This window comes from Monodelphis domestica, chromosome 1 (assembly GCF_027887165.1).
Source record: "Monodelphis domestica isolate mMonDom1 chromosome 1, mMonDom1.pri, whole genome shotgun sequence".
Classification (NCBI taxonomy): domain Eukaryota; kingdom Metazoa; phylum Chordata; class Mammalia; order Didelphimorphia; family Didelphidae; genus Monodelphis; species Monodelphis domestica.
The window spans coordinates 702,275,549-702,419,727 of record NC_077227.1 but is presented as its reverse complement, the minus strand read 5'-3'; the positions used below and the strand labels follow the sequence as shown (position 1 = coordinate 702,419,727).

Below are 144,179 nucleotides of genomic sequence, written 5' to 3'. Positions count from 1 at the left end.
GGAGGCTGCGCTCCAAAGTCCTCCAACACAGAGGTGTAAGCACTGCTACGAAGCTCAAAGTGTATAACGCAGTGGTCCTCAGCTCGCTCCTGTATGGTTGTGAGACATGGACACTGTACCGGAAGCACATGAAACAGCTGGAGCAATTCCACCAAAGCTCTCTCTGGTCAATCATGAGGATCCAATGGCAGGACCGAATCACCAATCAGGAAGTCCTTGACAGAGCCAACTCCACCAGCATAGAAGTAATGGTCCTCAAAACCCAGCTACGATGGTCTGGACATGTCATCCGCATGGACCCACAGTGAATACCAAGACAGGTATTTTATGGTGAACTGTCAGCTGGACTCAGGCAACAAGGACAACCAAAGAAAAGATTCAAGGATCAGCTGAAGTCAAACTTGAAGTGGGCTGGCATTACACCAAAGCAATTAGAACTTGCTGCCTCTGACAGAAGCAGCTGGCGAACCCACATTAACCATGTCGCCACCACCTTTGAAGACAAATGACATCTACGTCTTGCCACTGCACATGAACGCCAACACCAGGCCACAGCTGCACCTTCCGTAACAACTGGCGTCCCATGCCCCATGTGCCACAAACTCTGAGCCTCAGTCTTTGAACTTCAAAGTCATATGAGTGTACACTGTAGATGATAATGCACAAAGACAATTGTCATTCTCGTTCACCAAGAGACTACCACTATTTTTAGGAATGATCCTTCTATTCCTATGCTTTCTAGTGTTTTTAATAGGAATAGGTGTTGTATTTTATCAAAGGCTTTTTCTGTGTCTATTGAGATAATCATGTGGTTCTTGTTGGTTTGCTTGTTGATGTGGTCAATTATGTGGATGGTTTTCCTAATATTGAACCAGCCCTGCATCCCTGGTATTAATCCTACTTGATCATGGTGGATGACCCTTCTGATCACTTGCTGGAGTCTTTTTGCTAGTTTCCTATTTAAGATTTTTGCATCTATATTCATTAGGGAGATTGGTCTATAATTTTCTTTCTCTGTTTTTGACCTGCCTGGTTTTGGAATCAGTACCATGTTTGTGTCATAAAAGGAGTTTGATAGAACTCCCTCTTTGCTTATTACCTGAGAGTAAGGTTTAAGTAAAAACTCTCTTCCTCTCCTTCTCATAGGAGTTTTCTTCCCCTCCCCTTCCCCTGTGTATCTTTGTGTGAGAAAGATTATTCTATTTGGTCTTTCTTTTCCCCCTATTTACACATTACATTTTCTCCACATGTTAGTATACATAGATTGATATAAATGTAGTCCTTATAGAAGAGAGTTTGAGTAAAAGAAAAAGATAACATTTTTCTCCTTTTCCCTTTCCTTCATATTTACCTTTTCAGGTATTCCATGCTCTTTATTTTTTGATATCGAACTTTCCACAGAGCTCTGGTCTTTTCTTTACAAACACTTGGAAATCTATTTTTTTGAATGCCCATACTTTCCCTTGGAAGTATATAGTCAGTTTTGCTGGATAGCTGATTCTTGGTTGAAGACCCAGCTCTCTTGCCTTTCTGAAAATCATGTTCCATGCCTTACAGTCATTCAAAGAGGAACTTGCAAGGTCTTGTGTGACCCTGATTGGTATTCCTTTATATCTAAATTGTCTTTTTCTGGCTTCTTGTAAGATTTTTTCTTTTGCTTGAGAGCTTTGGAATTTGGCAATTACATTCCTGGGAGTTGTCTTTTGGGGATTTAGTGTAGAGGGTGTTCTGTGAGCTCTGTCAGTGGCTGTATTGCCCCCTTGTTCTAGAATCTCTGGGCAATTTTCTTTGATTATCTCTTGAATTACGATGTCGAGTTTGCTGTTTATTTCTGGCTTTTCTGGTAGTTCAATTATTCTTAAATTGTCTCTTCTCCCTCTATTTTCCAAGTCTTGTCGGTGAGATATTTTATGTTCTCTTCTAATTTCTTGGTCTTTTGCTTTTGCTTTGTTAATTCTTGCTTGTTTTCTTCCAGTTGGCTGATTCTGACTTTTAAAGGCTGGTTTTCCTTTTCAGTTTGGTCAAACTGGTTTTGTAGATGAGTGAATATTTTTTGCATTATTTCCCACTTTTCCTCCCAGAAGGCTTCCATCTTTTTGATCATTTCCAATTCAAATTCTTCATGGGTTTGTGGAGAGTTTCCATTTCCTTTGGAAGGTTTTGGAGCATTTGCTTGTGTTTTCTCTTCTATCTCCTCTGTATTTTGTATTTTTGCTCCATAAAATGTGTCCAAATTCGCCCCCTTCTTCTTGTTTTTTTTTTGGAGTTTTGGGGCTTTTCTGTGCTGTTTGCCATCTCTATCTGAGTGGGGAGGTCTAGCTTTTCTTATCTCTGTCTGGTGTTCAGAGGCTTTAGCCCCAGGCAGATTGTCCATTCGTGGGTGTTACTGCTCTCAGTTCCCTCCTGATGCTTGCCTTACTCCCACGCTCTAAGCCTGGCTTTGCACTGTCCCTGAGGTATCTCAGAGCCTTTGTGGGCCAGAGAAGCCTGCACTCTGAGGGGGGGGAGGGGCCGAGGATCCCCAGAACTCTGAGGGCTCCTGATAGGATTAACTTCAGCTGGGTTGGACTGAGTCTGTCTTAAAGCAGGGACCTTCCCTGAGACTCGGACAGAAGGATCCAGCCAGGGGGCTACAGGCTCCCCTCTGTCTCTCTCTGTTTCCCTGCTGTCTGTGTGCCCCTGAGACTGGCTCAGGTTGTTTTCAGGGTGTGGCCTTCAGAATAGCCGGCTCTGGGGTCCTTTTGCTAGCTCTTAGGTTCCCGCTGCTGCCTTGTTCTCAGCGCTCTGGGTTGGGGGGGGGGAATGGGTCCTGGGACCTTCCTTCTGCCTATCCCTTAGATCCGAGTGATCTCGGGTTCTAGCTTTTGGGGGGCTGTACCTTTTGATCCAGGTCCATGAGGAGGATTCCCGGGGTCTATGCTGTTGTTTGTTTTGAATTTCTATATCCTAAGAGCATACAGTTTGAGATCGGTAAGGAAGGGGTTTTCCAGAGATCTGAACTTTAGCTCTCTCTAAGCCGCCATCTTGACCGGAACCCCAGTTTATTATTTCTTAGAGCACAATAATATTCCATCATCAAGATACCACATTTAGTTTAGCTATTCCCAAAAGAAGAGAATCCCCTCATTTTCCAATTTTTTTTGCCACCACAAAGAGCATGCATGCCAAGTTCTATGGTTCTTAGGAGGCTCTACTTTATCCCTTAGAGCTCTGACCCTTTTGTGGATGGCAGCATTCATTTCCTTAGTCAATGGATGTAGCCTATCTAGATTTGTCCAATTAAATTCTTGGCCTTCCCCCCATCCCCTTCTATTGCCTTTCATTCAATCACACTAGCATAGCATAATGGAGTTGATCACAAAACCGGGGATTTGTTGTGTGTATAATTCTTTACACATATTCCTTGAAGCAAAAGAAATAAAACTAACCGTATTAAAACATCTACCACTTGGACTATAAACCTTGAGCTGGACTCAGTTAAAATTAACAATTAAAGCCTAAGGATTTCAAGGACATAGTTTAGGTGCTTAGACCTACCTTGCAACCACTCCTATTAGGTACTAAGAAATTTCTTCCATTCATAGCTTTCTCCAAAGATCAAAGTCCAGTCACTCAATGTAATTGAAGACCCAGGTCATGATTCTTCTTCTGGATTTTTTTTCCCATCACCACTCTGTTGTTCACTGGGATTTTGAACCAGTCTTCTGTAACTATTCAATAGGCTGTACTCTATGGGGGTCTGATTATTCTTCTTTGTTTGCTTATCTCTAGTTGACTGAAATAGTGGTCAAGTTTTGGCTTAGAGGAAAAAGGTCACTTCCACTATTCCTCTCATTTTTTAGTATGCATAAAGCCATAGATTTATAGATTTATAACTAGAAGGGACATAATAGTACACTGAGGCTCCTCTCTTTTTTTTTTTAACAGATAAAGAAATAAGCAAACCATTAAGTGACTTGCCCAAGGGTCACATAATTAGTAAGCATCCTAACTTCAAATTCATTGGACCCAAACCTCACTTTTGTGAATGAGGAATCTGCGGCTCCAAGTGACTAACTTCCTCAATGTCCCACTTTTTTTGGATCTCTTTTCTGCCCCTCCTGTTGTTCTACCCTCTAAGCCTGACCACCAGGGGTATTGCTGAGGGAGAACTAACCCACCTGGCTCTATAATTCCTGAGATCATGCAGCCTCATCTTTACTATGGCATTTTCTACAATTCTTGTGTGTTTCCTTTCTCCTTCCACTCCCTTTTCTGACCTCTTGTTTCAAGAACTTAAATAAATCAAACATATACTTGACTCTAGCAAGGGAGTGTTAATGGACTATCCTACCATCCATTCACTATCTATACTAGCTCCCAGACCATCATTCCCTTTTTTTGGCTGACATTTCCCTTTATGTGTTGGCTTCTCCATTAGAATACAAACTCTCTGAGGAGAATGATTATTTTGATTATGTCCTTATATTCCCAGAGCTTGGCACAGTAGTTGAGTCATATAGTAAGTGATAGAAAGGCTTTTTATTTATTCATTAGCTTGGACCAGTGATGGCAATCCTTTTAGAGACTTAGTGCCCAAACTGCAATCCTCATACCACATATGAGCTGCTCCTTTACCCCAGAGAGGGAAGGGAGGAAAGGCTCCCATTGGGCTCCTGGACAGAGAGGCAGGTGATGTGAAAAATGTCTTCAGGCATAGTAGAGAGGGGGAGGATACCAACCCCCTCTGGCATGTGTGCCAGAGGTTAGCCAACACAAGCTTAGACAGTAAATACTACAGCTAGAATTTAAACCTTCTTCCCCTAACTTTATAATCCTTCTACTATATCATGCTTCCTAGTCTTTGAGAATGACTTTGATCAAAAGCATTTCATTATCCCATGATTAACTTGATAATTAACTTCTCTGAATTGGAGGTAAGGGTTGGATGTATCATATTCGGACAATGAAAGTAGCTGTTGAGAAACTCAGGGACTTTTCAACTGAAAGTTTGCCATTCCTTGTCTTTAAGAGCTTTGTATCTTATCTGTGCATAAGAAAAGGTTAATGTTATTAGCCTTTCTTTAAAAAAAAATGTAAGCCAGGGAGATTGGGGAAGAAATGATTTCTTAATGCTCCTTCATTCCTATCTTGGGCACTCAAAGGAGTATTTATCATCTTATACTCCCTTCATGACCCATAACCTTCTCCAACTCCTTTTTACTCAGGCATCCAGAACAGTCCTTGAGATAACTGAATTACTAAGTTCTCTAATTCCATAGAACTGGGAGCTGAAGAGACCTTAGGGAGATCAACTAATCCAACCACTTCATTTTAGAGATGAAGAATCTGAGTTCCAAAGCTTTTGTGACCTCAGAGCAATAACTAGGAATTTTTTCTTGGGGTAACTGTCATTAAATGAATTTTTAGTTATGGGGAAGGTGAAACACACCCTGGTGTGAGACAGACCCTAGGGCAAGGACTCTTAACCTTGTTTACATGATAGACTCTCTTTGGCAGGCTGGTGATGCCTATGGACCCATTTTTTGAGGAATATTTTTAAATAAAATAATTTTAAATAAAATAAAATACACAGGATTAAAAGGGAAATCAATTATATTGAGATATACTTATCAAGATATATATATGTATATATATATTTTTTAAGTCCAAAGATGAGGAGAAAAACCCCTCCTCTAGAGTATGGTGGTATGGCCACTTCTGGGGAGGCCCTTTATGGGGAAGAAGTGGAATACATGGGGTGAGTGAGAAGCTCATTCAAACCCGCCATCTGGTAGCTTTCTATTTTAACTAATTATTCTTGTCAACAAAGTGCTAAGCTCTGTTTGTAGCTGCTGAAGGACTGCACATGTTGTAAGCTCTTTAACTTTCGCCCTGGGGAAAAGCCCTCGTCACCCCACTTTAGTTACAGCTCTCAATGACTTACCCAGTGTCATAGAGTGACAATAAAGGCTTGTTGACTAACTGTATGCCTAATGTCCAATGACCGGCAAACTAAGCTCAGAGATGCTCATTACCAAAATGGCAGCAGGGTGGTGAATTTGCTGGGCAGAACAAGACTCAAGTACTCACTAAGTTGTCAAAGAGGGTGAAATCTATTTAGGAATCTGTATTTTCCCCCCTTTCCAGCTAGAGTTTTCTGGAACTGGAATCAGGAAGACTTGAGTTCAACTTCAGCCTTAAACACATACTACCTGTGTGACCCTATGTGAATCACTTAACCTTTGACTGCCTCAGTTTCCTCAACTGTGAAATAGGGATCAAATAGCACCCACCTTCCAGAATTGTTGTGAGGTTCAAAGGAGATTATATTTGTAAAGTGCTTTGTAAGTTTTAAATGATATGTAAATCCTAGCTTCTATTATTACAATTATTAAGAAAAAAAAGAACTTATTGTAAGAGATGACTTTTCTTTCATCTGATCTTTGCAACAGCCTATTAAGTAGATAATTCAATACCTGTAGGGTTATCTCCTCATTTTATAGTTGAGGGAACCTGAACCTCAGAAAAGCTATTTATCCAAAGTCATACAACTGGGAATTGGCAGAGTCAATGATGGGTCATAGTGGATTAACACTTAAGGATCTGAAGTCAATCAGTTTCTAATAGAATGTAAGCTCCTTCAGGCCAAGGATTGCCTCACTTTTCATTTGTTTGTTTGTTTGTTTGTTTTTGGGGCGGTTAATAGGATCAGTGGATAGAGAATGGAATCTGACATTTGGAAGACCTGAGTTCAAATCCAGCCTCCAATACTGTATGAGCCTGGATAAGTCATTTAATCTTTGTTTACCTCAGTTTCCTTAATTTAAAAATAGATAATAATACCACTTATCCTATAGGCTTGTTGTGAGGATCAAATGAGATAATATTTGTAAAATGTCTGGCACATAGGAAGCATTTAATATATTTAATAACTTAATATCTTGGTTTTTTCTGCCTGTGTGCCCTTTGAGAAGTCATTTAACATTTTTGTGCCTCAGTTCCCTCCTCCAGAAAAGGAAGAGGCTGGGCTAGATATTTTTAAAGTCTTTTCTCAGCTCTAAATGATGAATATTTTAGAAAGCAAGATTTAGTGGGAAGAGTGCCAGCCTGGGATTTAGGAGTCCAGCTCTGCAGCTCAGCAAATTACTCAGCTTGAGTATGTCAATCAAATAACAAGCATTTATTAGCATTTACTTTGTGTCAAGCAACATGTTTGGCCCTGGAGTAACAAACACAAAAAATCTCAAATAATTCCCAACCTCAATAAGCTTAAATTCTATTGGGGAAATCACAAGAAGAGAATGTATAAAATTCATACAATCGTTGGAGGGGGATCAGGAAAGGGCTCATTTGCAGGAGGTCCCTACCCACAGCTTGCCTTCCCTATCTGTAATATGCAGGTGATTTAAAAAAAATATTTAATAGATTAATTCAGAAAATTTTTCCATGGTGCAATTCCATTGGGTTTAACGTGTGTCACTGATCAGGACCTATTTCCATATCATTGAGATTTGCACTAGGGTGATCCTTTAGAGTCTACATCCTGTGGGGGTGATTTTGACCAAGGCAGTGGTGCCCATTAGTAAGCGTTGCCCAACTTCACCTACCTAGGAAGCCAACCCTGGCGGAGGTCCTCGGAGGCTCGCCGGCCTTCAGCGTTTCTCCTTGGGACCAAGCTTAATTTCATCCCCCCCCCCCAAAAAAAAAAAAAAAAAAAGCAGAGCCCTCATCTCCTGCTGGATGGGCCAGGAAGGGAAAGCTGATTCAGAGGCGTTGGCTGGGGAGGGCTTTCCTCAAATGGCCTCGGGATTTAAATGGACTGAAGGCCCCTTCTTCACTCCCAGCTCTTTAGCACCTGGGTGAGAACTAATTGTGAGGGCAGTGCCCATTTGGAAAAATGAAAGCCTTCAGTAATTGAGGTCAGTTACTGTGACTGTTAACTGTTAGCATAGGAGCATTTTACAAGCTGTCAGGCCACCTACTTGGGATGGGGGCTGGAGGAGAGAATTCTCCCATCTAGCTTAATCAAGCAATCTGTTTTCTTTCCAGACGCCGTCTCAGACTATCTTCAGAAGATGCTTTATTCACAGTAAAAAAGTTATATTTATATATAAAATATACTATGAAAACATGTACAGATCTACTATTTATCTGTCGTCTATATGTTGATATATACTATATTTATAAGCACATATATGTTAAAAGAATCAATTAAATGAAACGAGTATTCATTAAGTGCTTCCTCTATGCAAAGTATTGTGAAACATGAATAAGATTGAGTTTGTTCCCTCAGGGAGCTTACTGTCTGCTGGTGAGTGTGAGCTTTAGGATCTAAATTTTATAACTACAACAGATCTCTGAAGTCATCTAACCCAACCTTTTACATCTGTAGACGTGTATGTACATATGCGTGTATCTATTTATAATCCTCCCTTTTGGTCTCAGAACCAATATTAAGTCTGGGTTCTAAGGCAGAAGAGCAGGAAGGGCTAGGAAAAGGGGCTTAAGTGACTTGCCCAGGGTCACACAACTAGAAAATATCTGAGACCATATTTGAACCCAGGACCTTCGTCTCTAAGCCTGGCTTTCTGTCTACTGAGCCACCTACCTGCACCCTCCTGCCAACCTCTTATATTTTAGAAAAAAATAATCTGAGGCCCAGAGAAAGAAAGGACACTGAGCTTGTTCAAGCCCAGTGCAGTGGTGGTGGTGGTAGAAAGTCTGAATTGGAAGGACCTTTAACACCCATTCAGTTCATCTCCACTATTTTCTAGATGAGAAAACTAGAGATTAGGCAAGTAGAAAGATTTGACTAGAATCACAGAGTAGAAAGTATTTGAGGGAGGATTGGAGCCAATCTACTATCTCTTACTTATTACAATCTCTCTATTTTCTACTAATTCTACTTATTACTATCTCTCTATCCACCATGCCATAATGGGGGAACACACTGGGCATAATGGAATCTTCAGATTTAGGGATGGGAGAAAGCAATAATACTTTTCATTCAATGAAGAAGAACTGGCAGATTAGTCATGTTTAATGACTTCTCCCAAATCACAGAACTCTTTTTAAGGGAAAAGTAGCCAGCAATGGGTCTCTGGCTTTCATTGGGCTTTTCCCACTCATTATCTAACTTAGAAATTTTAACTGCAGCCATTCAGATTGCTTCTCTCAAAGTGATTACCATTTTTTAGCACTGTAATTTGGGTGACGTGACTTCATCCCTCTGAGTCTCTGGAAAATGAATGGATTGGACCAATGGATTTTCTCAGAAACCCTCTAGAATTTATACTCTATAATCTTCACTATTTCTCCTCTTTCTCCATCTGCCATCAGAAAAATTCTCTTAAGATCTCAGATTGCAAAGCAAAAGATATTTACGAAACACATCCAGGAAGGACTTGAAGCATTTGAATTTAAAAAAGGTTCTAGTAATATCACTGATACTTGAATTTTATTGTCTGTTGGTTGGAAGATTTAGATTTTTCTTTTTAGCAGATCTGGCTTCATCTGAGAGTGGAAAGAAAGATAATATACTTTGCAATTTGACCAGATAAAACTTTTGAATCACCCCCTAAGTCATCTTGATGGTCTTTATCCAACTTTTTATAAATGTCTATATTCAGCACCAAATGAGAGCTTATTTTCACAGGCAATTTCAGCGGATGTAGAGCCCAGATTTAAAAATGAAAGTTCAAAATAGTATAGAGAAAATTATCTTATGAAAAACAAAACAAAACCCAACACAAGGCTGTGCTAATTCTGCTATTATCATTTTTTAAAAGAAAAAAAAAAGCAAGAGGCAGCTAGGTAGTTCAGTGGATTGAGAACCAGGCCCAGAGATGGGAGGTCCTAGGTTCAAATGTAGCTTCAGATACAACCTAGCTGTGTGACCCTGGGCAAGTCACTCAGCCCCCATTGCCTAGCCCTTACCACTCTTCTGCCTTGGAACCAATACACAATATTGATTCTATAGCTTTAAGGCTTTAATAATAATAAAAAATAATAAAATAAACAAAATAAAATTAAAAAATAAAAAATAATAAGGGTTTAAAGGGTTTTAAAATAAATAAAAAATAAAAAAGATAAAAAAGATAAAATAAAAAATAAAAAAAAGAAAAAAGCAGAAAACTAAAGCAATGACCCCGATGCTGTGCCTGCATTGCATGGGTTGAAGGGCATTTACTTAATGAGTTTAGACAGTATAGACAGTCAACTTGGAAAGTAACTGAAGAATGCAAGGGTACAAAGAGATATTTTTGAAAATATATACTTGTTTTTCTTGAGTATGTTTATTTGTGCCAAGGTTTTTCTTTAAATTTTCTTTCACTTGGTTTTTAATTGGGAGGAGAGTGTTGAAAGGAAGGATAAGTAATAGTGATGCTCCCCAAAAGAGTCAGTGAGATATTTTTTAAATGTACAGAAGGGAACAGGAGAAAGTACAGTAAAGCAGATCAGTTTTGAAAGTAACATATTGAATTATTACATGCTTTAAAAAAAAGCAAGTGGCATGGGACATCTAGGTAGCTCAATGTATAGAGAGACAGAGATTGAAGGCCCTGGATTCAAATCTGTTCTAAGACACTTCCTAGGTTGACCCCAATTGCCTGGTCCTTATTGTTGGTCTGTCTTTGAACCAATATATGGGATCAATTCTAAGACGTAAATTAATTTTTTTATAGCAAGTAGCATGATATTAGAGCTTCACAGTTTCATCTATATAATCCTTGTTTGCATTTTACATGTGGAAATTTTTTTTTAATGTTTAAGTTCAGAATAAAAAACATAAGACATAGTTTTCCCTAAATTCCTTTAGAAAGCCCCATTCTGAGGCCTTCATTCTGGTCCAGAGATGACTCTGTGTTAAGGATTTGACAATAGAGCAGCATTGGTGAAGATGTGGCACGCGTGCATAGCTGGCACTCAGGGGGCTGCTCCGTTCCCCCCTTCACAGCACCTGAGGACATTTTTTGCATGCCCCATCTCTCTGTCCAGCCACCCAAAACAAGCACTCCCTCCCTCAGCTCTCTCTGGTAATGGGTAGGCTCACATACAGACTGAATTTGCCTTCTGGGCACACAAACTAGGAAAAGGTTCCTCAAAGATACATAGAGTATAAATTCTGGGAAAATCTCTGACACCAGAAAGGTTTTCAAAAATAATCTAGCAACAGATCATATCTGCTTTCCAAGGACCAGTCAAGATAGACAGAAAGACAGTCACTCGATAACTGATTCTTTTGTCAAAATACATTAAAGTAAGGAAAATTACAAAAAGGTCCCCAATCCTCCATGAACATGTGCAGCAACAATGAGAGAAAGGCAGAAGCAAGGCAAGAGGTGCTAAGAATCATGCACTCTTAAGATTCCCTATAAACATTAACCAAGCTAATGGTGCCCTGAATATATAATCCTTGGCCAATAACCAATATTGCTGGAAGGTCTGAACCTAATCAATCTTGGTGTTCTAGGAAAGCTATGAATAAAACCAGATCAGAAAAAGGAGATGGGGCTAAGTGGAAAGATGGCTTACATGTTCCTTTTATGAAAGGTGAATAAAGGAATTGCGGAGTTGGTTCCATTGTCTGTCTAAAGGCAACAAGAAACACCATTACAGGGACATTTGGTCATCTCATATTACAATGCTCATGGTGAGCATTTGCAAAAAAGACCACCAGGAAGATAATTGTAGCTTAAGCACCACCATCTGTTCTGGAGGATGAAGATGTAAAGAAATTCTACAAACAACCTGATAAGACCTTACAGAGTAAATTGGCATATCCTTTAATATTCTGTGACTTCTGTGTGTAGGTGGGCATGGAGGTAGATGACAAAGAACAGGTTAAAAATGTGGTTCAGGAGTAAGAAAACAAGAGAGCAAAGACTTGTGGACTACAAAGGAGGTTCATGCTTATAGATCATGAATACTTTCATCAAAGCACTGGATATGGCAAACACCAAATAATATAATAAAAAATGAAATTTAGTTCATTTGAACAGATGGAAACTAATTGATTTCCAGCATGGAGTCATTTATAAGTCAGCTCTTTTTGCACAGTAAGATAACTGCTTTGTTAGAAGAAAGATGACAAATGACAATGACAAATGAGATTATAAAAATGAGAAGATATAGCAATTGATTGAGATTTCAGTATGACTCATTTGCAAATGCTGTTGATGAAAATATGAGAAATGTATAAAAGAACAGACAATGATGCAAATAATTACCATTTCCTAACCAAGTTTAACTAATATAAATCACTCACCAAAACAAGGAGAACAAAAGAGCCTAGAAATTTCTTCAGACAATAGTACTTGATTTCTTTGTCAAAAAGAGGTGTAAGAAAACAAAAAACAATATTAGTTCAGATTATAAACTTATTTGTAAGATTTTATTGAGGTGGATGTTGCAAGATTATTAGCAACGGCATCTCATAAAACAGCAAAAGATAATGGAGGGAAGAGTATGTTTGTAGGAAGCTTGGTACAACACTCAATTAAGCAAACTCATAGTGATGAAAATTGAGGATTAAACTAGAAAGAAGAGGATAAGCAGACAAAGAGAAAAATATCTATATGGACTTCCACAATGAGTTGTTTACCATTAATAACAGTGGAAGTTCTATATTGGGAAGCTAATAGAATAGTAAAAAATAACTGTGCTACATTTATTTCTAGAGAACTATTGTGTTGGAGGTGACACAATTTTGAGTGCATCAAAGGATTGATTCTAAAGATGGCTGGAAAAAGAGATGATATTATCACTTGGGAAAAAACCAGTGATTTTATAATACTATCTATATTTTGCAAGAGCTATTCTATAATAGAAAATATTTTCCTTTTATTTAAATTTTTAATTCCCATATCTTTATTTGCAAATGCAGTAGAACCTCATTTTACATGAAATCAACACATGCAAATAGAAATGAAAAAAATAAATGTAGAGAAATACATAAAAATTAAATTATAATCTAAAATCCTGCCATTTCCTCAAGTGGAGTAAACACTCATTTTTGCTTTGAGAAGCATTAGTGTGTGTCATTACATCTTTTGGACCAAAGTTTAGCTCCCTCATCTGTCTTTGTCCAGAGTTCTAGCTTGTAAGAGGTTATGTTTGAGTCAGGGCAGTGCTTTTCTTTGTTTCATTAGCACTATTTAGTTATTAATGATGGCCCCCAAGCATGAGAGTAATAATGCTTGTAACTCTGATAAGCCTAAGTAAAGTTGTAACATGTCCAGGTATGTTCGTATAAGAAATACTTATTAAGTAATGGTACTTATGTGTGATTTTTAATTTCCATGAAGGGTCTTGGAAAGTATTGGGAGAGTAAAATGAGGTTCTACTTATATTCATTCCTTTTCTTCTACCCTGAGATCCCCTCCCTGTGGCAAAAAAGAAATAAATATAGCAAAATTGACCAATGTACCAATCAAGTCTTATTGTAGTTACAATATACTCTACCCGAAGTCCCTAATATCAGCAAAGAAGACAGGAAGAAAGATTTTTCCTATTCTTTCTGTGCTCATTATAACTTTATAGTATTCAGTTTTTTGGACAGTTGTTATTCTCTATTTATATTGTTGTAGTTGCTGTTTTTGTGCATCTATTTACACTGCATCGGTTTGTAAAAGTGTCTGTTTTCTTCTTTTTTTCCCCTTTTGTACCATTTATTTAAATTTTCATTAAAAAACTATGCAAAGAATATTATCTTTGAAAAGATGAAGTGTGTCTTATTTAAGAAAACACAGGTCAATGGTATGATGTAAAGTGCATTAGATTTAGAATCAAAGGTCTGTTTTCTTCTGAATTCTTATTATCCATAATTTTTTAGGCCTTCATGAACCTTGATTTGCTTAGCTCTTTCCCAATTGATGGATATATATGCAGACCACATCTTTGCTGTCACACTATTGACTGAAAGGTGTAGAGAATACAAGATCCCAAAATATTTACTGTTTGCAATGTTTGATCTGAGAGAATAACGGATAAAAGACTATTTTCACAAGATATTTCCCATGCAGGAGTCACATTTATTTAAGATCCTTTGAGGGGCATCTAAGTAGCACAGTGGATAGCCCGTAGTTTGGAGGTCCTGGTTTTAAACCTAACCTCAGACACCTCCTTGCTATGTGATCCTGGGAAAGTCAATTAACCTGATTACCTAGCCTTTGCTACTATTCTGTCTTGGAAGTGATACTAAGACAGAAATCAAAGATTAAAAAAAGGATTCCTTGAAAGATGTAACCTCTGAGAGAACTTGCTTCATTGAATGCATTTATTTATCATTTATTAACTTATTATTTTTATTTATTATTATTATTATGAAGATATAAGAAAAGGAGAAATATTCTCAAATATCAGCAAGAATGTTTGCTGCTATTAATGTAGGATGTCTAGCTTGGAGTTTAAATAGAAGAAACATTTCCTATGGATGATGACATTATCTAAATGCTTCTATTTGTGGATGATATTGTACTTATTTCATCAAACTCTGGACCACCATAAACTCTTAAATGAAAGCCAAAACCATTCCAGTGAGCTGAGTCTAACTATCCACACAGGAAAGAAAATTGGATGAAGAATGCTTATGACAGACTGTTGGACAGATAAACAGTAGAACTGGTTTATCAGTCCATAGATCTTAGACAGAAGTGAAGTATTGTAAGGGTTAAATATTAATGTTTTGACTAAATATATGAACATTAGAAATAATAATGGTGGTTGCTGATTCAAAGTATTATTGTTCAAAGTAGAAATAACTTTTAATAGTTTTTTATTTACAAAAGAGGTAGAAAGAATGAAAGTAGAGAAATGCAAAGATAAGACATTTAGGCTCTCTAACCAAATATTGCTCCATTGCTTGACTCAGCCAGGACTTGTTGACCTTCAACCAGAATTAAACTCTCTCCAGAAGACAGGAAGGGAAAGCCAGCTATCCCCTCACCCAAGTTCTCTCCAAGAGGCAGGTCAAGACATGATTCAAGCTGAAGGTGACTCCTGAGGCTGACTTTCTTCCTTGAGCCGACCTTCTTCTTGAAGTAGACTTCCTTTTTGGAATCAAGGAGAGTGGCCTGGGCCTGCAATGGAACAAGAAGAAAGGGTTGGACTGCATTTAGGAAATTGAACTGTGCTTTAATGACCCCAAGCTGGTTCCCGAAGCAAAGGCCCATCTTTTCAATAATATTTTTCTAGTGATGCTCTATAGCTGTGAGTCATACAATACCACAGTCTTTGAAATTAAAGTTATGGGTCACTCAAAGGCCAATGGAAAGGAAAATGGTCAGTGCGAGTAGGATAAAATACTTTCACAAGCAAGAATCAAATGGAAGAAGAGAGATATATAATGCTTAATATTTATATAACCCTTTAAGGTTTGCAAAGCACTTTACAATTATTATCTCATTTAATCCTCACAACAGTCTTGGAGAGTAGGTGTTATTATGATCCCTGCCTTACAGCTGAGAAAACTGAATCTGAGAAAAGTTAAATGACTCAACAAGGAACACATAGCTAATATCTGACATAATAATGTCTGAATCTGGATTTGAACTCAGACTTTCTTGATTCCAGAAGACTTTGCTTAAATATCACTTTCCATGTGGAACCTTTTTTCATTCTCCCAAAGGCTGATGTTCTCTCTCCTCAATTATTTTGTTTGTAATGACTTTGTGTTTATTTTTATTGCTTCTGGATAGAGTTACACATTTACTTGTTGTCTCTTTTGTGGGAATGTAAGAGCTTCAGAAGGAGAGATTGTCTATTTTATTAGTATTTGCAGCCTCCTCCCTTAGCACAGCAACTAGAACATTGCTGTTGCTATTCAGTACTGTCTAACTCCTCTAAGTTTACAAATTTTTAAAAGCTATTTTATTCTATCCCAGATTAGCTGTGCCTTGTGGTGTGGTTGCCATCACACTAATCCTCACATACCTATTCTTAGGGGTGCCATTTTCTACAAACTACATTTTAAGGGCTTACGTGATTTATACGTAGTTGGATATTGATGGTGACTGAGCAGAGACATTTATATAATTTCCTTTTCACTGTTGCAATTATATTCATTGTATTGGTAATGTTGCTTTCTGTTAGCGATAGTGACAGATGAGGTCGTTGACATATATTACATTATAGAATATGAGTTTATTTAAATGTGCATAGTGAGTCCTTCAAAATGAATTAGACAGACAGGTTGTATAATTCTGCCAAAGACTATTGTGCAAACGCTTGGAGCGGTGGGGGCTAGTTTGAGCCCTCCTCCTCTGTGACCTCTCCCTCTTTGGTTCTCTGTTTTCTCTGCTATAAAAATAACAGGGTTGGGCTAGATGAGCCCCAAAGTCGCTTCCAGCGCTGACATTCTGTGGTTCAATGATGCTATGACTGTGTCATCCATTTCAGGCTTGGAGGCCAGTGGGTTAAGCACTTTTTATGAGCACTAAATCACTTAAGATGGAAAATAAACAAGTTATGGGGTCTAGATTACATCAAGAATGAGTAAAATTGTATAGATAAAAATGAAAACCAAGTCTTCACCCAAACTGAACCCTGAGAGGGTTATAGAAGTTCAATTATCCTCTGTAGCCAAGGTCAGTCATCAAAGCATGAAGAAAGAGTGGAGCAGGAAATGCTGGCTTTGTGGTACTTTGGACAGAATCCAAGTAATCCTGGAAATTTCATGGGGACCCTTAATCTCATGCAAAGTCCAACCTGGCTGGACTATCCCCAAGCATAGGACTTTGCACAGAACAGACACTTAAGAAGTATTTGTTAAATTTGAAACATCAGACCCATGAAGTTCAAATAAATTTGGAAGAGGGACTTGTGTCCACATATTTAGAAAATAATATTTATATATTGCTTCAAGATTTGCAAAGTACTTTACAAATATTACTGTATTTTATTTTATTCTCACAACAATCCTAGGAGGTAGGTGCTATTTTTACCCGTTTTACAGATAAGGAATGGGGTTTTGGGAAAGGTTAAGTGACTTGCCTAAGGTCACACAGGTCTAATTTGAAGTTAGGATATGAACTTGAGTCTTCCTGAGTTTAGGGCTTGTACTCTATTCATTGAACAACCTAATTGCCTCTTAAAATCCATGTAAAATCCATGTATAAAGTTATTTTATATTTTCCACCCAATATGCTCTGTACATACTATCCCTTCTTTGCTGTCTCTTTGTAGCATTCAAGCCCTCGTAGGTTCTACCATATTGGAAAGATGGAGATCATAGTATACAACAATGGACTATTTATCAATTGTTCAGCCAAGCCTGCTCAATGTGGGCAATGCATCTTTGGACATAGCAGCCAAAGTGGTTTTACTAAAGCATAGGTCTGATCATTTTGACTCACATGCCAAATAAACTCCTTCAGAATCAAATTTGAAGTCTTCCATCTGTCACTTAAAGCTTTTAAGACCCAACCTGCCCCCTTTCTGCTTTTTCATTTTTCTCATACTTACTCTATTTCACCCAGTCTAGGATCCATTGAAACCAGCTTTCATGCTGGTTCTCACACATGCCATTTAATTTTTGTTTTGCCTGTTCCCAGTTTTGGAATGCTCTCCCTCCTACCCTCCACTTCTTGACCCATCTGGCTCCCTTCAAGACACCTCAAATGCCCCTTTCTTCTTGGGGTCTTCCCCGTTCTCTAACCAATTCCTTCCATTTTTCCCCTGTGAGGTTGCCTAATATCTACTCTAGATGTCTCTTGTATATATCTACTTCCAAGTTGTCTCCATCCTTAGAATGTAAGCTCTCGGAGGACAGGACCTTTTCTTGTGATTTTGCTTTTCTTTTCATCTCGAGTGCTTATCTTAGTGCCTGGGACATAGAAAGTGCTTAACAAATGCTTGGTAACTCATTGACTAAACAATGATCCAAGAAACAGATAAAAATGCCAAATGAACAAAATGGCCATTGTTTCTGTGTGGTCTCATTTTGTTTCTTTAGTAGGAATAGGGTCGCAGAAGAGAGAAGCGAAAGAACTATATGATGTGTAAAGGTTATTCTACTGAGGTATTGAAGGGCAAGTGACTTGTACCATGGTACCCATGGGACAAAGTAATTTATTTCTTTTTTTTAAGGTCTCTCAACTACAATATTATTGTGTTTACTTACATAGACTATAGAGATTTAAGAAGATGGGGACAGGGGACAGCTGGGTAGCTCAGTGGATTGAGTGCCAGACTTAGAGATGGGAGGTCCTGGGTTCAAATCTGGACTCAGACACTTCCTAGCTGTGTGACCCTGGGCAAGTCACTTGACCCCCATTGCCTAGCACTTACCACTCTTATGCCTTCAAACCAATACACAGTATTGATTCTAAGATGGAAGGTAAGGATTATTAAAATTAAAAAAAAGAAGCTGGGGATGCTGATATTCCTGAAGGTTTCAAGACAAATGAGGATTCCTATGATTTTAAATAAATAAATACATTACAAGTGATTTCTCTATTTTCCTCAGTGTCTTGCACAGAATTATGCACACAATAGGCATACAAGTTATGTTTGTTGAATTGACTGATACTCATACTAATTGCTTTTTTATGGAGAAGAAAAGACTTCGGATAGGTAGAAAGTCAATTAGAAAATAGCAAATAATAGGGAAGCTGATTGATATAGAGGAGCGATAGCACTCGGTTAAGGCTCAGGAGACCTGGCCTCCAGTCCATCATTAGGAAGGGACCTAGCACATAATAAATAATACATGCTTGTTGGTTGACTGATTGACTAACACTAAGGTGCTTTCTGACTAAGGACAAGACAAATATGGTAGTCGCTTAGTAAATGTTTATGGAGGGCAGTTTGATCATGTTAGAGCATCAGATTTGGAGTCGGGAAGACAAATTTATACTCTACTCTAGATTCTGGTTGTGGGCTTAACCTCTATTTGCCTCAGCTTTCTCATCTGTGAAATGGGGATAATACTGGCACTTTCCTTCCAGGAATGTTGTAAGGATCAAATGAGTTAACATATGTAAAGTACTTTGCAAAGAATACTATTCTATACAAGTACTTATTATTATTATTATTATTATTAGGAAGTTGGAGCTCCAGCCCTAATAGTCTAGGATTCTCAATATTAGCAATAACATGCTAACTTTGATTAGTTTTAATAAAATACAAACAATTTTGTTCCTGAAGACATTACTCAGGGGAGTGCATTAGATTCTGTTATGTTCTATTATGGTGTGTTTTTGTACTATATTGCATAATATTTCACACAGCACACATAGCCTTGTTTATACTTTCATATTCATTCTGTGCTCTTGCAATTTAAAAAAATACAACTCTAATCCCAGTTTTTTTCTTTCTGAAAAGTTTTCTGGTAATTTCTGGTTGGGTTCTTGCAATTTGGCTGTCAAAATTTCTTCAAGAGCCCATTGTTCTTTGTTGCTGCCTAATTTTTATTTCTTCAGTCAGGATAAACAGCCCTCTTGAGACATCTGTTTAGTTTCTAAGGGGGTCCTGGTCTGAGGAGAGCCGGCCATTGATTGCAACCTCAGAAAACCTCCCCCAACTCATACCTACCCCCAGCCCAGCTGCTCCAGAGCAAAATAAAACTGGTAACATGTGCCTCTAAATTAAACTTTAAAACAATATCCTTGCCCATAAAAGCCCCCAAATAGTACTTCTTTATGCACTCAGGGCCAAGAGGGCTTTGGCAGTGCAGACTGCCAATCATTCTCCTCTCAGCCCGGGAGCCCTAATTACAAGTGTGCTTTGGTGAGAGGCTGCTTTTCACGGAAGCCATGGAGAGATGAGAGCACAAAATGGTGCTGCCTCATCTAGCAAACTTTTCAGGAGGTTGCGATTCATATGGAACCTTTGGGTGTCTGTCAAAAGCAGCCTTCCTGTTGGCCTTTTGGGAATCAGTTGCTCATTGTCAGCATAGCATCCATTTGGACTGAGGAAATTCCAGTGGAAAATTCATGTATTTTCTTGACAACGGAAGAATGGGATCTAGAATGGGAAAGACCTATGGACATCATTGAGACTCGCCCCTTCCTTTAAAAGAAGAGATAACTGAGCCTCAGAGAGTGGAAATGACTTGCCCAAAGTCACAAATCAGTGATTAACAGAATCAAAATGAAACATCACCAGTCAGAGTCTTTACTAAGCACTCACAATGAATCAGGCACACTGCTCACCTCCACCTCACCACCAGGAATATAAAGCAAGCAAAAACAGTTTCTTCCCTCAAGGAGCTTTGATTCTCACGATCTAAAGAACATGTAAACCAGTTGGAAGCCCCAGGATCTATGCAGAGTAGGTTGGAAGTCATCTAAGAGCAGGCAGACATCACTAGCAGTTGGGAAGAATGGGAAAGGCCACCCACAAGTGGTAGGCTTTGAGCTAAGACTGGAAGGAAGTCTGGGTGGCTAAGAGGCAGAAGGGATGAGGGAGAGCATTCCAGGCATGGAGAGAGCCATGCCAGAGACACAGAGAAATAGGAGGGAGTGTTGTGTTCAAGGAACAGTGAGCATGCCAGCGTGGCTGAATCAGAGATTTCATGGAGGGAAGTAAAATACGAAATGAGTGGAAAGGTAGGGGAAGGCTGGGTTATGAAGAGCTTAAAATGCCAGACAGGGGAGTTTCCATTTGATCCTAGAGGTATTAGGGCACCATGGAGTTTATTGAATGAGGCTGGGGAAATGGCATGGTAAGATCTGAGCTTTAGGAAAACCACCTTGGCGGCTAAGGAGAGGCTGGGGCAGAGTGAGAAGACTTGAGCCAGAGAGAGCCATTAGAAGGCTATTAAAGCAGTTTTAGGGAGAAGAAATAAGATCCTGAACTAGGTAATAAGCTATTTGAGTGGAGAGGAGAGAGTATATAGGAGAGATGCAATGTAGGTGGAAATTGTGACATCCATTGCTCTTACATAGCAGTTAAACTCATACTTACTCTCCTTTTCAGTGAAAGGTAACTGTTGTCTTCCCTAGTGGATCTACATATCCAACTTTCCATTTGTCATGTTGGCCAAGGATGGAGAATTGTAGGGTAGGCAAAGAAGGCTGGCCTCCTGGATCCTTTAGAATTATGAAAGCAGGCAAAAGGTGTATGGGAAAGAGCACTGGCTTGAGGGTAAAGAGACCTGGGATCTGTCACTGGCTCATTTATCCCCATGGTGATTGCTTTTAGGTTTGGCAGAGTTCTAGACTGTAAGGTCTAGAACATTAACAGTAGCAGCTTAGATGAACATAATACACTAAACTTAAAAAAATCATAATGTCTCTGGGTCTCAGTTTCCCCATTTGCAAAATGAGAAGGTTGGATTTTCTTCAAATATTTGAAGGCTTTTCATATGGAGGAAGGGTCAGCCTGAAAGGGCAATAGCAAAAAAAGCAAAAGGAGGGAGAAATTACAAAAAGACAATATAAAGAATAACTTTCTTAACAGTTAAAGCTCTCCTAAAATGGAATGGGTTTCCTTGGGAGGAATTTACATTTCCATCCTTGGAGGTCTTTGAACTGGATGTTTTTAAGGATGTTAGAGAAGGGAATTCTGTTCATGTATGGACTCACCTAGGTAGCTTTTGAGGTACTTTCTAACTGAGGATCCTTGAACTTTGTGACATTCTGAGAATTTTTTGGTGATATGTTTTTCTTTAATTTTAAAATTAATTAAAAATACTTTGAAATTGAACATCAATGCAACCAAGTTGTTTGCATTTAAATTAATTCATTAAAATGTATGAAGTATTAATATATTTTTTTAGTCACTTGTTCTCGATTCCCATCAGGATTCTTGGTCCTTTCATTCTCATTCACTTTTCCTTGTATATAGATATATACAGGAAATAGAACTCTATACATAGTTCATACTCTAATCTCTGGTTCTCCTTCCAGATTCCTTTGTATTCCTTATCATTGTTATTAATCATATTACCATTTTTCATTACATTGTTGTACCATGATTATTCATTTCTTGATTGTTGGACACATGGATTGTTTCCAAATTCTCATAATTCCACCTAACCTAGTTATGAAAATCTTGGACAGATCTCCCTTGGTGGGTTCTGACAACACTTTTAGGGCATTTTCCCAACCACAGCGCCATCAAATGAAAAGATCTGATTATTTTTGTAATTTTTGCTATGCATCTCTATATTGCTCTTCAAAAAAAAAAAAGAGTACACACATTTAGGTTAAGTGATTTGTACACATTCACACAGCTAGGAGATATCTGAGGCCAGATTTTAATCCAAGTCCTCCCAACTCCAGGCCTGTTATGTCAACTGTACTACCTGGTTGCCTCATGTATTTCTTTCTTAATAATTGTTCCTGTCCATTGATCATTTATTTGTTATGAACTAGGAATTAATGATGTCATGTTTTAACTACTCCTCTTGTATGTTTCAATGTCAAGTTTTGTTGGTCATATTTGCTATAAATATTTTACATAAAATTTTTTCTTTTAGTTATTTTTTATCACAGTCAAACCTATTTCTCATATATCTGATATGTTTTGTTGACCTGTCTAAAATTTATCTGTCCTGTATAGTTGAGAAATGCTTCATCCCTTTTCCCTATTTTCTTGTTCTTTTGAGTTTGCTAGAAATGTCTAACATTCTTAAATAAAAAATAAAAAATAAAAAATGAAATAAAAAAGTGAGAATGAGGATCCTTGTTTTGTACCTGTTTTTAGTAGGAATGCTTCTAGTGTTCATCCATTGCAAAGATATTTTTTGAATGTAGGTATGCTGTTTCTAACTGGATAGCTAGGTGGCACAGTGAATGGAATGCTGGGCCTGGAGTCAGGAAGACCCATCTTCCTGGGTTCACATCTGGCCTCAGACATTTACATATTGTGTGACCCTGGGCAAATTGATTCACTCTGATTGCTTCTATTTACGCATTTGTCAAATGAGCTGGAGAAGGAAATTGTAGACTACTCTAGTGTCTTTGCCAGGAAAATCTCAAATGGGGTCACAAATTTGGACACAACTGAAATGATGGCACACTAGGCTCTTTCTTTAGAAGAAAGTATCCTCTAGATCCTTCTTTGACTTCTGTGTAGTCACTGAGAAGATTTTCAGGACGACTCTAAGAACTGACATGATGTTGGTAATGGTCTGTGCTTGGTCCTGTTCCCACATGGTTTGACTCTCTGTAATGTGAAATATTTGATTCCATGAAGTTTGAAGATCATGATTACTTGATAGGGCAATGTATATCAAGAATGTTTTTCTTAAATTTTTATGGACCAGCATTATATTCTATCTGGGCTGTTTGGGGCAGCATTTCTGGTTAGGATACTCCAGTTCCAGGATAGTTTATTTGTTGACTTCTCAAGGCCATTTTTGGTTTTGTTTACTGGACATCCAGCAAAGATAGCAAGATGCTGGTCTACATTTCTCCTCCTCTCTCTTCTCTTCTTCCTCTTCCTCCTTCTCTTGCCTCCTTCTTTAAGGAATTATATGAAAATGTCAGTTGAGAACAATTTGTTCCACTGGTCACAGAGGCAGCTGAATACGTTTCAACCAAAGTGATCTATTGCATTCTGGGCCATCCTGACTTTTGCTTGCCACTGCGCTTTGGTGATTCCAGAAGTCAGAGTGAGGCTGATGGCTTTGTTTAACTCTGCCTCTATTACATCCAACTCACTGCATTGGTCCCCTTCTAAAACAAACCCAAACAACAGCAATATGAAAATGTCATGAGAGTGTGTCCCAAGAGAGGCACACTGAGATATAGAAACCAAGAGGAAGGACAGACTGCTTTTACTTTTGGTGCATTGTGGGAGGCGAGGTTCATGGAGGACGTGGCTTGGTCATTTGAATTTAGCTTAGAGGAACCTTATCACAAACTGAAGCTGAGCAAACTTAAATGACTTGTCAAGATCCTACTCTTAGGAAAAGAAATAGTCAACACTTAAAAAATGATTATAAAACCATGGGATTTAGACTGGGAAGGAACCTTAGAAAACCTCTAGGCTAATCCTCCCAAAGAAACCAGCTCTGAGGTGGGGAGTGATTTGATATTGGTCACGTAGGGAGCCAGGGACAAAATCATGACACAAACCCGGGGCCACTTCTGTATCCAGTCCACGTTCCTTCCCTCACCCCTTGCCTTTCCCCTCATGCTGAAATTACCCCGTAAGTGTGGCATTCTGTTTGGGAAACAGTTGTGGCACAGCCTCTTTGGGTCACTGCAGGGCATCTCATCTGTTCATGGTTCAACGCTGGTCCCAAGCGCATTGTTTAAATTCTATTCCCAACTGGCTGGACTCCTTGCATCCAGTAGTATACACTGTTTTCACACATCTAGTGTATTTAACCATAAAAAGGAACGGTTGTAGTTTATGACTGGGCCTCATGCTGCGTTCAATTAAACCTACTGTTTCCAATCAGGTTTAATGTGAGGATAAAGTGAATGCTCCCTGAGATTTGAGAGGAGGATAATTTGTCAGTAATAATAAGTGTAGACAAACAGGATGTTCTACAGTGCACAGGGCTTGATTGGAACCAAATGTGCTCTTAGGGGCTGTCTCTAAAGTACCCATAACAACTACATGAGGCTTAGTCCTGTGATTACTGCCTCCGGTCATGTATGGCACTTCTCCTACACCAGTGGATGGCATTCACAGTCTTTCCCAACTCAGGTTGGAGAAGCAAAGCCATCCTGGAGAATCTCCCCAAGATACCCCTTCCTTTTTTCTTGCTATCTTTGCTGGATGTCCAATAAACAAACTCCAAATTCCTTGGGACACACTCGGCATTCCTTTTTTTCCTATGGACTTTCTGTAATGGTTCAGAAAGCTGTCAATGGCAGGACACTTTTAACAGGGAAAGTTAGTCTTGGATTTGAACCCTGTCCCATCCTACTTCCTGGCAAACATTAGATTGCCTCACTTTTCGTAAAAGAGATTTTACCTAATCACAATGAGCTTCCTCCAAAGATAAATGTTCTTTATTTGTTTTTTTTTAACTCTTATCTTTTATCTTACAATCCATAATGTGTATTGGTTCCAAGGCAGAAGAGGGGTAAGGGGTAGGCAATGAGGGTTATGTGACTTGCTTAGGGTCACAAAGCTAGGAAGTGTCTGAGACCAGATTTGAACGCAGACTCTCAATCCATTGAGCTATCTATCTAGCTGCTCCTGATACATTTTCTTTTAAGGAAAAAGGGCCAAAGAAGAATTTCTGTTGTGAAGATCATAACCATCCTACTTTGCTAATGCAAGTATAAGGTCCATTGTCATACCCACTAATTGAGGGTGGCTTTTGTTCATGAGTGTGGCAGTGTGGTTACTGGGTAGGATGCTGGACTTGAAACATCAAGATTTGCTTCAGATACTCACTAGTCTTGTGTTCGTTGGCAAGTCACTTAGCTTTTTCTGTACCTCAGTTTCCTCTGTGAAATGAAGAGAATGGATTGGCTGACCTTCAGTTTGATATTTATACTCTCACAATTCTCTCTGTGCCTCTTCCAACAAGACAAAAGCTAAAATTCTCTTTTCTTAGTCCCCATCTCTAATAACTCCAGACTTGTTATCATAGTTTCATGTCAGATTCTTATGGCTAGTGAACTGTGAGGCCATGAATAATTTACTTCCATGAGCAATTATGTAGATTTAATTTGGCTGTAATCAAGTACTAACTTCTGGGGACAGAAAGACAAGATGCAAATGTTTCCTCTCTTTTAGAATATTATAGATTGTAAGCTCTTTGAGGGCAAGAACTAGCTTATTTTTTGTCTTTGTAACTTTAGAGCCTACACAGCACATAGCACATTTTTTTTGTTGTTGTTGTTGAGTTCTTTTAGTTGTATCTAACTCTTTGTGACCTCATCTGGGATTTTCTTGCCAGAAATACTAGGGTGGTTTGCCCTTTCTTTCTCCAGATCATTTTGCAAATGACAAACTGAGGCAAACAGAGTGAAGTAACTTGCCCAGGGTCACAAGCTAGTAAGTGTCTGATGCTGGATTTGAACTCAAGTCTTCTTGACTCCAGATCTGGAACTTTATCTATTGCGCCTCATAGCTGCCCAACATAGTACATAGAAGATCATCCTGATTCTTCATGATCCCATTTGGGGTTTTCTTGGGAAAGATACTAGAGTGGTTTGCCATTTCCTTCTCTAGTTCATTTTACAGATGAGGAAACGGAGGCAAACAGGATTAAGTGACTTGCCCAGGGTCACACAGCCAGTTTGCCATTTCCTTCTCCAGTTCATTTTACAGATGAGGAAACTGAGGCAGATAAGGTAAAGTAAGTTGCCCAAGGTGACACAGATATTTTACCATTTCCTTCCCCTGCTAATTGAAAAACGAGGAAATGGAGGCAAATGAGATTAGGTGATTTGATTTGCCCAAGGTCACACAGTTAGAATCTGAGGTTGGATTAGAACTCAGGACTTCTTGATATTAGGACTTGCACTTTATCCATTGTGCCATTTAGCTGCCCAATGAGACTATTTCCTCCTCAGAAACTGACAAATATTATAAATCAGAGATTGATTTATTGTTTTATTGATTGCCTAGACTTATGAAAGTGACACAGAAAATGCTAACAATACAGATTCAATTTAAAAGCATGTTACACATACTTTTTTTCCCTGAGAGAGCTAATTCTAAAAATTACTAGCATAAAGCCATTTATTTATATTTTATTTTATTTTCAAAATTAATTTACTTAGTCAATTTGGAACATTATTCCTTGGGTACAAGAAACACATTATTTCCCTCCCTCCCTTCCCCCATCATTCCTGCAGCTGGTGTGCAATTTCATTGGGTATTACTTGTGTCCTTGATCAAAACCCATTTCCATGTTGTTGGTGTTTGCATTAGGATGTTCATTTAGAGTCCACATCCCCAGTCATGTCCCCTCGACCCATGTATTCAAGCAGTTGTTTTTCTTCAGTGTTTTTATTCCTATAGTTTTTCCTTTGAATGTGGATAGTGTTCTTTCTCACAGATCCCTCCAAGTTGTTCAGGGACATTGCATTGACACTAATGGAGAAGTCCATTACATTCAATTGTACCACATTGTATCAGTCTCTGTGTACAATGTTCTCATGGTTCTGCTCCTTTCGCTCTGCATCACTTCCTGGAGGTTGTTCCAGTCTCCATGGAACTCCTCCACTTTATTATTCCTTTGAGCACAATAGTATTCCAACCCCAACATATACCACAATTTGTTCAGCCATTCCCCAATTGAAGGGCATCCCCTCATTTTCCAATTTTTGGCCACCACAAAGAGCACAGCTATGAATATTCTTGTACAAGTCTTTTTCTCCATTATCTCTTTGGGATACAGATCCAGCAGTGCTCTAGCTGGATCAAAGGGCAGACTTTCTTTTAGCACCCTTTGGGCATAGTTCCAGATTGCCCTCCAGAATGGTTGGATCAATTCATGACTCCACCAGCAATGAATTAATGTCCCCACTTTGCCATATCCCCTCCAGCATTCATTACTTTCCTTTGCTGTCATGTTAGCCAATATGCTAGGTGTGAGGTGATACCTCAGAGTTGTTTTGAATACCTCAGAGTTGTTTTGATTTGCATCTCTCTGATTATAAGAGATTTAGAGCACTTTTTCATGTAGCATAGAGTCATTTAGCAGTCTGGCAAAGCCTATAGATTTCTCAGAATCATGTTTTTAAATGAATAGAGTAAAACACATAAGGATTGCAAAGGAAACCAATAATGTTGAAATACGTTTTACAAAATATAGAAGTTTCAGAGTTACAGGTCTTCCCACACCTAGACTGTTGGGCATCTGCAATACAGGTAAAGAATTCTAGATTCAGATGATCTCTCAGGTCCCTTCCAGGTCTAAGTTGTAGAATCTTGTGACAAGTTTCATACTCATATCTTTTGTACATTCTTATGTGATTAGTAGATCCTTGATACTGGCAAATGCCTATTGATGAGAACTCTGTGTGGGACCAGATTTAACTAATGATCAGAAGGGAGAATGAAATTTCTCATGATTAGTCAAAGCAGAATTTATAGGAAAGTAATGAAGTGTCTTTAGAAATGATCGAATTGGTGGGGAAAGAAGGAGGTAGAGATTCCTGTTGGTGGGGTGTGTATATATGTAGGAAGGGAAGGGTGTCGATCCTAAGAACGTTTTCTCTTTTTATGAGGGTGATCTGTATAAATTTAACCACCACCAAAACACTGCCTTCATTTGTTCCCACCTGGGAAGCCAAGGCCAGAGAGGAAATCTGGCTTTGGGTCCGAAGAATTAGGAGGTGGAGGCTGCAGTGGAGCAGAATAGCTAAGGTATTTCAGAGTCATGGGCCTTCCCTTGACCATCCCCCCACCTGGGTCTCCCAAATGTCACATCTGGGAATGATTATCAGACCGCCAGGCTCTGGTTGACCCTGCCTGCCAGAGCACAGGCGGTGTGGGCCTGGATCTGGGATATGGAAGGTTGAGGGGGAAAGGCCATGTCACACGTGAACAATGTGGAAAGTTTTGAAGGGGGAATGCTTTAGAAAGCAAGGGCCAACCTCAGAGAAGAGGCCCACTGCTACTGGTGCCTCAGATCGGCTTCTAAGAGAGAGAAACAGCAGCTAATGCTTCTCCTTTACTGCTAGGAATATCTCATGGGAAATTCCCTGCAGGAGCTCAGTTTGGTACCTGCTTTTACCTTGGGATTCTCAAGGAGTGCTTCACCTGAGACCAAAGGAACCTTGGGAATTATAGATTTAGAGCTAGAAAGGATATCAGAAATAACAAGAGCATAGATTTAGAACCAAAAGGCCTCTTAGAGGACATCATGACCAACCTTCTCTTTTTTACAAATGAGCAAACTGAGTCCCAAAGGTATTAAATGGTCACCCAGATGACAAGTATCTGGGGGCAGGATTCAAATCCTGGTCAGCTTAATTCATCTGACATTTTATCCAGCTCACCCTAATGCTTTTTATCATCAAATCAAACCCTTTCATCACAGTCTTGGTTACTACAGAACAGAAAGGATTTGCCAAAGGTAACTGTAAGTTACTGATCCACAGACCAAAGACCTAAAATGCAGCTCTTCAATCGAGGGTGTTCTTTGCCCAACTGTGCTCTCAATGATCAATGGAAAACATAGAGGAAAAAAGTTAATTCTTGAAGACATCTAGGAATCAGAAACGTGAGTATTTCTCTTCTAAGTGAGTTAAGTGTCGAAGAATAATTAGATGGGGTTGTATTTCTGGAGAAGAATTTAGAGAATGTTTAAAGAAAACACACATGAAGTGTAACATCATGGAAAGGACTAAATCAACACTTCCCTTTGAAAACCTTCTCGGGACAGATTTAATCTCTCAAGTGGTTTCTTTCCTTGGACCTGTTTCCTCCTAGGTATAAATCCATTCCATTCCAAGTATTTAAGCACCAACTATGTGTCTGGCACTATAGCAGGTATTAGAAGAGATACAAAGGGGATAGCAAGACAATTTTTAACTACAGTCTATTTGGAAGGAAGGAAACAATCATTTATTGAGTATCTATTATGGGTCAGGCACTGTGATACCTATATCAGAGATACTAAGACAATAACAACATGATTCCTTTCCTCAAGGAGTTTACATTCTACTAGGAGGAAGGAAACAATATTGCATTTATTAAGCATCTATTATGGGTCAGGCACTGTGCTAGGTATTAGGGATACAAAGACAATAACAACATGATTCATTTCCTCAAGGAGGTTACATTTTACTAGGAAGAAAGAAGGAAGTAAAGAAAGAAGAAAGGAAGGGAAATGAGGAATGAAGAAACAACCATTTATTAGTCACCTAATATGTCCCAGGCACTGTGAGAAGCACTTTTATGAATATTCTCTAATTTGATCCTCAGAACAGCCCTGGAAGGGAAGTGTTTATTATTATCTCTATTTTATAACTCAGGAAACTGAGGCACAGAGAGGTTAAGGAATTTGTCCAGGATCATCACATAACCAGTAAGAGTCTAAGGTTGGATTGGAATATGAGTCTTTCTGACTCCAAGCTTAGTGCTTTATCTACTGCGGTACCTTCTTGCCTCTAGGTACAGTGATAGAGGAATAAGTACACATTCTATATGATACATACAACACACATATAAATTAGGTATACCATGACCTCAAAGAGCATTGAATTTGTGCCCAGAATGCCTTGATGGGTCACTTCTTGACTAGATGAAGGAAAATGCTGTATTTAACATTTTCAATTTCATTTTCTCCATCTGTAAAAATGGAAACAAGAGCAGCAGTAGCTGATATGTATGTAGTCAAGTCAGCAAGCATTTATTAAGTACCTACTGTGTGCCTGACAGTGCTAAATTAGTAGAGTTTTAATGTTGGAAAAATGCTTAACATACTTGATAGCATTTGATACTTTCGTAACTTGTAAATTCTGTAGATGTGAGAAGATAAAGACTTTGAGAGGTTCATAGATCTATCTCTGTCATACAACTAGTAAGTGTGTGAAGCTGGATTTGAACTCAGGTCTCTATTCCAAGGCCAGCATTCTTTCCACTATGCTATTACAGTTACTACTACCATGAATAATACTGATAATATTAGTACTTATACTTCATACCTCAGGGTGGTTGTGAAAAATATTTTGTTAATCTTAGTGCATTATAGCTATATTTATTTTCTTATATAATGAGAGGTAGCATTCAAGTAATAAAGATCTGAAGCAAATTAGCTATGCGATCATGGGCAAGCTGCTAAAACCTAAGAGCCCTACTCAACTCTTTAAGTCTACAAATTACTAAGGAGGTTCACATATACACTGGAATAAAGTGTTTCCCAATTAGGGTACCACCCAAGCCATGAAATCACAAGTCTAGACCTCACATCAACCTAATATAAAGATCCCCTGACTCTAAAGCCATCCCTGTTTCCCTTATGCCATGTTGTCTGTCACACAGAAAGTACATAACTATTTTTGTATTAATGTATTGTATATGTGTATATGGTCTTCCATAAGCAGATATAAATTCCTTAGGACACAACTTTGTCTTTTCTTCTTCTTTTTTTGTTCATATCCATCACCCAGCTCAGTATCCAAGCACAAAGAAGGTGCATAATAGTAACTCCTCATAGATCTGGGATATGCTGGCATTCATTTTTTCTTTAAATATTCATACAAACTCACTGGCATCCTAATTCATGGATATTCATGCTTGGTGGCTCCATACTAGCCAACATAGGTTAAAATATGATTAAGGAAGAAGTCTGCTTGAAAAGGGTAAGACATAAATATACAATAAAATACTTACATATGATAAATAAAACATATAATACTAAATGCTTACTGTTGGCTAATTCATTCATCCATGGGATATAATTTTATTTTATTTTATTTTTATTTGTTTATTTTATTTTAAAAAATAACCTTTTTAGGATGGCACATAGAGTACTCTCTGTGGGCAAGCAGCTGCCTTCCCTCCCCTTCCTCCTCTTCACCAGAGTTTGTGACTAGAAAGACAGAGGGATGTGGATGGAGCTGCTATCTTCCCCCTCTCCCCCACCCCTCTGCCCAGCAGTACAATGGGAGCCCATAAGGAGAAGGTTGGTGGTGCACAGGCAGCAGAGCTGGAGGGGAGCAGAGTGCTCAGCCACTCCCTACCCCTCTCTACATTTGTTCAAGACATTCCTCACTTCACTTGCCCCTCCACCCAGAAGCCCAATGGGAGTGCTTTCTCCCTCCCCTGCGTGGGGTAAAGGAGGAGTCAGAGGGCACTGAGCACTTGGTGGAGGGGAGGGGCATGGCAAGCAGCCTAGGGAGGGTGTGTGGCACTTCCTCTAGGGGGTGGGGCCTGTCACTCTGTCTCTAAAAGGTGAGACCTTCTTATTCTTATTTTGAGCCCAGAGAATCTTTTACTCTATCACACCTTTCTCTAAACTGTGGATCATAGAGAAGGAGGCTGAGCTTTTGCTCAAAGTAAAACATAAAAAAAAAAGATTTATAATTTTGTTTAGGATCAACCTTGGGGAAAAATGAGGGTGAGTTTCCCCTTTTAGATATGATATAGCATTATGACGGATATTTAATAGTGAGAAGGGCAACATAAAAATAAAAATTCCTACAATACTTATTAGTTAATGAATCAACAAGGGTTTATTAAGCACCTACTATGTGCCAGGCACAGTGCTAGGTGTTGGGGATATGAAACAAAGAATGAAACAATGCTTCTTCTTGAGAAACTTCCATTCAAGTGCCCAATTAATTAGAATACTGCTGTGCTGAGCCTGAGACTGATATTAGATATTAGAAGATCTTAACTTCATGTTAGTTTCTAGATAACCCTAACAGGCTCAAAAGGAAGACTCAAGAAGGGGATGGGCTGGCTTCTCCCTTCCTTCCTTCCTTCCTTCCTTCCTTCCTTCCTTCCTTCCTTCCTTCCTTCCTTCCTTCCTTCCTTCCTTCCTTCCTTCCTTCCTTCCTTCCTTCCTTCCTTCCTTCCTTCCTTCCTTCCTTCCTTCCTTTTCTTCCTTCCTTCCCTTTCTTCCTTCCTCAGCTCTAGGGGAGGGACAGAGAGAACATGCCAAGAAATTTGATTATCAAATGTGCTGCCCCATATGAATATCTGTGGCCTGGCTCTCTACAGGATGCCCACATTACAGCCACAATCAAATTGAAAAGTTGGGCCCTAGGGTAAAATTAGGATCATGTGCTTAAGGAGTAAGCAAATGTCCTTTATTTCCCAGAACAGAACAACCTATTAAAAGTCAAACAGGTACCATGGACAGAGTATTAGGCAAGCCAATGTGGCTGGGAGATTAATGATTGTCTACCCATCTGAACAAATGCTTGGGAACCCATGTGGCAGATTATCTTCCCTCTGCTCCTCTGGGAAGTGTTTAGAATGGCAGGAATGTTAATGGCTTTTTAAGACTGAAGATTCCTTTCCTTTGAATGTGGCTAAGACTTTCAGATAAACATCATTGAAAAAAAAGAAAAAAAAGGTTTTGGATTTGGAATGCCATCTTTCCTGTCTGGTATAACCACAGCTTAAATGCATACAACCCTAAAGAAGAGTCAGTAATCACTGAATTAAACATGCTTATGTGACCCTTCAAACTGTAAACACATCCCATTTGAAAGACTAGGTTCCTATTTCACCCAAATTTAGAAGGCTACTCTAGAGAGGGTTATCACTATCAATTATGCCCTGTGTTTGAATCTACAGTTGCCCATTCCCCTTCAGTGATATTGGGAAGAAACTGATGGCTTCCTCTCTCTGATCAGAAAATTTGACCTCCCTCAGCCAATCTTTGAATACATATAACTTTTCAGGCATTGAGGGTTTGAACTCAGTTTTTAATATTCGGAGTCTGAGCCAAGGTTTTCCCTCCCTTTAATATTGTAATGAAGTAACTTCTTGAGTTAAAAACAAGGCTTTGCAAAGCTCTCATATTTGCACTTGTGTCTGATAGTGGAACATTTTGATGGTTTAAGTGTAAATGAATTGGATATTGAGATTAAATTTCCCTTGAAATGCAAAGGCATTAACATTGAAAGGAGGGGGTGGGGATCCTTGGCTAAAATCTGCAATGGTTTTAGCTAGGTCTAAAATCTTTTTCCTTTCTTTCTTTCTTTCTTTCTTTCTTTCTTTCTTTCTTTCTTTCTTTCTTTCTTTCTTTCTTTCTTTCTTTCTTTCTTTCTTTCTTTCTTTCTTTCTTTCTTTCTTTCTTTCTTTCTTTCTTTCTTTCTTTCTTTCTTTCTTTCTTTCTTTCTTTCTTTCTTTCTTTCTTTCTTTCTTTCTTTCTTTCTTTCTTTCTTTCTTTCTTTCTTTCTTTCTTTCTTTCTTTCTTTCTTTCTTTCTTTCTTTCTTTCTTTCTTTCTTTCTTTCTTTCTTTCTTTCTTTCTTTCTTTCTTTCTTTCTTTCCTTTTTTTTGAGAAGTGGTTTGTAACTGGGGACAGAGTTACTTGGCTGCCTAGATCTTCTAGCATTTATCAGTGAACATAGACAAAGTCCCGTCAATTTAAAATATGAAAAGGGGCATTCCTTGAGTATTGTGGCACATGCCTGTAATCCTTGCTCCTGGGAGACTAAGGCTGGTGGACCACTTGAACTCTAGAGTTTTGAGCTCCAGTTTGTATGAAAGCCAATCAGGCATTTGCATTACCTGCATTACCATACTAATATGATGAACCACTGAGAATGGGACACTACTAGGTTGCCTACAGAGAAATGAGCTGGTTTAGAAATAGGACAGGGTAAAACTTCCTTGATGGTCAGCAGTAGGATTTTACCCAGGAGTGGCTTGCTATATTTCTGTCTGCTTGAGTAGGATAGAGAGAAAAGAAAGAAAGAAAGAAAGAAAGAAAGAAAGAAAGAAAGAAAGAAAGAAAGAAAGAAAGAAAGAAAGAAAGAAAGAAAGAAAGAAAGAAAGAAAGAAAGAAAGAAAGAAAGAAAGAAAGAGGAAAGAAAATGTGAAGGAAGTAGGTAAGAAAGAAAGGAGAGATAAAGAAGAAAAGAAAGGAGAAAAGAGAGAAATAAAGAAGGAAGGAGTGAAAATAGGAGAAGGAAAGAAAAAAGAAAGAAAGGAGAAAATCTAGAAAGAGAAAAGAAAGAAAAATATTTCTTTTTTTTTTTTAACCCTTACCTTCCATCTTGGAATCAATACTGTGTATTGGTTCCAAGGCAGAAGAGTGGTAAGGGCTAGGCAATGGGGGTCAAGTGACTTGCCCAGGGTCACACAGCTAGGAAGTGTCTGAGGCCAGATTTGAACCTAGGACCTCCCATCTCTAGGTCTGGCTCTCAATCCACTGAACCACCCAGTTGTCCCCAAAAGAAAGAAAAATAAAGGAAAGAAGGAAGGAAAGAAAGAAATAAGGGACAGAAAGAGGAAAAAGAAAGAGAACAGAAGGATGGAAGAGAGAGAGAAATGAGGAAAGGAAGGAAGGAAAAGAAATAGGAGAATGAAAAGAGACCAAGAGGAAAGAAAGAAAGGAAAAGAGCTATGAGGGAAAAGAAAGAAATGAGAGAGGAAAAAAAGAGAAAAGAAAAAAAGGCATATGCACTAAGTTCCTCTAATTTAAAATATGAAAAATGATCAGTCTTAGATACTTTGACAAGGGCCAGGTGGGCCCATCTTCAAAACTTTAATGGAAACATTAAAATCTTTACATTCCCCAGTGCCAATGAAGAAAAAAAGGGACCTGGATTTGTGGAAATGGGTGTTCTCCTCCTTCTCTTGTACCAATTGAATGCAAGGTCTTGTTAGATGGTTGTAGAAAAGTGAACTAAGTTTGAATGAGAGCCAAGGAGTAATAAGCTAAAAAGGAAAATGTTAACAATCCAACAACCTCCCAACTCTTCTTCCTTCTCTTTTCACCCCCTCTTTATAAACAGAGTATGAACCCATAGGTCTGGGAAATGTCTTCATTTAGTTTTTCTTTGTACACTCACTAACTCAATGGTATTCTATTTCATCTCTATTCATAATTAATAAATAATGTGGTAGCCAATGGTTATGGTAGCTGGTAAATATGGCATTTATAAGCCAAGTAAAAAGAAAAGGATAAGATTCATTTATCTACGGACGGATCTAATGTAACCAAAGCTACTTATTGATTCTATAAAATGACAAGAAGTGCTATTAAGTGTTTGTTGGAGATTCCTTGCTTCTTATTGTAGACGCATTCAAGAAACTGCAGAATTTGTAAACAATCCCTGATTTCACCAGAGGGAGTATCTTCTAGAGATCTATATAGCAGTTTGAAGAACTTACTCAATTGGTTATTCAGACTGACAGAAAGTAATTCTTAGCCATTGCAGATCTCAGCTTGAAGAATGATGTTATTTTCTTTCAAGTCAAGGTGCCTCCAGGGCCGCTAGTCATGTCAGTAGGACCTTTCACATGAAACCCCAGTGGGATTTTGAGCAAAAACAATAATAATGTTGAAACTATCAAATATATGTTTAATTTTGTTTCAATAGGGATGAAGATATAGGAAGAAAAACAAAGTGGCTTTCTGCTAATAAAATATATAAAAACTTGCTCTAATAATAGTAATTATATAAGATTTGCAAATGATTTTACACATATTATCTCATTTGATGTTCACAAAACCTCTTTGAGATAGATGCTAGTATGATTCCCATTAACTGATGAATAAACTGTAGCATTCCTGCTCTTCTAGGTCCTTTCCAGATGAGTGGAGAGAAGTTAAGTGACTTGCATGGAGTCACATAGCTACTCGGTATCTAAGGCAGGATTTAAATATGGATGTAATGCTCTATCTATGATGCCTTTAGACTGCTTCAGTACAGAGGGAACTGAAATTTTTGTTTTATATATATATATATATTTTTTTTTAAACCCTTACCTTCCATCTTGGAGTCAATACTGTGTATTGGCTCCAAGGCAGAAGAACGGTAAGGGCTAGGTAATGGGGGTCAAGTGACTTGCCCAGGGTCACACAGCTGAGAAGTGTCTGAGGCCAGATTTGAACCCAGGACCTCCTGTCTCTAGACCTGGCTCTCAATCCAGTGAGCCACCCAGCTGCCCTCTTTGTTTTATATTTTAATTCCATTTACTTTATTTTTTGAGAAGGGGAAGAGTATTGTGGGGCAAAATGAATCATTCTTCAGTGTAAACACCCATGCTTCACAATATCTTTGAGCTCTAATTCTAGTCCTCCTCAGATCCTGGTGTGAATTTTAGGATTGACAACTTGTCCCTCCGCAAGAGAGACTGTATGTCTGGGACATCTATTAAATTAGTCTTCTTTTGATTTAGTTATTTTAAAAAATTACAGATATTAAAATCTCCAACAAATGTTGACTCTGAACAAGCCAATAAAAACATAAAGAAACTATAGAATTGGGGCAGCTAGATGACTCAGTGGATAGAGAGCCAGGCCTGAAGATGGGAGATCTTGATTTCAAATTTGGTCTCAAATACTTCCTAGCTGTATGATTCTGGACAAGTCACTTAACACCACTTACCTAGCCCTTTCTGCTCTTCTATCTTGGAACCAATTTTAAGATAAAAGGTAAGAGTTTAAGAAAGAAAAGAAAATAACTTATGGAACCAGACCCCTTAATAATTCCATGAAATCTGCCATATTTGTATTTTAATTAAAATAATTATTATTTATATTGCATTGAGGTACTATTATGATAAAATTCTTAAATACTCCGTTGTTTCTTGAGCTCAGCAAGGCGAGTTTTCCCTTCAATACTGTAGTTTGTAAGTTCTCTGCAACTCATGCTATGGGATGCTTGACCATCTCTCCCATTGCCTAGAAGCTCAATTCAATGTGATGGAGTCTTCTTTGAGGCCTTTTAACATTAACATTAGCATTCTATGGTTAACAAGTACAATTCTGGTCTATCCATCTGTTCTTCTTTGCTCATGCTTATATGTCTAGGTTATCTTTATTTGTAATCATATATTTCCTGGATTCTCTTTCTTTTTCTCATACACACATATTTTCCCCTTTATCACACATCTATAGATAAACTATATTAATATATCTATTGGTATAAATATATATTTATACAGGTAGAGATAATACATAAATGTTGTTCAGTCATTTCAGACTGTTCATGATCCCATTTGTGGTTGTCTTGGAAAGATTTATGTGATTTGCCATTTTCTTCTCTAGCTTATTTTACAGATGAGGAAACTGAGGCAAAAAGGATTAAGTGACTAGTCCAGGTTCACATAGCTATTAAGTATCTGAGGCCAGATTTAAATTCAAGTCTCCTTGACTCCAGGCCCAGTGCTTTATCCACTGTATCATGTAGTTGCCCTACCCATAGATATAGTATATCAAATATTCTCAGCCCTAGAAGATTGTTCAAAAGATGATCATTCAATCACAAACAGTCATTTATTAAGCATCTACTCTATGCCAGGCATCCCTTTCTGGAATTATAAAGGCAAAGACAAAATAGTCCTTGACTTCAAGGTTTTCCTAGTATTTGAGTATTTCCAAGTATTTTCAGATTTGAGACCTTGATTTCCTAGTTGAGCTATTATGTTTTGAAAATAGGATTTGAACTTATGCCTGCCTTTGACTTCACCTAGGTGTATTGCCTTTCCTTAAGATAGCACATTGCCTCTCATATCTAGCCCTTTCTGATCCCCTCTTTAACACATGCACCAAAATCTTTCCATTTCAGGAATTCAGTTAAACAAACCAATAAGTATTTATTAAATGGTATTTTTTTTTGTCCAGAGAAACTCATGAAGATTGTGTAAGATACAGAAGATTCTTGATATTGATCAGTTAAGGGAGTGATGCTGATGATAACAAGGCAAAAGTTTAGAGTGAGTGAATATGAATATGTAAAATACTAACCAAAGCTCATATTTATGGAGTTAAGTTTGGCAATGCGTCTTCCTCATACCACTCCTGTGTGTTATACAATGAAGATATTATTTATTATCTCAATTCCACACATAGGAAAACTGAGGTTTCCCCAGAGCCACATAGCTAATAAGTGAGACCCATTCCATTATATCACATTGATTGCTATAGAAATTCACTATTTTGTATCCATTCTATTCTCTTTTTTTGGCAATACACTAAAATATTAATGTTGGCATTTGCTTCTTAAAACTCAATTCAACGTTTCAATAAACATTTATCAAATATACTAAATGTAAAGCATGGTGGTAGATCCTGGGAAAATAAAATAATTCCTGATCTCAACGAGTTTACATTCTATTAGAAGGATACATATGCACAAATATAGAACAGTGAAATTTGAGCAGGGACAGGGCACATCCAACTTAGGGGAATGTGGGAAGGCTTCAGGAGATAATTGTAACATGGACTAAGCCCTAAAAGGTGAGAAGTTTTAGAGAGAGAGCCTAGAAGGACTTCACTGTGTGTACCTGGAATATACATAGAGCCAGTTGTCTAGGTAGTTAAAAAACATTTATTTCCAAGGTAAGGTCAAAATGAAGAAGTGACCTAGGTATAAAGGGAGATTTCATAGACATATCAGAAGACCAGAGAACATATTAACTATCAGGTTTATGGATAGAAAAATTTATGAATAAACAGAGAGAAAAAACATTTTTGGGATATCAAATGGCTAATTTTGGATATATTACATTGAAAAGTTTTGTACAAATAAAGCTAATGTAGCCAAGATCAGAAGGAAAGTAAGGAGTTGGGAAAAATGTATAGGTAATTTTTCAGAGGGAGATGTCACATCTAAAATATTTAGAGAAATTGGTCAAATATGTAAGAATATGAGTCATTCCTCAATTTATAAATTATCAAAAGCTATGGACAGTTTTTGAATGAAGAAATCAAAGCTATATGTAATAATATGAAAAATGCTCTAAATAAGTAAACAAGAAATTGATTAGAGAAATGCAAATCAATACAACTCTGAGATATTATCCCACACCTATCAGATTGGATAAAATGATAATCAGATAAAATGACAAATGTTGGAGAAGATGTGGAAAAGGGGAGGACATACACTATTGATAGAATTGTGAAGTGATCCTACCAATTTGGAGAGCAATCTGGAATTATGCTCAAAGAGATGTAAAAATGTGTATGCCATTTTACCCAGCCATAGCTGGGTAAATAAATAGCACTATTTATTAGATTTATTTCCTAAGGTGATCAGGTTAAAAGGAAAAGAACCTTTATGTTCTAAAATATTTATAGTAGCTCTCTTGGTAGTGGCAAAGAACTAGAAACCAAAGGAATGCCCATCATTTAGGGAATGGCTAAGCAAACGGTGGCATATAATTGTGATGGAATACTACTGTGCTATAAGAAATGATAGATAAGTTAATTTTGGAAAAAACATGGAGAAACCTACATAAAATTATGAAGAACAAAATGAACAGAACTAAAAGAGCATTATATACAGCAACAGAAATGCTGTTTGAAAAATGGCTTGTGTTTGTTCACCTTCAGAGAAAGAACTGATAAATAGGAATAAGTAAGATATAGTTTTATATATATACATATATATATATATAATTATATAGTATACGCCATATGTGGATTTTAAAATTAATATTCAGTAACTAAGTATTATATTTTTAAAGTTTTATTAATAATATTGAAAGTAAAAGGACTACCTAAACCCAGCCCACTCACAGAAGAAGAGAGGAAGAGTGAGGAACTACAGTACTTATTAAACCATAATGCGACCATGCAAATATGGAGGTGCAGGAAAAAGGGAAAAGAATTCTAGGTAATACAGAAAGGAATTTTGGGTAATGTAGTTTTAGGGGTTCAAGAATTTCCAACTATACATTTATGTATATATAATATATATAATATAATTATTATATGTATATAAAATATATATAATATAATTATTATATGTATATATTATATAATATGTAGTCAAAGGATGGGGAAGGAAGAAGGTATTAATTGAATATTTAAATGTAATAAATAAATAAATAAATATTTCAAAAAAACAATTGGTAAAAAAAAAAGCATTGCCTAAGTATTGACTATGTGCCAGGCACAATACTAAATCTTGGGAATACAAATACAGGCAAAAAGAAAAATGGTTCCTGCCTCAAGAAACTTATATTCTAATGGATAAGAGAACACATAAAAGGAAGTTAGAAAAGTGAGAAGACATGCTTACTTTGGCAGACATGTCCTAAAACTGGAACAGCACAGAGGAGATTAGCATGACTCTTGCACAAGGATAACATGTTAAAAATGTTTCATATTAAAAAAACAAACAAACAAAAATAAAGTAGTGGAGGGAAAGGTATCTATGGTGGGGATTGGGGATGGAGTATGGTAGAGAAGTCTAGAGAATCAGATGCAGAGCTGAATGAAAAGTTTGAGACTCTGGACCATCATCAGATTGTAAGGTCCTCGAAGGCAAAGGTTATATTTTGCCTTTTTTTTTTAAAATCCATAGCCCTTAGCACACTATGTTTAGCGTATAGTAGATATTTAATAAATGTTTTTTGATAGATTGGACTTCTTTTCCTAACCCACCCATGTAACCCTCCCTAGGTTCGATCTTCAGAGCAAGATATCATTTTGTCCTTTAGTTTGGAGGAGGAAATGGCAAACCACTCCCATATTTTCCCCCAAGAAACCCCCCAATGAGGCCACAAAGAGTGGGACATGACACATGACTGAATAACAACAAGGAAGCTATCCACTTAAATCCCCAATATTTATCAGTAATTACTGCTCCAGTACTGTGTAGCCAGTTCATGTCAATTCATTTTTACAAAGAGATATTCACTAATAATATATAGCAAGAAGAGAAGTTCAAAATCTCTATGATGGGACTTTGGGGGCACACTGTCCCCTCTACCATATAGACCTCTTAAGACACTGGGATCCAACTTGAAGTGGTTGCTACAAATCATTTGCTCTCACCATACTCATTTCTGAATATAGTAGAATGATGAGATGAGTTGCCCCTTTGCTGCAGGACACAATACCTTGGTTACTGGGTTAATCTAGTATTGATCTGGGTTACTAGACTTAAGTGCCAACAAACTTGGCATGGATTCCCATCACTGGACCTTCTGAAGTTTCACAAGACCCTTACCCAAAAGAAAGATGACTTAAACAGAAAGTGGTACCATCCCAGACAAAGGCTTGCCCGGGAAGTCATGGACTTATGGGAGGAATATGAAATAAAGCTGGAAGAGGAGGTGGGAGTTGGGTTGTGAAGAGCTTTAAATGCTAGGCTAAGGAGTTTATATTTTATCCTAAAAGTAATGGGGAGACACTGAAGATTTCCAGTAGGGGAGTGATAATATCTTAGGCAACTCTGTAGAGGATAGGATGTAAAGGTGGAAGACAGGAATTAGGGAGAACAATATGGAGGTTATTAACATCATTCATTTGGAAGTCTGGTAGATCCTGGACTAGCAAGGTGGCATATGATTGGAAATGAGAAGAGAGAGATACAAGATAGTTTTTATAAGATCTCACAACTGAATGGCAACTATGGAACATTGTGGAAGATGACTTTTAGGCTGCAAATCTAGGTGAGTGGAAAAAGCTTGTAGCTTTTGTCTCTGTTGACTTTCTAAATTGGCTTATTTTAGAGGCACTTAGGTAGCCTGATGGATAGAATACCAGCCCAGGAGTCAGGGAGACATGAGTTAAAATCTATTCTCAGATACTTATTAGCTGTGTGACCCTGAGGAGACTATTTCACTTTTGTGTGACTCAGTTTCCTTAACTTTAAAATGGAGATTTTAATAGCCCCTACTTTCTAGAGCTGTTGTGAGGATCAAATGAGAAAATATAAAGCATTCAGCACATAGTAGATGCTGAATAAATGATTAGTTCCCTTCCTTCTTGTTTTGTATCACTTCATTCATTTTCCAACATTTTAAATGTGCTTTATATTTGTCATTTTTATGACATGGGACTCATATAGAGTTGGGCTATCAATTAGACAAAAGTTATTGTTAGAATTTTTTCTACATTCTATGATAGGTAGTGTGGAAGATTCAAAGATTCCTAATCCATAGTCTTTGCCTTTAAGGAATTTATAATCTTATTGAGAAGACAGGATTTATATAGCTAAAAGTAAAGACACCACACTTGAAGTTGAAATTCAAGTCAACTTAATACATTTTTCTTTTGTGCAAAGTTCTATGCTAAGTTTTAATCCCACCATTGCCACTCTAAGACCCTGGCTATGTTAATTTTTTTCTGAGCCTCAGTTTTTTCATCTATAAAATAGGGATAATGATGATAGCGCCCATCTCCTGGGATTGTGGTGAGGATTACTTCAGATATTACAAGGAAAGTACTTTGTACACCTGCAAGAGATGTATAAATGCTGGCTATTATTATTATTATTATTAAATCTTTAAAAAGTGTTATAAAAATGGGAAATGCAAAGAGGTGGAATCCACAATGGGTCTAGGAGAGGTCAGAATTGGACTGGCAGAGTTAGAAAGAAAGGGCATTCAGGAGGAGGGAACGTTGTGACAACCCCTGGTGGGAAATGAGCCCACATTTCAAAACTAACACTCTCTTTGGCATGGTTCACCACTTTTGCTTATTTATTTGGGTTAGGGCTGGGACAGCTGTGTTGGTACATCAGATGAATTGTGTTAGCAGAGCTCTTTGGAGGTACCTTTACAGCCCCAGATAAGAGTTTTCCAAAGGCTGGTATAGGGAATCCTCACTCTCTTCTCAGGTGTGAAAGGCACTGGCCATGAAACCCTTAGAAGGATGCCCTTAAAACTGGACATCTTGAATCTTGAAAACAAGACCCCTGAAAACACTTGGCAAGTATTTGCAAATCCAGACTTTGGAGAGAGGGAGAGAATTCATATTTCTATGTGGCAGCTTTGGTGATCCATTATGGAGGCTCTGGAACCAGATACTGCATAGTATCCTACACTTAGTCCCTCCAGAAGGATTGACTAGCAGCTGGGAAGCCCTCTTTGCAAAGCCAGGCACTCTGCTCATCCTGCTTCACAGGGCTGCCTTGCCCTATAGCATCAAAAGGAAACTTACTGGAGATATGAGTTGTTTACAAAGGAGTCCTTAGTCATAGCTACTGCATTGGAGGATGCTGGTCTTCAACCTGAAAGGAGTCCACTCATGTCAGCTTCTCATTCAAAAAAACATCCTTATCTTCTGCCTTAGAATCAATTGGTTCCAAGGCAGAAGAGCAGTAAGGGCTAGACAATTGGGATTAAGTGACTTGTCCAGTGTCACAGAGCTAGGAAATATCCAAGACTAGATTTGAACCCAGGACTTCCAGCTGTCCCATAGCTCTCCTTTGATGTGCTGATCTTCTCAATCCAACCATCTCTGACCAAACCAAATGTGCTATGACGGAATGCTCATGATACATAAGGTCTGAAGATAGTTTGAACATTTAGCTCTGTCACTTTCTAACTAGAGGAGGGGGACAAAATTACTTTTCTCAAGCTTTCCATTTCCTCCTCTATAACATGGAGAGATCACTAAATTCAGAGGTTCTTAACCTTGTGAGTATGTATCTCACGGACCCCATTGGTGCCTCAGGATCCCTTTCTAGAAACTAAATTTTAAATTATTGAAAGAAATGCTAAATTTCAGTTAGAAGTTAGCCAAAATAGGATGTAATTTGTTTTCCTGTCCAAATTCACAGATCAGTGGAACTAAGAGTCCCTGGACTAGAAGATCATCATGATATAGTACAGAGAATGCCAAACCTGGGGCCAAAGGATCTGAGTTCTAATCCTGTCTGTGCTATGTATAGCCTATGTAATCCTGAGAAAGTAATATTCCCTTCATTGGTCTCAGTTTTTTCATCCATAAAAAGGATCCTTTTGGCCCTAGACCTATGAACTAGGATTTTATGATCTCTTAGGTTCCTTCAGACTTCATATATGATGCAATAGTTCTTTTTTTATGGCCCTGTCCTTCAGCTTCTTAGTTTAGTCAAGGTAGGGAGGTGGGGTAAAGTCAAATTAGATATAGGGCCCAAGTCTCAGGAAGCTGGGGGTGTGAGTGATTTCGGGGCTTCCAGGTGGAAAATTTCTATTGCCTAGTCCTGTGGTGTTCTTGGATCTTTGATGTAAATACAGATAATTTGACATTTCTTGCTAGCTGAGCATCCCTGTGTTCAGAGAAGAAAGCCTGCCTTGGGATAATGGCTAAGCTTTGGACTGAGGAAGACATGAATTCAAGGAAGGTCAGCAGTGCAGCGGATTGAGCAGATTGGATTGAGTGGATTGGAATTAGGAAAATACATATTCCTGAGTTCAAATCTGGCCTTAGACATATTAACTGTGCAATGTGAGACAAGTCACTTACACCTGTTTGTTTACCTCATGTGTAAAAATAAGCTGGAGAAGGAAATGGTAAACTTTTCCAATGTCTTTGTCAAGAAAACCCAAAATGGGGTCATGAAGAGTTGGATACAATTGAACAACAATAGACATGGGTTCAAATTCTTCTGATACACACTGCTGTTTTATCCTGGGCAAATTGCTAAATCTCTCACTGTTCTCTGCAATCTCTAAAGTCACAGAGAAGGTGCTGGTATGAACTGGTAGAGAGAACTGTCCCATCTAGTAATTCCACCAATATCAGTAGAATGACACAGCTAATTCTCACCCCTTCTCCTTGTGGTAGAGTTTGAGATTCTGTATTAATGATTCCATGACTACTTCCAATTCACTAAGCTTCCTCAATTTGACGAATTAAATACAAACTTATTCATTAGCATTCAAGGCCTTTGAAGTTCCAGATCCCAACATTTATTCAATCAATAAACATTTATTAAATGCCTTCCATATGCCAGGCCCTGTGTTAAAGCAACTTACAGTGTTTTTAATAACAGACTTATTTTTCTTTATATTCCTAGTCAAACTCTTGCAGGATCATAGACGAAGAGTTGGAAGAGACTTTAGAATCAATCTTTCCAAGCCTCTTCTTATTATAGATGAAGAAATAAAGACTCAGAGATCAAATGACTTGGTCATAATCACAGTTAATAAATTTTGGAAGCAGAATTTGAATTCAGGTCTATCTACTATGATGACTTCCCTAAAAGCTTCCTTCTTTCCCTTCTTTTCTTTCTTTCTTTCTTTCTTTCTTTCTTTCTTTCTTTCTTTCTTTCTTTCTTTCTTTCTTTCTTTCTTTCTTTCTTTCTTCCTTCCTTCCTTCCTTCCTTCCTTCCTTCCTTCCTTCCTTCCTTCCTTCCTTCCTTCCTTCCTTCCTTCCTTCCTTCCTTCCTTCCTTCCTTCCTTCCTTCCTTCCTTCCTTCCTTCCTTCCTTCCTTCCTTCCTTCCTTCCTTCTTCTTTCTTCCTTCCTTTCTTTCTTCTTTCCTTTCTTTCTTTCTTTCTTTTCTTTCTTTCTTTCTTTCTTTCTTTCTTTCTTTCTTTCTTTCTTTCTTTCTTTCTTTCTTTCTTTCTTTCTTTCTTTCTTTCTTTCTTTCTTTCTTTCTTTCTTTCTTTCTTTCTTTCTTTCTTTCTTTCTTTCTTTCTTTCTTTCTTTCTTTCTTTCTTTCTTTCTTTTCTTTCTTTCTTTCTTTCTTTCTTTCTTTCTTTCTTTCTTTCTTTCTTTCTTTCTTTCTCTCCCCTCTATCTGTCTGTCTTCTCTACCCCCACAGAGATTCTTTGGCTGTCTGAAATCAAGCCATATAGAATTTAGGTCTAGAAGACCTTAGAGATCATCTAGTCATTTATAGGAAAGAGAAAACCTAGGACTTTAGAAGTACTGGTCCTTTAGCTAGTCAGTGGCAGAACCCAAAGTTCTTGACTATATCACCTCTTAGACAAAAAGAGTTCTGGATTCCCAGTCAGAAGAATTGAGTTAGAATCTGGGTGATGTGCAGTTACTCAACTTTTGTGGGTCTTGGTTTCCTCATCTGTGAAACAAGGAGCTTCAATTTTCCCTACCTAGTATTTGGGTTAAACTTCTTATTTTTAAATAAACCATAAGAAAAACAGATTAGAAAATCATCTGGAGCCCTTTGGGATTGCTGCTGACATACAAGCTAGATCAGTGTGAAATATGGAGTGGTATGTTTCTTTAGTAATTATTTTTACTAAGGACAGAGCTAAGCAGGCAGAGCAGCAAAGGCCCAATGTGATTTGGAAATGGGGAAAGTAAAAGCAAGTCCATCTCGAGGGGTGAGTAAACACAGCTCAGGATTGGGCTTCACTCTGTTGGGGCCCTGTTTTTTCACACCTTCACCAGGACTAGGTGTGGAGGCCAGTGTAAAGTGTGGTCTTGGTTACTCATCCCCCAAAGGGAACTAGCTGTCAAGGGGCCCTCCAGGAAAACCAAAGGCTTTAGCTGGGAGGCCAGCTTGGAGGGGCTGTGTGAGGGAGTGTTAGGTAATCAGAGAAAGATAATGAATGGGGCCTCATGGAATGAATGCTAGGCTAAAGGAAATCTTGATAAAACTGTCTGATCAGCATTTAACCAGTTGAGAAGGAATGAAAGGAAATGCCACCAGTTTGGGGCAAGAGGAGAGATTGTTCGGGATTTCTCAGCTCTGCTTTTGCTTCCCTGGGTGACTGAATTAGTGGTCCCTTGGGGGAATGGGAGCTCCTAGAATCCTAATATCCTCTGAACAGAAATCTCTTGTGCAATATTTCTGGGTTTTTTGCATGAATTTGTTTTCTACTGTTACATTAAGGAAATCATCTCAAATTCCTTGCATGCTTTTCATTCCTAAAGAGCCCAAGGCACCAGATAATGAACAATGATTCAATGCTGACTCTGGTGTTGGGGTTATTGGGTGTCCCCAGGAAGCTTGGCCATCACTGATGACAAAGTGGTGTGGGGGCAGACTCATGGAATGTTCCAGCTGGATTCTTTGTCATTTGGTCAGTCAGCAACTAGATTCTCATAGATTATTAAAGCTGTAAGGGATATTTGAGATGATTACTTCCAATCTCATTGGACAGAAAGGAAACCGAGGTCCAGAGAGAAGAAGAGACTTGTTCAAGCGATACACAAGTTAATAGCTGACCAATGAGGAGGCAGATTGTTCATTCTCAACCTTTGTAAGGCTTGTGGACAATCTCTGATGGACCAGTGTGGCTAACCACAGAGGTTATCTGATAATTCTGGGCTGTATCTGGGAAAGCTTGGCTCCGGTTAGATAGATTTATTTCTCCTTACTCCTTGCTTCCTTCTCTCCTGGAATCCTAAACCTAACAGTAAATCGGACCATTCTATACTCCCCATCCTACTTTTAATAACCAATGGGAAGAAGGGAATGGAATAGGGGGCTGTCACCTCCTCCTCCTCCTTCTGGTATCTTGAGAATGTTCTAAAGACAATCAACAGTCTCCTTCCATCCTTCAACTGTACTTTTCAGGCACTGATGTAAAAGGTTGGGAAATCACTTAATGTAACTCTTCTGCTTTCTGGCAATACTATACTATCCCTGAATCATTTCCCAATGATAGTTGACTTGTTTACCCTCCCCTTTAAAACATCCATGGAGAGATTCTACAGTCTTCTTTGTATTTCCCTTTAGGATCATTAGGGAAAGTATACTGGGACCAGATGACATTTTGAAATATATTCTCATCCTTTTTGAACCAGTGCATATGAACAAACATCACGATTTCTGATGCTGTTGAGAATGAAACCACCCTTTAAATGAGTGGCCATGGGGAGCCTGTTTTTCATAATAACCTTCTCCCCAAATCAGTTTCTCACTTTCATTTCCTCACCAATTTTCTAAATTTATTTTTGCTGGAGAATGAATGGTGCTGGCGTGGGGTGGGGGGCATCCCTCCTGGGCTCTCTGCCTTTCGCAGCCAACATTACACTTTGGGCAAGTGTTAAGTGAGTTTCTAGCACTGGGCTTCTTAGATTAGTACTTAGAGACTGTTTGTTGTCTAGTGAAGGCCTCAGGTTAAGAGGCATTCGCTTAAATTCCCGAGAGTCTGGCTGCCCATGGGCAAGAGAGAGTCTCTCCACTGGAGATGGAGTAAAATAAGGATTTTAAAGGAGAGATGGAGGTGTTTATTGTATGCCTTTGCACTTCCCCTGGTCACTGGCCCAAAGCCTTGACTATTCCTTCAAGTGTGTGCCTTCAGTAAATTCTCAGTGCAGATGAAAGACCCTTATATTGGAAAGAGCTCTGGGCTAGGATTCAGCATCCCCTGCTCTGCTATTGACAACAAGCCTCAATCTCCTCATCTGGAAAATGAAAGAGTTGGGTTAGATGATTGTTAACATCTCCACCAGCTCAGGACAGTATGGTACAGTGTAGAGGATTTTGTGTGTGGGTGGGTGTCTGGGATTCTGTCTATAGCCTGTTGAAGGCTATGTCTCTTTGCAGAATCTTGTTTTTAAATACATAAAAATATATGAGATTATAAAGGAAATCAATTATATTAAATAGAGTTATTAATACATTTTTAAAAATGAAACTCTTGGGCCGTAAGTTAAAAGTCGCTCATAGTAGAAAGAGAATTGGTCTCACATTCAGAAGAATTAGCTTCAAGTCCCACATCAGGCACTGATTGGAAAAAAAATTATTCTATTTTCACTTCCCCTTCTGTAAAATGGGAATAATAAAAGACTTGTCAAGTCTTAAAATGCTATGCAATAGTTAGTTATAAGTACTCCTGGAGTGGCAGTATAGTGTCATGGTTAAAGAGGAGACCAAAAAGACCTGAGTTCAAGTTCTGTCCCTGACATGGACTGAGGATGTAACTGGGCAAATCACTTAAACTCTCAATGTCCCTAGTTACTCCGTATGACTATAAATTGAACAACACTTGGTACTTTGTATGTGTAAAAGGGCTTTCCTTATTGGGAGCTGCCCATATATAATGACATTACAGGTTGAGGTCCAAAAGGGGAAAAATAACTCATTTCCTCTCTCTGGGTTGTTGTGAGGGGGGAAAAGGAGAAGGTAAACATGAGCCATTATTTCTGTTCCAGCTGAGAAGCAGGAGTGGTAGAATTGGTTGGGAAAACATTTTATTCTTCACTTTAGTCATTTCAATATCATTTTCTTCTGTCCACTTAATTGTGGAGACAGCTATGCCCTTCCTTAAAAGCTGTCTTCTTTTTCTTGAGAGTCCACACTGTGCTTTAGCTCTCCAAAAAGAATCAGTTTTGAATTGTTCCATATTGCCTCCTTTATCTCTGTTGTCAGCAGACCCATCATTCTTTCTGACCAAGGAGCCTGACCCACCTCTCCACCCCTAAGACTCCCACAGGGTCCTAGGGCAATCCCAGAGGCTTTCAGGTAAACAGACACTTGAAACTCTTAGCAGGGAGCTGATAATAGAAGGGCTTTCTCCCATCAATTGAAAACTGTGGCCAGTTGAAGACTCTAGGGCTCAGCCACTTCTTTTTGGGTATCCAAGTGTGTGAGTGGAATTAAAACCTTAATGAGGGCTGACAAGCCAGCATTAGGCTCTAAATAGGCTTTAGCAGTACTGCCTAAGCTAGTTTATTTAAGGTGATAATGCAGCTAATCACAACAAGACTGTTGAGTTGGTGCTAGCTTGAAAGGTCTGGGTTTGGGGGTGGTGGGGGTGGAGAAGAATCCTGCTTAAACAATTTTTTTTTGGATAAGAGTTGAAGTTAAACACACACACACACACACACACACACACACCTCTAAATTGTGTCTCTCTGAAATGAATTTCTCTGGCTTATTCATTTATTTCAGTCTTATCCAACTCTTCCTGATTCCTGATCCCATTTTGGGACTTTCTTGGCAAAGATTACTGGAGTGGTTTGCTATTTCCTTCTCCAGCTCATTTTACAGATCAGGAAACTGAGGCAAACACGAATAAGTGACTTGCCCAGGATCATACAGCGAGTAAGTATCTGAGGTTGGATTTGAACTCAGGAAGATGGACCTTCCTCACTCCAGGGCCAGTGCTCCATCTATTGTATCATCGAGTATATTTTCCCTCAACAGGGAGTCCAGTAGAGGTTGTTAATAGACTGCATTTCCACATTACTTGTTTGGTGAATTAAGTCATTTGGCATTTGCTGTTGCCTAACTTTCATATTCTGGCTAATTTTTCTCCCCCATCTAGTCCTTTTCCAGGAAATTGAGGTGGGGGAGGGAGTGGGATTGTTTCTATGGATTATTCAAGTTAGATGATGTGATAGCATAGAATTTAGACAGGGAAGGAACTTAAAGAGCATGTCTCTCAAATCCCTTATTTTATATAGGACAAAAGCAAAGCCCATGGAGGGGAAATGATTCGAGGAAAGGTACTACAGATAACATCTAGTCCAGACGTCTCATTTAACAGAAGAAGGCACTGCAAACTAAGGGACTTTTAACCTTTTTGTTCATTCTGGACTCATCTTCCAAAGTTTAAATCTGTCCTCAGACACTTATTAGTTGTGTGTCGCTGGGGAAGTCACTTAGCCTTATTTGCCTCAATTTCCACATCTGTCAAGCGAGCAGGAGAAGGAAATGACAAACTACTCCCGTATCTCTGCCAAGCAAATGCCCAAATGAGGTCACAAAGAGTAAGACATGACTGAAACCACTGAACAACAATAGACCTCCTTGGCAGTCTGATGAAGCCTATGGTCCCATTCTCATAATCATGGTTTTCAATGCATCAAAGAAAATACACAGGACTATAAATCACTATTGAAATATAGTTTTTAAATAAAAGATGAAATGATTTGTCCAATATCCACATATAGTTAGTGATTGAATGACGTTTTGAACTCAGGTCCTGATCCAGACAGTGCCTATCATCATAGGGTAGTGACAGGAACATTGGGCTGGAGGGTCCAGAAACTGAGATTTTAGAGCTAATTCTGCTATTTATGACATTATGACTTTGGGCTAATGACTTGCCATTTTTGGTTGTTATGTCCTTAATTTGTTAGGGTAAGACTCGATTATCTCTTCTGGCTCTAATTGCTCTAGGAATTCCATATGTTACATATTTATAATAGTGTGATGGTGATGCAGACAGAAGCCTACTTCTAGAAAAATTCACAATTAATAAAAAATGCGGGGCACCCAGGAAAGTATATCATTTAAAGATAAAAGGAAGGATAAAAATGCTTGTTTCTGGAATTTTCATAGTCAAAACAAGTAATATGGAAGCTGAAAAACAGAATTGCCCTGATAGGGGAAGTTGATGTCTATGATATCTCTTGGCTTCTTTCTTGGATAAGACATGGTTGCATCCAACATTTATATAGCTCTTATAATGTACCAGGTACTGTAGAAAGCACTTTATAATTATTATCTCATTTAATAATGAGATTTAACAATTCCTTACAACATCCTTGGGAAGTAGGTGCTTTTTTGGTCTTCCTTTTATAATGAGGAAACTGAGGCAAACCAAGGTTAAGCAACTTACCCAGAGTCATTGATAGCTTTTGGCTTCTTTCTTGGATAAGACATGACTGCATCCAATATTTACATAGCTCTTATAATGTACCAGGTACTGGAGAAAGCACTTTATAATTACTATCTCATTTAATAATGAGATTTAATAATTCCTTACAACAACCTTGGGAAGTAGGTGCTTTTTTTTTTTTGGTCATCCTTTTATAATGAGGAAACTGAGGCAAACCAAAGTTAAGCAACTTAACCAGTCACCTTGCTTCGGTGTATCTGAGGCTGGATTTGAACTCATGTCTTCTTGCCTCTGGGTCTAGCTCTCTACCCTGTGTAATTAGAATTTTGTACCCCTGGATTTCATTTCCCAGAATCCTACTTTCATTCTCACATTGCATCCTTATGTTTTGTAGATAAAAGTTTGTGTAACTCCACTCTCTCTCTTCTCCTGCTCTCGTAGCTGGGAAAAGTTCTCTTTACTCAGCTTTTTCTATTTCCTCAACTTAAGTGATTATTAATAAATATTATAAAATATAGTACTTGGAGTTATTGATATTAATTTTTAATATTAAAACCCACTGCACCAAGCAGCTGAAGGAAAACAGCTTTTCTATTTTTGTGGCTTAGTTGCTCGGGAGGCACTGAGAGATGCTGGGACTTTCCTGGAGTCGCACAGCCAGGAAGCACAAGTCACTTTACCACTAGATTGTGCCCATAAAGTGGGTGCATTGGAATTTGCTGGTGGGTTGGGCTAGTGATGGCACCTCCATTTCTCCCCACCCCCACTTCTCATCCTCCAGAAAGTATCCGAAGGGCACTTGTATGGCCATAGGCTGATGGGATAATTGAATCAGGACTGGGTCTGGATGAAGCCATTTCTGTGTTTGGAAATCCTCCCAAGATTCCTTGGTATCTGGATTATTGGGGCTCAGACCCTGCCCACCCTGCCTCTGGGTTGTTTTGATTGGGACTCAGTACGTAAATAACAAAGGCAGGAAAGACTTTTCCTCTGAAATCCAGTGAAAATATCAGTGAAAGCCCCTTCCATTCTCTATGGGTTGAACTGAGCTGGATGTAGACTTGGGGAGGGAGGGAGGAGGGGGGGGGTCAAAAGAGAGCATCCCCACTTGCCCAGGGTTTTTCAGAGGGTCCGGGGTGGGAGATGACTGGAAAGGGTGAGTTTTTATCTCCTGGCACTCAACGTGAGCCGGGCACCACAGTGGCAGCAAGCTTCAGGGAGAGTGAGAAGCCGTTTGTTGGCTGGTATTATTTATGGCGCAGCCGCCTGGAGTGAGGACCTTGTAGCTAACTTAGACACACAACTGCCGCTTTCAGACTTTACAATCCCTGAAGGTATTTGGGTATAAAAGAGACCCTGTCACGTTTCCGTAGGCTTGATTTATTCGATATCATTCATTATCCTTTTCTTTGGAAGGCTCAGGCGGCGCAACGTTGGGGGTGGGGGGGGGGGGGTGGGCACCAATGCTTACTGTTCCATTGACATTAAAAAGAGGAGAAAAAGGATCCCTTCTCCTGTTGAAAGCTTTGTCGCTTTAGTCTTGGAATTTCATAGAAATATTCCGGATAAAATGGAGTCTAGTCTGAGCTGTTAATTCCCGAGTGACTCCCAGGAAGAACTTCCAAAAGCTAGCATTTAATTAGAGATTTAAGGCTTGCCAAGCACTTTTTGATCCTCGATGGTGCGTGTTATTATTGCCCCCGTTTTGTACATAAGGAAACTGAGGCAGACACAGTTTAAATGATTTGCCCAGCAAATCCTGAATTCAAGTTTTCCTGACTTCAGGCCCAGCTACCTAGCTACTCCATTTGTAGCAAAAGACTTCATTGTAAAATGAAGGGATTGGACGAGATGATCTCTATAATCCCTTCTAACATTCTGTGACTTTATACTTTTCTCTTCCCCTCTAATTTGAGGGGTTATTTTGGACTGGGCGTCCTTCATGTTTTTGTTATCATGGACCTCTTTGGAAGTGGGGAGAAAATCTTTTTTTTGGGAATCATGTTTTTAAAAGGACAAAATAAAATGTCAGATTACAGAGAAAACCAATTCTGTTGAAAAACATGGATCAAAAAAGAAACAAAATAAAGTTCATGAATCTCAGTTTAAGAACCACTTTCTATTAAAAATTGGTTTAAAAAGCCCTGAAGTATAAATCCTTATTATATTTTATATTTATTACAATATATTTATTATAACATATTTTACTACAATGTGTTTATTTTGATTTTTTTAAAAAACAGCTTTGGATCAGAAAGGGAAAGGTTTTTTCTTCTTCTAGTAGTTGTATGTTTCTTGAGAATCATCGTACCAGTAACTACTCTCAGCCCATCATGTGGCTTTAAAAATATAAAAAGTTGGTTCATTTATTGCATTTTCTTACACTTATCCTGCCATTCAACTTTTTTTCCTATAGGATTTTTTTCTTTCTTTTCATTTTATTAGGTTAATAAAACTTGTTTTCCAAGCTTTTGGTGGGGGGATCCCAGGAGTGCAATCATCCTTGATGTCAAATTCATCAGGTACCTAATGAAAGGACTTTGGAGGTCTCTACTACATCTGTACCTGAAGTTCTTGGTGTCTCATAAAGGTATCGACTTTGGTTACATTGTATATTTTGTCTGTCGGTTCCCCCAGTTTTTCTGGCCAGATCCACAGCTTTTCAGATTTTATATTCAGTTTACAACGCCGCAATACCCCGGCCCCCTCCTGCCCCCAACCACGCACAGACTCCCTGAAATAAAATGAAGTTTCTTTAATAACCTGGACTGGAGATTTGTGGAAAGGAATATTTTAGAACATTCTAGCAAAGGGATGGTGGGAAATGCCTTCGTTCTTATTAGAGATCATGGGCTAGTGGGCAAAAAAAAAAAAGACATAGTTGATTGAATTTTAAATGGGAAGTTAGAGCTGAAAAAATATCTTCTCTCCCTTCTCTCTGACTCCCTTTCAAGTTGGTCAAATACTTTTTTTCCCTGGGGTTTTAAGTTGATGATGGTGACAGCGAGGAATGGGTTATGTCTGCCTGAACTAGGAGGGTCAACTTGGCCATAGGAGGCAGTCAGTCTCTCCCCTTCCCAGAACATTTCCCCTCTTTATCATGGCTTTGCTCCCCTTCTCTACATAGGTACATCATAGATGTTTGATGTTTAGCCCATCCAAGTTTTGAAACATCAGCTCATCAGGACCTCAGGAGAGAGATCAGAGTCAGTTAGTCAGTGTTTGTGAGATGTTTATTATGTGCCAGGAATTGGCCTAAACTCTGGAAATAGAAAGAAAGAAAGACAGAAATCAACTCCTGCCCTCCTAAAATAGTCTAGGTATGTAACAATAGATCCACACATCCATGGGAATGGCCTTGGAGATCATCTTGGCTTAGATTATCCTAAAGATTCTTAATCTTCTTTGTGGTATGGACTCCTCAGGCAGGCTGGTGAAGTCTATATGGATCCCTTCTCAGAAAAAAAAATTTTTTTAAAGTATAAAATATATAGGAATACAAAGAAAACAAATACATACATGCCTATATACATGGACGCCTTTAAAAACACTTTATATGTAAACTGCCTTATATATAAATATGTATATGCATATATCTTATGTGTATCTATATGTTCACACATGTATAAATATGTGTATTTTGTATATACACACATATATACAATATACATATAGAAATAAATAAATAAACAAACAAATAAATATAAATATATATAAATAAACTCACACATATACACATAGAAGTTCACGGACTCCATTCGGTTTAAGAACTCTTGATTCTAGTCTGACATTTTAAAGGTAAAGAAATTGAGGTCCAGAGAGATTGGGAAGGGACTTGCCCAAGGTCACACAGCTGCTCCGTGAGATAGACAAGACGACCACTCAGTTCTCCAGAAGCCCATTTTGGGGGCTTCCAAGAGACACTGAGCAATTCCAGCCTGTTTGTTGGGGAGTCCTGGGGGTAAGGGTATAACTGCATGGAATTTCCAATTTCCTAGTCAGTCTCTGGCTATCTCCTTCTCTTAGGTTTAATGTAATTTTCTCCTTTAACAAGCAAACGTGAGCGCTTCATGATCCACCTCTACTGCAGGACTTTTTAAAGTTCATTCGCCCACGTTCCCATTTGGCCCCACGAGGGAATTCTTCTCTTCCTTTCTTTCTACCCCTCCTCATTGGGTCTCTGCGTGCTCACATCTGCATGGGGTCCAGTAAAGAGCTCTTGGGGGACTCCACTAGGGTCTGCTCTCATCATTTTGCCGGGGACCCCTGCAATTTTTTTTTTAATCCACTCTGCCTCGGGGCCAAATTAAAGAGATTATTCATAACGGTTCACCAGATTTGGGGAGCCATTCCTTTTGATATCTGTGACACTGAGAATTGGCTTGTGGACTCCCAGGCGGCGGGAGAATATTAATGGTAAGCTGTTCCTCATCCACCCTGACTCTCACCCCTCTCACTCCACTGGGGAAACCTCTGGGAGGTCTGGAAGGTCAGGATAGATCTATATTGTAAGTGGCATTGAAACGGGAATGGCATGACTGTTCCATTTGGGTCTGTTGTCTAACTTAAAACAAAAAGACTATTATGAAGCCCATAGATCAGCTGCCGTAAAAGCTTCCATAAAGCCCTGATCGCTATATGAGGTTATAACAGCAGTGTTAATCTTCTCTACAGTGTTTACATAGCTAGCTCATCCATGGTGTTGCTGGAACTGGGCCAGCTTGCTAGAGAACATTCTTGATTAAAAAATGTAAAAGTTGTGTTGCTTTAAGCAGTGACCCCAGGAGTTTACATATACCTGGGTTATCAGTTCCCTCATAACTCACGGATTTGCATTGCAAATTTGGGGGAGGCTGATTTGGATTTCACACTCTTCTCCTCCAGTTGGGCCAAAGGACTTAATTACATTGCCAATCCATCGTGGAAGCATCAGCCAGGGTCTCTGAGGAAGGAAACCAAGTCTATTTTGGGGATGCCTGGAAGGGAGCCAAAGTTTCACCCCATTTTCATAAAAGCTTCTTGGGCTTCTGGTTGGCTTTCCAAATTAGATAAGGACGTTTAGGGTTCACGCTGGGAACTGAGCTGTCATGGCTTCTCCCAATGCCTTTGCCCCAGTTAGCTGGAGTCTTTAAAATAAATGATTTTCTCAGTAATATACTTGGAATTTTTTCTGACCCCCCTGACTTTTCTGAAAGCAGATCATTTATAGGGGAAGAAGAATCATTTTTCCTATTAAAATGTAAGCTTAAAAGGACATTAAAACTGAAGGGATCCAAAATCTATGTTTTCCCTGATCTGTAAAACATGGATAACAACAGCAGCTGCCTCCCAGGCTGTTGTCAGAAATAAATGAGAGTAATATTGGTAAAGCTCCTTGCTATTATTATTATTATTATTATTATTATTATTATTATTATTATTATTATTTTATACTGGTCTTTCCTTTCCCAATTCCAATTTTCCCCCAATTACAATAGATAATTCTGCCTTAATTAAAACAATTCACTTCCTAATTCTCCCTTTGGTCCCCAACATTCAGTTGGAAGGGGAGGAAGAAAGCAAAATGTCTATAGAAAGATGTTTCCCCCTGACTGTAGGAATGGTTAGTACCCTAATGGAATTTCCCCCCATCTGTCAAGATTTTAGCTTTACCTTCGCTCTAATGAGCTCTACAGAACTCGAACCCCTTCACTTCTCCTTACCTCTCAAATCCAGACTAATTTCAGTTTCTGTCATTTTTTTCCTGGGAAGGGGAAACAACCTTCTGGTGGGCTGGCAACTATATGTTTTCATTTTTTAAACCCAATATGCATTAGATATATGTTTAACACAACAGAAAGAAAGAATGTCAGTCTCTGTCTTTCCTCAGTTACCCAACCTGTCTGAGAAAGAGCCTCCTGATTAAAACTTTACATATTGAACCTATGTCTAAGCTCCAATATTTAGGCAATCTGGCAAGAAAATATTTTGCTTTTGATCCTGGGATAAAGGAAAAAAATAAAAGCGACATGCTGCCACAATCTTGGAAAGAAAAACATTTCTCTTAAGATAACCCAGCTTAGAAGAATAAATGCATTATGGTATTCAATCTTTCAAAAGACATCAGGAAAATGGAAGTCTTGCCTAAAGTATAAACTAGTCTCCTTGGGGGCAAACAATGGGCACAATCTAGAATGCCCTGCTGAGGCACGAGTGGAGTTAAGGCACCCGACTGGTAGCTTGCATTAACCCCAGGCTCTTTGGGAGCAGGGTACCCGCCTTGCTCTCTCCATCCATCTGTATTTCACAGCTAATCACTAAATATAAAACTTTCCTGAGTCAAACAGGTTTTAGGGAAAATACAAATCAAATGCTTAACACAGCTAACATTTCCTGTCCGGGGAAGCATTTGTTTAGAGAGAGTGAAGTTTTTTAAAGTGTAGTTTCATTGGAAAACCAATTAATTTCCAGCCTGCAGCAGGATGTATTAGCTATTTAATATGACTTGCTTTAGGCTGCCTTTTCCCAGAGCTGAATGTGTAGACATTTGGCCCAGTGACTCTTTGTAATGTGTAGGCAGGGGACCAATGTGAAATCGCCCAAGTTGGGATTTAGTTTAATGTGCGCCATTATCTCTGGTCACAGGAAAGATTACAAGATCCACAGTCCCCTCTTCCCCTTCACCCTGCTTACTTTGCTGCTTCTCGTCCCCATCCTGGAAAAATGAATGATATATTTTAATTCGTTGTATTTCCTCTATTGATTGTTTAGTTAGTGACTTTGCCAACTTCCTGGAGGTTCATGTCGGATTCTGTAAAAGGACTGCATTTCCTTTTGGAATGGGGACTGGGAGAGAGAGGCAGCAGAAGCCCGGGTTCACCAGCAAATTGTGAGTACACAACTTGCTTTCTTCCTCTCTCCACCTCTGGCTTCCTCCCTTCTGCTCTTCCTCTCCTCTCTTCATGGACACAGATTGTGTCCGTAGCATAATCCAGTGTGACCTCCCCCATCTCCCCCCTGCCTTCCACCCTGGTCTAGACTGTGACTAAAACACACTTTTGACAATTTCTCAAATGAAAAACAAATAAATACAAGTCAACAACCCAAATGGACAACCCAAGAGACTTGTGAAGGCGTAGTACAGGACAGAAAAGTGGTTTTACACATTGTAATTACAAATTTAAATTTTAAGCTTTGAAGAGATAGAAAACTGATAAAAATAATTTCATTTGATTCAGAAGGAGCATGGGTTCCTCCACTGAATTTAGGCACTAAAAAGATTTTTTCCCAGCTCATTTTCTTATTTTTTTCTGAAAAAAATATGTTTGTATTTGAAAAATAATTAGATATGGCAAAACTACTGTGGATCAGAAATTAAATTATAAAATGCAAACACTTTTAGGAGATTTTCCCTCCACAAATTAAAATATAGTAACCTGTAACTACTACACAGTAACCAAAGGTTTCTAGGACATGAATATTTTTCCTTGTGGTAGATGTTAGGGGAATATTTGACTAAATCATTTACAAAATTAAGTGGAAGAGCTGTAAAAATTAGTAGATTTCTTTATACTTTTTAGTTCTTTTTTTTCCCCTGCTAAACCTAATGGAAAACATTGGAAAAATTCTGGAGAAAAAAATTTTTATTTATTGCTGCACCAGAATTTATGTCTTCTCTCCCTGCCTCAAACAATTCCAACATGTACAAGAATTTGTAAAACAATATCTTTTAGTGAAAAGAATATGGTGACTTTTATTACCCAGAAGAAGCAATGAAAACTGTAATTAAAATGCAAAGCTACTAGGAGAGTTTGGGGAATAGGAAAGAGTATTCCAGGCAAGAATCTGGTTCAGAAATTAATAGTAGACAGAGATAGTGTAGAAATTCAATTATATATTTTTGAAGAAAAAAATCTCACAAGCACCAGAAAGTTGTTTCTAATTACCTAAAAAAATTAACACACACAAAAAATTATTTTAGATATTTTGTTTATGTGTTCCTGAAGCCATGTATGGTATGGGTCTTGGAGTAATTGAAATATGATAAAGAATGTGTATATTCATATATGTTCCCCAATAAGTACTTGTATTTGAGGATTTGGAAACTATCAGGCCTTGACTGAATGGCAAACAAAAAAGATAATTAAGGATTATTTAATCTTTTAAAAATATTAGGTGGCAGTTGCAGGTTTCTCTCTCTCTCTCTCTCTCTCTCTCTCTCTCTCTCTCTCTCTCTCTCTCTCTCTCTCTCTCTCTCTCTCTCTCTCTCTCCCTCTCCCTCTCCCTCTCCCTCTCTCTCCTCCTCTCCTCTTTCTCTCCCTCTCTTTCCCCCACTGTGGCTTTTGGAGGGAATTTGCTGGAGGTAAGGGGACATGCTGTAGCTAATTTCCAATAGGGATGCTGATTAGACAGGAAAAGTGAGAACTCTGGCACCAAATTGCCTCCCTCCCTGTCCTCTATTTGTTAAGGCTGCCACTGATACTATTGTCTTGTAAAGGCAAAAAAGAAAAAAAAAATAAGACATCCCTGTAAATCTTTGTTCAAGATTCTAATTTGAGTAGTGATTCTTATCCAGCAAAGCCTTCTTTATTAGCTGAAAGGTCCCTGCAGTGTCCATTAGATGGCATTACTACATCTAGAGTTATGGTGGTGAAAATGATTATCAGACTTGGATGGGAGGAATTCAGGGCTTCATCTTCCTCTCTTCTGGCCTTTGTCCAACTCTGCTCTAACACTTGATTTAAATGCTTACCATGGCTCACTGCTGAATGACACCTTTCATGCAAGGCTGTCAGAACTCGTTACTATGGATAACTAGAGAATTCTGGGCTGGCTTGGAATGGGTCAGCCACTGAGGCACAGCCATGGGTTGAGGCCATATGGTATTGCTTGATGAAAAGAAAATAAGACAATCCTGGAATTGGAATCGAACCTGGGTTCAAATCTGAGCTATTAACTATTACTCTAGTCTGTTTTCTCCACGTTAAACTGAAGTGGCTTAGAAAAGAAAAAAAATGTTTCTTTCCGTTTGAAATCTTATGAGATTTACTAACTTCATGGCTGTGGATAGGTTACTTTCCCTCTTGGACCTTGATTTCCTCATCTGCAAAATGATAGCACTGAATGCCATGTCCAGTTCAGGAAGCTTATGCTTTCAAGGAAATGTTACCTATTTCAAAAGAACTTTCAAGATAGAAGTTGAAGCAATGGACTCGTCATTTTACTATTTTGTTAGTTACCTATTCATTTTAAAGTAATATACATCTTCCAACAGCTTAATTAATTTCCCGAATTCAACACGTACTTATTAAGACCCTACTATGTACACGTATGTAATTAAGAAAAAATTCTTTGGCCTCATGAAAATTACAATCTAACATATAAAATGAGGACTAACTATGTAATTAATATGAAATTTGTCTGCCTGAAAAATAGTAGAATAAGGAACACATAGGAAAATAAAGACAGCTAGGATATAATAATACCAACTTCATTTGTGTCTAATGTTACCTGAAAATGTATTTAAATATATCTGTCAATATATTTAAAACTACATTTCAGGATATTATTAGATGTAAATAAAGACGGTGACTTGCATTTCCTAATACCAGCACTTGTTAAAAGAAATTGCTAATTCCTTAACTCTTCTGAACTTTGAGCTCAGGAACCATCTCCTACCTCCTTACAAAATTTTCTCCTTTTACTCTTTACTAAAAGAAATGAGTACTCAAAAGACAACCATCTTATTCATAAAATTGTAAAACCATAGAATGATGGAGCTGGAAGGGACCCCTTGATTTTATAGAGGAAGAAACTAAGACCACAGCGAAGCAAGATACTTTCCCTATGGAACTAGTTAATAATGAACTGGCATTAGCAATCAGATCATCCAGTCTAGTCCTCAACAACTGTCTAAAAGAATGAACATGTCTGAAAGTTTTCATAACAAAAATGTCGATAATTTTAAAATTGAGACATATTGAATATCTGTGTTCAAATACAATGTAGAAATGAGAATTAAAAAATAATAATGATAAAACTCAAGAGTAAGATCTGTGTTCTATTTGCATCAAAATTTTGTTTAACAATTTTTGGATGGTCATCAGTAATAAAGTTAGTGCAATTTGATATTGAAGGTCTACTTCTAAGGGTCATTTACCCTAAAAAGTGGTGATGCATGTGAATATGTGCCTGAGCGTGCGTGTACGTGCATGTGTGCATGGCATGTGTGTGTGTGTGTGTCTAAGGGCAGAGATCTTGTTATGAGGAGAGGGAAAAATGCACCCTACTCAACAGTATTTTGTGAGGCATTCTGAATAAGTAAATTCCATTTCACTTAATGGTTCTACCATTAAGAATTCAGTACCTTACTGGTCTTGCAAATGGAATCACAAAAGGGATATTGCGTTAACAAACACATATTTTGCTCATAGTTTACTAAGATAAAATTGAGTCTAAAATGATTGGGGAGGTGAGTAGAGAAGCAGTTTAAAAAGACCTCTTTTTTGCTTTCTTGATTTTGCCTTTTGTGGAGAAGCAACATTTAAAAACTGAGGGACATCAGCCTTAGAATGGCAGATAAATTGGAAAGAAATGCCATTTAATAACTCAATTGAGTTAATAAATGTTTGTTGATTGAATTGACTTATTGACCCTGAGCCAGGGACAAAAGACATAGTTTTTATTATACCCAGCTCATTTCACGTGAATTATTTGTGACATTAAGAAGTTCGATCCTCTTGGCAGCATTTTGCAAAGTAGTTGTTTCCTTGGAAGAACAGAGCAAACTATTTAACACATTTGTCCGCACGCAGACACGCAATTTAAGAAGCTTTCTTGGCACAGGACCCATCCAGACCCATGCAGGAGAATGTAATTGAATGTTTCAAAGGGCAAGTTAATTCTAGGAAGAAGTGCCAAGTGATGCCCATTTAAATTAAAATTTGAAAACTATTAATTCCCACATTTTTGCTTTGGTCAACATCCTTTTTGCCTTGTAGGGTTTCCCAACCAGAGAATTTAGAACTAAAAGGGATTGTTGAGATAATTTAGTCTAACTCCTTTTTCTGAAAGATGAGGAAACAGGTCTAGCGAAGGGGAATAATTGGTCCCAAATCTTCTTATTTGCTTGGACTCTAGCCCCAGTCTTTTGACTCTCATTCTGATGTCCTTTACATTTGGCCACACTGATTATATTGGGACATTCAAAATTGGCCATGTGGCAACAAATGTTTTCAGAAGTGGGTCTAAAATACTTTGCCCTTAGAAAATGAGAACTATACATATATTTGCAAATATATGTGATGCATATATAAACTTTAGATAGAAGCGAATGTCAAATGGTAATATTTAGATGGGTGATTTAAATTAAATCACCATTTAAAATGTTCAAATCCATTAGTATGGGAAGCAGACATGGCCTCGGCTGATGGGAAAATTATCACCCTGGATCAGGTTTTTCCAAGGGGAAGAAAATATAATGGGTAAAACCTTAGAGAGGGAGTTTACAGAAATAACACAGGGGTTAGTGTCTTGCCATGAGACCTGTTTAATCGTACGCATTACCGATTTTGAGTGATGGTGGGCTATTCCTATTTGTAAACTTTTCACTTTCTGTTTTTGGAGACAGCCCTGTTTAGGCAATGTGAGGGAGGGACAGGGAATGGATTTTCCCTTGGACAGCTGAATAAGATCAGAGAGTTTGCTTCATGTTTTGTTTTAGGTTTAAAAAAAATCCTACAAAAAATTTCAGAAGACAAATAGAACACAAACTATTATGTTCTGAACCATGGCAGGAACTAATCTGTAGAGGAATAGGTCCACTCTGACAATGACATTTCTACTGCCAAGATAAAATTCTCATAAATTTTGAATATATTTTACAGGGAATTTAATTTGAGGGTTACCGAAGGACTTCAAGATGTGTGTGGGTGAAATACCAAGAATGAATAAATAAATAAACAAGGTCTCAAAGACTTACACATGGCCTTCCTAAGCAGATGCAGAGAAATTCAATGGCAAATAATCCATTAAGCGTGAAAAACTTACTGGTAGAGGATATCTTAATAAATGAATCTTCAATTAATATGTGAGCAAAATTAAGGAAAGAAAGCAAGAACTGTTAAAATGTCTAATTATTATTTTAATAAATACCTAATAATCCTCAAAACAAACCTGGGAGTTAGGTGTTATTTTCACCCCCCATTTTATGCATGAGGAAACTGAGACAAAGGTTAAATGACTTGTTTAGGGTCATTTGACTAGTATATGTTTGAGGCTAAATTTGAATTTAGGTCTTCTTAACTCTAGGTCTGGTGTTTTGTCTACTGAACCTTCTAGATTTAGGAACTGCGTAGTCCAGGAGATCTGTATTTCTTTATCTCCTTTGCCAATATTGCTCCTTCACAGCCACTGGATGTATCTCCCTAATCCTGGGACTAATGCCTTCTCAGTGGAGGAGACTGAAGCAAGTCCCATTTTGGGTGATCTGATTTATAGACAAAGTGTTAGAGCTAGAAAAGGGACCTTAAAATTTGTCTAGTCCAGGGACAGCTAGGTGGCTCAGGGGATTGAGAGCCAGACCTGGAGATAGGAGGTCCTAGGTTCAAATCTAGCCTTAGATACTTCATTGCTTTGTGACCCTGGGCAAGTCACTTAATCCCTATTTCTTAGCTTTCTCCAGTCTTCTGCCTTGGAACTCATATTTAGCATCAATTCTTTTTTTAAATTTTATAATATTTTATTTGATCATTTCCAAGCATTATTCATTAAAGACAAAGATCATTTTCTTTTCCTCCCCCCCATCCCCCATAGCTGACACGTGATTCCACTGGGTATCCCTTGATTCGAACCCATTGCCATGTTGTTAATATTTGCATTAGAGTGTTCGTTTAGAGTCTCTCCTCTGTCATGTCCCCTCAACCACTGTAGTCAGGCAGTTGCTTTTCCTCGGTGTTTCTACTCCCACAGCTTATACTCTGCTTATGAATAGTGTTTTTTCTCCTAGATCCCTGCAGATTGTTCTGGGACATTACACTGCCACTAATGGAGAAGTCCATTACGTTCGATTATACCACAGTGTATTAGTCTCTGTGTACAATGTTCTCCTGGTTCTGCTCCTCTCACTCTGCATCACTTCCTGGAGGTAGTTCCAGTCTCCATGGAAATCCTCCACTTTATTATTCCTTTTAGCACAATAGTATTCCATCCCCAACATATACCACAATTTGCTCAGCCATTCCCCAATTGATGGGCATCCCCTCGTTTTCCAATTTTTGGCCACCACAAAGAGTGCAGCTATGAATATTCTTGTACAAGTCTTTTTCTCCATTATCTCTTTGGGGTACAAACCCAGCAGGGCTATGGCTGGATCAAAGGGTAGATATTCTTTTATCGCCCTTTGGGTATAGTTCCAAATTGCCTCCAGAATAGTTGGATCAATTCACAACTCCACCAGCAATGAATTAGTGTCCCTACTTTGCCACAACCTCTCCAGCATTCACTGCTTTCCTCTGCTATCATGTTAGCCAATCTGCTAGGTGTGAGGTGATACCTCAGAGTTGTTTTGATTTGCATATCTGATTATAAGAGATTTAGAACACTTCTTCATATGCTTATTAATACTTTTGATTTCTTTATCTGAAAACTGCCTATCCATGTCCCTTGCCCTATTTTCAATTGGAGAATGGCTTGATTTTTTGTACAATTGATTTAGCTCTTTATAAATTTGAGTAATTAAACCTTTGTCAGAGGTTTCTATGAAGATTTTTCCCCAATTTGTAGTTTCCCTTCTGATTTTAGTTACATTGGTTTTGTTTGTACAAAAGCTTTTTAATTTGATGTAGTCAAAATTATTTATTTTACATTTTGTGATTCTTTCTATGTCTTGCTTGGTGTTAAAGTCTTTCCCTTCCCAAAGGTCTGACATGTATACTATTCTGTGTTTACCCAATTTACTTATGGTTTCCTTCTTTATGTTTAAGTCATTCACCCATTTTGAATTTATCTTGGTGTAGGGTGTCAGGTGTTGATCAATTCCTAATCTCTCCCACACTGTCTTTCAATTTTCCCAGCAGTTTTTATCAAATAGTGGATTTTTGTCCCAAAAGCTGGGATCTTTGGGTTTATCATATACTGTCTTACTGAGGTCGCTTGCCCCCAGTCTATTCCACTGATCCTCCTTTCTGTCTCTTAGCCAGTACCAAATTGTTTTGATGACTGCTGCTTTGTAATATAGTTTAAGGTCTGGGACTGCAAGGCCCCCATCATTTGTGTTTTTTTTTTCATTATTTCCCTGGATATCCTTGATTTTTTGTTATTTCAAATGAACTTTGTTATGGTTTTTTCTAAATCAGTAAAGAAATTTTTGGGGAGTTCAATGGATATGGCACTAAATAGATAAATAAGTTTGGGTAGGATGGTCATTTTTATTATATTGGCTCGTCCTATCCATGAGCAGTTAATGTTTTTCCAATTGCTCAAGTCTAGTTTAAGTTTTGTGGAGAGTGTTTTGTAGTTGTGTTCATATAGTTCCTGTGTTTGTCTCGGGAGATAGATTCCTAGGTATTTTATTTTGTCTAAGGTGATTTTGAATGGGATTTCTCTTTCTAGTTTTTGCTGCTGAGCTGTGTTGGAGATATATATAGAAAAGCTGATGACTTATGCGGGTTTATTTTGTATCCTGCAACTTTGCTAAAGTTGTTGATTATTTCAATTAGCTTTTTGGTTGAATCTCTAGGATTCTTTAAGTAGACCATCATGTCATCTGCAAAGAGCGATAACTTGGTCTCCTCCTTGCCTATTTTGATGCCTTCAATTTCTTTTTCTTCTCTAATTGCTACTGCTAGTGTTTCTAGTACAATATCAAATAGTAGAGGTGATAATGGGCATCCTTGTTTCACTCCTGATCTTACTGGGAATGCATCTAGTTTATCCCCATTGCAGATGATATTAGCTGATGGTTTTAGATATATACTGTTTATTATTTTTAGGAATGACCCTTCTATTCCTATGCTTTCTAGTGTTTTTAATAGGAATGGATGTTGTATTTTATCAAAGGCTTTTTCTGTGTCTATTGAGATAATCATGTGGTTCTTGTTGGTATGCTTGTTGATGTAGTCAATTATGTGGATGGTTTTCCTAATATTGAACCAGCCCTGCATCCCTTGTATAAATCCTACTTGATCATGGTGGATGACCCTTCTGATCACTTGCTGGAGTCTTTTTGCTAGTATCCTATTTAATATTTTTGCAACTATATTCATTAGGGAGATTGGTCTATAATTTTCTTTCTCTGTTTTTGGCCTGCCTGGCTTTGGAATTAGTACCATGTTTGTGTCATAAAAGGAGTTTGGTAGAACTCCCTCTTTGTTTATTATGTCAAATAGTTTGTATAGTATTAGAGTTAGCTGTACTTTGAATGTTTGATAGAATTCACTGGTGAATCTGTCGGGCCCTGGGGATTTTTTCTTAGGGAGTTCTTTGATGGCTTGTTGGATTTCATTTTCTGATATGGGATTATTTAAGAATTCTATTTCTTCTTCTGTTAGTCTAGGCAGTTTGTATTTTTGTATATATTCATCCATATCACCTAAATTGCTGTATTTATTGCCATATAATTGGGCAAAGTAATTTTTAATGATTGCCTTAATTTCCTCTTCATCGGAGGTGATGACCCCCTTTTCATCTTTGATGCTGTTAATTTGCTTTTCTTCCTTCCTTTTTTAAATTAGATTGACCAGTACTTTGTCTATTTTGTTTGTTTTTTCAAAGTACCAGCTTCTTGTCTTATTTATTAAATCAATAGTTCTATCACTTTCTATTTTATTAATTTCTCCCTTAATTTTTAGGATTTCTAGTTTGGTTTTCTGCTGGGGTTTTTTAATTTGATCACTTTCGAGTTTTTTATTTGCATTTCCAATTGATTGATCTCTGCTCTCCCTAGTTTGTTCATATATGCACTCAGGGATATGAATTTACCTCTGATTACCGCTTTGGCTGCATCCCAAAAGGTTTGGAAGGATGTTTCGCCATAGTCATTTTCCTCGATGAAATTATTATTTATTTCTAGGATTTCTTCTCTAAACGATTTTGGAGTATCATATTGTTTAGTTTCCAATTAGTTTTTGATTTGGTTTTCCATGTACCATTACTGATTGTTATTTTTATTGCCTTGTAGTCTGAAAAGGCTGCATTTATTATTTCTGCTTTTCTGCATTTGTGTGCCATGTTTCTGTGACCTAATGTATGGTCAATCTTTGTGAATGTGCCATGTGGTGCTGAGAAGAAGGTGTATTCCTTTTTATCCCTATTTATTTTTCTCCATATGTCTATTAATTCTAATTTTTCTAAGACTTCATTCACTTCTTTTGCCTCTTTCTTATTTATTTTTTGATTTGATTTATCTAAATTTGATAATGGTTGGTTTAAGTCTCCCACTAATATGGTTTTACTGTCTATTTCTTCCTTCAATTCTCCTAGTTTCTCCATTAGAAATTTGGGTGCTATTTTATTTGGTGCATACATGTTGATTAGTGATATTTCCTCATTATCTAAAGTCCCTTTTAACAAAATATAATTACCTTCCCTATCCCTTTTGATCAGGTCTATTTTTGCTTTGGCTTTATCAGATATCGTGATTACCACTCCTGCCTTCTTTCTGTCAGCTGAGGCCCAGAAGATCTTACTTCATCCTTTAATTCTGACCTTGTGGGTATCAACCCGCCTCATGTGTGTTTCTTGAAGACAACATATGGTAGGGTTTTAGATTCTAACCCATTCTGCTATTCATCTATGTTTTATGGGTGAGTTCATCCCATTCACATTCAAAGTAATGATTGTGACTTGTGAATTCTCTGGCATTTTGATATCCTTCCCTAATTCTAACCTTTCTTCTTCAGCTCTACCTTTTAGTCCAGTGATTTACTTCAAATCAGTCCCCCTTGTACCCTCCCTTGATATGTTTCCCTTTCTAGTCCGTCCCTTTTTGTTCCCTCCCCCTCCCCCCTCTTCTTCCCCCCTTTTTTGTGTTCCCTCCCCACTATCCCCCTTGGTTTTCCCTTCTCCCTTCCCTTGTTGGGTAAGATAGAATTCAAGATCCCAATGGATCTGGATGTTCTTCCCTCTCAGAGTTGATTTCCCTGAGATTAAGGTTTAAAGTAAAAACTCTCTTCCTCTCCTTCTTATAGGAGTTTTCTTCCCCTCCCCTTCCCCTGTGAATCTTTGTGTGAGAAAGATTATTCTATTTGGTCTTTCTTTTCCCCCTATTTACACATTACATTTTACCCACATGTTAGTATACATAGATTGATATAAATGTAGTCCTTATAGAAGAGAGTTTGAGTAAAAGAAAAAGATAACATTTTTCTCCTTTTCCCTTTCCTTCATATTTACCTTTTCAGGTATTCCATGCTCTTTGTTTTTTGATATTGAACTGTCCACAGAGCTCTGGTCTTTTCTTTGCAAAAACTTGGAAATCTTCTATTTTTTTGAATGCCCATACTTTCCCTTGGAAGTATATAGTCAGTTTTGCTGGATAGCTGATTCTTGGTTGAAGACCCAGCTCTCTTGCCTTTCTGAAAATAATGTTCCATGCCTTATGGTCATTCAGAGTAGAACTTGCAAGGTCTTGTGTGACCCTGATTGGCATTCCTTTATATCTAATTTGTCTTTTTCTGGCTTCTTGTAGGATTTTTTCTTTTGTTTGAAAGCTTTGGAATTTGGCAATTACATTCTTGGGAGTTGGGAGTTGTCTTTTGAGGATTTAGTATAGAGGGTGTTCTGTGAGCTCTGTCAGTGGCTGTATTGCCCCCTTGTTCTAGAATCTCTGGGCAATTTTCTTTGATTATATCTTGTATTACGATGTCATGTTTGCTGTTTATTTCTGGCTTTTCTGGAAGTCCAATTATTCTTAAATTATCTCTTCTTCCTCTATTTTCCATGTCTGTCACCTTGTCAGTGAGATATTTTATGTTCTCTTCTAATTTCTTGGTCTTTTGGCTTTGCTTTATTAATTCTTGCTCATTGTCTTCGAGTTGCCTAATTCTGACCTTTAAAGCCTGGTTTTCCTTTTCAATTTGGTCAAATTGGTTTTGTAGATGCGTGAATTTCTTTTGCATTATTTCCCACTTTTCCTCCCAGAGGGCTTCCATCTTTTTGATCCTTTCCAATTCAGATTCTTCATGGGTTTGTGGAGAGTTTCCATTTCCTTTGGAAGGTTTCGGAGCATTTGCTTGTGATTCCTCTTCTATCTCCTCTGTATTTTGTATTTTAAGTTGCCCCCTTCTTCTTGTTTTACTTGGAATTTTGGGGCTTTTGTGCTTCTGTGGAGTTTGCCATCTCTATCTGAGTGGGGAGGACTGGCTTTTCTTATCTCTGTCTGGTGTTCAGAGGTTTTAGCCCTAAGCAGCTTGTCCATTCTATGCAGTTATTGTTCTGTCTTCCCAGGGAAGCCAGGAATTGCTGGTGTTTCCGTGTTACTGCCCTCCTCAGTTCCCTCCTGATGCTTCTCCATTGCCTTACTTCCACGCTCGCTCTCGGCCTGGCTTGGCCCTTTCCATGGGGTGTTTGTTTCTGTGCCTTAGCCAGCCAGGAGAGCCAGTACTCTGAGGGGTGAGGGGCTGTGGCTTCCTGGAGCTCTGAGGGCTCCTGATAAGATTAACTTTCTCTGGGTTGAACTGAGTATGCCCTGAGGCAGGGACCTTCCGTGAGACTCAGATGGAAGGATCTGGTCAGGGGGGCTACAGGCTCCTCCTGTCTCTCTCTGTTTCCCTGCTGTCTGGGTGCCCCTCGACTGGGTCAGATTGTTTCCAGGATGAGGCCTTCAGCTCCGAGGCCCTTTTGCCAGCCCTGAGGGTTACTGTTGTTTCAGAAGACCCTGCTCTCTGAGGGGGGAGGGGCCATGTCTCCCAGGAGCTCTGAGGGCTGGTGATAGGATTAACCTCAGACTGAGTATGCCCTGAGGCAGGGACCTTCGATGAGACTCAGATGGAAGGATCTGGTCAGGGGGCTGCAGGCTCCTCCTGTCTCTTTCTGTTTCCCTGCTGTCTGGGTGCCCCCTCGACTGGGTCAGGTTGTTTTCAGGAAGAGGCCTTCAGGATAGTTGGCCCTGAGACTCTGAGGTTCCCTCTGCTGCCTTGGACTCAGCACTCTGGGTTGGGGGGATGGGTCCTGGGACCTTCCTTCTGCCTACCCCTTAGGTCCGAGTGATCTTGGGTTCTGGCTTTTGGGGGGGCGTACCTTTTGATCCTGGTCCAGGTCCAGGTCCAGGAAGAGGATTCCCGGGGTCTATGCTGTTGTTTGTTTTGAATTTCGGTGCCTTAGGAGCATATAGTTTGAGTTCGGTAGGGAAGGATTTCCAGAGATCTGAACTTTAGCTTTCTCTAAGCCGCCATCTTGACCGGAAGTCTTTAGCATCAATTCTAAGACAAAGGTAAGGATTTAATAAAAAAAAAATCTAGTCCAAACCACTAATTTCATGGATGAAGCTGAATAGTATGCTGAATAGAATACTGGATATGGAGCCAGGAAGACCTTGATAGAAATCTTGCCCCATATTGTTAGTGTTAATTCTTGGCAAATCATTTACCCTTTCTGAGGGTCCATTTCCTCATCTGCAAGATGGGATACTAATAACATCTATCTCAGAGTTGTTGCAAAGATCAGATGAAATAATATTTGTAATTCACTTAGCATAGTGCCTGGCACATAGTGGGTGCTATATAAATATTATATTATTAGTATTTTATTATGTGATAAGATAATGCTTTCCAGGAATGGGGAGATAATCCAAGCAAAAACGTGGAGTCTGGAGAATGACCAAAATTTGACCAAAATATTAGGCTATTTCTCATCTTTCTGTTTGTTCAAACAGGAAGGCTGTGAACTGATTTCAACTAGGTTTAAAGATCCCTACCATGTGCAGGGATACAAAGACAAAAAAAGATTTACCTGAAAGATCTCATATCCTTCTGAAGAGTCATGATATGAAAGAGTCACCCAGAAGGTAGAAGGGTCTTGAAGTGTAGGGAAGGGAGTAGGAGAAATCTAAGAATAGAAGGCTTTCGTTTTAGTTTTTAGTAAAGTAGAAGTCATTAAGAGGGAGGGTGATGAAGAAAGCTGAGGAGCGGAGCTTTGGAAGAGTTCCTGGATGGGGTAGGGTGAGTTTTATCCATAAATCAAGAATCAAATAATCTCTGTGAATCAGTGAGCTCCGAGTTAGATTAGAGAATATCAAATCATAGTTAACAGAGTTCAAATAATTCTTTCTTTCTCCAACAGCATTCAGTTGCACTCCAGTAGAAGCAGAGATGGTAGTGGATCATGGAAGAAACCAGAAAAGATTCCCTAAGAAGATGACTAACCAAATATTAATATCCATTGGTCAGTGTGCCTCTTTTCTCATATCTATAAAATCTTTGTGAGAATAATCTATACAAATGGGAAAGGCATACTTGATAAAGACAGAAAAAGAGAATAGTTCCATTCCCAAATGATTTTCTTCATCAAGTCAGATCATCAAAATTGAAGAGCATATTTAAGATCCTGATGCTCTTACTATTTCTTGACTATGAATTTCTTAAAAAGCATTAGATTTTGCTAGAGCAAAATGTTACCATAAAGACTTCCCACCAATGAAGTATCTTTCATGTGTGTGTTCAAAGCATCCAAAGATTTCTTTTTTTCTTTTCTTTAACAAAAATAACTCTTGCCTTCCATCTTAGAATCAATACTATGTATTGGTTCCAAGGCAGATGATTAGTAAGGAGTAGGTAATGGGGGTAAAGTGACTTGCCCAGGGTCACACAGCTGGGAAGTGTCTGAGGCCAGATTTGAACCCAGCATCTCCCATCTCTAGGCCTGGCTCTCAGTCTACCAAGCTACTTAGCTGTCACCACATTCAATATTTCTTGATGTAAAAAATAGATAATTTTTTCAATTGCTACTGATTGTTTATGTTAAATGAGTTGTGAAACAAGAAGACTGATGCTGATGAAAGATATTTGTCACAGTTAGGGATGATATTCACCATTAATTCATGTGGGAAAAGATTACTCTAGAGATTCTGGGGTTCTTTTCCTGGGGTTCATGATTATTTTGGTTCCTGCATAGATTTCTTGGGATTCATACATTTGGATAACAAAATAATTACACATTTATTTTTACTAACCATTGATTTCCTTTGCAATCATATATTTTTCATATTTAAAAACATAATTCTAAAAGAGGTCCATAGACTTCACTAGGATACTATCAAAGAGGAGTTTGATAACCCACAAAAACTAAGAACCCCTGCTTTATAAGATGACATTTCTATAAGTTCCTATTTTGCAAATCACATCGTATTAATTCTATTAGTCCTTAGAACACTGCAGAACCTCTTAATGACATTCAAAATCACTCGAGTTCTGCCAAAGTATCAAGACAAGAAAAAACAGTAGATTAATTAATGCCTATTGTGCAGATTATAATATGTAATTTTGATGGAAGATCCATAGAATTGATTCATATATCTACCTGGATGGACATGGAAATGGATCCAGAATTGGAGAGGAAGAGGAAAGCATGTTCTATTCTTGTTGGGAACTGGTTCTTAATGACTCCAAGCTCCTCTCTGAAACAAAACCCCATTTTTTAACATGGTCATATTTCAGTGATTCTATAGAGCTGTGAGTCATGTAATTAAGGCCATAGTTTTCCCAAATAGTGATGGAGAAGTATATGGGGGAGAGTATGAGCAGGATGCAGGGAAAGAGGCATAAAAGATAACACTGAGGAGAAGCATGCTCTAAAGAGGAAATGAAATCTACATGTAATGAGAAAATCAAGGTGACTAGGCTAGTAGATTGGGAAACAACATAGGGGTTTGCTTACATCCGTTGCAAACATATTTTATCAAGGTCAATTTTGTTTGTCTTGTGGAAAAGAGGATAATTAGAGTATAGAAGATAACACAATTAGGAGGCTTCAGAACTGGTTGATGGGCAGATCCAGTTATCTTTCATGATTAGTGCTCAATTTGGAAGGAAGCCTTCAGTGAGGTGCTCTAGGATTTGTCCTTGTCCTTATCCTATTTAGCATAGTTAAAGTCATTATCAAATTAAGTCAGTAAGCATTTATTAAGGGCTTGCTGTATTCCAGGCACTAGGATAAACACTGGGGGTACAGAGAAAGGCAAAAGACAGTTCTGGATTTCAAGGAGCTCGGTTTAATGGGAGAAGACAGTATAATAAATGATACAGAGTTGGGAGAGATAACCAATACAGCAGAAAAGCAAGTAAGATGCAAAAGGACTTCAATAATCTATGTCTGGTACAATATTTTGGGGTGCGGTATGAGAGGGTTTTTTTGCTCATGATTTCAACGCTGTAAGGATTTATTGATAAGGAAAATCTCCCTATTGGTGCAGATTGGCACTTTTTCTACAACTTTATAGTCTTAGAGAGTTGCCAAAAGGTCCAGTTCAGAGGAAGGATTGAAACCCAATTGCAGTTCCTGGTATGAAAATTTAAAAAGATAAATGTTTTATTCTTTTTTATATTTTTAATTTTATTTTTATATTGTTTTATTCTTGAATTCTGGAAACTTTGAAAGTAATGTGAACTAGTTGATAGCAAATTGCACTTGGACTCTATAATCTGGGTTGGGATCTTGCCTCAGATATTTACTAGCTGTGCCACCTTGGCAAGTCACTTACCCTTGCTAAACCTCATTTCTAAAATGAGAAGGGGCTAGACTCAATGATGCCTTCTAGCTCTAAATTGATAATCCTAGGATAGGAAACAGAACTAAACAACAGTTTATTTGAGAAAATGTCTGGTGTTTAAATCCAATAGGACTCAGTAGTTTGATATGGCAGTCAGGGACTTAAATAGCATTGAGAGTCATGGTTTCCAAGAATAAGGAAGGAATGGTCCCACTTTATGTTGCCTTATTGAGATCATATGTGGCTTAGTATTTTTAGTTAAAGGATTTTGATTAAGTGGAGAAAATGAGATAAAGGATTTGAAGTGCTATATGTGTAAATCATTAATTTTATTAATAAAATTGAAATTAAGTTCAGGCTCAGAAAGAGGATAGGACTTACATAAGGTCATATAGCTGGTTAGTGCCAAAGATGGAACTGGAATCTAATTTTCCTGCCTTTCCATCTAAGGCATATTCCTCTTATTCCCCTATGTCAGACTGCCTTTTACCTCTTTTCCACATATCCACCCATGCAGGCACCTCCATGAAGACTGAACACCTCTAAATCTTCTTCCCCCTCCAATGGAAAATCACATCATACTCCTCATCTTAAAAACCTCAAGAGGGAAAGAGGAATAATGAAAAATGAATTGTTAACTGCTATTCGTTTTAAAATTTTGCTAAAGATAGCATTGCCGATAAGATCCATTTAATTAGATAAATTTATTTATATATGGATATTTGAGTCCTCTAAAAATATTATGCTCTCCTTTTATGGCATAAAATAATACTAGTAACTGACGCAGTGGGAATAGACAGCTGTGGTGTTGTTGTGGAAGGGTCGGGGACTAAGGGGGACTTGGATTCTATTCCTAGATCACCAATGAACTTTCTATGTTATCTTGAGCAAAGCATTTCATCTCTCTGGAACTCAGTTTCTTTATCTGCAAAATAGAGATAACCTGACAACTGAAGCTGGTATAAGACAAACAATAATGGGTAGTAAAGAAGGGCTTACTATATAAATATACTATACTATATAAATGTAAGTTATTACTATTATGTCTCATTCCTTCAGTGTCCTAACTTGCTTCCTTCCCAAGGGACAGATCAGTCTAGCAATGCTATTCAAGTAATTATTCTAATGTGTTATAGTAGAAGATCTGGGGGCTCTGGGTTCTATTCTGAGCTTGCCCTCTAACTGGGTGATCTCTGTTAAATCACTTAACCTCTTGGTGTCTAGTTTCCTCATCTGTAAGATGGGAATAATATCTTTATCATCATCCTAATAGTTTTGAGAATGAAGATAAAATGAGATGATAAATGGAAATGGGTTTCAAAAATATAAAAAGATCTGGACAAATGCAAAGCACTAATATTAATCTTTTAACTTCCATTAGATTGGCTGTCTGACTTTTGCTTAGGATATCTTCCAGTGATTCCAACAGTTTACAATTTCATTGGGGCTGCTACTCTCTTCACTAATGTGGATCATAACTCTTGCAAACTTTATAATTTCAAGTTATTATGACCAAAAAGTTAATCATCAGGGGGTGAGTTACCAATATTTAACAAGCTTTTAAAATTCTTTTATTAATTTAATTAAATATTTGCCAGTTAAATGTAAACATTTTTAATTTTTTTTTTAAATTTGAGATCTATATTCTTCCTTTCTCACCCCCTTAAGGGAAGCATTTTGATTTTGATTATACATGTGAGGTCATGTAAAAATATTTCCATATTCACCCATGTTGCAAAATAAAACACAAACAAAATAAAACAAACAAAAAAGTAAACACACATTTCTATCTGCATTCAGAGTCCATCAGTTCTTTCTCTGGAGGTGGATATCTTTCATCATGGGACCTTTGCAATTGTTTTGGATTATGGTCTTGAGCAGAATAGCTAAGTCTTTCATAGGTGATCATCCTTACAATATTGATACTAGGCATAATGTTCTCCTAGTTCTACTCACTTCACCTTGTATGAGTTAATTTCAGTATTCTCAGGTTTTTCCAAAGCTATCCCCCTCATCATTTATTATAGCATAATAGTATTCCATCACAATCATATCCCAGAACTTGTTTAGCCATTCCCCAACTGATAGGCATCTTCTCAATTTCTAATTCTTTGCAAGCACAAAAAGAGTTGCTTTATTTTTGTACAAATAGGACCTTTTCCTGTTTTCTTTGATCTCTTTGGGATACAGAATTAATTGTGGTATTGCTAGGTCAAAGGGTACATACAGTTTTATAGCTCCTTGGATGTAATTCCAAATTATTGTCCAAAATGATTGAACAAGTTCACAATTCTACCAACAGTGCATCAGTATCCCAATTTTTCCACATTCCTTTCAACCTTTGTCTTTTTCCTTTTCTGTCATATTAGCATCTCTGATATGATATGAGATGATATCTTCAAGACGTTTTACTTTGCATTTCTCTAATCAGTAATAATTTAGAGCATTTTTCATGTCACTATTGATAGCTTTGTTTTCTTCTTAAAACTACTTGCTCATATCCTTTGACCATTTATCAATTGGGGAATGGCTCTTATTTTTATACATTTGTCTTAATTGAGACCTTTATTAGAGAAACTTGCTGCAAATTCTACTCCCCTGACAACAAATAAATTTTGTTTTCCTTCTAATTTTGGTTGCATTAGTTTGTGCAAAAGCCTTTTATTTTTTAAACCCTTACCTTCCATCTTGGAATCAATACTGTGTATTGGCTCCAAGGCAGAAGAGTGGTAAGGGCTAGGCAATGGGGGTCAAGTGACTTGCCCAGGGTCACACAGCTGGGAAGTGTCTGAGGCCAGATTTGAACCTAGGATCTCCTGTCTCTAGGCCTGGCTTTCAATCCACTGAGCTACCCAGCTGCCCCGCAAAAGCCTTTTAATTCCAAATAATCAAAACTCTTTATTTTACTTCCTGTAATCTCCTGTGTTTTGTTTGGTCATAAATTCTTCCCTTATCCATAGATCTGACAAATACATTTTTCCATGCTTCCCTAATTTACTTATGATATCACTTTTTATGTATAAATCATTCATCCATTTTGATCTCGTCTTGGTATAGGTATAAAATACTAGTTCATACCTAGTTTTTGCTAAACTGCTATCCAGTTTTCCTAGAAATTTTGGTCAAATATTGAGTTTTCCCCCCAAACCTTAGATTCTGAGGTTTATCAAACACTAGATTACTATGGTCATTTACTATTGTGTATTGTGTACCTAATTTATTCCACTGATCCACCAGTCTATTTCATAGACAGTACCAGATTGTTTTGATGAAATCTGGAATTTCTAGGCCACCTTCCTTAACATTTTTTCATTGATTCCCTTGATATTCTTAACCTTTTTTTTCCAGATGAATTTCATCATGATTTTTTTATTTATCTACAAAGTCATTCTTTGGTGGTTTAATTGGTATGACACTGAAGGTAAATTAAATAAATTAATTTAGGTAGAGAGTCATTTTTATTATGTTGGCTTGGTCTACCTATGAGTAATTCATGTTTCTCTAATTATTTAGATCTATTTTTATTAGTGTGAAAAGCATTTTGTAATTGTGTTTATATAATCTCTGGGTTTGCCTTGGCAGGCTGACTCTCAGATATTTTGTATTGTCTACAATTACTTTAAATGGAATTTTTCTTTCTATGTCTGCTTGCTGGGTTTTGTTTGTTGATAAAGAAATGCTGATAATTTATGTGGGTTTTTTATCCTGCAACTTTGCTGAATTGTTACAACTAGTTTTTTTAGTTGATTCTCTAGGGATATCTAAGTATGCCATTATATCATCTACAAAGAGTGATAATTTCCCCCCCTTATTGCTTACTTTTATGTTTTTCTTATCTAATTGTTTTAGCTAGCATTTCTCATACTATATTGAATAATAGTGGTTATAAAGGACATCCTTGCATCACTCCTGATCTTAATGGGAAGGCTTTAAGTTTATTCTCATTAGAAATAATGCTTATCTTTAGTTTCTTATCTTTGACAATATCACTAGTAATTCTGTATCCCAAACAGATAAAGAAAGCAAGGAAAGGACTTTTTTGTGCAAAAATAGTACTTATCATTTTAATTAAGGCTCATTTAATTCCTTTGCTTTTTAGTCTTTTTAATTAGAATCTTTGTTGCCTTTTGTAAACAGTTTTTTTCTGCATATATCAGTATAATCATAGGACTTTTGTTGTTATTGCTATTGACATGATAAATTATGCTGTTAGTTTTCCTAATATTAAACCAGCCTTGTATTACTGTTTTATATTTTTTGAAATATTCAACCATTTCATTTAGATTTTCAGTTTTACTGGCATATAATTGGACAAAATAACTTAATAATTGCTTTAATTTAATCTTCATGGGTAGTGCATTTACCCTCTAAAATTTTTAATATTAGTAATTTGGTTTTCTTTTATCTTTTTTAAATCAAATTAATCAATAGTTTAAATATTTCATTCTTTCTCCATAAAACCAACTCCTAGTTTTACTTATTAGTTCAATGGTATTATTTTTATCTTCAATTTTTAAATCTCTCCATTGATTTTTAGGATTATTGCTTATGTTTATTTAAGGGTTTCTAATTTGTTCTTTTCCATTTTTTAGTTGCATGCCTAATTTATTTATCTTCTCTTCCTCTCTTTTATTGATGTACACCTTTAGAGATATACATTTTGTCCTAAGTATTGCTTTGGCTATAACTCACACATTTTGAAACATCACATTTTTGTCATTCTCTTTAATGAAATTATTCACTAGTTTAATATCTTGTTCTTTAGGATTAGATTATTTAGTTTCCAATTAGTTTTTAATTTATGATAGCACAGCCCATTTTTAAATGGAAAATTTATTGCATTAAGGTCTGAAAGGAATTCATTTAATATTTCTGCTTTGCTACATTTGATTATGTGAATTTCTATGAACTCATACATGGTCAATTTTTGTGAAGGTGCCATGTATAGCTGAGAATTTCTCTTCTGATTTTTTCTATTCTTATTCATTTTTCTCTAGAGGTCTATCATTTCTTTTCTAAGATTTTATTCATCTTCTTGACTACTTTCTTATTTATTTTATGATTAGATTTATGTAGCCTTGAGACAGAATAGTTGAGGTTCCCTACTAATATAGTTTTAATATCTATTTCTTCCTGTAATTCATTTAACTTTTCCTTTAAGAATTTGGCTGCTATGCCATTTCGTACTTGCATATTTAGTACTAATATTACTTCATTGTCTATGATTCATTTTACCAAGATGTACTTTCCCTGCTTGTTCCTTTTGAGCAGGACTACTTTTGTTTTTATTTTGTCTGAGATCATGATTACTACCCCTGACTTTTTTTTTTTAACTTCAGCCAAAGTATAAATAGATTCTGATTTGGCCCTTCACTTTAATTCTGTGTGTGTCTCTGTGTTTCAAGTGTGTTCCTTGTAACCATGATTTGGGTTTCTAATTCATTCTGCTATCTGCTTCTCTTTTATGGGTGAGCTCATCCTTTTCACATTCTCAGTGGTCATTACCAACTATTCATTTCCTTCCATCCTATTTTTCTTTTATCCTTCTTTCCTTTATAAAAAAAAATGTTGTTCTTCCTCTCAAGTTTGTTTTGATTCTGATCACTTTCTTTTTTTCTCTGTCCTCTCTTTTATCACCCTTTCTCTTATCACCTTCCCCTTCTACTTCCTTGTTGGGTTAGATAGATTTCTATTACTAACTGTGCATATATATGTATATATACACATACCAACTCCTATATATTTTTATGTACATATGTCCATTTTGAACCAATTTTGATGTGTGAGATTCTAACCTTGCTCACCCTTCTACTATTTTCCTCTCCACTGAACAGCTTTCTGGCACACCTCTTTTCCCCTCTATTCTTTTTTGAACTGCAGTTTTTGTAGCTAATTTTGGGGGTTCTGAAGTCTTCGGTGCTGCCAAAGTGGTGAGATCTTGGGAGGGGTCTAGTCATTGCTCTCTTGATCTTTACATCTGTACTCTGTTCCTAACAACAGAAGGACCCCTAATCCCTTTGAATTGGAATTGGCACTGTTCCTCAAGACCTCTTCTCCCTTGGGACCAGAAATGATACCATTCCTCAGGAATTCTACTTTCTCCTGACCAAGAGTGCTGCTCTCTGCTCTTGAACTATGACTCAGAAATGGGTATAGATAAAGGACTCCTTAAACTGTGTCTCTTCCTGCACCCAGTACTAGTCGATGGGTCCCCTGGAATTTCTTTCTGTCCAGTTGCCAGGTCCCTTTACTCTTTCTAACTTGAGAGCTTCCAAAGCTATTGGTCTTCTTTGCATCACCTAGTTCTACTCTGGGTATTTCATCCACATGAGCTCCAGGCCAGCCTCCTTCCCACTTTGTGAGAACACAGATTTCTCTTTCTGACCTCCTCTGTTGTTCAGAGCTGGAAAATGTCTCACTTTGACCTTTTGCTGTCTCTGTCACTCCAGAATTTGACTTGAGATGTGATTTAACTTGTTTGGAGGGGAATATTGGGAGATCTTGGCTTTCTCTACTCCACCATCTTGGCTCTGCCTCCGGAAGTCTGATGGTCTTTTTCTTCATGGCTTTTAAAGTCCTTCAAAACCTGGTCCTTTCCCACATTTAGTGGCTTCTTATATCCTACCCCTCTCCAGGTACTCCCTGATCCATTGACTCTGGCCTCCTTGCTGTTTCTTGTACAAGATACTCCACCTCTTAGCTCAGAAAATTTATCTCTTACTGTCCCCGTCCCTGAAATATTTTCCCTCTTAAATCTCTGCCTTCTGATTTACCTGGATTCCTTCAACTCTCTGCTAAAATCTCACCTACTCAGGGCAAGTAAGTGCCTCAGTGGATTGAGAGGAAAGCCCAGAAATGGGAGGTCCTGGGTTCAGATATGGCCTCAGACACTTCCTAGGTGTGTGACGCTGGGCAAATCACTTAACCTCCACTGCCTAACCTTTAGCAATCTTTGGTCCTAGAACAATATTCAGCATTGATTCCAAGATGGAAGGTAAGGGTTTAAAAAAAATTAAATCTTACCTTCAGCAAGAAGCCTTTCTTACTCCTTCATAATCCCAGGAGGCCTCCCTGGCTCCCCAGATTAACTCCAATGTATCAGTGTGTTATCTTGGATGTATCCAATATGTCATGTTTGTACATAATTGTTTATATGTTGTCTCCACTATTAGATTGTGAGTTCCTTGATGGTAGGGACTGGTTTTTGCATTTTTTTTTTGTGGTAATTTCTGGGCTTAATCCACAGGTACATAGTAGGTGCTTAGTAAATGCTAATTGTCATGACTTGACTTCTCTGAACTTAACCCTTCCTTAGACAGTAGATCCATACTTGAAGACTTTCTAGCTTGGTAAAGTCCAGTAACCTGGACTGGCTGCTCAGAGCTTTGCCTCAGGCTACTGATGGAAATTGCTGTGGTTTTGTTAGTGGGAGGGCTCTTTCTCCTTGAGGCATTCTTTTTTTTTTAAAATATATTTTATTTGATCATTTCCAAGCATTATTCGTTAAAGACATAGATCATTTTCTTTTCCTCCCCCCCACCCCCCATAGCCGACGCGTAAATCTACTGGGCATTACATGTTTTCTTGATTTGAACCCATTGCTTTGTTGATAATATTCGCATTAGAGTATTCATTTAGAGTCTCTCCTCTGTCATGTCCCCTCAACCGCTGTATTCTGGCAGTTGCTTTTCCTCGGTGTTTCCACTCCCATAGTTTATCCTTTGCTTATGAATAGTGTTTTTTTCTCCTGGATCCCTGCAAATTGTTCAGGGACATTACACCGCCATTAATGGAGACGTCCATTACGTTCGTTTGTACCACAGTGTATTAGTCTCTGTGTACAATGTTCTCCTGGTTCTGCTCCTCTCGCTCCTTGAGGCATTCTTCTACTCAATTGTCACCAAACATTTCAGAGAATCTTGCTGCTGTGTTGCTGTCATGTGGGACCTGCCTTTATAGTATCCCATCTCTTCTTGGGGCCTGGAGAGTCAGAGATAATCAATTATACTTTGAGAAATGTAGACCAGACTCTGAGGTTGATCTCTCTACTTCTCTCATTCCTAACCCCGTTTTTTTTACTACCATGGTGACTTTGGGTAAAACCTTTTATCTACAAATTTATCATCTATACAATAAGAAAGTTGGATTAGCAGCTCTTTGAAAATATCCCTTGCAGCTTTAAATAACATAAATTTTACTGAGGGTTAGAGAGAAATGACTTGTCCAAGGTCATACCCCCAACTAATTTGGAGTTTGCAATTGTCCTTTTTATTCTTAAAGATGAAACAACTCTTTTTAGGGTTGCTTGTGGTTGATATGAACTAAAATGACAAGAAAAAATTCAAGTATTTCTTATGTATTCCCATAATCCATCATTTAAAAACTTCAGTCTGAAGGATAAATTGTATTTTTCCTTTGGGAGAAAGGCTCTCTAACATACAAAAAATGATTTCTCCCAAGATGCTTAAAATATTTCTCTCTTTTTGTCTCTGTCTCTGTCTCCATCTCCGTCTCTCTCTCTCTCTCTCTCTCTCTCTCTCTCTCTCTCTCTCTCTCTCTCTCTCTCTCTCTCTCTCTCTCTCTCTCTCTCTCTTTCTCTCTCTCTCTCTCTTACTCTCTTTTACTCTCTTTCTCTTTCTCCCTCACTCCTTCCCCACCCTTTTCTTTCCTTCCCAACCTTTCTTTCTCTCTTCCCCCTCTCTGCTTCTCTTTCCCTTCTTCCCTCCCTCTCTTTTCTCTGTCTCTTTCCTTCTTTTTCCTCTCCCTTTCCCTCTTCTCTTTCCCCTCCTCTCTCTCACCTGCTCCTCCAAGTTTCTGAGATTTGACGTCTCAGTTTCCTCCATGATTATCTCCAAAAGTTGGCCCCTCCACCTTCAGGATGTCACCAGCTGCAGGGTAGGATTCTCCTCTACTGTTCTATTTGGGCTCTAGGTGGAGGAGGACCACAAAGAGAAGGTTAGTGGTTGTTCTAGATGTGATTGACATTTTGAGATCATACCTTTTGTGATTTAAAAACAGTCTGGAATAATGTTTGGAGAGTAGGTCTCAAAGTCAGGAAGATCTGCATGCAAATCCTTCTGAAACACACTGGCATCTTGATGCTGGACAAATACCAAGTTCTCAACACTCTAGATACTACTAATCAGTCTATTAGATGTTTACAATGTCCTTGGCACTACATTAAAACTAATTGCAAGAACAATTGCTAATCTGAATTGGCAGAGGGCATTTTCTTACTGGGAGTTCCTTATGCCAATGAAATCTGAGCCAAAAAATAAATATAGAAGTCATGGTTCATTATTGTCTGAGTGTGTGGGCTAGTCTAAAGGATTATGTATGCCAGAGGGGGAGTTTTATACTATGTCTACACTAGTAAAGTGAAATGGATAGTTGAGGTACTTATCCAGGGAATTTAATTTCTCTTTTGATGTTATATTTATGTTTTAGTATCTGGAATACCAGTGATGTCACCATGTGGACACTCTTTGGAATGGCACAGGTGGAAACCTTTCTCTGCCACTTGGAGATGACTTTATAAGCAACTCTGTTCACAAAAAAATCATCCCCTGGAGCCCAAGCCTTCTGGTAATGAATGTTCCCACACTTGATTTGACTGGACTTCCTTCTGATGTCATAGAATCTACTCTGATTGGCTCTTAACTGTCATACCTTCAAGAACTTAGATGGCTTCTAAGGAGTATGCTGGATAGATCTCAATGGAGTGGCTTGGGAGAGCTGATTGTTAAAATTCAGAGTGAATATTTGTAGCTGAAAAATCAGCAAATGTTACAAACTGAGACTTGATTTGTTGTGTTGTTGTGTTTGGAATTTCAAAAGTGACAGAGAAAATGAAAACACTGCAGATTAACTTTAAAAATGTTTCTGCATGAATTAATTTCTAGAGAGTTGGTTTGTCAACATTTACCACTACAACAGCCCCTTAGCCATAATGAAATACCTCTGCAAGATGTAAGAGGAAGACAAGTGTTAGCTCAAACTGCATCCACATCCTCCTTTTCACTTTCTTCAGACCATGAGCTTATGTATGAGTAGCCGTTGGCCACATGCACCATAACTATAATTAAATGGGAAATTAGATGGCTTAGATGGAAATTTAGGGGGGGGGAAAGGATCCTCTTGAGTCATTAAATGGGAAGGAGGGTTTATCCGGAGAGATTTTTTTTCCTCACTTAAATTCTGGATCTTCTATAATATGAAAGGAGTTTGTATGGCATTGAATCTGTCCAAAATAATCAGTGCTAATGTATTGAAAGAAAAAGAGGGAAATGTGAATTAAGAAGCCATGAGTTCTAGTCTCATACTGGCATTGACATAAACTAATTATAAGACATAAGCAAGCCATCTCCCTTCTCAGGACCTTAGTATCCACCTCAATAAATGAGAGTTATATAATCCCTACAGGTTTTCCAGGTCTAAAAGTTTGGTGATTCTAAGACTCTAAAATCCTTTAGTGGAAGACTTGTGTAATGTTGTTTGTCATCATCATCATCATCATCACCATCATCACTAGCGCTTACATAATTCTCTAAAGTTTGAAAACACTATCCAAATATTACTTTTTATCTTCCCAACAATCTTGAGGTATAGTTACTAATTTTGTCCCCATTTTGTGTGACTTGCATAAAGGTAAGAGAAAGAGACAAGATTTGAATTCAGGTCTTCTGATAAAAAAATTGTGTTCTTCATGCCTCTTCACATCTCCAAATATGAATGGTGGGGGAGGAGTGTTCTAAACATGCCTGAAAATGACAAGAATAAACACATTCTGTACTTCATATTGTTTTCTGTCAGAGGGAACAATGTGATTAGATCTGTGTTCTGACCAAGGATTTTGCATCAAATATAGCATAAATGTGACTTTAATATAAGCTACAAAAGCAGGACTAAAATCACTGAGCATTCTCATTGTAATTATAATGGTAAAATGATGCTCATATGCCTGTTAGCATGGGATAAACTGATGGCCAGAAATGTGCTCATTCTTCTGATGAACTTAGCTTTGGATATTCATTGCCTTCTTATTAACTCATCCTCCTCTCCCCTCTGATTGGAGGGCTGGAGGATGGTTCACTAAAGTCCTCCCCAAACTTTCTATTATGGCAGACTGGGACTGGGGCTTTTTAGGCCACTCTCTTCTTTCCCTCAGCAGTTTTTCTTGGCTAGGACTCCATAGAACACAATACTCTCATGCCAGCTGCCCTGTCCCTCTCCCTCCTTTCCAGCTTCCTTTTTCTGTGTTGTCTTCCACCATTAGACTGTAAGCTCATTGAGGGCAGGGACTGTTTTTCTTATTTGTATACCCAGCATGAAGCACAGTGCCTGCTACATTAATTGGCATTAATTGAATTGAATTAAGTTGTGTAATAGGTGTAAATGACTTTCATGCATCAAGCAAGGTATCCCAATGTCCAACGAGGCTCATAAAAATAAAATTCAAGAGGGCTATACATGTAAATCAAATGGACATAATAGTTATGACCCTCAAACATATGAATAATAATAATAATTTGATTTGTCCTTTTAGAATTAAAAGGTCTTTTGAGAATAAGTTTCGATGGCCTGAGGAAGTCTGAGATGATGGAGTCTTTTCTTCTCACTAAATTTCCCTGTATCAAGTAGACACATTCAAAATGATCATATTTCCCATAAAGCTGCCTCAAAGTCCCTCAAATCCAGGAAGACCTGGGATCAAGTCCCACGTCTTCCCCATACCAGCTGTGTGAACCTGTCAACTCATGATTTTCCTATAAGACTGTAAGTTGTAGCAAATGGGCTGCCCTATATGGATAGAAGGAGATTCCTCATGTAGGAATTCTATGAAATTGATCATAGGTAAAGTCTCTATTTTCCTTCTGTCAAGATCTCTAATTGGTACTCAGTAAATGTTGACTTTAAATAAATTTTTGTTAGAATATATGTAGAGTTTGGGTTTTGGAATTAGAATACCTGAATTTGAGTTCTGACTCTGCCTTCCATTTTTTTCTACATGACCTTAGTCAAGTCACTTAAAATCTCTGGTGCTTGATTTCCTACAATGGTAAAAAGAATGAAAAAAAGAAAAAGCAAACTGTTAGATGGATAAATGGATGGATTGATATATAGATAGATAGATGAAGCATTTGTTAAGTCCTATGTGCCAGGCACTGCTCTAAGTACTAAGGGTCCAATACAAAGAAACAAGTTAGTCCCTGACCTCAAGGAGCTAACATTTTAATGTCAGTTGAACAAAATACTCTGTATAGTCTGACGACTTTATTTTATTTATTCATTCATTCATTCATTCATTCATTCATTCATTCATTCATTCATTCATTCATTTATTTATTTTTATAACACTCTTACCTTCTGTCTTAGAATCAATACTGTATATTGGTTCTAAGGCAGAAGAGTGGTAAGGGCTAGAAAATGGGGGTCAAGTGACTTGCCCAGGGTCACACAGCTAGGAAGTGTCTGAGTCCATATTTGAACCCAGAACCTCCCATCTCTGGGCCTGGCTCTCAATCCATTGAGCAACCCAGCTGCCCCCCAACAACTTTAAATCAAAACTTCCAGGGGCACTAGGTATCTTGATGGATTGAGTGCTGTCAGGCCTAGTGACGGGAGGTCCTGGGTTTAAATTTGGCCTCAGACATGTCTAGCTATATAACCCTGAGCATATTACGTAGCCCCCATTGCCTAGCCCTTGCTGCTCTTCTGCCTTGGAACCAATACAGAATATTGATTCTAAGATGGAAGGTAAGGGTTAGAAAAATCCCAAAGCTTCCAAAATGAAGTAGATTCCTTTTCCCCAGGATTCCATACATTTTCCAAAGAACTTTGCTCCAACATAACTCTTCTTGCAATGAATTAAATTCATCTTTCTCATAGCATCCTTGAAGGCTAGGGTTTTGGGGAAAGTATTATTAATCCAATTTTACATATGAGGAAACTGAGTCTCCTCACAGTGATATATATATATATATATATATATATATATATATATATAAAAGTAGCAAGAGTTGGAGAAGGTTTTGTCCTCCTTCAAATATAAGCTCAGCATACTTTATAGTATATATTATTAATTATTAATGTTATATATATTAACATGTAATTATTTATTAACATAGTATATTATACATTGTACTAAGCCTCAACAACACCTCATCCTGGTCTTAAAGCCCAGTCATGTCCAAAGAAAGCAGGTTTTTTTCCAACCCTTTTCTCTGTCTTGGAGCCCTTTGGCAGGCTGGTGAAGCCTCTGAGTCCCTTCAGGGGCTCATATTTTAAGATGTAAAAATAAAACATATAGGCTCACAAAGGAAAGCACTTTTATCTAAATATACTTATCAAGATATATTTGTTTTTAAAAAGCACACAAATTGGAGGACGCCAGGCTAAGGAGAGCCTCTGGTTTAAGTGTTTGCTTTGGCAAGGCCTCCAAAAGGTCACAGGTGAGTAATATTCCCCCTACCGCCCTCTCCCACCCTCTGAAGGAAGAGCTGAGCCCTGAAGTATGTCAGGGTTCATTGGGGAGCAGATGGAACCCAAGTGGGTCCTACCTCCGACTTCTCTCCTGGCAGCTTGTTTCAGCTTTTGGCTCCTTGCTCACACATTCCTATGAGCTTGCTGCCAGCTCGTTTCCCCAAAGGGTTGCTCATTGGTGAGAAACTAGGGATTCTTCCTTATCTCGCCAGAACAGGATGTGTCCTGTAAACCGTGTCCAAAAGGTTTCAAAGCCTAGTAGATGATGAGCTAGCAAGTTTGGGCAAAGGCAAAGCAATCGCACAGTATCTGACTACAGAGTTTTGTCTTGGAGCCTAGTAAACACACACACAGCAGCTCTTCCCACCTCTTCCCCATCCCCTCTGCTGGCATCTCTAAACATGTCCCTGGCCTTTCCTGGTTGGGATGTGGGTCCAAAGGGAGATCCCCGAGCACTGAGCAGCCAAGGTGAAAGTGGGAAATGACATGGGTGAATTCCTGCCCTGTGCGGAATGTTTCCGGCTATTCTCTCCCATTCTCTGTTTTTTATTTGTTGTCTAGAAAGCAGTGTTGGGAGAATTTTTATTGCTCTATCCTTAGAATCTCTGAGCTGAAGGGCCTGATTCAGCATTCACTGGAAGGGACCTTAGAACACAGGGCAGTAAGTAGAGTGCTGGGCCTGGTGTCAGGGAAACTCATCTTGACTTCAGATCTGGCCTCCAGCACTTGGATTAGCTGGGTGACTGTGGGCAAGTCATGTAACCCTGTTAGCCTCAGTCTCCTCATCTGTAAAATGAACTGGGGAAAAAAATGGCAACCCACTGTAGTATCGTTGCTAAGAAAACTCCAAATGGGATTACTATGAGTTAGATGTGTCAGCGAAAGGAATAAGAATTCAGAGTATCATGGCTGGGAGGGAGATTCAGTAGCGTTTAGACTGAGCCATTCTATAATGGAAGAATTGGAAGATGGTTCTTAGAACAGGGGTTCTTAACTTATTTTGGGTTAAGAACCCCTTTGGTAATCTGGTGAAGCCAATATACCCTGTCTCAGAATTATTTCATTTTAAAAATTCTTCATCAAAGGAAGTGCTAAATGTCAGTTAGAGGCTAGTGAAAATAGAGATGACTCCCCCCTCTCCCTGCCTTATCCAGGTTTACAGATCCCCTGAAGTCTCCCTATAGACCCCAACATGGCACCAGGTTGAAAATCCCTTCCATAGAATGTCAAAGCGAGCATCTTCCCTGTGTTGATCCATTTCCAGTTAATCCTGTTTATATTTTGTAGGTCCATAGGTGTTGGCATGTCATCTCCTCCTTTAGGTTGTGAGCTCTTTGAGGTTGAGAACAGTTCCTGCCTTCTTTGTCACTCTAGCATTCAGCATCCTGCCTGGCATACTTAGTTTTTGTTTAGTTGTTATTCAGTCCTCTGTGATGCTTCATGATTCCTTTGGGGGAAACCCCTTTGGAGTTTTCTTGGTAAGACACTGGAGTGATTTGTTAATTCTTTTTCCAGCTCATTTTACAGATGAGGAAACTGAGGCAAATTGGGTGAAGTGACTTGCCCAGGAAGACAGCTAGTAAGTATCTGGAGCTGGATAAAAAACTCAGGTTGACAAATCTTCCTGATTCTAAATGTGGCACTCTATCCACTGTACCATCTAGCCACGCATAATAGGTGCTTAATGAATGCCTGACTGAGCAACTGGCCTCTCAGAACCCAGAACATCAGAGATGGGTAGTACCTAGGAAACATTCTAGTCCAAGTCCCTTTATTATTCCAGATAGTGGTAACTGAAGTCTAGAAAAGCTTGAAACCTAAGGCTTCCTGACTATAGCTGCCATTTCTAGAGTGGGGATCCATTACCTAAAACAAGTCAAGAAAGCCTCAGGAAATCAGGACTTAGAGGATGGCAAATCACATTGCTTCTCACCTCTTAGACCCTAGTTCCTGCACTTTTAAAATGAAGGCATTAGGGGGCAGCTGGGTGGCTCAGTGGATGGAGAATCAGGCCTAGAGATGGGAGGTCCTGGGTTCAAATCAGACACTTCCCAGCTGTGTGACCCTGGGCAAGTCACTTAACCCCCTTACCTAAACTAGCCCTTACCACTCTTCTGCCTTGGAGGCAATACACAGTATTGACTCCAAGATGGAAGGTAAGGGTTTAAAAAAAAATGAAGGCATTAGACAAACCTTTGCTTCTAAAATTCTGTAAGTATAAGAGTACCTTAATAGGATTTGCAGGCATATTTCTCCAAGTTCCTCAATAATATTTAGAAGGGAAAGCAGCATGACCTTGGTGTTCAGGCTGGGATAGGGGCTTATTCCAACATTTACTTGCTTTGTAATTTTGGGAAAGCCTCTTCCCTTCTTTGGGGTCATTTTTCTTATCTGTAAAATGGGGACAATAATATTGTACAACTTAACTCCTCAGGTCATTGGCAGGTTGATAAATTAAAAAGTGCTAAGAAGTTGTGAGCTGAGAAGCTTGGAAAGAATGCAAACTCCTCTTCCAATTCTATAGATAGAATGCCATGGACATATGGGTGCTGGGAAAGCCCTAAGAGGATTATTTTTTGACTCCTGTGTTCCTGGGAAAGAAGGACCACAAAACCAAGTCTACTTGTCTTTCTACTCCAGTTACTGATAAAGGTGTGAAGATTCACAAGGAAAACTCCAACAGGGAAGTCATATACTAACATCTCAGCACCAGGTACTGAAGAGTTTCTCCTACCAGCCGTTGGAACTTTTAATGAGTGGTTGGCAACTTTTTAATGGACACTGTACAGAAAAATCTTTGTGGTGTTTGCCGTGGCTGAGGACTTAGGATGCAATAAAACATGGTCGGCTAACCAAATGGTGGCGTGGTGTGCTTTCCTTGGGGGGAAAATAAATAAATAAAAATTCAACTGGACTTCTAGCAAGCAGTATCTGTGGTATGTTTGTGTTTGTGTGTGGGTGTGGGTGTGGGTGGAGGGAGTGTTGTTAGAAAGGTGCTAGCCTATCCTTTTCTCTAGACCTCTTCAGCTTCTTTTATTCCCATAGTTCTTTCCCAGGGTAGTCCTAATAGTTCTTCCTCTCTCATTCTCTCCCTCCCTGCCTCTCCCTTTTCCTTCCTTCCTTCCTTCCTTCCTTCCTTCCTTCCTTCCTTCGTTCCTTCCTTCGTTCCTTCCTTCGTTCCTTCCTTCGTTCCTTCCTTCGTTCCTTCCTTCCTTCCTTCCTTCCTTCCTTCCTTCCTTCCTTCGTTCCTTCCTTCGTTCCTTCCTTCCTTCGTTCCTTCCTTCCTTCCTTCCTTCCTTCCTTCCTTCCTTCGTTCCTTCCTTCCTTCCTTCCTTCCTTCCTTCCTTCGTTCCTTCCTTCCTTCCTTCCTTCGTTCCTTCGTTCCTTCCTTCCTTCCTTCCTTCCTTCCTTCCTTCCTTCCTTCCTTCCTTCCTTCCTTCGTTCCTTCGTTCCTTCCTTCCTTCCTTCCTTCCTTCCTTCCTTCCTTCCTTCCTTCCTTCCTTCCTTCCTTCCTTCCTTCCTTCCTTCCCTAATAACAGTTTTTCCACCTCTTCTCCTGTGTAATCTTCATTGACAAAATACTGTAGTATATCCATGCCAGTCATTCGTCTATGCAGTTGAAAATTTTAATTCTTTGAAAGCTAAGGTATTCCATCATATATATGTACACATATTCACATACATACACATACATATACCTTGGTCTATCCTCTAGGGTTCTATGTGTCTATAGATATGTAGCTAAAACACTAATGACCCATGCAAGAAAAACCAAGGAGACCAAGAAAACCCGTTGTCTAGCCTTGGCAGGTAAGTGGTCAGCCCCGTATCAGTACAGCATAATTTGGACAGTCTCTACAGATGGTCAGTGACCTGAACTTAAAATTGAATAGGAAGAAGAGAAGGAGCTAGATGGCCAGTGCTCACAAACGTGAGCTTCTTCCTAAAACAAAACCCATTTGGGCCTGAATTTTGAGCCAATGGTCTTCTAGTCATCCTCTACAGATGTGACGTACGAACATTACTGTCCCCCTCTCTTAGAAAAGGCAGTGGACATCCAGGGAGGGTAAGGAGTTATATGGATTAAAAGTAGCCTAGCAGAGCCTGGGACTAGGTAACAAGGTGGTGCAGGGAAAAGAGCCCTGAATCTGGAGTGAGAAAGACCAGTTTATATTCAGTCTCAGACCCTTCTCAGTATGCAACCCTGGACAAGTCATGTGATGTCTCTGAGCCTCAGTGTCTTCCTCTGTAAAATGGGGATAACAAAGGAACCTAGTATTGTAGTTGGCATCAAGTGAGAGAATGATATTTGCAAAATGCTTTGCGAACCTTGCAATGCTATAGGAACATTTGCCGTTAGGTCTTCTGATGGCAAATGGAGCACTCATTCGAAGACTTCAGAAGTAGAAGCCATCGCTTAAACAAGAGGCATTGTGGGCTAGTACTGATTTAATAACACTTTGAAGTTTATGATGAAAGGGATACCCTCCAATATGCCTTCCAGGGGAGAGTGAACAGTTACAATCATTTGGCAATGTTACAACTATGATTGCACAATAAATACAATTTGCCCACCTTCCAGAGCAGGATTCTGAGGCTTAGACAGGGGAGATGCTCTGCTTAGTATAAAGGGAGGGGATTTAAACAGATACAAATCAAGTTGGTTAGTAGCAGAGCAAAAAGTTGAACTCAAGAGTTTTTTTTTTTTTACACAGTTGAGAACATTTCTGTATCTTAAAATAAAGAACTTTGGCAACATTGTCTTATATCACGTGAAGAAGGAAAGAAGGAAGAGAGGAAGGAAATGAGCATTCATTAAATGTCTACTATGTATCAGTGATTGTACTAATGACGTTAAAATGTTCTCATTTTATCCTCAAAACAACATCAGAAAGTAGGTTATTTTCTCCATTTTACAGTTAAGGAAACTGAGGCAGACAAAGGTGAAGTATCTTTCCCAGGGTCACACAACTAGTAAATGTCTGAGGCTGATTTTGAATGCAGGTCTTCTGGAATCCAGAGTAGGCATTCTGTCTAGTGCTTTGACTAACTGCCTAGGTGCTATTACTAAGATAAAGAAACGGAGCTTTTATTATGACAGTTAAAGATATAATAAATCTTCATTATCACAGATAAAGAAACTGAGGCTCAGGAAGTTTCCATGACTTGCCCCAATTCACCCAGCTAGTAAGCACCTGAAGTGAGATTTGAACCCAGGCCTTTTTGAGCCAAATCAGCTATTCCATATTGTATCTTAATTTTCTAATAGACCAAGATGTTAGCATGTTTTTTGAACCCTATAGAACCTTGAACCGACTGAGTCGTCAAACCAGGAGTGAATGAACTTTTTATGGGTTCCTTCTTTGCTGGGAACATAATTTGTTTTGTCCACAAGCTGATGGGAGTGCTAAAGCCAGTAATGGAGAGCGGAGGTATTATGTTTTTATTTGGCAACTGGAGATGTGTAAATTTGGCAGCCTCTGCCTTTCCCCTCACCCCCAACACCCAGTTTAAACACATAATCTGCTCCATGGATTAGCCTTTCCAGAAGACAGACAGAGAAAGAAACTGGTTGGGGGTGGGGGGGATGGTGAAGTCCCCTCTTCATTCCTCCTTTTCACAGTGGGGGAGCTCCTTTTGTGCCCTGACCCCTGGAAGAAAGAAATCCCCCGGTGTGGTGTTTGTCCCATTCCTTAGAGTCAGCCTCCCTTTGGGCTCTGACACATACCATTTGCCAGTGGGCACAACGTGATTAATTGGGTACCAGGCACATCGGGCGAAGTGCATGAAGTTCAAGGCTGGCCTGCCTTCAAGGCTCATTATCAGCTCTAATTGCTGGTTAGAATTTCACAAATCTTCTGCCCTATGCAGGTGGATGACAATATAGAAAGGTCACACCTTAAGGCTTATTAACTGTGTGGTGTGAAAGGTAAGGCCATCTGGTCACCATTTGACAATTTAAGTGGTAATTACACCATTTGGCCTGTGAATTGCTGTGAGCTGCTGTTTTGAACTGTGGCAGCCCTAAATTTAAACACACACACACACACACACACACACGCACACACACACACACACACCAGTGCCAAACAGGCAAGTGTTTGAAACTTGTTTCTGGAACCCAGTTACTAGCATCTGTTGCGATCTTTTTCTTTTTTTCCTTTTTTTATGTTTATAAATGAATCTCACAGCTCTTCATTATGATTATAAAGTTGGCAGGAAGCCTGATTCTTTGGAAACCAGAGCACTGGAAAGTTAGGAGACCTGTGTCCTACTTCTGCTTGTCACTAAGTCGTTCTGTGACCTTGGGCAAGTAATTTCATTTCTCAAAGCCTGAGTTTTCCATAAAATGAGAAGATTGGATTAGATCACATCTAAAATCACTTTCTGTTCAGATATCCTAAATTCTAAGGGATGTTCCAAGCACTGACATTCTATGTTCTAAGGGCCCTTCCAACTCTGATAGTCTATGTTTTAAGGTCTCTTCTTTTTAAAAATTCTATATTTCTAGCTTTGACACTATTTGTTCTAAGGTCTCTGATTTTAACATTCTGTGTTTCTAGCTCTGACACTTTCTGTTCGAATATCTCTTCCATTTTAACAGTTTCTAGCTCTGATACTGTCTATTCTAAGGTCTTTTCCATTTTAATGTTCTATGTTTCTAGCTCTGGCACTATCTGTTCTAAGGTCTCTTCCATTTTAACATTCTATGTTTCTAGCTCTGACATTCTGTGTTCTAAGGTCTCTTTCATCATTCTGTATTTCTAGCTCTGACACGGTCTGTTCTAAGGTTTCTTTTATCATTCTGTGTTTCTAGTTCTGGCACACTGTGTTCTAGGGTCTCTTCTTTAAAATTCTAGCTCTGACACTGTTTAAGGTTTCTTTCATCATTCTGTGTTTCTAGCTCTGACACTGTGTTCTAGGGTCTCTTCTTTAAAATTCTAGCTCTGACACTGTTCTAAGGTTTCTTTCATCATTCTGTGTTTCTAGCTCTAGCACACTGTGTTCTAGGGTCTCTTCTTTAAAATTCTAGCTCTGACACTGTTTAAGGTTTCTTTCATCATTCTGTGTTTCTAGCTCTGACACTGTGTTCTAGGGTCTCTTCTTTAAAATTCTAGCTCTGACACTGTTCTAAGGTTTCTTTCATCATTCTGTGTTTCTAGCTCTAGCACACTGTGTTCTAGGGTCTCTTCTTTAAAATTCTAGCTCTGACACTGTTCTAAGGTTTCTTTCATCATTCTATGTTTCTAGCTCTGGCACACTGTGTTCTAGGGTCTCTTCTTTAAAATTCTAGCTCTGACACTGTTCTAAGGTTTCTTTCATCATTCTGTGTTTCTAGCTCTGACACTGTGTTCTAGGGTCTCTTCTTTAAAATTCTAGCTCTGACTCGGTCTGTTCTAAGGTTTCTGCTATCTTTAACATTCTGCGTTCTATGGTCTGCAGAAAGATGCCCCAGCCACCAATAGCCATAACCAATAACACCTGCTCAGTGAACTCAGGGAACCCAAGGAAGGAATGGAGGCAGCTCGCTAAGAATTTCCATCGGTGCAATATGGAAGTGTTTAAGGCTGGCCAGCAACAGCCAGGGTAGCAGAGATCTGAACCTTTAAATTGCCGCCATTCCCTGCCTGAGGGAAAAGTAAATAAACAATTCACAGCTGCATCACCTAAACACAGAAACACAGCTATCTCTTTGGGGCTATGATTGCTGAACAAGTAATTAAGTGGGAAATGTGAGCCCTCAATGTCAGTGTGACATGATAAAGGTCTTGGGCTGTAAATTAACTGAACCCCAAAGAGACCCGGGGATTAACCCTTGCAGCCAGGAGAGGTGAGAGCAGTCTTATCAGCCCAAAGTGGCAGCTTCGTGGAAATGGGATGCAATCTGGGCCAGGGACCCAACACTCTGAACTCACCAGGGCTGTTTTTATCTGATTATTTAAAAGCTCTGGAATTTGGATGACTTCCCTGTAGAGCCCTTGTAAGTGCTCAAGGGAGAGGTAGACTGAGTAAGGCCTGGAGAGTGAAATTCCTCTGGCTTAGTACTTCTCTCAAGGAGCCAATTAAACACCTATTTTGTTGTTGTTTTTAGAAATTGGTGGTGTCCAATGCTATACCAGGGGCTGTGTTTCTAAAAGGGAAAAATGCTTACGGTTGGGTTCCATGTGTGTAATGAGATAATAGGGCAAAGAACACCTGGCTGGAAGTTAGCAGATTTAAGTTTCGATTCTGTTTGGGGTGTTTATAGTCTTGTGACCTTGTTCAAGTCACTTGAATTTTCTGAGGCTCACTTTTCCCCATCTGTAAAACAAGGATTATAGGAATAATAACTCATACATAGATGGGGCTCTTAGGGTTACAAAACAACCTACATCCATTTTTTTGTTAGAGAGGCAATGTTATATAATGGTAGGAACAACATATTTGGAGTTAAAGGGCTTTGTTCTTGTGAGATTGCCTGTTTGATGATGACCTTGTGCAGGTCAGTTCTCAATTTCCTTATCAGTAAGATGGAAAGTTTGGATAATATTAATTCTGTGGTCCATGCTGCCCAATGGAAAGAGGAAAGACTCTAAGGTCAGAGGTTATCGTTCAGTCATTTTTCAATCATGTGTGACTCTTTGTGACCCCATTTGAGGTTTTCTTGGCTGAGATACTGAAGCAACTTGCCATTTCTGTAGAGCATTTTACATATGAACAAACTGAGGCAGACAGGGTGAAGTGACTTGTCCAGGGTTACACAGCTAGTATATGTCTGAGGCTGAATTTGAACTAGGAAAAGCAATTCTTCCTTATTCCAGTCCATCTCTCTATCTACTGAGCAATATCGATTCAAATTCCACCTCTGATGCTTAGTACCTTTGGCACCTCATTTAATTTACCTGGGCCTCAGTTTCCTCATTTATAAAATAAAAGGGTTGTACTAGATGGCTTCCAAATTAGTTCCCTCCTGGTTGTATTTGTATGATACATTCTCTTCTTTTATTAAAAATTTATTTAGTCAATTTAGAACATTATTCCTTGGTTACAAGAATCATATTCTTTCCTTCCCTCCCCTCCCTCAACTCTTCCTGTAGCAGATGCACAATTCCACTGGGTTTTACATGTGTCCTTGATCAGAACCTATTTCCATGTTGTTGATGTTTGCATTAGGATGTTCATTTAGAGTCTACATTCCCAACCATATCCCCTTGACCCATGTGATCAAGCAGTTGTTTTCTTCTGTGTTTCTCCTCCCACAGTTCTTTCTCTGGATGTGGATAGTGTTCTTTCTCATAAGTCCCTCAGAATTATCCTGGATCACTGCATTGCTGCTAGTAGAGGAGTCCATTACATTTGATGGTACCACAGTGTATCAGTCTCTGTGTATAATGTTTTCCTGGCTCTGCTCCTTTCGCTCTGCATCACTTCCTGGAGGTCCTTTCAGTTCACATAGAATTCCTCCACTGTATTATTCCTTTGAGTGCAATAGTATTCCATCACCAACAGATACCACAATTTGTTTAGCCATTCCCCAATTGAAGGGCATCATCTCATTTTCCAATTTTTTGCTACCACAAAGAGCGCAGCTATTAATATTCTTGTACAAGTCTTTTTCCTTATTATCTCTTTGGGGGTACAAATCCAGCAGTGCTATGGCAGGATCAAAGGGCAGACAGTCTTTTATCGCCCTTTGGGCATAGTTCCAGATTGCCCTCTAGAATGGTTGGATCAATTCACAACTCTACCAGCAATGCATTAATATCCCAACTTTGCCACATACCCTCCAGCATTCGTTACTTTCCATTGCTGTCATGTTAGCCAATCTGCTAGGTGTGAGGTGATACCTCAGAGTTGTTTTGATTTGCATCTCTCTGATTATAAGAGATTTAGAGTACCTTTTCATGTGCTTATTAATAGTTTTGATTTCTTTATCTGAAAATTGTCTATTCATGTCCTTTGCCCACTTATCAATTGGGGAATGGCTTGATTTTTTGTACAATTGATTTAGATCTTTATAAATTTGAGTAATTAGACCTTTGTCAGAGGTTTTTGTTATGAATGGTTTTTCCCAATTTGTTGCTTCCCTTCTAATTTTGGTTGCATTCGTTTTGTTTGTACAAAAAAAAAAAACCCTTTTTAATTTAATGTACTCAAAATTATTTATTTTACATTTTGTGACTTTTTTTCTAACTCTTGCTTGGTCTTAAAGTCTTTCCTTTCCCAAAGATCTGACAAGTATACTAATCTGTGTTCACCTAATTTACTTATGGTTTCCTTCTTTATATTCAGGTCATTCACCCATTCTGAGTTTATCTTGGTGTAAGGTGTGAGATGTTGATCCAAACCTAATCAATACATTGTCTTTTAAATCTATGATCCCCTACTAGACAGATTGTTCAAGGATTGTCATTACATTTTGTAGATGAGGTAGTAGGGCTCTGAAATGGAATTTTCTTAGAGAAGTTGGCTTACATAATGCTTTAGCTACTCCGCGGGGCTATTAAGACTATCAAATAAGGGGGCAGCTTGGTAGCTCAGTGGATTGAGAGCCAGGCCTAGAGACGGGAGGTCCTAGGTTCAAATCTGGCCTCAGACACTTTCCAGCTGTGAGACCCTGGGCAAGTTACTTGACGTCCATTGCCTAGCCCTTACCACTCTTCTGCCTTGGATCCAATACATAGTATTGACTCCAAGACAGAAGATAAGGGTTTAAAAAAAAAGACTATCAAATAAGCTCATATAACTGTTCTATTAGGACAACTAGCTGGAACAGTGTTAGATGATATGATATGATATATATCTGTGATCTGATTTATGAGTCAGGAAGATTCATCTTTCTGAGTTAAAATCTGGTCTCAGATATTTATTAGCTGTTTAACCCTGGACAAATGACTTCACCTTGTTTGCCTCAGTTTTCTCATCTGTCAATGAAGTAGCTAACCACTCCATTATCTTTACTGAGAAAACTCCAAAGGGGGTACAGAGAGTCAGACCCGACTGAAACAATCAAATAACAAGTGCTCTAATGGAGTAGACTGTTATTTAAAGGGAAATTGTTGTTGTTATTATCGTCATCATCATCATCATAGGAAGCCTTAGAGAAGAATGATGGCTATCTTCCCTGTATGAATATATATGTATATGGACTTCTCTCTCAGTAGGAGAGACGGATTCAGGAGAGAGAACTTTATCCTCTTGTGAATGAAGGAACAGATTGGAAGATACTTTGCTGGGAATGACTGGAAACCAGGTGGAGGAGATTAGACCACTGTGTGCGGTAACACAGAGGTAGAGAACGCAACATTTGGTTGGAATATTGGAGAGAGATTTTGGGCCTGTCCTTGTTGGTAAGGGGCAAATGGTGTGACCCTGATGGGATTCTGTTTTCTGCTCCATAAAATAACGACGTCGGACTTGCTCACCTGGCTGACTATCAAGGAAACCATGTATGGATTTTAGATGTTTGTGATCTTGGATGGGAAAAAAAATTCTTCTTTATTTTCAGTAACCTCAAAGTGAATTCATTTATGAGTACAGGTAACAAACCACTGAAGAACGAAACTCCCTCTGATTACCAAAATGGTCCACTGCATGAAAATGTATGGGAACTCCTATTCTCTGGGATCCCCAAACACCCTTCCCTTTTACATTCTGTAGTCTAAGATTCCTTTTTTGCTCTGGTATTCTCTGTATGAAGGTCCTTTCTCTGAAAGCTCTGTGGATTTCCAAAGCGATTTCATGGGCAAAAGGAATCTTGGTGAGCATTGTGTGAAGGGTTTGCATAGTTTGGAGCCCTATGAATGGTGGGGTTGGGAGGTGTTCCTCCAGGGGAGTTGGTTGGTTTTAGCACTAGAAGCACTGTCTTGTCTCACTGGAAACTTCACGTTGAGTCTGCACTCCAAAGGACCATTTTCTTCTGTTCTCTGTCTCTTGGGATCTCTGAATAGTTAGCTGATTCTTTATTCCATTGGAAGCTGCTTGGGCATTCTTTGCTTTATCTCGAAAAGGTTAGGAGGGCAAACCCACATCGAAGGATCTAGTAAAGTCAGCAGGATGGGAGATGGGTTGGAACAGTTGCTTCTCTGCAGGGCCAAATGGTGACCTTTTTAAGGTCCTAAGACTTCACACCTTGGCTCTCAGCTCTCCCCTGGCAGCTAGTTACTTGCTAATTAGATTGATTTTTAACTCAAAAGTTCTTGCTTCTCTTGGGATTTTGCAGGAAGTTTATTAGGAAGTAACTGGAGGAATGCATGAATGAACTGTCTTTTTCACAATAAATTCTGAAGAAAGTTTTGCCATCTCTTTGGCCAGAATTTTTTATTTGGAGTCTGAAAATAATTGAACCTTCACATAATTGATTTCCTTTATAATCCTATTTATCTTATGCATTTAAAATATTACTTCAAGAAAGGTTCTCTGGTAGAGGGCAGCTGGGTGGCTCAGTAGATTGAGAGCCAGGCCTAGAGATGGGAGGTCCTAGGTTCAAATCTGGCCTCAGACAGGTCCCAGCTGTGTGACCCTGGGCAAGTCACTTGACCTCCATTGCCTAGCCCTTACCACTCTTCTGCCTTGGAGCCAATACACAGTATTGACTCCAAGATGGAAGGTAAGGGTATAAAAAAATAAAAGGTAGGGGGCAGCTGGGTGGCTCTGTGGATTGAGAGCCAGGCCTAGAGATGGGAGGTCCTAGGTTCAAATCTGGCCTCAGACACATCCCAGCTGTGTGACCCTGGGCAAGTCACTTGATGTCCATTGCCTAGCCCTTACCACTCTTCTGCCTTGGAGCCAATATACAGTATTGACTCCAAGATGGAAGGTAAGGGTTTAAAAAATAAAAAGATTCTCTGGGCTTCACCAGATTGCTAAAGGGTCCATGAAACAGAAAAGGTAAAGGACTTCTGTGTGATGGATACACAGTAAGAACATATGAATCTCTCTAGGTTTTAAAGGGAAAGGCTACAAATGACCACAGTTAAAGTTTGGCAGAAAATAATTCCATATATGAGGCAGCTAGGTGGTTCAGTGGATAAAGCACTGGATCTGAAATTAGGAAGATCTGCATTAAAAAAAAATCTATTTTGTGTGACCTTGGGCCAGCCACTTAACCTCTCCCTTAATCCACTGGAGAAGGAAATGGCAAATCACTCCAGTATCTTTGCCAAGAAAATCCCATCAACTGTATGGTCCATGGGAGTCATGACCAAACAACAGTAACAATCCCAGATATGAAGAGGAACCTTATTGACTAAGCTGTCATCAGTGGGATTAGAGGAGTGTCTTCAAAGTTTACAAGAAAGAATTGCAAGATTTCCGAGTTTTAGAAATTACTTGGAGATAATGTAGCATAACTTTCATTTTATTAATGGGGAAACAGAGACCAAGTAGGGAAAGCTAAGATCACACAGGGAATTGGTAACTGAGCCAGGGCTTCATACCTAGGATTCTTGATGCTAATTTATTGATCATTCTATTATGTCTTGTTCTCCCCCTCCCAGTAGGAGCAAAGTCTTAAGCTCCCAGTGGAAAATTCTAGTCATGGTGGAGACTTGGTTTGGGAAAGGAGAGGTTGGATTGGTGAGCCAATCCTAGCTTCCAAATCCCCACTTTCAGAGAGAGTGACAAGACCCGGAGCATCCAAGACCTAGAATCCTTTCGTAAAGACTGAGTGAGCGTTTCCACAATTTTCTTTTTAATGCAGTAATTCAAACAAACGTACAGTCTTGTCTTTAGTTTAACTGAAATCTCTTGGAATTTAAGTACTCATAGAGGAGGGGGAAAAGCAACTTTAGTAAAGTCCTCATGAGGAATCTTAATAGATTCAATGACTGTTTAAGCCATCTCCTAGCCTTTCCTTCTCTGATTCCCTCCACAGCTCTTCCTTCCCATTCTGGGAACATGTTTTCCTAGAAGTTTTCGGTTGCCAGTCAAGGACTATTAATTCTCTTTTGGAAATATTGGGATGTTTCACCATCAAGTTAGATGTTTCTTGTTTTCCCTGGCATGTAGATCAAGAAACAGAAGAACAATACTGGACACATTTCTGGGAGATTCGGTGTCTGTAGGCCCCCCTGACATCAAGGGGAGATTGTAGTGAGGCTCTACGGTGCAGTGGGCAGAGCACTGGCCTTAAAATGAGCAGATTGGAGTTTGAGATCTCTCTTGACCACTTACCAACAACTGTGAGATCCAGCACAAAATTCTTTTAATGAACATTAAACAATTCAAAATAAAACTGTAATTTAAAAAGGCTATGTTAAACAGGAACAAAAACGCAGGTTAACACAATAGACAATACAAAGGTAAGGCTTTGTTAAGGTTAACACCCAGCCTTTTTTCTTTTAATAAAGTTATGTGTACTATCCATTGTTGTGACTTTTTAGTTTATGAACATTTCTTAAAGTCTTATTGAGCACAGAACACTGGTCTGAGCATTGGTAGAGAGGCAGTGTGGGGTAATGGATAGATCAATGGACTTGGAGTCATAAAGATTTAGATCTGAATTTCATCTACTGTGTGGTCAAGTGTCTCTTTTTAACCTCTATAAAATGAGGAATTGGGCTCAGTCACTTCTAAGGTTCCTTCTCATTCCAAATTTAAGATTTTTATGATTTTAGGCTCTGCTATCAGTGGCCTTGAGTGGTTTGCATATTTGCTCAATGCCAATGTAGTATAGTATGGTATATGGTACTACATATTGTAACAAATTGCTCTACTATGCCATAATTTTAGGTGGGTGCTGAAGTGGATTTGGAGTCAGGATGATGTGAGTTAAAATTCTGTCTCAGAAACTTCCTAACTGTGTGATCCTGAGCAAGTCATATAACTACAACTTCAGTTTCCTCCTCTGTAAAATGGAGATAATGATGGAATCTACCTCATAAGGGTATTGTCAAGATCAAATGAGATATCACATGTAAAATGTTTGGTAAACCTTAAAGCACTAGATAAATGTTACTCTTATTATTTCATAATTATCCTTATTTTGTCTTGTTCTTTTTCCTGGTAATATTTGGACTCATTCAGTCATCTATTTATTTATTCATCAACTTACTTATTATTCATCTATTCATTCATCCATTTTCTTACTATTGATCCATTAATTCATCTTTTTATTTGTTTATTCCTACATGTGCTCTTTTGTTTCTTCCTTTGGTTATTTATTAATTCAACCATTTATTTATTCATCCATCTATCCATTCATTCATTTTCTTATTTTCTCCCTCCTTTCCTCCTTCCCTCCTTTTTCTTCCTTCGTTCTTCCTTCGTTCTTCCTTTGTTCCTTCCTTTGTTCCTTCCTTCCTTCGTTCCTTCCTTTGTTCCTTCGTTCCTTCGTTCCTTCGTTCCTTCCTTCCTTCCTTCCTTCCTTCCTTCCTTCCTTCCTTCCTTCCTTCCTTCCTTCCTTCCTTCCTTCCCAGGACTTGAACTCAGGCTTTTTTGAATCTGAGATCATCTACTACTACATGCTCACTCCTTTATCCCAGATTTCCTTATTATTGTCCATCCTCCTAGGCTCACAACCCTAGGATCACCTTTGTCTTCTTACTCATATGCCATGCATACTCATACTTACCCCACATATGCAAGTCTTGTTCCTATCTTCATAAAATCTCTACTATAAGTCCCCTTATCTCCACTTCCTGGGCTACTGCAAGCTTTCTGACTGGCCACCTTGGTTCAAATCTTGCTCCATTATGATCCATCCTCTTGGTAGTACAGTGGATAGATTGCTGAACCTGGGGTCAGGAAGATCAGTATTCAAGTTTAGCCTTAGATACTCACTAGCTGTGTGACCCTGGGCAAGTCACTTAACCTTTATTTACCTCAGTTTCCTCAACTGTAAAATGGGGATTAATAATAGCATCTTCCTTCCAGGATTGTTGTGTGGATTAAATGAGATAACCCATATGAAGTGCTTTGCAAATATATAACTATATAAATGCTTTTATTATTATTATTTCCTACTAATCAGCCTTTCTAAATTCAGTCAGGAAGGCTTCCCACTTGGCATTTCCTCCTAAAGTGTGTGCTTCATAGGAATATTCTTTGAGCAGATGTTACTGGCTCACTAGAGCTGATTGCTAAATTTTCATTGTGGCATTTAGACCCTGATTTGTTGTTTGCCAATTTCCAAGGTATAAATAAAGATAAAATTATGTAGATTAAATTTAAATGTGTGTCTGATATGTCTGTGTGTACACATATATATATATATTCACCATATATATGTATATCCAAATTTATTTATTTCCAGAAACTAGAAAATATTGTATATTATATTATAAGTGTATATTATATATATATATGTATTATGATTTTATATATTATTGTATATGTTATATTCTTATATATTAACAAATAAAGCAGAGTAGTAGCTTAATGTTTCCAATAACAGAGAGAGACCAAAGTCAGGGAATTATATGGGAACCAGTTAAGAAAATACATTCTTAACCATCTTTAAATTCTTTAAAAAATCCTTATGCTTTCTAGTGCCTAATTATCTAGCATCTTGTACCTAGTTATTTAATATTAATTCGAGGATGGACTGGTGGCGAGGGCTAGGCAATTGGAATTAAGTGACTTGTCTAGGATCACACAGCTAGAAAGTATCTGAGATCAAATTTGTACCTAGGTACTGCCCACTCCAGGCTTAGTTCTCTATCCACTTAGCTACCTAGCTTGTCCTTCAAATCTCTTTTAAAATAAACTGGCTGTTACCTTCGGGTTACGTGGGATACTTGCTTTTACCACCTCTCAGAAGGACAACGTCCATACCATTGTACACTTTAACTAAAGATGCTTATGCATCTGATAGGAAGCTTTGGGGATGTCAGAGGTTATTGCAGGCTAGCGAGGAGGCCTTTTGGGGCGCCTTTTGGCAGGACCCCTGGAATCCTCTCCCTCCACTGGCCACCTACTCTGCCTAATCCAACAAGTGACATCAACCCATGAAAACTGGAAACAGCTGATGCTGTAGCCTGCAGTTCTGCAGAGCAGAGGCTCTGGCTTCCAGGCAATGGAAATGACATGATCCTGCTTAAAAGGCCCTGTTTACATCTCTAGAGATAACCTGGTTCTATAAAAATAGCCAGGGCAGAGGGTCAACAAAGCTGTCAGCAGGGAGATCACTCACCCCCTGGCCTCTGTTCTACCAGTCACTCGCTGTCCCATCTGTAGGGCCCAGGGAAGGGACACCCTGGTTGATCTCCAAAATGACCCAGTGCTTAAATCAACATGACCACAGCAGGGCCTGCCTTCCTAGTATCTCCTGGTCAAGCTCTATAGCTCGATTCTGTTCCAATGATATTTCCAGGTTAGCCCTTGCTAGGGTAATAAAAGGAACTTCAGGGGAAAAAAACACAACAGCTGTCCCCCCTTTTTTTAACAGCTCATGACAGATTCAGCATCTGTGGCATGGAGTGTCATTGTCTGCTTTGAATCCTCTGACAGGGAGCCAGCAGCAGAGAGCACCTGGGCATAGCCCAGGCTTCCCCAGGGGAGGGCTGTTGGCGACAGGAGCATATTGTTGGGAAGGCTGCATTGCCTCATTTACATGTTCCTGGCAGCCCATCCATCAGCCGATTGTGGGAATCTTTCACGAAGTGAAGCCCAGGCCAAGATTTTCCCAGTCCTGGAGAGGCCGTTCACTTTCACAGGTCTCCTGGGTAAGGAAGGGGGCAATCCAGATGGGCAGGCTGCCCACACTCTGCCAAAGGAGAGGTCTAGCCGGTGATTGGGTGGCCATAGGAAGAACTTGCTTGGGTTTCCCACCCTGATTTTAGGTCAGGAAATGTCTTCTTATTGTTGGAACCATCCAAAACATATTGCTCAGACTTTTTCACTCAGGGGATGAAGGTGTGGGGTGGACAGTGACATGTTGGAGGAGATCGAGGCTGATACATAGAAAGGATCAGGTTTTTCGAGGGGGCTTCCATTTAGATCAGGGGTTCTTCCTTTAGAGTCCTCTGACTCTCAAAGGATCCATGGATAGATTTCAGGAAAGAGGGACCTGTGAATGTGTATGGGAAAAAGAACTATTTTATATCTAGAGCTTAGTGTTTTCTTTGATTTTTTAAAAATATCATACTGGGAAAGGATCCCTATGTACCCCCCAATTGCCAAAGGGGTTCCCAACAACAAAAAAAGAGATAAAGAAACTCTTGATCTTGAAAATAAAACCCCAGAGCCATAATTGGAACACTCCAAAGAAACAAACAAAACCCCCAATACAACCTCCTACATTTAGGAAAAAATTGACAGGGTGATATAGGAAAGGGCCCACAACTAGGAGTCAGTAGCTGTCCTTATTTTCCTCAACTACTAAATGAAGAGGTATCTAGGGTCATCTATTAGATCACTTTTAGAGCTAACATTCTATTATATTTATATATCCAAATTCTGTCCATCAGTTGTTCCCTCTGTCTATCTGATGGACATATTTTGTAGACACAGAAGATTCTATAAGCAGGTGCGGTACATGATATGATTGAGGAAATCCCTTTGCCCATAAACTCTTATTATTCTCTTATTACTTGACATCTTTATTTCATCCTCTGTCTCTATCTATCTATCTATCTATCTATCTATCTATCTATCTATCTATCTATATCTCTCTCTCTCTATCTATCTATCTGTCTATCTGTCTATCTGTCTGTCTGTCTGTCTCTGTCTACCTGTCTGTCTCTATCTTGGTCTGTCTCTGTCTGTCCTCTCTGTTTCTCTGTCTTTCTCTTTGTCTTTCTGTTTCTGTCTCACTCTCACTGCCTCCTCTTTATGTATCAGTCTCCCCCCCCCGCCCTGTGTCCATTTCTTTCTCTCTCTGTGTCTGTGTCTGTCTCTCTGTCTGTTTGTCTGCCTCTCCTCTCTGTTTCTCTGAGTCTTTCTATTCTTTCTGTTCCTGTCTCACTCTCATTGTTTCCTCTTTTATGTCTCAGTCTTTTCCCTCTGTGTCTGTTTCTCTCTGTCTGTGTCTGTCTCTCTGTCTCACTCTGTCTCTCTGTCTGTCTGCCTCTCCTCTCTGTTTCTCTGAGTCTTTCTATTTCTCTCTTTCTGTTCCTGTCTCACTCTCATTGTCTCCTCTTTTATGTCTCAGTCATTTTTCTCTGTGTCTCTGTTTCTCTCTGTCTCTTTCTGTCTCACTCTGCCTCTGTCTATCTGTCTCTTTCCTCTCTGTTTCTCTGACTCTTTCACTTTCTGTCACTCACTGTCTCCTTTTTCATGTCTTGGTCTTTTTTCTCTGTGTCTCTGTCTCTCTTTTTCTCTCTGTCTCTGTCTCTAACCACACAGACACAAATATGCATATGTACATGCATATATATATGTATATATACATATAGAATTATAGCCCCATTCTTTAAGATCATAAAGCCTTTTTTTGACTACAAGGATTCTATTTTAAGTGTTAAATTTCTCTGGAGAGAAGGAGAAAGCATTTATTCTGTTATCAGCTAACACCTAAATTATTAGCCAACACCTTTATTATTAAAGACCCCAGCAGAGATTAGTTAGCAGTTACAAGAGAGCAAAAAGCAGGGCACCATTTAGATGGAATATAGAAGAGGTGATGACTTTGAAGGAAAAGGGTGTTGTTAGGTGAAAGGAAAGACAAACTTCCCCTTCTTCACAATTTTCCAATGAGCCTTCGGTTTATAGGTTTATGGCTGCTGAGGAATGTCTTGGTACATACAAGGCCTTTTCTTATAATTAGGCGATTCCCATTGCTCCAGCTTGAGTGGTAGCCACTAAAGGGCAGAATGAAAGTTTAGTGTCCCCAATCAAAACCACAGAGCATCTGGTGGGTGGGTTTTAAGCAGACCACCTTGTAGACTCTCCTGCTGTGATCCACATGAAGAATGGATGACCAGTGTGCGCTCAGACCTAGGGGAGATCAAAGATGTGATTGTTGTGTGTCCGTGCTTTGGCAGGCTGAGTCAAAAATCAGGAATTCTTAACCTTTTTTTCTGAGTATCATGGACCCCTTTAACAGATCTGGTCAAGTTTATAGACCCATTTTCAGAAAAGCATTTTAAGCACATAAAAATAAAACATATTGGATTATGAAGGAAACAAATTAATTTGAAATACAATTAAGAAAAAAGTTCACAAACCCCAGCCCTGGCAGATGTTCAGACATGCAGAGGAACAAAAAATAACAAATAATCAAAAAAAGTTGGATAGAAACACAATTTATCCCAGGATTTTGGTCCATTTAATAATTGAACAGGATTTCTAGTTGCTGTGGTTCTATCAGTAATGGTATGATCTTGGAAAAGTCATTTCTGGGCCTCTCTTTCCTTAGTTGTAAAATGGAGGATGAGGATGAACTGGAGGGACTCAGCTCCCTTCTAGCTCTGAAATTCTGTGGCTTAGTTAATTTATGGTTGTTCAAAAGATTGATTCATGGTTGGCTTGGGCATGCCATAGATAATCAGAATATTTCTTAGGAATCTTTAAATTATACTGAGGCTAGGTATGCTTAAGAATATTTTTAATAGATCAATTTTATGCTACAAAGAGACATTCAGGCAGAACTTTAATGAGAAAAGATGACATTTACAAGGGCTAAATGTAAAGTTTTACACTTGAGATAAAAAATCAGTTTAAAGGAAACAGTCACTATATCCTATTCAATTGTTTTAAAGGTTATCAAATGGATGAAGAATTCTATTTGTTCTACTTTGTTTCAAGGAAGTAAAGTGAAGAGGGTGGTGAAACAGAAAAAGGCCTGGATTTGAAATTAGACATCTTAAATTCAAATCATGCTTCTTATTAGTTGTGTTACCTTGAGAAAATAATTTAATATCTCATGCTCTCAAGTTTTCACATGTATAAAATGAGAGGTTTGGATTATATAACTTTCAAGATCACTTTTAGTTTAAAATTAGAGTCACATAGCTAGAGGATAGAAGTCATATTTATCTATTCATCTATCTGTCTATCTATCTATCTATCTATCTATCTATCTATCTATCTATCTATCTATCTATCTTTGTCTGCCAGGCTGTCTCTCTCTTTATGTGTAAGTTTGTACGTATGTATGAATCTGTCTGTCTGTCTATCCATCCATCTATCCAATCAACCATCCATCCATCTATCTATCTTTGTCTGCCAGCCTGTCTCTCTCTCTCCATATATATATACATATATATGAATGTTTGCACATATGTATGAATCTGTCTGTCTGTCTATCCATCCATTCATCTATCTATCTATCAATCCATCTATCCATCTATCTTTGTCTGTCTGCCTCTCTCTCTCTCTCTCTCTCTCTCTCTTATATATATATATATGTATGCATGTACATATGTATGAATCTATCTATGTATTGACAGAGAGACAGAGAGGTGAGGTGGTGAGAGGCACCTAAGTGGCTTAATGGATAGAGTACTGGGCTTGGAATCTGGAAAACTCATCTTCCTGAGTTCAAATGTGGCCTCAGACAGTTACTAGCCATGTGACCCCAGACAAGTCACTTAAACCTACTTGACTTGGTTTCCTCATTTGTCAAAAGAGCTGGAAAAGGAAATGGCAAAGCAATCCAGTATATTTGCCAAGAAAACCCCATATGGGAGTTGGACATAACTGAAATGACTCATAGAGAAAGACAGAGACAGAGAGATAATGACAGAGAGACATAGAGAGAGGCAGAGAGTTTTTGGCTCAACATAAAAAGAGAAATAGAAATGTTCCCAAAATGTAAGAGGTTACCTTAGGAGGTTGCATGTACCAATTCCCAAGTCGGGATGACAGAGGGATACTTGTTGGCATTGTTGTAGAAAGGATTTATGGTTTGTTGAAATTAACCTTGACCCCTGTGGTCCTTTTCAGATCTTAGATTCTGTAAGTCTAAGAATACTTTAACATTGTTGTTCAATTGTGCCCAACTCTTTCTGACACAGTATGGGCTTTTCTTGGCAAAGATACTGGAATGTTTTGCCATTTCTTTCTCTAGTGGATTAAGGCATATAGAGGTTATGTGGCTTGTCCAGAGTCATACAACTGGCATTTGAAGCTAGATTTGAACTCAGGTCTTCCTGACCAGGTCCAGTACTCTATCCATTGAACCACCCAGCTGTCTTTGGGCTTTAGCATTCCCCTGCCAAAATGTGAGTTTGGGGAAGCTGGGGAGGCAGTATTGCCTCCTGGATATAGAATTGCCTTTGGTCTACAAATACCACTGGCTGATATATGTCAGCTGTGTACCCTTTGCAACTCACGATCTCTGGGTTCTAGGTCCCTCTCTAGGACAATAAGTTACAAAGAAATGCTGCTTTGTGAGAGTAAAAGCAGATTCTTCATTGGAAATTCCTTTTATCACTGAAAACTCAGGGTTAATCCTTATACCTGCCCCTTTAGGACCTGAATCGCCTAAATGGATGAACTATGCTGCTCTCAGTTTCTTAATGTTTCTTAATGTCCCCATTCGCTGCTGTTGAAGTAGCCCTAGATTTAGGGATTTCCATCAGAAAAATCATTGAGATGCTTTTTGAAATCTTATACTAAGAAATCCAAATAGCTTTTAACCCAGTTCTTGCTCTCTGTGAGATTTCCAGATTATTATTATTACTTTTTATTCAGCACAGTCTGAAAGACCTCAATAAGCCACATTATCATAGCATTAGGTTACAGCAACCTAGATCATGGAACATGCAGGGATGCTGATTGAGCAGGTTTTCTCCTCCACATCTTCTTCCCTCTTCCCCTTATCCTCTACTTAACCATTTTGACTGTCTTTAAAGATGACATTTTTATTACTTTGATGATCAAGGGGGTACGGAAGAGGGGAGAAATTTCATAGTTTATTTCAATTCTATTGGCCCTTCCCACTCAAAGATCAAGTAGTCTGATTCTCAGTCATTGCTTTTAATCTGATGCCCTGTCCTGTTCTTGGGGAGAACATTTCTGGAAAAGAGACGGAATGTTTGCATTATGAGAGAAATGGATATTCTTTTTCAAGGTGCTAAATTTGTGCTGAGCTGGTTCAAAATACAACTGCATCTAGTTATGTCTGGTGTCTACTACTCAAAAAATGTCTTAAATTCCAGACAATCTCTTGGGTTTAAAAATAAAAGTCATTAATCCTGCATTTGAATTTAATATTTGAAATTGGATCCCAATCTCTCTCTTTCTTGTCTTCAACATGAATTAATTTTTTAAAAGTTGGACAGAAACTAGTTGATTTTTTTAAAAAAGAGAACATCTTAACAGAAAGATATAAAATTAAACAAGGTTTAATCTTTGTATTTGCAGTCTTTCACCTGAACTAGAAAAGAAATAGACCTCTTTAGAGAAGTCTCACTTTCACATCTCATCACCACCCCACTCTCATCCCCCTAGAAGGAAAGGCATATTGTCCAGAAGGTGGACGATGATGGAGTTGCTTGGATGCATAGTAAATGTTAGCCTTTTTTCATTACTTGAGAAACATTTTGACTGAGTACCTGTTTGGGAGTCAAAAATCACTGAAGTGAGATGATTCATTATTGCATTTAGCCTGAGTCAGCTCTGTTTGGATCATATGCCATAGACATAATTCTGAAATAGCTGGGAATATACACATTTAGGAACATGCACACAAATGCACATAGTTTTACTAGAACTCACACATGGGAATATGGAACTATCTAGAATTACATCAGATTGGCAGCCAATTTTATTTTTTATGAATTCGACGATAACCAGCATTTCAAAAATATTTCCAAAGACCTTTAGAAATATAAGCTCCTCATAAGTAAGAATTGTTTCATTCTTTGTATCTGTAACTCTCGCATCTAACTTGTACATCCTGATGAAGAGATCGCTTCCTTAAAATCTGGAGGAAGATGGCCTAGAATCCTGAGCACGAGAACCCTAAGAAAAACAATATTTATATCATTGGCCCTATTTCCAGCCAGTCTTTAACAGCCATCATTGTAGCAATTAAGTCTCCTTGAGATGAGGATCTCCTTTTCCACCACCAACACCACCACTTCCAACTAACCACCATTAATTGGCTAGTGCTGTAGAGCTGAACAAGAAAGTCCTTGCTTCCCAAGTCCTTGGCACTGTTAAATGGTTCAACTATAGAAATGAATATTGTTTTATCAGTGGAAAACTAATAATGAGGAGAATGCATTACATCTGCTTTGCTGCGGGGACCATAGGACTTTTCTATCTGACTTGCAACAGAATCCTCCTGGGTGTTGTCTCTCCCTATTTGAATGTGAGGTCCTTGAAATCAAGGACTGTCTAGCTTGCCCCACCTTCCCAGTGCTTTGAACAAGATAGTCACTTAATAAATAATTTTCATTCATTCATAGCAGGCATTTAATAAATCCTTGAATAATTTCAGAAAATTCTGCAAAGACTTATGTGAACTGATGCAAAGTGAAGTAAGCAAAATCAGGAGAACACTATACATAGGAACAACAATATTATAATATGAACATAAATGTTTATGAATGACTTAGATGTTCTTAGTAATATAGTGATCTAAGACAATTCTGAGGGACTACCTCTAGAGAAAGAATGAGTGGAATCTGAATGCAAATTGAGATATACTATATTTCCCTTTATTTCTTCATTTATGTTTTTTTTGAGTTCTCTTTTACAAAATGACTAATAAGAAAATATTTTACATTGTGAAAGAAGTAAAATCTATTTCAGATTTCTTGCTGTCTCAGGGAAGGGATATGGATAGGAAGGAGAGAACTTGGTTTAAACTAAAAAAAGTCAAAGGTTAAAATATTTTTTCATGTAATTGAGGAAGAAACTAAAATGATATTTAAAAAAATAAATTCTTGTTGGTTGACTTGGAGAATGGAAAATCCAGTAGTGTGGATTTCTGAATGCCTGCTCACATGCAGAAGAAGGCACAGCCTGCTGGGAAAATTGGAAGACAGTATGGGAGAGATTAGGTTTAGATCAACATCTCACACCCTACACCAAGATAAACTCAGAATGGGTGAATGACCTGAATATAAAGAAGGAAACTATAAGGAAATTAGGTGAATATAGAATAGTATATTTGTCAGATCTTTGGGAAAGGAAAGACTTTAAAACCAAGCAAGAGCTAGAAAAAAAATCACAAAATGTAAAATCAATAATTTTGATTACATCAAATTAAAAAGTTTTTATACAAACAAAACTAATGCATCCAAAATTAGAAGGGAAGCAACAAATTGGGAAACAATCTTCATTACAAAAACCTCTGACAAAGGTCTAATTACTCAAATTTATGAAGAGCTAAACCATTGTATAAAAAATCAAGCCATTCTCCAATTGATAAATGGGCAAGGGACATGAACAGGCAATTTTCAGTTAAAGAAATCAAAACTATTAATAAGCACATGAAAAAGTGTTCTAAATCTCTTACAATCAGAGAAATGCAAATCAAAACAACTCTGAGGTATCACCTCACACCTAGCAGATTGGCTAATTGTGACAGCTATGCAAAGTAATGAATGCTGGAGGGGATGTGGCAAAGTTGGGGCATTAATTCATTGCTAGTGGAGTTGTGAATTGATCCAACCATTCTGGAGGGCAATCTGGAACTATGCCCAAAGGGCGATAAAAGACTGTCTGCCCTTTGATCCAGCCATAGCACTGCTGGATTTGTACCCCAAAGAGATAATAAGGAAAAAGACTTGTACAAGAATATTCATAGCTGCGCTTTGTGGTAGCAAAAAATTGGAAAATGAGGGGGATGCCCTTCAATTGGGGAATGGCTGAGCAAATTGTGGTATATGTTGGTGATGGAATAATATTGTGCTAAAAGGAATAATAAAGTGGAGGAATTCCATGGAGACTAGAACAACCTCCAGGAAGTGATGCAGAGTGAGAGGAGCAGAACCAGGAAAACATTGTACACAGAGACTGATACAATGTGGTACAATCGAATGTAATGGACTTCTCCATTAGTGACAATGCAGTGATCCTGAATGACTTGGAGGAATCTATGAGAAAGAACACTATCCACATCCAGAGGAAACACCATGGGAGTAGAAACACCGAAGAAAAACAACTGCTTGAATACCTGGGTCGAAGGGGTATGGTTGGGGATATAGACACTAAATGCATATCCCAGTGCAAACACCAATAACATGGAAATAGGTTCTGATCAAGGACACAAATAATACACAATGAAATTGTGCATTGGCTGTGGGAAGGTTGGGTGGAGGGGAGGGAAACAATTCGATTATTGTAACCAAGGAATAATGTTCTAAATTGACTAAATAAACTAATTCAAATGGGAAAAAAAGAAGAAGAAGAAGGCACAGGGTCCCTAATGGGCTGAAGAATCCTTCAAAGATAGAGATGTTGAACTGTCCAGTAGTAGAAGTATTGAACTTAAGTTAAGCCTGGCCAGAAAGCTCAGACTGTAAAGAATACTAGATATGGAATCTATGGACTTGGACTCAAATTTTCATTCAGATCTTTTTGAGTTGTGATATTGGTAACTTAATACTCTCCTCATTTGTAAAATTAAAGGTTTTGCCTAATAGTATCTAAAGCTACTCCATGCTCCAGAGTTTCCAAAGTGCTGGGACTTGAGTCAATTTTTCTCAGGAAATATTGTCAAGAGATTGTCAAGCTTATGGGCCCCAAGGTGGAAAGGCAGGGTGGTGTGTTAGCTATGGAACCAAATGCCAGGTTGTTAGTATGGAGCCAGTTTGCTTGATTGGAGGCAAGAGTAGCCATTTTAGCCCAAACAGTAAGTAACTAGCATGTTGTTGGCCAATAGTGGTTTCATGAAGATTGTAGTGGTTATGCAGTACTGAAGGGTGTTTGTCTAAATGTGGTTTGGAGAGGAAAACAACAATCCATGGCCCTGGACTTGTTTGGTAAGTTGATATCACTAGTCAGAAGGCCAAAGTTTTTAGAGGAGGAAAAAAGTGTAGTGCCCCAAATGTCAAAGTGACCTCCCCAGAAACTGAACTACTATTAAAAAGACCACCAAGACTTTTGTGAGGATCCCAGGAAAATGCTTTAATTCATAATTGACAATGCATTGAACTTCTATTTTTTACTTATTATCTTAGAAACTTTGAATTTCATTGGGAGACAGAGGCTAAAGAGAAAATTTGTCATCTGTAGATGAGGCAGGAGTTTCTTTGGAGACAGAATATTAAATGAGTTAAAATTCGCAAGTATGTTTTTTAAATTTCAATTTATTTATTAGCTTGTTAAATTAAAATATCTAGTTAACCACCTCTCTCTGTCCCTTCCTCACCATTAGAGAAAGCATCATTTGACAAAAAAAAAGTATATATAAAACTATGCCTTATTTATATTTATCATTTGTTTCTCTGGAGTCAGACATATCCAACTCATTCTCTAAATATTATTTCCTTTGTTGTATATGACATTCTCCTGGATTTGCTCATTTCACTCTTTAAAACTTAATGTCGATTTTTCCATGTTTTTCCAAAATAATTAACCTGCTTGACACTTATTATAGTGTAATAGTATTCCATCACAATCATATACCACGACTTGTTTAGCCATTTCCCAATTGGTAAGCATTCCTTCTGCAAGAATTTTTTAAAATTTAAATTGTTATTATTAGAATTTGTCATTTATATCACCTTCATTTTATAATATATCCTTATTCCCTGTATAGTGAATCATCCTGCACACACAAACACATACACAGACACATAATATAAACCCTTACTTCTGTCTTTGTATCAATTCTAAGACAGAAAAATGTCAAGGACTAGGCAATCAGGGTTAAGTGACTTGCCCAGGGTCATATAGCTAGGAAGTGTCTGAGGTCATATTTGAACCCAGGTCCTCCTGATGCTGGGCCTGACACTCTATCCACTCTACTACCTAGATATTCCTCATTTCTTATGTTAAATAAGGGCTAGAAGAAAAGAGGGAAATGAAAAAAGCTGTCTAGCAAAACCTCCCAATACATCTCTTGACTGACCTCTTAAAGAAAAGTCAGTACATTTTTTTTGTCTCTGCTCTGGGATCAGGCTTTGACAGTAGTCAGCATTCAGTTTGGTTTTATTTTGTCTTTTCCATTTATATCATTGGGCATAATGTTTTCCAGGACCTACTTTCTTCACTTTGCATGTATATATCCAGTGAAGGGATGAGGATATATTTTAAACTAAAAGTTATGTAAAAGACAAATTCTAATAATAACAATTTAAATTAAAAAATACAGAAAAGATGCCCATCATTTGGAAAATGGCTAAACAAATTGGCATCTGATTGTGAAGGAATATCACTGTGTCATAAGAAATGGCAAGCAGGTTAATTAAAAAAAAAAAGACATGGAAAGACCTAATGTGAAATTACGAAGAGTGAAACAAGCAGTGTAATAGTGTCCACAAATTTCTTTTTTTTTTTTAAACCCTTCCCTACTGTCTTGGAACCAACAACAATACCAACATTATGCCCAATGATATAAATAGAAAAGACAAAATAAAACCAAACTGAATGCTGACTACTGTCAAAGCCTGATCCCAGAGCAGAGACAAAAAAACCAACAATACTGTTGGTTCCAAGACAGAAGAGTGTTAAGAGCTGAGCAATGAGGGTTAAGTGACTTGCCCAGGGTCACATAGCTGGGAAGTGTCTGAGGCCAGATTTGAACCTCTCTCCATCCACTGAGCTACCCAGCTGTCCCCAAGAATTTCTTCAGAACTTACTGTGTGCAGTGGGTCGAAGGACAAGGCACATAGCATTCATAAGATAAAGTTTCTGCTCTTATGGAACTTAACAGTTTAGTGACAGATTGAGATAATACGGAATGATACTTGATAAGCTACTAAAAGACACATGTAAACTATTAAAGCTTACAGCAGTACTCAGACTTTTGGGACCTCCTATATAATTGAGATTTGGGAAAAGTGCTGTCTGAGATGGGGGTGAGATGAGTCAATACCAACTTCAGGTCTTAAGGAAAGCTTCATGGAGGAAACGGAAGATGTCTTGCTACCTGTGTGGCCTGAGAACTCGAGGCAGGCAACACCAAAAATCCTCCTCAAGGAAAGAGCTCAGAGAAGTGGTATGGTTTGCCTAAGCTAATGAAGCTGATAAAAAGAATTTTGCTTTTAATTTGGAATTTGGATCATTGGACTGGACCAGAGTTTTCCTTTACTTCATCAGCTCATCAAAAGTTTAGAATATTTGTGAAAATCAGGTTGTCGCAGGGGAGTATTTGAAAAGAACAAACCAATTTAAAAGTCCTTTCAGAGTACTTGGAAAACATGGAAGTACATACAAGTGATTGATGTGTTTATCATAAGTCATTGTTATAAGATCATAGAATCATGGGTATAAGGTTGGAAAGAATAAAATCCCTAGTTTATAGTATTCCACTCAAGTGGACATCGAGGCACCATTTGAAGATCAATATGCCATAGATTCAAATTCCACCTTTGATATTGACTATCCATGTGACCATAGGCAAGACTGCTTCTCTAAACTTCAGTTTCCTCGCCTGGACAATGGATTCTCCTTGCCCTGGGGACCAGATTTGATGGACACTAAGGTCCCTTTCAATTTCTAATTGATCTGGAGATCCTTCATGAAAGGGAATCTATTATTTACACACATTTCTCTTTGGGATATTTCATTATGAAGTTGGTTATTTTTTTATGTTGAATCAAAATATACTACCCAGTAACTTCCTAACATTGCTCTTGTTTCTAGCATCTAGGGTAGTACTTGAAAAGGACTGTATTAGACAATATTCATTCAATACAAGACAGTCTTCATTCAATACTTGAAAAGGCAAAACTTCTATCTATAATTAAGAAATGGAAGGGACCTAGTTAAGAGGTGTCAAATACAACACTCTAAAGTATAGCATGAACCAGGGTAAAATTTAGAAAATAAATAAAAATACAATAGAATATAACTAATATTAACCTATAATTTTCTAAGTCAATGTATGGCCCCACAGAAATAGGTGATCCCCTGTTCTATTTAAGTTGACATTGGTCAAGTCCAACTCCTTCATTTTTCAGGTGATTTAACTGATGCCCAAAAACATTAAATGACTTTCCTAGGGTTACCCAGGAGTAAGTTATTGTTTTGTTCAATTATTTTCAGTCACATCTGGTTCTTCATGATGCTATTTGGGTTTTTCTTGGCATGGATACTGGAGCAGTTTGCCATTTCCTTCTTAAGCTCATTTGACAGATGAAGAAACCCAGGCAAACAGGGTAAAGTGACTTTCTCAGGGTCACACAGCTAGTAAGTGTCTGAAGCTGGATCGAAACACAGGGGGATGAGCCTTCCTAACTCCACGACTGGCATTCTATCCATTGAGCCACCTAACTGAGGTCCATTGATGTCAAATAACTTACCTTGGGTTACCCAGGTAGTAAGGAGAAGATTCAAGTTCAAGTCCAGGTCATTTGACTCCAAATCTCATGTATTTTTTTCCCACTGAACTATGACTCTTTCTCTTGAAAACAACAACAATTTATTTTAGGCTTTTCAGTAATCCATGTCTGCCTCCAACAGATTTGTGAGGTTTTACCCATGAATATCTTTGCTAGGTTTTAAAGTATCCCTGAATTATATTTTCTTCTTGATAGTCTAATCTTGAATAAAGATGTATATGTTGCTTTATGCCTTTGAGTCTGTCTCAATTTACTAATTCATAAAATGAGAAGGGGTTGATGAAATGATTCTTAAGGCTCCTTGCAGCTCATTCATTCAACAAACATGAATGATTCCTATGAGCTCTGGAGATATAAAGTCAGAAGTTAAAGGATTTCTGTCCTTAAGGAATTTATGTTTTATTGGGGAAAACGAGTATCCAGCTAAGTCAAAACAAAATATATACATGGCAACTACTCTAGGAATCTTCATCTCACATTGACCATTTCTCTTCTCCCATTACCATTTTATATACACAAAAGAATTTTTTGCAAGCTATTTTCCACTGCTGTAGTCTTATCATTCTTATCTGTCAAGACTTTTGTAGAAGCTTCTAATTTCATGTTATTTTTACTTTTGTTGATATGGAATGGAAATGAAAAACTTTCTTCTGTCTTAAAGTTTTCTAGCTAATCATTGATACACAGCTAAGTCTCAATTAGTGCAAACAATGAATCCCTGGGAGTGGTGGTTGATGTATTTGAATCCACATTACTGGAAGTTATTTCTGTATAAAATATGGTTTCAAACCAATGGAAATATTCATTATTAATTTGAATAATGCAGCCACTTTAGTGGATTCATTATTCTCACAAATCAAGACTTATTTGTATTATTAATGTATTATTAAATGACTGGTTCTTTGTTAATTCTGTCAGAGAAATATGCCAATAAAAAGGATAATTTAGCATTGAGTGGTGAAAGGGATGTTGGATCTGGAGTCAGGAGACCTAGGTTCAAAGCCTGCCTCTTCCCGGTGAGAAAGCTGAAGTTTAGAGATGCCAAAGGATGCCTAAGAAAGGATGAAACCAAAGTATATTTAGATACTTGCCTAAAGTCACACATGCTTTGTGACAGAACCCTCATTTCCCTTTACTTGGTCATGGACTAAGTAGAACCATTGTAGGGAGTCTTTCTGAATTCTGATTCTTCACCCACACTTGAAACTCTTCTTCCTCATTTTTAACTCCAGCATCCCTGGCTTCCTTCGAGTTTCAGCTAAACTCTCATCTTTTGCAAGAAATCTTTCATAATCCTCAGGGTCAGAGCCTTGCTTCTAAGATTATCTCTAGTTTATCTTGTATATATTGATTAGTATATATTGTAAAGTTGTTTGCATGTTGTCTCCTCCATTAGAATGAATTCTTTGAAGACGGAGACTGTTTTCACTTTCTTCTCTTCTCTTCTCTTCTCTTCTCTTCTCTTCTCTTCTCTTCTCTTCTCTTCTCTTCTCTTCTCTTCTCTTCTCTTCTCTTCTCTTCTCTTCTCTTCTCTTCTCTTCTCTTCTCTTCTCTTCTCTTCTCTTCTCTTCTCTTCTCTTCTCTTCTCTTCTCTTCTCTTCTCTTCTCTTCCTTTTCTTTCCTTCCCTTCTCTTTTTCTTTTTATGTTCCCATTGCTTATCACATTACCTAGCACATCATAAACTAATTCTAACAAGTTAATAAATGTTTGGCTGACTACTCATCAATTATCTGCTTAAAGACCTCTAGTGTGAAGGAAATCCCCTATTGCCTAAGCAAACTCATTTCACTTTTGGATAGCTGCAATTTCCAGGAAGATTTTCCTTATATGAAGCATCTATTTTCCTTTTCAGTCCAGTGCTCCCAGTTTTGCCCTCAATATACAAACAGAACAAGTCTTGTCCTAATCCATATTATGGCCATTCAAATATTTGAAGGTAGGTATCACAAATTCCCTTCTTTAGGCTATTTATCCCTTTTCCTTCATCCAGTTCCCTTAAGTCATAAACTCAAGATGCTTCACTATCCATTCTGGTTGAACTTTATTTGGACATTCTTCAACTTATCTGTGGTAGTGTTGCACAAAAAGTGGTAGACTTGAAGTCAAGAAGTCCTGAATTCAGATCTAGACTCAGACACTTAATAGTTCTATGAACCTGGGCAAGTCACTTAACCCTGGTTGCCTCTGATTCTTTATCTGTAAAACAGGGATAATAATAGGCACCTACCACCCACAATTGTTGCTTTGTCCTATTTGTAAAGTGTTTTGGTACTTTAGAAATACTATTCACTTACCCTCTTCCTCCTTCCTCCCTAATCAAATACCCAGCAAGAGTACAATGGTACTATTATCTCTTTATTCCAGGAAGCTGTACCCCTCTTAAGCAACTTAAATTTTGTGCCATATCACATTATTGACTCACATTGAACTTACAATCTATTAAAATGCCAGGATTTCCCCCCCAAATTTGTTTGCCTATGTTTCTCCAATCTTGTATTTGGTTCTTTTAACCAGTGTAAAACAGAAATTATCCCTATAAGTTTATTTCATGAAAGTCACTATATGGCATGATAAGTAACAAGTTTTTCTGAGAGTCAAGAAGATCTGGGTTCAAGGCATGTCTTTGACAGTGTTGGTTGTATAACTCTGGCTTCCATAATTTTCAGAGCAAGTGTCAATCTACATTAGTAGAATTTCCTCATAAATAATTCTCTATGCAACTGAAACAATAAGCCCAGACTTGCCCCTTTTCAAATTATATTAGACTTAGATATTCCAGACTGATGAAATCCTTTTTGATCCTTATTCTTTTCAAGTGCATTAGATAGCACTCTCAGCTTTGAATCATATACAAATTTGAAGATAAGTCATTTATCCCTTTATCTAAATCACAGATCAAATTGCTAAATGTCCTGAGGCCAAGGAAAGATGCCTGAGGCACTTCACTGACCATTTCCTTCCAAGCAGAGTTCTAGTCATTAAAGATTAGTTCTGCCTCTTCAACCAAATAGAAATCAACCTTATTGTAATATCATCTGCCCTAGACTTTCCATCTCTCCTGCAAGATTACCATTATTTACTTTGTAAAAGGGGTGTATGGGGTGTTCAGGGAGGGGTGGTATCTCTGGTATGGAGGGCTTGTCGTGCCCTCCTAGGGCAGCTCTCCAACCTCTGACCCCCACCTGACACCCAGCTCTCACTTGTGGCTCCCAGAAGCTGCTTGCATGCAGCAGCGGCCACACCCCGGGCAAGGGCTGGCTTCGACAGGCGGGCCAAACCTTGTGAGGGTAGCCATCGGGTCCTCGACCTCTGGTGAACCAGAGCTTTGCTCACCCAGCATGTGAAGAGAGTTTCGGCGGAACAGACGGAAGAAACCAATAAGAAGGTTCAACTGCTGAGATGGCGATGCAGCAAAGCACTGTGGAGTGCTCAGGGCGTGTTGGAGCACAAAAGACAACACGGCCATCCAATGCAGCTGAGGAAGTTTCCAGGTGTAAGGACTTTTCATGCCACTGGACCCAGGCTTCCAACGCCGAGAGAGTGGGACTGTCTCTGTGCACCGACTTTTCCACTTAAATCTCCTTTACGCACAAGTGTCTTTGTGCACACTCATCTATACACCATAGATGAAAATGCACAAAGACAGTCGTCATCCTCAGTTACCGAGAGACTACTACTTTGTAAAAACTTAAACTCTAGATTAACTACATGTACAGTGTCCCTATAATCTGGGAATATGATAATCCTGATTCACTATATCCAATGCTTAGCACACTGTCTAGCACATAGAGGGTGCTAAATAAAAATTTATTGACTGGCTAATTGACAGGTCTGATCCATTTCCTTTCTTGATCATACTAAGTAACATCTTTTATGTCTTGTCCTCTGCACTATTCTTCTTGACAATATATTGCAGCCTACATATGCTTCTCCATTGTCTTTTGGGTCATTTATACATTTAATCATTTATACATTTATAAATTAATTAATAAATTAAAAAATTATACATTTATACTTGGAATGTATGGCACTGAGTGTCTTAAATAACATTCAATGTAATTGAGAAATACATAACAGAATAAATAAAAATATGATACAATATATAATGTTATGTTTGAAAACTAAGTGAATATGGGATCCACAGGGATTCTTATATGGGGAGAGTGACCCTCATTTCGATTTGAATTTGACATCATTGCTCTACAACATCATTAGAAAAATATTTACTTAAAAAAAAGTGTGGAAGCACTTATCTCCAAAGTGATAGAGCCATTTTCCCCTTTCCCTTCAGTTCTGGGTCAGTTTCATTATCCACATACACTTTCTGTTCAAGATCTATCTGTTTGTCTGTCTGTGTATCTATCTATCCATCCATCATCTATGCATCCTCTCTCTCTCTCTCTCTCTCTCTCTCTCTCTCTCTCTCTCTCTCTCTCTCTCTCATCTAATCTTTCTCTTTGCCTTAATGGATAGCACGCAGAGCCTAAAGTCAGGAAGATTCTTCTTCCTAAGTTCAAATTTGGCCTCAGATACTTACTAGCTATGTGACCCTGGGTAAGTCACTTAATTCTGCCTGCATTTCCTCATCTATAAAATTAGCTAAAGATATAAATGACAAACTCCAGTGTCTTTGTCAAGAAAATCCCAAATGGAGTCATGAAGAGTTGGATATGACTGAAACATCTGAACAACAAAATATGTGTATATGCATATAAAATATGTATGTATGTATGTATATCTACACATATATCTTGAATAGAAAGTGAGTGGATAGTATATATCTTGATATAGAAATATCAATATGTTTAATCTATATACTTATATCTGTATATAGACCATATATAGGATATGCTGTATATTTCTATATAATAATAAATTATATATATCTATATAGTTATATATATCTTTAAGACATGTATATACATATACACATATACTGATACTGATAAATATATATATATATATATATACTCTGTTTTTGTCTCATCATATATGTAGACACACAACTAGGATGTGTCTGAGGCTAGATTTGAACCCAGGACTTCCCATCTCTAGACCTGCCTCTCTATCCATTGAGCCTAGAACTAGCTGCTTCCTATCTCTATATCATCAAGATATCTCTCTATTTATCTCTTAGACAGAAGCTGTGGGTGGACAATGAAATATACTCACATACATGCCAAACCTCCATATATATCTCATTCTGTGTGTGTCTTCATCTACTTGTTTTTCCCTGTGTGAAGAGTTTGTTCAAACTCTTAAGTGGTTATGAATTATATTTAGGAGACTGCAGTGTTGTGGGGTGTAATGGAATTGGCACCCCATCACCAGCTAAACAGAGCATGGAGAGGACTTCCCTGCCTCTAGGGCATCCTTTTTTCCACATGATTCTGTGCTGGAACATCATCCCTAACTATGGCAGCCACCTTTGGTGAGTATCTGTCTCTCAGTTTCATGCCTCACTTGACATGAATAATTAGAGGGCTATTGAACAAAGTTATCTGTTTTTTACATCTTTCAAGGAATCCTGTATGACTTTAACATATGCATGAAAGACACATTTTTTGGCAGAAAGCCTTTAAGGCTCCAGCAAAATTAAAAAAAAAAAATCTTTGTTTATTTATTTATTTAGTCAACAAATAAGCACAGAGAGATCTTGAATATACCTCTCAGTAAACTGTTTGATTCCAAAAGAGCTGATCTGATGAAGAAAATCTTTTGGAAAAGGCTCCTTTCTTATACCTTCATTAAAGGGGGCCTCTAATATGTTTAAAGATTATTCTAATAAAAATTTTGCAGAAATAAGAGAGTAGGCACATAGATTCATATACTTTGTTAGTCATCCTTTTGGAGGTTTATGGGTTTGTTTGTTTTTTTTTCTGAGCACTTGGTATTCATAATAGAAAGAAACTTATTGTCACAGTCATTTTTTTCCTCTAAGTCATCTTACCCCTGTTTCTCAAGGAATTTCCATACATAGAACCATTTTTTCTTTCTGTTCTCATCCCTACACTTCCATCTGAGGAATGTGCCACATGTCTTGATTCCTACTCCACTATTCTAGACTTCTTCCTAGTTCATCAACCTTCTCGGCTCCTATGTATTTTCATTCCAATCACTCTCTGGGAAGGTCACATCTTAGAGTTCACTCACCACTGTGATTAATTTCATAATCTTGAACTCTGAAAATTTTCTCTTTGATCCTAACTTCCTAAATATTTATCTCACTCTCTGATTCAATATAAATATTTTAATTCTCATTAGAGCTTGTAGTCCATCTACTTATTGCTAGAAGGCTTTATCTTCCTCTTTCTTTTTTTTTGTATTACATTCAATTTTTTTTCAATTACATGTAGAAATAATTTTTAACAATTGTTTTCTGACATTTTGTGATTCAGATTCCCTCCTCTCCCTCGCTTCTTGTTTCCCCAAGGTAGTCAATAGTCTGATATAGATTATAATAGTCTGTTGTGGAATATATATTACTGTATGTCTCATGACGTGAAAGACACATCACACATGCAAGAAAAAACTCATGAAGGAAATAAAAGTGAAAAATAGGATGCTTTGATTTGCAATCAGTTTTCAACACTTTCTTCATCAGCTGTGGATAGCATTTTTTATAAGTCCCTTGTGGTTATCTTAGATATTAGCATTGCTGATAATAGTTTAGTCTTCCACAGTTGATAATTGTATAATATTTTTGTTACTGCATACACTGTTCTGGCTCTGCACACTTCACTTTGCATCAGTTCATATAAGTCTTTTCAGGTTTTTCTGAACTCATCCTGTTTGTCATTTCTTATGGTACAATAGTATTCCATTATAACCACATATCATAACTTGCTCAGCCATTCTGCAGTTGATGAATATCTCCTTGGTTTTCAATTCTTTGCCACTATAAAAAGAGCTGCTATAAATATTCTTGCACAAGTAGTTCCTTTACCCTTCTCTTTGATTTCTTTGGGATACAGACTAAGTTGTAATATTGCGGGGTCAGAGGGTATACATAGTTTAAGAGCATGGCTCTAAACTGCTCTCCAGAATGTTTGTATTGGTTTATAGTTTCACCAACTTCAATTTTTCCACATCCCCTCCAATATTTATAATTTTCTTTTTTGGTCATATTAGCCAATCTGATAGGTATGAAGTGGTATGCAAGTGTTGCTTAATTTGCATTTTGCTGATCAATAGTAATTTGAGCACCCTTTCTATATGACTATAGATAATTTTAATTTCTTCAAATGAGAACTGCATATTTGTAGCCTTTGACCATTTTACTGGGTTTTGTCAATTTTCTTATACATTTGAGAAATAAGGCTTACTATAAAAATTTTTCCTCTAGGGTTTTTTTTGTTTCCTTTCTAATCTTGGTTGCATTAGTTTTGTTCATACAAAATCTTTTAATTTCAATTCATTACAGAAAATGCTTGCTGATGGGTTATATAGATGCCATTTATCCCAGTTTATTCCATTTTCTGTTTTTTTTTTAAATAAGGAATAGGTATTGTATTTTGCCAAAAGCTTTTCTGTATCTATTGAGATAATAATATGGTTTCTGTTGGTATTGTTATTGGTATGGTCAATTATACTGATCATTTTCTGACTATTGAACAATTCTTGCATTCCTGGTAAAAAACCCAAGGGATCTTCACCTGCCTCTTTAACAGGCTAGCTATATTAACCAGTCAGCTAAACACTATCCATTCCTTACCTTTGAATCCCTTACTCTTATCCTGTCATGATGCAGGCTTTGCCCAACTCCAATTTTAGGTTACACCCCCATCCACCTTCTTTAATCCTATTTGAGTACTATTGACTACTGCTAAAGAAAGTTACACAATTGTTTTGACTATTGTAAACCTTAAAATTTCTTAGACTTGTGAATGTTGGAAATTTCACCATTGGAAGGTTTCATGCTTGTAGGGAATTTCCTACTGATAGTGGGAACTCTATTGGAATGTGAACCCCATTGGCATGGGAGGTTCCTTCTCCTCCCTACTTAAGATTACTTTAGGACAGAAACCTTTTGCTGAACAATGGAAAGGGTTTTGACCTATGCTTAAGCATAGAATAGGAAGTTCTTTGAGTCATGATTGATTTTAGAATTGATACAATAGAGATACTTGGAATGACAGAACCAGGTCTTGGAACTTCCAATCTCCACCCTGCTCAGGGTAACAGGATTTAGGAAGGGCTGCAGCAAAGGATCAAGATTTAATTATTTGAGAATATGACCTTCAACAGACATGTGCAAAGCCACAGACCTCTGGGCGGTACTGGGTTAAGCTAGAGCCACCACTGGCACAGGGAAAACATGGACAGTGATTGGTAGATGTAGGAACTGAGGGGAGGGAACTTGGATGGTTTCCTGAAAGAGAGCAAGGTCTGAGGATAGAGTTTGTTTGGAGAGGTTTTGCTCTGAGAGGTTGTGCTCTGAGAAGCTTGCTCTGAAGGAAGCTGAAGGTGGAGGCCCCTGAGACTGTTTCTCCATTTTGGTCACGTGAGTGATAGGGACTGATCTCTTTTCTTTGCCTCAGCTATCTAAGGGCTTGGGCCTTTTGGCCCAGCCTAAACAGAAGGGGGTATTTAAGCCCTATTCCCTTCTCTCCCCTTTATCTCTCTCTCTCTCTCTCTCTCTCTCTCTCTCTCTCTCTCTCTCTCTCTCTCTCTCTCTCTAATACCTTTCCTCCTCCTGTTTGTAATTAAAAACTCCATAAAAGGTGGACTGCTGACTTGAGTTTCATTAGGAATTACATAGCTGAATTCCTTGGTGACCTTAAATTAATATATATCAGTCTTTTAAAGTGATTTCCTTGTCACACTATATCTATTAGATTTAGATAATCTCTGATATTGAGGCAATGAGGTGGCATAGTGGACCCTGGAGTCAACAAGATCTGAAATCATATCTGGTCTCAGACACTAGCTGTGTAACCCTGGGCAAGTCACTTAACTATTGTGCCTCAGTTTCCTCAATTGTAAAATGCAGCTACTAACATCACCTACCCTACAGGTTTGTTATGAGGTTCAAATGAGTTATTTGTAAAGCATTTAGCCCAGAGGCTGGTACATAGTAGGTGCTCTATAAACGTGTATACCTTCCCTTCCTTCCATCCCGCCCCCCCCCTCCCCTGAATATGACTGGGGCTCATTCCTGCACAGCAATCTTCTTATATTTGTTTAACTATAAAACACACCTCACACCAGATATTTCAGAATTTTTGCCTTCTAAATCACTCTATCCTCCCGCTTCTCCATAAAGAATCTTCTTTCATACTTTAATAATAAAAAAAAAGTAAGCTATCTACAGTGAAGTCCTTTTTTTAACCCCACTCCCTACCTCTTTACATCATGGCCCATTCTGTCCTTTTATTTAGTCACAGAGAAGAGGAATAGAAGATCTATGAGAACAGAGACTTATTTCATTAAATCATAGGGGGTGTTCCATAAATGATTGCTGAATTGGGAATTGGACAAAATTGAATTCCTAATCTTTCTTCTAGTCTGCTGTTCATTAAATGTGATACGTTATCTTCAGACTTCATCCTTTTGCCCAGGCTTTTGTCCAGTTCCCATGAGCCATTTTCTCAATTAATAATAATAATAATAATAACTAATGTTTATATTATATTTTCAAGTTTACAAAGAACTTCACATTTATTATTCCATCTTCATCTCATGACTACCCTGGGAAGTCATTTGAGTATCTGTAGTAACATGTAAATTATTACTAGGACCAAATTGCCTCTATTTTTTTTAAACCCTTACCTTCCACTTTGGAATCAATACTGTGTATTGGCTCCAAGGCAGAAGAGTGGTAAGGGCTAGGCAATGGGGGTCAAGGGACTTATCCAGGGTCACACAGCTAGGAAGTATCTGAGGCCAGATTTGAACCTAGGACCTCCTGTCTCTAGGCCTGGCTCTCAATCCACTGAGCTACCCAGCTGCCCCCCAAATTGCCTCTATTTACTGGAACTCTATCTTAGAAATAAAGGGTGACAAGCACCTGGTACAGGATTTGAACTCAGGCCTTCCTCACTCCAAGACCACCTCTTAGAATGCCAAAATTTCTTTCAAGGCTCAGCTCATATGCCACCTCCTTTATGAGATCTCTCTTGGTTATTACTGATTCCCTCATTGAAAAAGTTTTTCATTTTGTCCTCCTACATCTGACATCTGAAGCAATTGCCTAAATTGCCAACCGCTGGTCCCAGCTCAGGAAAACAGAGAACTAAAGCAATTAGCCAGATGATTCTGTGTTCTCTTACCCACAGTTGAAGAGAAGATGTTTGTATTTTTTCTGGCTTAAATTATCCAGGTGGATTGCCTACATTGACTCCTGGAGGCACTAGATAATTACTCAGTAGTCTACACTTGCCTCTCGAAGGCAAGAAATCACTGGACCAGAAATCAATGTCAGACTGTGTTTGAAGGCTAAAATAGTTCACATCAGAAAAGAAAAGACAAAGGAAACCCATTGCTTTCACTTAAGACCATGTTCTGACAAAAGCACCATGAAACCCTCAGCCAATGCTGTTTTTGTTATGTCTTTACATAATAAGATGGTTACTTATGAAATAGACCTACTGGGTTGTATTAACTCAGGAATAATTCAGTAATGAATGGAAAGGAAATTTATAGAAAAACTTTCTATTTTTTTCTTCCTTCAGTTCTTTCTTTACTACCTTTTTATCTTTCTTCTATTTTCCTACTTTTTTCTTCTTCCTCTTTGTTTTTCCTCCCTCCCTCCCTCTTTTCTTTCTTTCCTTCCTTCCTTCCTTCCTTCCTTCCTTCCTTCCTTCCTTCCTTCCTTCCTTCCTTCCTTCCTTCCTTCCTTCCTTCCTTCCTTCCTTCCTTCCTTCCTTCCTTCCTTCCTTCCTTCCTTCCTTCCTTCCTTCCTTCCTTCCTTCCTTCCTTCCTTCCCTCTCTCCTTTCCTTTCCTTTTCTCCACTACTCCCTCCTTTTTCCCCTTTGACACATTAAAAAGTAGAGTATACATAGAAACTTCTACCTTACTGACTCTCCACAATTTCATAGCCCATGACAGAAAGGTTAGTCCTAATAATAATTCACCTATATCCCCATATCCTCAAATGAAGTCACTAATGACAAAGCCCTGTATGGTGACTTCCCAGAGGACACCTGATGAAAGTTGGCAAGGCAGAAAAGTTGGTAATTCTAGCAGTGAAGCATGAGGAGGAATACTGTTCACTTAAGGGAACCCACAGTCATATTTGCATTCTAGCAGCAGCAGCACATTTCTCAAAAAATTGTAACTGTGTTGGAAATTCCTTGGAGCAAAATGATCACTTTTACTGCCAATCAGAAAGATGAAGACATGTGATCTGAACTCCAGAGCAAGGGCAATTAAAACACAGCAATTCAGTGGTTGTGATTTCCACCGTAGCATGGTTAGAGGTGGTTTTTTGAATTTTTTTTTACTTATACAGAAATGATTTTCTGATACCAAAGAACTCATTCAGCTGTGCCTCTCTTTCCCTCTTTTGGGGCCCCAAAGCAAGGTTCCTACCTTGCCCTGCTTAGAAATAAATGTAGGAGGACACATTTTAATATGGAGCCCTATACAGGTTTAAGTGAGAAGTTTCTCCTTTCAGGAGATTTTACTTGAGGGAAAATTTAATATTTCAATTTACAAAGTGAAGGGGTTAGGATTTTAGAAAGTGGAGGAGGAAGTTTATCTATAGAAATTTACAATTGTAGTAAAAAAACAGGATCAAAGGATAGGGTTTTATAAACCTGTATTCTCACCTCTCACCTGCAAATTGGCAATGATAACAAAAGAAGGATATTATAACCACTGGCGAGATTGTGGGAAGATCAACACACTAGTACATTGTTGGTGGAACTATGAACTGGTATAACCATTTTGAAAAGCAATGTGGAATTCTGCAAATCAAGTGACCAATGTGACCATATACTTTGCTGAGAGGTTCCACTTCTAGGTCTTAGACTCCAAGGAGGTCATTGATAAGAAAAGTATCTATAGCAGTGCTTTTCATGGTAGCAAAGAATTGGAAACAAAGTAGAAACCCATTGATCTGAGAATGTCTAAACAAATTGTGGCACATGATTGTGATATTATTATACTATAAGAAATGATGGATATGATAAATTATAGAGAACATAGAAAAATTTATATGTTGAATAAACTTAGTAGAGGTAAGAAAACAATGTGTACAATGATTATGACAATGTAAATGAGAATCATAAAAAAAACATTCAAGAGTGAACATTATAGAATTATGAAGAGCAAGCATAGTTCCAAAGAAGAAAAGAAACAATACCTTTAACTCACTCTTTTGTAGAGGTGGAATGTCCAGGAATGTGGCATACTGCACACATTTTCAAACTTTTTCAGTAGATTGATAAATGATTCTATTATTTTCCCCCTTTTCATTAAAAACATTGTCTTATATGAGATGGCTCTCTGGGAACGAAAGGGGAATGAATTCTGAGAGGAACTGAAATGGTCTACAAAACAAAAGATACTAAGTTTTTAAAAAAGATACCATGCCAGAGCTGGAAATGACCAGAGAGGTGATTCATATAGAATAGATTTTAAACAGAACAGATTTATATAGAATAGAATGGAATGGAAAGGAATGAAATGGAATAGAATAAACCTCCCTTGAATGTAACCCCCATTTTAAATTTTGTTCCCAGCATATATATCAGGATTTTCCAAATAAGAGTCACTTAATATATGTATTGAATTTGTTGAATCCCTTCATTTTACAGTTTTGGAAAGTGAGGCCCTAGAAGGAAAGATGACTTCTTTTAGGTCATACAGGCAACAAGTAATAGACAAGGTTTAAAAAAATTAACCCTTACCTTCCATCTTAGAATCAATATTGTATATTGAATTCAAGGTAGAAGAACAGTAAGGGCTAGGTAGTAGGGGGCTAAGTGACTTGACCAGGGTCACATAGCTGGGAAGAATCTGAGGGGAAATTTGAATTCAGGACCTTTTGTCTCTTGGTTTGGCTCTATATATAGAGTCACCTAGCTGCCCCACGAGACAACTTTTGATACTTAAATTTCCTCTTCCAACAGTTTACTTACAACCATAACTAGATGAGGATGATAATCCAAACATTATTGTTTTCATTTTGCAAATAAGGGAATTGAGCAATGGTATGCTGACAAATATTTAATAATTGAATCTTTAGGGGGGCAATGTATACATTATAAACTCAAGTTTAATTGGCATTATTAAAATTTCTGTCTCTTTCTTAAGTCTATCAGAACAATCAGAAAAAATTGAGCACTGATTTTCACCATTTGCCTATTTATTTTTTTAATTCTTATCTTCCATCTTAGAATCAATATTGCACATTGGTTCCAAGGTGCAAGAGTGGCAAAGGGTTAAGTGACTTGCTCAGAGTCACACAGCTAAGAAGTGTCTGAGATCAGATTTGCAGGACCTCTTGTCTCTAAGTCTAGCTCTCAATCCACTGAGCCACTTACCTGTCCCTCATTTGACTATTTGTAAGGATCAAATAATAATGAAAATTTGGATACTAACTTTCTTGAGCCTCTCTGAGTTAATTCCAGCATGCTCCTGAAACTGAATCCTGAAAAGATTAAATGATTTTGGAGGAAGAATTTGAACTCAGATCTCTTGACTACAAAGTCAGACCTTTTGTACACAATCACACTAAAGTAAGAAATGCTTGGATGGGGTTGCCTTCCTATATTTACAGAATTTAGAATTAGAGGAAACTTGGAGATCATCTAGTCTAATTCTCTTATTTCACAGAAGAGGAAACCAACATCAATAGAACTGAAATATTTTATAAGATCATCAGAAGATGATTTTGTCTTCATCATAAGAAATTTTATAAGATCACCAAATCTGTAAGTAATCATTTATTAAGTGTCTGTTATGTGCCAGGTACTATTCTAAGTGCTGGGGATACAATAAGAGGCAAGGGACAATCCTTGCCTCAAGGAGCTTCCAATCTAACAGCTTCCAAACCAACAATTAACATTATAATAATAGTAAACAATAATAATGATAAACAGCAAAGAAAAATATACAAAAAGGATATCTACAAAATAAATAGGCAATAAATTTCTGCAGGAAGGACTTAGAATTAAAGGTATTGGGAAAGGCTTCCTATAAAAATAAGTTAAGATGGTAAATAAAGCCCATGACTACATATTTAATGCTTTTCCTAATAGCCTGGGCATGTATTTTTCCTATGAAATTCCATTTTGTTGGATTTGACCAATCAGTCTAGAACATGAGACTCTTTTGATATCTTGATTCTTTCTTTCATCTGAGAATCAACCATTTTTAGTTGGAAGAGACCCCAGAGACTATGCAGTTCAGGTCGCACATGGAAATGAGAATTCTAATTGATGGTCACAGCTTGTAACAAAAAATGGGTAGGAGATCATTGCAGATTACAAAATAAATATAATCAATAAAGATTAATACAATTAAAAAATAAGTAATGGGGCAAATGGAAAAAGAATGTGAAAGTTGGGGTATAATATTTTCTTTAGATCTGGCCTTGTTCAAGCATGGTAAAGTATTATCTATAGCAGGGGTTGGCAAACATATATAGCCCCCTACATGTTTTTGTATGGTCTGTGAGTTAAGAATGGTTTTTATATCTATAAATACAATAAAACTTTTATTTACAAATGTGAATACCATTCTCAGCCTCTAGGCTGACCCACAATATATTTAGTTTAGGGAGTTGTCATTTAAGTAATTCTTCAGAAAGAATGATGTGCCGATGACTGAAAACATGTACCTATCAAGAAAAAAATGAAAAGAATTGTGCCTCTGTGGACGTGACTGATTTTCATCTAAACTTAATTTATTAATTATTTTAACATTCATTTTAATTTTTTTTAGTTCCACATTCTTTTCTTCTCTCTCACCCTTCCCCTAGTCATTGAGAAGGCAAGTAATTTGCTATCAATTATACATGTGAAAGCATTTCCATATTGGCTCTATTGCAAAAAATAAACAATAAAAATGCAAGAAACATAAAGAAAGTAAATAAAGTATGCTTTAATATTTATTCAGAGTTCATCAGATCTCACTCTGGAGCAAAGTGATTTTCCTAAAGCATGGATCATGGATCTGAAGAGTCACTCCCCTACTTGATGAATGCTATTAGTTCTAAACTCTCTCTAGTATCAAGTATAAACTTTTCTTTTTGACTTGTCTCATCTTAACTTATCTTTTGACCTTCATTGGCTATTACTTTCTCTTGAACACTACCATCTAGCCGAATTAGCCTTTTTACTTTTCCTCACTCAAGAGACTTCATCTCCCATCTTTTGCCTCTGAACTGATAATCCCTCATTCCTGGAATGCATTCCTTCCTCATTTTAGCCTCATAGAATCCCTCGCTTTCTTTAAGGTGAAGCCAGGCATCACCTTTTATAAAAAAGCTTTCCCGATCCCTTTAATTTATTTTTATTAAAATTTTGATTTTTGTTATTTATTTTTATTTTCAGTTCTCTCTCCTCCCAGTCCTTCTTCCTACCCATTGAGAAGGCAACAAACAGAACATTCATCACAAATATGAAGTTGTGTAAAATATGGTTCCATATTATTCATGTTTTGAGAAGGAAAAAAAAAACAAGAAAAATATGCTCCCATTTGTATTCTTAGTCTATCAGTTCTCTCTCTAAAGGTGAATAGTATTTTATATCAGGAATCCTTTGGAGTTATGGTGGATCATCATATTGATTTGAGTTACTAAGTCTTTCACAATTGATTATCGTCAGAAGATTGCTGACACAGTATATATAGATTGTTCTCTTGGCTCTGCTCACTTCATTCTGCATCAGTTCATATAATTCTTCTAAGGTTTTTCTGAAATCTCTCCATCATTTCTAATAGCATTATACCCTATTATTCTCCATTAATATACTGCAACTTGTTCATCTATTCCCCAGCTGATAGACATCCCCTTAGTTTCCAATTCTTTGCCACCATAAAAGAACTGCTTTACATAAATATTGTTTTGTCCATATGGGTCTTCCCTCCCTTTTCTATGTTCTCTTTGGGATCCCCTTAATTCCTAGTATCTTTCTGTCCAGCCAACTTTGCATTTAGTTCTTTCTCATTTTTTATTAATCTCATATTTATTCTGTATGTACCTTTCTCATCTCCCACATTAGAAAGTAAATTCCTTTGCAGTATGGATTGCTTTGTTTGTTGTACCTTCATCTCTAACACTAAGCACATTGTTTAGAACATAGTAACCCCACAATAAATTGTTTAATTGATTGACTGGCAGAGGAAATTCCAAATGCTGATGAAATTATAGATCTGGTTAAAAAAATTAAAAAAAGTACATGCTAATAGTTGGCCAATGATCTTGGTAATTGAGGCTGTAGACTTGATTTCTCTAGAGTTCTCTAAGATATAGAATAATAATAAATTATTATGTATTAGAAATAAAATATAAGTAATAATAATAAATATAAATAAAAATGTTTTAATGTAGTATGGAGAGAATGTGGGACCTGGAGTCAGAAAGACCTAAGTTTCCAATTCTGCCTCAGCTACTTGGGCCAGATGCTAGCAGGCATGCCATTTCACCTCTGTCTGCCTCAGTTTCTTCATCTGTAAAATGAGGATCATAATAGAACCTACCTCTTAGAGTTGCCATGAGGACCAAATGATATGTCTAAAGCACTCAGCACGGTGCCTGGCACATAGTTGTTGCTTAATAAATGCAGTATTTCCTTCCTTCCTCAAATGTCCAGTTGTATATAGAGCAGCCAAGTGGCAAGAGCGAATGGTTAAATTCTGCTTTGGCCTTAGGATTCTTTTATGCTTGTATTCTATTTGTGAGATGGGCCGACAGGATGGATTAAACCTCTCCCAGTCCTGCGATTCTGGGAGTCTGGGTGGGGGATAGCAGAGAGAAACCAGGCCTCTTGCCCGTTAGCCTACTTGTCACTGGCAGCAGCGATTGTGTGCGTTGCTAAGATCCAGAAGAGGAAATATCTCCCAATTGCTTTAGAAATGCAAGAAATTTGTCTGTCTGTGTTTTTGTTGCAGTTAGTTAAATCCTCTGGCTCACATTTAATGGTCGGCTCCAGATAGATTTTTGTTAAAATGCTGAAACCTAATTTTTGTTTAACAATTTTCAATTTTGAGGCCAGTGTCAAATTAGTGGGCCTTCCAAAGTCAGGCCCTGGTAATTGGGCAGGCGAAAGCCTTTCTCTGTCTCTCTCTCTCTCACACACGCAGGACATTCAATACATTTTGTTATACTCGCTACAAAAAACCTAGTCAGAAAACCCTGATTTATGATATTGCTCAGGTTTCCTGTTACTTTAAACCACTAACATTCTGAGACTCCACCCTTCGCTCCTGGCCTGCACAACTGCTACCAACCATCTCCTCTCCATATTGTCCAAATCTCCTGGTTTCTGTAAAGCTAGGAAAGAAGTAACCCCCGACCCGGGGATCTGCCTCCGCTGCTGTTTCAGGACTCCTTCTGTTTGGGTTTGGGGGCTCTGCCCGGCTGGCTGTACCCCATCCCTTTGGCTCTATGATATTCGGCGATTACATGAAGAATTCATTTACGGAAAGTGGCCAACCTATCTGGAAAATTCAAGACCCTAAATATCCCTCACTAACTGTTCTTGACTTACAGAGTCTGGAGTCAGGAGTTCAAATCTGACCTCAGATACTTACTATATGATCCCAGACATGCCAGTTACCTCTGCCTCAGTTTCCTCCTCTGTAAAAGGAGAGGGAGAAGGAAATGGTGAACCATTCCAGTTTCTTTGGCAAGGAAAGCCCAAACGGGGTCAGGAAGAGTCAGACAGCACTGAAAAAAAGAATTGGGTGCATTATAACCATTTCCAGGTCTGGAGTCCAATCTGGCCTCAGGACTAGCCCTGTGACTCTAGGGGAAGAAGCCTCTTAATCTCTGCTTGCTTCAGATTCCTCCTTTATTAAATGGGATTAATAGGGAAACTGAAGTTTTGGCCCAGGTCGCTGATTTTCAATGAGTGTGTTGTGTTCTGACCTTCTTCCATTGCAGGCTGATTGCCTTCCCTATTGCTTCTCTTTGCCATGATCTTTATTGCAGCTCCTTCCTCCTTCCCTGCATCCCCTGAATCCTATCCTTGTGGGGCAGCACTAGCTCATTGATGGGTCAGTGGGGCATTAGACCATACTCTGAGAGACTGATGGACCCCCAGCCGACGGGGCGGAGGGGTGAGCTGAGCGGTGGTGGGTGATGAGGAGGGGGGGAAGGAGGCGGAAGTGTCTCTTTTCTTCCTCGGTTTTCCTTTCCTCTTCTTCTCCTCCTCTTCTTCGGGGCCTCCTCTGCTTCTTCGCTCGCGTCGTCTCTTCCTCACTCTCCTCCTCTTCTTCTTCCTCCTCCTCCTCTTCTTCTTCATCCTCCTCTCTTCTTACTCCCCTCCTCTTCTTCTTCTTCCTCCTCCTCTTTCTTCTTCTTTCTTCTCTTCTTCCTCCTCCTCCTCCTCTTCTTCCTCCTCCTCCTCTCCTCTCTCCTCCTCTCCTCCTCCTCCTCCTCCTCCTCCTCCCCTCCCTCCTCCTCTTCTCTTCCTCCTCCTCCTCCTCTTCCTCCTCCTCTCTCTCTCTTCTCCTCCTCCTCCTCTTCTCTTCCTTCTCCTTCCTCCTTCTTCTTCCTTCCTCCTCCTCCTCCTCTTCCTCCTCTCTCTTCCTCCTCTTCTTCTTCTTCATCTCTTCTTCTTCTTCTTCTTCTTCTTCTTCTTCTTCTTCTTCTTCTTCTTCTTCTTCTTCTTCTTCTTCTTCTTCTTCTTCTTCTTCTTCTTCTTCTTCTTCTTCTTCTTCTTCTTCTTCTTCTTCTTCTTCTTCTTCTTCTTCTTCTTCTTCTTCTTCTTCTTCTTCTTCTTCTTCTTCTTCTTCTTCTTCTTCTTCCTCCTCCTTCTTCTTCTTCCTTCTTCTTCTTCTTCTTCTTCCTCCTCCTCCTTCTTCTTCTTCTTCTTCTTCTTCTTCTTCTTCTTCTTCTTCTTCTTCTTCTTCTTCTTCTTCTTCTTCTTCTTCTTCTTCTTCTTCTTCTTCTTCTTCTTCTTCTTCTTCTTCTTCTTCTTCTTCTTCTTCTTCTTCTTCTTCTTCTTCTTCTTCTTCTTTCTTCTTCTACTTCCTCTCTGCTCCACTGCCTATTTCTTGATTCCTGTCCATGGCTATTTTAGAATCTGTAAGGATCCTGGCATCTTAGAATTACAGATTGTTGGAGCATAAGAGAGCTTAGAGATCCTTCTATTCCTTATGTGTGCACCCTCAGCATTCAGGATGGTGCCTGAGACCTGGGAGGCACTTACTGAATGCTGATTGAGTCACTTTCTCCACTGGGATCACCTCATTCCACACAAAAGACTCAGGAAGAAGGGACTTGGTCAAAAACACAGTGAGTCATTGCCAGGATCTGATCCTCTTGTCCTCTTTATCCTTGTGTCTGCCCCAGTTTCCACCCTGGTGCATTACTCATAGGAAGAAATGAATGATGCCTAGATTCTAGAGATAGAAGCATCTCTATAGACCATCTTGTTAAGTTGTTTCAATTGTATCCTACTCTTTGTGTCCCCATTTGGGGTTTTCTTGGCAAAGATACTAGAGGGGTTCACCATTTCTTTCTCCAGGCCATTTTACACAGGAGGAAAATGAGGTAAACAGATTCAAGCAACTTGTCCAGATGTCTGAGACAAAAGACACTGGAATGGTTTGCTGTTTCCTTCTCCAGTTCATTTTACAGATGGGGAAATCGAGGCAAACAGGATGAAGTGACTTGACCAGGTCACACAGATAAGATACTGCAATGGTTTGCTATTTCCTTCTCTAATTATTTACCAGATGAGGAAACTGAGGCAAATAAGGTGAAGTGATTTATCCAGGGTCACACAGCTAGAATATTGCAGTGGTTTACCATTTCTTTCTCTAGCTTATTTTCCAGATCAGGAAACTGAAGCAAATAGGGTGAAGTGGTTTACCCAGAGTCACAGAGTTCATGCCTGAGGCCAGATTTGAACTCACAAAGATGAGTCTTCCTGACTCTAGGTCCATCACTCCATCCACTGCTCCACCTAGCTATCCTTGGACCATCCATTTGGCCCCCATTTTACAGATGACTAAACTGAGTCCTAGAACACTGAAGTCACTTACACAGAGGCTGTAAGTAGCAGAGTCAGGATCTGAAGCTGTGGGGCCAAATAGAGGTCTTTTTTCCCCACTACAGACAGGCTAAGAATTAGCCTCAGCTCCATTTTGTGCAGGTTCACTAAGGATCAGCCAGGACACAGATACAAATGTGGATATTTTCCCTGGCCAGGGAATAAGCCCAGTTCTTTGCAGAAGGCAGACAGGAAATGGTAACAGGTGACATATGGCAGGGATGATAAACCGGGGAGAGTCTGCGGAGTCCCAGTTTGGCCTCCAAGGAGAGCCTTTGGGATTCATGCAAATGTAATTACAGGAGCTTGGGAGCCTGATGGAGGCCCAGGGTGGAGCAGTTCCGAGCACAGGCCATGCACAGATGGGCTCTAAATGAGTTCATCAGATGTTCCCAGCACACAGAGCCCAAAGGTCTTGCTCTCCAAAGAGGCCCCGAGTTCCCTGATTGATGGGGGCCTGCAGGGAGTTTGCAGAGTAAGCCTAGAAGTGAGCAGGCCATCCTCTGCAGGCTCTTGGATCTGGGTGGGCTCTCTTGGGGTGGACGCAGGGTAAGAGCAGCTGATAAATGCTTTCTTGGCTTGCTGGGGGGGGGGAGCTGAGGGGAGGAGGAGACCTTTTGATCATCGTGAGGGCCTTGGACACAAGTAGCCAATTTTGTCCCCGATTTGCTAATGAGGGGCACTTCCATTTGGGCAAGTGAGAAAGGAGACCTCCCTGGGAAAACTTGGTCTGGAATCCCTCAATGTAAGTAGGTGACAATTTATGATATGCATAAGCATTTGTAAGCCTCAAATAAAAATATCTTGTGTTTTTATAGTGCCTCCCTCCCAACCAGCTCAAAGCACTTTGCAGACGTTACTTGGGCAAGGTCTACCCAGTGTTGGCCAAATTGGATAGAGATGGAAAAATTTGGTCCATCCACTTCCCACACAGCCATGGAAGCGGCATGCCTGGGATGGGGCCAACATTTTTGGGGCCCCTTTAGAAATGTGGCATGGCCAAAGACTTGGGCTGAATGGTTCAGTTCTACCAGAAAGATGTCTAGCCATGGCATCTACCCATCTACAATAATCTCAGAGGAAACTGGAGAATGGGAGTTGAGGGTGGGACCAAAGAAATTCACAATTTGGGATGGAATTCTGGAGGACTATCCTAAACTGCTGATCTGAGAATCCATTCAGATTTGGCTAATGCAGAACTGGGATATCCATTTTCCTCTATTTCGACTGGGAAGGAAAATGGCTAATGGGACTTAGACTATGCCTGCACAAAGAAAAAGAAAGATAAAAGAAAGATAACTGAAGGAGCCATGGGTCTCAGTTTTAGTTTTTTTCATTTGTAGCTTAATAACTTTATTACATTAAAGTAGTAGTAGTAAAGAGAGGGAAAGATATGAGAAAGGGAGAGAGATACTTAGCTTTCTAATCTATTGGCTGTCATGATGGGCCGCCATGATGGCTAAACTCCAACAAGGGTTCCTTCAGCTCTCCATGCTCTAGTCAGAAGACCCAGACAGGCTCCTGGTCTGACCTTATAGCTCTTTTCTCCACCCACTAACTCTCACACATCACATCTCAGGAACCAACCATAGTTTCTTAATTTGCCTGGGCTTCCTGGGGGTGGGGGGGTGGGCAGAGTTTCTTCATTTGTATAATGGGATAATAATATGTGTACTATCTTTTTGGTGGCATAGCTAATTGGCACAATGGATAGAATTTAGGGCTGGGAGTCAGGAAGACTCCTCTCCCACAGTTCAAATCTGGCCTCACTCTTACTAGCTATGTGACCCTGGGCAAATTACTTTATCCTGTTTGCCTCAGTTTCTTAATCTGTCAAATAAGCTGGAGAAGGAAGTGTCAAACTATTCCAATATATTTGCCAAGAAAACCCCAAATGGGGTCACAAAGAGTTGGACACAAATGAAATGATGCAGTAACAACTATAACCTGCCTGGTCACTAGTGATATTGGAAAAAAAAGAGCACTCTGTAGACTATAAATCATAATATACATTGAATTATTATTATTATTATTATTAAAATAAGTTTTTAGTATTTGGGACTGCCTCAACAATACGAGCCAAATTGATTAACTGAGTAGAAATGGGTTAAGACCACTGATCTATATATGGTCATTGTTATCCAGAACCTCAGTGCTTTTGCTTCTAATGTGAGAAGATAATTATCAGCAAAAGCAATGACTATGATTATGTTTACTGCCTTTAAAAATAACAAATTATTGTTTAGACATTTTGGTTGTATCTAATTCTTTGTAACCCTATTTGGGGTTTTCTTGGCAAGAGATACTAGAGTGGTTTGCCACTTTCTTTTCCAACTCATTTTCTATATGAGGAAACTGAGGCAAATAGGGTGCAGTGACTTGTCCAGGGTCAGACAGCTAGTAAATATCTGAGGTTAGATTTGAACTCAGGTCTTCCAACTCCAGTCCCAGCTCTCTATTGTCTGTGCCACCTAGCTTTATTAATAATACGATAATATACTTTAATAAATTTAATATTACTTTATTATTTTAAAATCCATTTATATTATATAATTATAATTTATTATATTATTCTATTAAGATTTTAAACTAAATTTAAATTAAAAATGTTAATATTAATAAATTGAATAAATATAACATATCTGACTATATTTTAATAATAATAGTTTAAAATTATGTAGTTTTAGTTTATAGCTTATATAGTATAGTTTATAATATTTATAGCTTAGTTTTAATGTTTACAAAGCACTTTACAGATATGTTATTTGTTACTCACAACTACCCTGGAGGTTTGATGCTATTTCCTCCCAGTCCATTTTACAGATGAGGAAACTAAGGAAGATAGTCATATAGGTAGGAAAAATCCAAGGCAGGACTTGAACTCAGGTCTTCCTGACCCCCAAGTCCAATGCTTTATGTGTTGGACCATTTTATGCAGGGAACATAAAAATATTTAATATAGCGAATGGTAAAATAGGTACGAGTTCGGTATCCTTATTTGTTGACAAGTGAAATAAGGCAATGGAAAGCATGATGGGATTCTGGTTTTTCTACTTCCTATTCAACTGAATCAACATTAAAAAATACCTACTGTATAGATATTGGAGCTACATTGACAGAGGAAACATCCTTTGCTTTCAGGCCACTTATATTTTATTGAGGAAAAATATGTTACAGATAGATCAATATAATGAAAAACAAATGGATGCCGGGAGATCCCAGTGAGGAAATATCCTTTGCTAAAATAGATTGCCACCTGCTTTGTAACTTAGAGTCCTAGAGAGTTGCTTGGGATGCTGACTTGTCAAGGGGTCAGATAGCCAGTCTGTATCAGAGGCAGGACATGAACTCAGGACTTCTTAATTCCAAAGTGAACTCTTATCCAGGATGCCACACTTGCCTTTCAATTTGAAATTTATAGGTTAAAAAATACACACACACACACACACACACACACACACACACATCAGGGGAGTTTATTTAGGAGGTGGCACTTGGCTTGAGCCTTCAAAATGGGACATAGATTATATAAAAGCTTGGAGGTGGGAGGTGGACTGCCACATTCAGGAGAGCATCCAGTAAGCCATTCTGGCTTTAATGTAGAGAACACAAGGAGATAGCAATGGGAAATGAGTCTGGAAATGTAGGTTGGAAATGGATTATGAAGGAGTGTCAATGCCAAACCAAGGAAAATATTTTTATCCTAGAAGCAAATAGGAAGCCACTAAAGCTTTTTGAGTAGGATAATGGCATGCTCAGATCCATGCTTTAAGAGTGTTGTTTTGGTAACTGCAAAGAATATGGAAGCAGGGATACTAATGAGAAGATCTGTGGCAATGAGCCAAGTGAGAGGCAATGAAGAAGGCTATAGCTAGGGGAGTGACAAGAAGGGGAAATATGTAAGCTATATAGTGGAGGTGGAATCACTAGGATTTTATAGCTGATTAGAGAAGGAAGACGATGACTCTGAAGTTGTAGATCTGGTTAAGGAAAAATAGTGATGATTTTGATTGAAAGGGGTGTTGGGGAAAAGGGTCAGTTTTTTGAGAAAAGATAGAATTGTGTAATGGGAATGTTGAGTTTAAAACGGGAGTCCTAGATGGAGAAATTCAACAGGTGGTTGGTCATATGAGATTATGGATTATTCAAGATTAAGGAAATGTACATAAATTTTGGAATCATCTGTATAGATATAGTATTCACAGTGAGAGAGGAGATAAAAGGCCGGGGGAAGAAGAGGAATGAGGAGAGGTTGATGCTGATAGAGAAGTTAAGAAAAAAGAGAAAAAAGTGAGGAAGAGGGAGAGGGTTCAGGCCAGTCATGGAATGAGTATATAGGGTGGGTGATGATCTAACAAAGAGACTGAGAAAGAGAAGTCAAACAAATAGGAGGAAAACCAAAAGAGAGTAGTTCCAGGAAAGCTCAGGAAGTACGAATGGTATGATGCTATCTACCTGCTAGTTGGCATGCAGAAAGATCTAAAAGAATAAGACCAAGAAAAATACCATTAGGCTCAGTAACTATGAAATTGGTGGCAATCTTAGGTGGGGAGAAATTTCATTCTGACTGTGTGACATTGAGCTAATCACTTCCTTTTGGTATATTAAATGTAAAATGAATGGAATAGATGAATTCTAAAGTTCTTTCTAGTTCTAAGATCCTATTTAGAAAGCAGACAGGGAGGTCTGGTGACTTCTTGATAGTCACAGAGCTTGTCAGAGTTAAAATAAACACCTAGATCTCTTTGTTCCCATTCCATGGTTCTAACATTCTGGGTATTCCACCCATCTTAAAAATTTCTGGTTGGAAAGTGCCACACAAAATATATGCATTTGAGGTTTTTTTTTTTTGTTTTAATAAATAACCTGAACACCACTGTACATTGAAATGTAGTGTTCCTGCCTATCCACAATTCAAAGCCCCACTTGTGTGGGTTGTTGATTTTTGGTTAGTAATGAACTGATCCATTGTGCCTAGACATCATAGCTCATATGCTGGGGCGATCAATCATACATCTGAAGGTTGGTGATGGAAGGAGTGGTAAACATGAAATGACAGTATGGGTCATTTACGTAAAGTAACAAGAATGTATAATGGATGATGGGATTGAACCCTTCCATTGCTTCTTGAGGAATGGTGGTTTCTGGATGGACCTTCTTGGCTTTTGGAATTCTTTCCTTAAGGAATTAAACCTCTGGGGACATGTTGGCTGGCATTTATTTGGAAAATAGAGTTCTAAATGCTCCCAACCCATCATATGCTCTGGCTACATTCACCAGTATGTGAGAGAAATCATTTACTATTATGATTTACTAGTGTACACAATATTGGCTATGTTCACTGACTTTAGGCAAGACTTTTCACTTCCTCAGATTCATTTCTAGTTTTTAGAATGTGATGGGGTTGAATTGCTGTTGTTGGATCATTTTTCAGTTATGTCTGACATTTCATGAATCCATTTGGAGTTTTCATGGCAAAGATACTGGGCTGGTTTGCCATTTCCTTCTTCAGCTCATTTTACAGAGGAGGAAGCTGAGGTAAACAAGGTTAAGTATCTTGTCCAGAGTCACACAGCTAGAAAGAATCTGGAGGCTTGAGCCAGAAAGACTTGAACTGTCTTGTCAATGGCTTTGTCAATTGTGTATGACTGTACTCATGAGTTACCTCATTTTCCTTAGACTCAATTTCTTCATCTTTACAATGGGAATTATAATATCTCACTTGCCCCAAAGGGCCTTTTCAATGGAAACCATTGATGGTGAGAGATGACATCTTACTAGTTGATTTCCATTGGCCTATTGGTCATTTCCACTACAATCACATGACC

At 38.3% G+C, this 144,179-nt stretch overlaps 1 long non-coding RNA gene and 1 pseudogene across 2 annotated transcripts; both read left to right on the top strand.

Annotated features, from left to right (window-relative positions):
• The first annotated feature begins 40,503 nt into the window (after positions 1-40,503).
• LOC130456670 (U6 spliceosomal RNA) lies at positions 40,504-40,601 on the top strand (annotated as a pseudogene).
• Positions 40,602-57,515: 16,914 nt separating this feature from the next.
• Positions 57,516-90,709, top strand: LOC130456294 (uncharacterized). Of its 2 annotated transcripts, XR_008914929.1 has the most exons (4): positions 57,520-58,557; positions 83,818-83,955; positions 89,368-89,431; positions 90,287-90,709. It is a non-coding gene; the product is annotated as an uncharacterized LOC130456294 (long non-coding RNA). The 2 variants fall into 2 exon arrangements; XR_008914928.1 differs by lacking the exons at positions 89,368-89,431; positions 90,287-90,709 and having other exon boundaries at positions 57,516-58,557; positions 83,818-84,247.
• Positions 90,710-144,179: the final 53,470 nt, after the last annotated feature.